The sequence below is a fragment of the Sminthopsis crassicaudata genome, chromosome 5 (assembly GCF_048593235.1).
Source record: "Sminthopsis crassicaudata isolate SCR6 chromosome 5, ASM4859323v1, whole genome shotgun sequence".
Classification (NCBI taxonomy): Eukaryota; Metazoa; Chordata; class Mammalia; order Dasyuromorphia; family Dasyuridae; genus Sminthopsis; species Sminthopsis crassicaudata.
This window is the reverse complement of record NC_133621.1, coordinates 219695052-219811770: the sequence shown is the minus strand read 5'-3', so window position 1 is coordinate 219811770 and position 116719 is coordinate 219695052. Positions and strand designations below refer to the sequence as shown.

At 42.2% G+C, this 116719-nt stretch overlaps 9 protein-coding genes across 13 annotated transcripts; 5 read left to right on the top strand and 4 right to left on the bottom strand.

Annotated features, from left to right (window-relative positions):
• The first annotated feature begins 7205 nt into the window (after positions 1-7205).
• Positions 7206-11560, top strand: BLOC1S1 (biogenesis of lysosomal organelles complex 1 subunit 1). Its single transcript, XM_074270090.1, has 4 exons — positions 7206-7361; positions 8245-8317; positions 10278-10410; positions 11305-11560. The coding sequence occupies exons 1-4, from the start codon at positions 7301-7303 to the stop codon at positions 11413-11415; spliced, it is 378 nt and encodes a 125-aa protein (XP_074126191.1). The 5' UTR covers positions 7206-7300; the 3' UTR covers positions 11416-11560.
• A 666-nt stretch (positions 11561-12226) lies between these two features.
• RDH5 (retinol dehydrogenase 5) lies at positions 12227-16037 on the top strand. 2 transcript variants are annotated; one of them, XM_074270088.1, is made up of 5 exons: positions 12227-12274; positions 12936-13269; positions 13790-14048; positions 14552-14715; positions 15036-16037. In XM_074270088.1, the coding sequence occupies exons 2-5, from the start codon at positions 12960-12962 to the stop codon at positions 15257-15259; spliced, it is 957 nt and encodes a 318-aa protein (XP_074126189.1). In that variant the 5' UTR covers positions 12227-12274; positions 12936-12959; the 3' UTR covers positions 15260-16037. The 2 variants fall into 2 exon arrangements, with proteins under 2 accessions (XP_074126189.1, XP_074126188.1); XM_074270087.1 differs by lacking the exon at positions 12227-12274 and having other exon boundaries at positions 12798-13269.
• Positions 16038-16254: 217 nt separating this feature from the next.
• CD63 (CD63 molecule) lies at positions 16255-22424 on the bottom strand. The gene is made up of 8 exons (XM_074270089.1): positions 22264-22424; positions 21527-21602; positions 18170-18358; positions 17862-17936; positions 17634-17729; positions 17118-17258; positions 16615-16698; positions 16255-16420 (listed from the first exon to the last, which is right to left on the bottom strand). Exons 2-8 carry the CDS (start codon positions 21590-21592, stop codon positions 16355-16357), a joined length of 717 nt encoding a protein of 238 aa, XP_074126190.1. The 5' UTR covers positions 21593-21602; positions 22264-22424; the 3' UTR covers positions 16255-16354.
• Positions 22425-34419: 11995 nt separating this feature from the next.
• GDF11 (growth differentiation factor 11) lies at positions 34420-41506 on the top strand. Its single transcript, XM_074270079.1, has 3 exons — positions 34420-34858; positions 39779-40176; positions 40994-41506. The coding sequence occupies exons 1-3, from the start codon at positions 34465-34467 to the stop codon at positions 41372-41374; spliced, it is 1173 nt and encodes a 390-aa protein (XP_074126180.1). The 5' UTR covers positions 34420-34464; the 3' UTR covers positions 41375-41506.
• Positions 41507-50750: 9244 nt separating this feature from the next.
• SARNP (SAP domain containing ribonucleoprotein) lies at positions 50751-88852 on the bottom strand. Its single transcript, XM_074270085.1, has 11 exons — positions 88758-88852; positions 80577-80676; positions 80230-80276; positions 79879-79946; positions 77644-77695; positions 75689-75762; positions 75240-75268; positions 73542-73567; positions 72171-72239; positions 53263-53352; positions 50751-51064 (listed from the first exon to the last, which is right to left on the bottom strand). The coding sequence occupies exons 1-11, from the start codon at positions 88791-88793 to the stop codon at positions 51023-51025; spliced, it is 633 nt and encodes a 210-aa protein (XP_074126186.1). The 5' UTR covers positions 88794-88852; the 3' UTR covers positions 50751-51022.
• Positions 88853-89029: 177 nt separating this feature from the next.
• On the top strand, positions 89030-91435 carry ORMDL2 (ORMDL sphingolipid biosynthesis regulator 2). Its single transcript, XM_074270086.1, has 4 exons — positions 89030-89201; positions 89789-90083; positions 90200-90351; positions 90933-91435. Exons 2-4 carry the CDS (start codon positions 89910-89912, stop codon positions 91066-91068), a joined length of 462 nt encoding a protein of 153 aa, XP_074126187.1. The 5' UTR covers positions 89030-89201; positions 89789-89909; the 3' UTR covers positions 91069-91435.
• A 305-nt stretch (positions 91436-91740) lies between these two features.
• On the bottom strand, positions 91741-96780 carry DNAJC14 (DnaJ heat shock protein family (Hsp40) member C14). The gene is given in 8 exon segments (XM_074270077.1): positions 91741-92547; positions 92686-92788; positions 93207-93367; positions 93706-93825; positions 94099-94205; positions 94863-96111; positions 96113-96309; positions 96642-96780. Coding segments are annotated over 7 exon segments (2106 nt in total). The 5' UTR covers positions 96253-96309; positions 96642-96780; the 3' UTR covers positions 91741-92321.
• Positions 96781-97314: 534 nt separating this feature from the next.
• LOC141544195 (transmembrane protein 198-like) lies at positions 97315-102916 on the top strand. Of its 4 annotated transcripts, none has more exons than XM_074270084.1 (5): positions 97315-98233; positions 99594-99821; positions 100363-100944; positions 101474-101625; positions 101735-102916. In XM_074270084.1, exons 2-5 carry the CDS (start codon positions 99647-99649, stop codon positions 101870-101872), a joined length of 1047 nt encoding a protein of 348 aa, XP_074126185.1. In that variant the 5' UTR covers positions 97315-98233; positions 99594-99646; the 3' UTR covers positions 101873-102916. The 4 variants fall into 4 exon arrangements, with proteins under 4 accessions (XP_074126185.1, XP_074126182.1, XP_074126184.1 ...); XM_074270081.1 differs by having other exon boundaries at positions 101471-101625; XM_074270083.1 differs by having other exon boundaries at positions 98100-98233; positions 99630-99821; positions 101471-101625.
• An 835-nt stretch (positions 102917-103751) lies between these two features.
• MMP19 (matrix metallopeptidase 19) lies at positions 103752-113910 on the bottom strand. The gene is made up of 9 exons (XM_074270078.1): positions 113677-113910; positions 113204-113292; positions 110509-110639; positions 110090-110305; positions 107223-107468; positions 106636-106785; positions 106005-106169; positions 105476-105603; positions 103752-105349 (listed from the first exon to the last, which is right to left on the bottom strand). Exons 1-9 carry the CDS (start codon positions 113764-113766, stop codon positions 105059-105061), a joined length of 1506 nt encoding a protein of 501 aa, XP_074126179.1. The 5' UTR covers positions 113767-113910; the 3' UTR covers positions 103752-105058.
• Positions 113911-116719: the final 2809 nt, after the last annotated feature.

Genomic DNA, 116719 nt, shown 5'->3' with positions numbered 1-116719 from the left:
GAGCCTCGATACCTGAACACTGAATAAGACAAGATGAAGAGTCTCTCTACCTGGACAGGATTTGGGCTAATCCCTAAACTCGTGAAGGATTCCCTGGAAACTAATGCCCTCTCTCCCTCCCCCTCACTTATACTACCCCTACTCAACACGAATCCAACCTGGGGCAATGGCTATAACTTCTGGCTTCTAGGTTTCCAGGGAGTTGGAGAAGAAAAAGGGAAATTAAGAGATAAGGACATGGGCTGGCTGAAAGCGAGAGAAGAAAAATAATTAGGAAGGAAAAAGAAATGTGGAGAAAGAAGGGGAGAAAAGCTGAGCAGATAGGAGAAAAAGTCACTGGGTGAAAGAAGGAAGTTTTTTTGTTTTGTTTTCTACAGGGTGCTAAGAGTGTAGACACATGGAAGGAGGCAGAAGGTTAAGAAGGGGGAAGACTGGGGTTTGTGTCCTTTATTCTCTATAACCTCTTCAATGTCTGGCTCTATCCCTTTGGATTCAAGGTCAGAGAGAGGAAAGGTGGAGAGTGTTAGGGTAACTCCAGGCAGATTCTTAGGTGGGGCTGACTAGGAATTCCTAAGGGGACCAGCATGTCTGTCCTTCCACACACTTTCACACTATTGGGACAAAGGCCCAGACACACACTCCCGAAAAAGCCAGGAGAAGAAAAGGGGTGGGGAAGAGAGAGCAGGGAACATTTTCCAACTTCCCTGCTATTTATAACTCTAGCTAACACCAGGGCCAGAATAAGAGATAGAAACCATTTGGAAGGCCCCAAAGTTTCCCCCTTCTCTTTTGGGGTTCCCTCTCCACATCATCTCATGTGTTTCCTTGTGTCATGCTATTTTTTTCCCCTTTTCTTCATCTTTCTGGTCGTTTCTACATCTCCTCTTTCTCTTCCTTTGTGACTGCTGTGATCTTTCTTGTTGAGTTTTTTTCATTTCCATAATCTATATCTGTCTCTCACTCAAAGACTTTCTTCATTCCCTTTTCTTGTGTATCTTTCCCTCTTTTCCTCAGGTTCGACCCGTATCCTATATCTTCTATAACTCTAATCACAACTTCCTTTTGTATCTCCTTTGGATTTTCTGGATGTACCCCAGAGATTATGTTTTTAACTTCTTCATCCTTGAAACTAAGAGAATAAATTAATTGCCCTAATGAGAAATGTCCAGGTCTCCTGAATCTTAAGCCAGACCTCTAGCTCCTACAGCATACAACCACTTTCCAATCTTTCCTGCAGCACCAGCCACTCCCCTGATCAGCACCTTCATGCTTCTATTTACTCTCATCTGCACTCCACCCTGCTGTTTTCACCAAATCCCAGGGTTCGAGCAGATGCCAAGAATCTTCTCCTGACTTCCCAAATCCAAATATTTTGGGAAATCACCTCATCCAGAATAGTAGGACAAAGACAGAGAGAAGTGAGAAGCCTCCCAGAATTAGCCTGACTATAAATATCCTTCAGACAGTCAGAGGAGGGAAAAGCAAGGGGTGGATGAGAGAATGGGAGGAGGGGGCAAAACAGTGGCATTGGACCAAGCTGGGTATAAAATTAGACCCACAAATCTGTGCCTCTGAAGGGAAACAAGGGCCCTTGAACATGGGCTGGGGGGAATCAGTGGAGAAGCAGTAAAAGGAGAAAAGAGAATAAAGGGAAGCTGGAAACAGTAGGAGTTCATTTGGACAAACGACCTATCCATAAGGTGCCATCAAATTTCTTATGGTTAAGCAAAAAGCATGGTACTTTGTAAAACAATAAGCTAGTGCTAAACCAAACCGTTCCAGACTGAGACTTTGGCTTTCTAAAAGAGGGAAAGGAAAAGAGAGCAAATGGGAATCTACCTCCTGTCCTTTCAGCCTTTATATCCTTTTTAAAATTTTTGGACAACCTATTATTCTCTTCCAGATAATCTTATTCTGTCTCAAAGCATCTTAAATTAAGTTTTCCTTCTACATCACCTGTGAGACATTCTTGGAGTGCTCTAAAGGCCATCTCTTCCTTCTAAGTCTGCAACATATAGAATCCATTCTCACCTCACGTACTTTCCCAGAATTGAAATCACTCTCCCTCTGATGCCTAATCCTCCCAGCCAAGACTGGGGATGACAGTGGAGAGTCAATTTGACCATAATGGTGACTGGAGAATTGAAAAAGACTTTAAACTTTGAAGAGAAAGCTTAGAAGGCCAGTTCTTACTTCAAGAGAGGTTAAATCTCAAGTTTCACTTCTTTTTCAGTTCTGGTTCTCATCTTGAACTTAGCTAGCCTATTCCACAAAACCTTCTCTGGCAAATACTAGGCTATCTCCCTACACTTTGGCCTCCCAGTTTGTAAGGTCCTTCTCTCTGATTCTCTGCTCTGCCTTAATTCCTTCATGCCTTCCTGATCTTCCCATCCTTAAAAGAAAAACGGCTTTCTATCTGGTTCCAAGTATTTGGTTGAATAAAAAGAGCTAAATAATCCAGTTTGGAACTCCACATTTGAGGAGAGGTAGGGGAAAAAAAAGAAATAAATGAAAAGTAGAGTCATTTATCTTTAAAAAAGAAAGATTGGGGAGAGGTGGAATGAGGAGGAGTGAAAATGATTAATAAAGGCTACAAATATAATTTTACCAAAAGTGATAACAGGCTTATTATCTCCATCTCATCCACGGACTAAACAAAAGAAATTGGGCTTTGGCTATAGAAGTAGGAACTTAGACAAAATAGAAAATCAAGACTGAAGAGAAAGGCATAATTATTATGTAAGATGGCCTGGGGGAGAACATGGAGACCAAAAGAGAGAAAGAGAGAGAAAAGGAGATTGTGTATGAGAATGAAAAATAGAGCTGATAGGTTCTCAGACTCTCTGCAGTTTGCTCACCCAATTGTGAAACTGACAAAGTCATGCCAAATAGGGAGAAGGAGGTTAAAATAAAAAAGGAGCCTGGCATTTCTCCCTGTCATGTGCCACTAGATCCCATCCTCTAAAAGCACATCAATCCATGTGAAAATATCCCTTCCCCCTACCCTCTGCCTCCCTCTCTCCAGCCCTCCCCCCATCTCCACTCTCACCCTTGTTGGTGGAGCACCTGGCACTACCCATCCTACCCAGCATTTTGCTGGCTCATTGTAGATAGCTTGGGGGAAGGGCTGAGAGTGGAGGAGGGAAGGCTGAGTAAGGCTGCAGTAAAATAGTCATCTCTGTGATGCTCTCACACTTCCCATTTCTATTGATCATTCCCTCTCTAGAATCGGCCCTAGGCTGATCCTTTTTCCCAAATGCTACTCTTCTGCCAGGATCTCCCTGTGGCTGCTGTCCAACAAGCTAAGGGGTAAAGTCATGAGTGGCAGAAACATAAAACTTCACAGCTGCCCTCCCCCAGACTCCTTAAGCATCTCAGTCTGGGGAAGCTTCTCCTGTGGTCACAGCCCTCCAGGATGGGAGAGTCCACAGCGTTGACACACAAAAACACTTTAGTACTTACTCTATCATTTCAGCTGACACTTATGTGATATAATGCCTTACATTTTTAACCCAACTTTTCCACGTAGACAAATCAATTTAGGCTAGTCAAAATGCCTTGGATTTCAGAGTCAGAACATTTGGGTTTTCAAATCCTGTCTCTGACACCTTACTTCATTCACTCTGTGATGATGGGTTTTCTTCATGTGTAAAATGAGGGGGAAAGCCATTATATTCTAAGAAGGATATGAATAAGCCATAGGGTGACCAAGATGTTAAGGGGATTCAACTCCATAATATGCTCTATTCATACTATTCAGATAAGCTGAAGAGAGTAGAGGTCTTTAGCCTAGAGAAGACATAATAGTTGTCTTCTCATAACTTTTAAGAGCTATTGTTTTCTGTTCTTTTATATTTTTTGTTATAAGAAATGGCTCTATTGGCAAGAAGGAAGGAGATCCTTGGAAATTAAAGTCATGAAAAAAAAGACAAAATATAACAAAAATTAAAATATAGTTTGTAAAAATATTTTTCAATATTGCACAATGCATACTCGGAAGTTTTCTTCCTCCTTCCCTCCTTCTCTCTCTTTCTCTCTGTCTCTGTCTCTGTCTCTGTCTCTGTCTCTGTCTCTCTGTCTCTGTCTCTCTGTCTCTCTGTCTCTCTCTGTCTCTCTCTCTGTGTCTCTCTCTGTGTCTCTCTCTGTCTCTGTCTCTCTCTCTCTCTCTCTCTCTCTCTCTCTCTCTCTCTCTCTCTCTCTCTCTCTCTCTCTCTCTCTCTCTCTCCTCCCCCTCTCTCCCCAAATCTAACCTCAATCTATCCAAATGCCCTTAGTTTATTTCTACTTTGTTCTGTATGTATAATAGAGTCAATTTTCAATCATCTATGCTGGAGAGCGGAAAGCAGTAACATGTGTTATCCAATATGGCTAATAATGAAATAAATAGAGGACAATGAAAAAAAAATCTTTCTTTAGTTTAGAGACACACCATCTTTTTGGCATTAGTTACTTATATTTTGCTTCTGCTAAGACTGAAATGAGTTTTGTTCCCTGAGCAGCAATCTATCTAGTTGGGGGAGGGGGAGAAGTTCAGAACTTTAGTTCCTACACATAGTTTATCAATTTAACAGACCATCTCTAGATAATCAAGAGGTCAGTTAATTAACTGTTTGTGTTATCAAGAGCAAGGAGTTGAATTAAAAGGAAGTAGAGCAAGAAAGGAAAAAGTTCCTAACATTCTGAGGTTGTTTGTAGAACACAGAGGGAGAGTGCAAAGCCAGGAATCAATCTGGGAAAATGCCAGCAGCTAAGAAGGGAAGGAAAGGGTTGGGAGAGAATTTCAATGAGACCAGGGCACATCTAATCCCCCAAATGCCCCAGAAAGAGGGGTTATCATGGGTAGTCTAATGACCTCAATGGTCTCAGGAGCCTCAGACTCAAAGAAAACCAAAACTTCAGAGATTTGCAGGAAGGGAAGTTAGTCAATTAATAGACATTTATTAAGTATCTATTATGTGCCAGACTCAGTATTAAGCACTGGGAATAAAAATTAAAAAAAAAAAAAAGGCAAAAAACCAGAGTTCTCAGTCTAATGGAGGAAAAACTAGGCAAACAAGATGCAAAGAAGCTCCATCCTGGATAAATTGGAAGTAATCAGCACAACACTGGGAAATGAGTGTAAACTGTTATTTTTACCTTCTGAATCCAATTCTTCCTGTGCAACAAAAAATTCGGTTCTACACACATATATTGTATCTAGAATATACTGTAATATATTTAACATATATAAGACTGCTTGCCATCTGGGGGAGGGGGTTGGGGGAGGAAGGGAAAGAATCTGAATAGAAGTAAGTGCAAGGGATAATGTTGTAAAAAATTACCCATGCATATGTACTGTCAAAAAAATGTTATAATTATAAAATAAAATAAAAATTAAAAAAAAAAAAAAAGGAAGTAATCAGCACAGTTAAGGCGCTAGATTGGGAAAGGCTTCCTGTGGAAGGTAAGAATTTTGGCTGGAACAAGAAGAAAGCCAGGGAAGTCAGGAGATAGAAATGAGGAGGTAAAACATTCCAGTAATGGGGGACAGTCACTGACCTTGCCCAGAGTGGGGAGATGGGATGTCTTGTTCAAGGAACAACAATGTCACCCAATCAAGATGAGAAAGGTGGTTGGGGGATGGGGGTGGGGAGTCAGATTATAAAGGGAAGTGAATCTCCTTTCAATATTTCCCAAAAAAAAACTATCTCCAAAATAAATTGATAATATTCACAAACTACTCCCCGGCTCTATTACCTCCAATACAACCATTATTCTCTTCTCCTCTCCCAAAATACTACTAATATCTCCATCTTTCCTCTATTCCCTTTTCCCCTCAGACTTTTACATTTTCCTCAATGTTCCTATCAACTTCTCTCACCACTCCTCCTTTCCCCAAATACCCCGAATGTGCTCCTCTTCTCCTTTTATCAGTCATCTAGTCTAACCAACACCCCAAAATAATCTTTAACGTAAGATTATTTAATGAATAGTCATCCAGTCTCTGCTGGAAGACTTCCAAAGAGAAGAAACTCACTCTCTCCATTTCACTCTTGGACAACTCTAACTGTTGAATTTTTTCTGACATCGGGCCTAAAGCTGTCCCTCTTTAAAACTTTCACCCCCTGTTTCTTCCTCTCACTGGAGCCAGGCAGAAAAGATCTAATTGCTCTCTCTCTCTCATTTAGCCCTTCAAGATCCTGGAAAATCCTCAGGAGTCATTTTCTTTTTTTTTTTTTTTTTCTTTTTTTTTAATACAAACAGCTCTCTAGTTGGGTCTTTCACCATCCTATACTTGTGGAGTTCGCTTTTCATTTATCTCTACTGAAACTTTTTGTTAGTTTCAGTCAAATGATACAATGTCAAAACACTTTCGAATCCTGTTAGCCAATGCCTTAATTCTCCCTCCAAGTATCATCTGCAAATCTGATGAGCTTGTCATGCAAGCCTTTATTCATGCTACTGAGAATTAATCAATCAATACTTATTAAGTGCCTGCTGTGTGTCAAGCTAGGGAGATAAGGAAACAGTTCCTGTGTTCACTAAGAAACAATAAGTATAATTAATTACAATTATTATTATTATTATTTATAATTATAATTTGTTATATTTTATTTTAACTATTTTAATATAATATTTTATTATAATAATTACAATATTACATATCACTTGCCACGAGCCTGCCTCTGTGCCAAATACTTTACAATCATTACCTCATTTGATCCTCACAACAACCCTGGGGGCTGTGTAAAAAGTTATTAGCCCCTTTTTAGAGATAAGGAAACTGAGGCAGGCAGAGGTTAAATGATATTCTAACTCAGGTTTTCCTGACTCCAGGCCCAGTGTTCTCTTAGCTGCCCGAAATACATGTGCGTATAAGGAAAAGGAGCCCTCACGGAGCTTACAATGTAATGAGGGATGACAAACCAACTGTAGACCGGATACATTAGAAATGATCTGGGAAGGCACTGACGTTAAGGAGGACCGCAAAGGCTTCTTGGGACATTAGCTGAGATGTGATGGGGAAAAGGGTCAAACAAACAGAGCCCTGGGCATTGCACTGGAGGTGTCCAGTCCGTAGAAGGGGACCACTAAGTTACGCTTGGAAGTCTCGCTCCCCCCCACCCCCCGCATCTCCACAGTCCGCAGTCCCTCGCCCCGCCTCTTTTTCTCCACCCCAATAACCCAATCCCGCCCTTCCAGAAGAGGGCGGGCCCAGAGTCTCCGTGACGTAAGAACACGTGACGCGGATGCCGCAGAGGCCGAGGCCATAGCCGCCGAAGCCGGAGAGACCCGGGCGAGCCCCGACCCCGGCCTGGCCATGCTGTCCCGCCTGCTAAAGGAGCACCAGGCGAAGCAGAACGAGCGCAAGGAGCTGCAGGGTGAGCCCGAGGCCCGCCCCACGCGCCCTCTCTCCGAAGGCCTGCGGCTAGGCCCTCGAGGCCCCGGGTAGGCTGGACGCTCTGGGCTCACAGACCCCGCTCCAGTCCCCATGGCGACGTCCTCCCCTATTCCCGCCTCCCCACCCGGTCCCGCCCTTGATACAGGAGAGCGCCTCCCATTGGCCCCGAGCGAAGGCGCCCCCGGGGTGGGCGGGGCTTGGGCGAGGGGCGAGGGAACTGCGGGGGAGGAAATCACTCTTCCAGGATTCCCGACCCCTGGGAAACTGAAGGACCTCGGTTGTAGTTGAATCCCCTGCTCCTGGCGCTGTGCCGGACGCTAAGTAGATGCAGCGTGGTGGCTAGAGCGAAGGACATGGAGGCAGAAAGATCTGGGTCAAGTCCGCTCCTTCCCCGGGCTCGGTGTAGGCCAGTCTCTAAGGCCAATGGCTAGGGTGCGGGGCCTGAGTTCGAATCTAGCCCCAGACATTTAGCAGCAGTGTGACGCTGAGCAAGGCGCTTAACCTGTTTAGTCCGCTAAGCGGTTAATCGGGTGCCCGCACCTAATGCCACATCGTTATTATTACTGAGACTAAGTTTCCTGTCCTCCTGGGTAATAGGAGCAGTTCCTCACGTAGAGCCTCCTGTGCTGGTGAAACCCTGGTAATGTCCCGCTAGTTTTGACTACAAAGTGTAAATTAATTTTCATCTCTTAAAACGCCATATAACCGAGGGTCGTTGTCATCCTCACTACTTGAATGGGGGGGCCCTGAAGCTACCCAAGCCAAGATGACCTCCCCCAAAGCGCTTCCCTGCGGGTGGACCTCGGGCTGGACGCGAGGCCGGGCTTGAGAACTTGAAGTCTGAATCTGCTCTCAATCCCCAGAGAAGAGGAGGCGGGAAGCCATCGCCGCAGCCACCTGCCTGACAGAAGCCCTGGTGGACCACCTCAATGTCGGGTATGCCCCTCATCTGGGCCCCTCCCACCGGCCAAGGCCTCATTAGGAAGGCTGGGAGCAGATTGTCCTCGGCTCCTCGGCCCAGCACCCGGGGTCCTGCTGGCCTGCCGGCTGCTTCCGCCCTGCCCTGCCCAGCTGGTCTTTCGGTGGGAAGGCAGCGTCTTTCTCCCCACCACGAGCCCCCTCCCCAGGCTCTGGTGGGCTGGAGTGCAGCGGGCGTGACAGGCGCAGCTGAGCACGCAGCCCCTGTGCCAGGGGATGGCACGGAGCCAGGCTGGGAGAAGTCGCTCCCAGGGCCTTCACTCTCTGCTCCCCAAAGATGGGCAGTGAAGCAGGGCTTCGGAGGGGGCAGAGGCCTGGCTAGTGTGGAGCGGAACCTGACTAGTGCAGAGCAGGGCCTGACTAGTGCGGGGCAGGGCCTGACTAATACTGAGCAGAGGCCTGACTAGTGCAGAGCAGGGCCTGGCTAGTGTTGAGGGGGCCCTGACTACACAGAAAGCCAGGACGCTCCCTCCGCAGAGAAGAGAATTCTGGGATCTCCTCTACCCCAAGGCAGAGGCTTAGAACAGCCTGGATGTGGCTGAGGCCTGAGTCACCCAAATGTCAGCCATTTGTGCTCTGGGGTCACTTAGCTCAAATTAGCTCATTTCCCTTAAGGGAAGGGAGCATTGACTGGGGGATGGGAAGGCCTCTGGGGGAAAGGACAAGTACTTAGTTTGGGGGATTGGAACAGATTGGGAATGGGGGGTATCAGAAGTTTCTCCCAGTTTGATTCCTAAATCTGGAGGCTCTGCTTTGGAAGGAAGTGAGAGGGAGCACTCTTTGCTTCTTGACTGTCTTTCTCCTACTCCAGCCTCCCCCACCCCAGCTGTGGCTCAGCTGTCTGCCCCCATTTTTTTTCCTCCTACATTGGCGCCTTCTGGGCTACTAGTGCCCATAGACTGTAAGACTCATCTCGCTTCCCCCTCTGCCATCCCCCCTCCTCACCACGGCTGGGGAGGGAGGCAGCTGCCCCACTTCCCCATGCACAGGGCAGTTTAACCAGAGCTGGATTTGAAAGGGTTTTGTGTGGCTGCCCACAGCCCCTCTCACTCCCCGGAAGAGAGAACAAAGACGCAGTCTGTCCTAGGCCTGGTCAGGTGTCCTGCCCACTCTCCCGTCCTCCCTGATCCCCTGACTCCTTCAGCCCCCGCAGATTCCACCCTTGGAGGCCCAGAAGGGTGCTGGCGGTGGGGAAGTGGGAACGCAATGTGCGGTCTGCAGTCCTCACTCCCCTGGGCTAGAGAGAAGCAGCAGCCCAAGCCAGCCCAAAGGAGGAGGGTTCCCTGCCCCTCTGCACACCACCTCTTTTGGGATGGGTGCTTCACAGGCAAAGAGAAAAGCTGTGTGTCCTCATGTACAGGATGAGGAAAGGGGGAGGAGGAAATGAGTCCCTCAGGGGGCCTCCTCTTGACCTAGCGTTCCTGGGGTGGGGGTGATTCCCCCATCCCACCCCCAATTCAGGGAGGGGTTGGGCTTTCCATCTCCATCAGGCCCAACTCAGCTTCTTTCTCTGATCCCCAGAGCTCCCAATCACTGCCAGATGTTTTCTTACTGCTAAATTTTCCCATCATCCCCCCACCCCACTCCCTCTTCCTACCCTCAATTAACCCACCCTTCCCCCATACCATACTTCCCAGTTGCACAAAAACTCACCAAGATAGGGAGGAAATGGGTGAGATATGCTGTTGAAAGCCAGCATCAAATTGGAACATGCTAGGGAGAAAAGAGCTCTTTTTTTATTTTTGCTTTGTGTATGTTTATATTTTATTTGCATGGTATTAATTGGCCATCTAAAAGTACAAAAATTTCTCTATTTAGTTCTATCTTCTACCTTTCTTCCCTGCTTGAGGAAATTAGGCTGGGCTGGGCTAAAGAGTCCCCTTCTGACCCCTTCCCCTTCTATCCCATCACCCTCCAGTGTGGCCCAGGCTTACGTCAATCAGAGGAAGCTGGACCATGAAGTAAAAACTCTTCAGGTCCAGGCTGCACAGTTTGCCAAGCAGACAGGCCAGTGGATTGGGATGGTGGAAAACTTCAATCAGGCACTCAAGGTAGGTCCTAGCAGGCTTCTCCCTGCTTTGTTCCACTCCTATTGTTGTCCCTTCTGTTACATTTCTCGCTGTTCCTGAGGGGGACTTTCAGGCTCCAGGAATGGGGGTGGGGAGCTAGAAGAAGCCAAACCAGAGCCCTCATCCTCTCCACTTTTCTTCCCCCTGGGCTGGCTAAGTAGCAAGACATTACATTTGTCTGGAGTTTTTAACTTTTCAAAGTGCTTTCACATCACTGTATGACACAGGCTCGTTTTATAAATGATGAAACTGAGACAGGTAAGTAAAGGCAAAATCACTCAGCCAATTATATTATGATTAGCAGTTAGCTAAGTCTCCCCACTCAGTTCCTAAAAATGAATCCAAAGCTTACTTAGTTTAGAGCCCAGATTTTTAACCTGGGGTCTGTGAACTTCTTTGTTTTTTAAAATAACTCTATTTTGATATTTCGGTAGCTATAGTTTAATATATTTATCTGTAAAATGAGCTAGAGAAGGAAATGACAAACCACAACATTGTCTTTGCCAAGAAAAACCCATTTAGGGACAGAGAGAGTCACACAATACTTTGAACTTTAAACAACAACAGCAAAGTTTTAATATAATTGGTGATCTTTGTGATTCTGTGTATTTTACTTTGTGTAGTTAGAAACACTTTTCCCGAGAAGGGTCCCTAGATTTCACCAGCTTTCCAAAGATACCAACAGGCTTAAGAACCCCTGGTTTCAAAGTTACAAAGGGCTATTTGTTGTGCAGAGTGGGTAGAAGAGCTAACAGTATGGTCAGAAACTGGAGGGCAAAGGAGTCTCTTCTTAGAACGTGGATGATGGGAAGAGTCTAGGTGTTTACTGCACTTCCTAACTCTTCCCTTTCTTTTTTCTCTCTGTCTCCTCTTCAGGAAATCGGGGATGTAGAGAATTGGGCTCGGAGCATTGAACTGGACATGAGGACAATTGCCACAGCTCTGGAATATGTCTACAAGGGGCAGCTTCAGCCTGCCCCCTCATAGCTTCTTCCTTGCTTCTACTCAGCAGCTACTCAATTAGCCGCTCAATCACTAAGTTCTGGGATCTCTTCTGTCTCACTTATTTTCAGCTAACTAGGGGAAGGAGAGGTCAGCAAGATCCTCAATAAAGCAAAAGTATCTGGTCAAATGTAGTGTGTGTTTGGATGGGCAGCCAGCTGCAAACACAGTGGTTTAGGGAATTGGCAGGGGGGGGGGGGTTGAACTAGCTTGCTCCCAGTGCCTTAATGAGAAAAGGAAGGGAGAAAGTTTCACTAATCCCTTCTTGGAATACTGCTTGCCTACCCAGCCTGATTTAGAGCAGATCCTAGTCCTATAGCACAGAGGACAGTGAGACAACCAGCTTAGGACCCCCAGACCTCACTGTCTTCTACCCCCATGCACACAAGCATTCCCTACTAAAGCTGGCACAGAGCAATCATAAGCCTGGGGCAGATCAGGGCAGAAGGTACATAAGGCACTGAACTAAATAGAAGGGAGTAAAGAGTAGAACTGGGGGACGGGGTAATTAAAGCATCTAGGACAGAGGCATGTCTGGCCAGTTCATTCCCCCATACACTTAATGGGAGGCCACTCATCCCTCCCTGATGGTAGGAAAAGAACTTTGGGGTAGAAGGTAGAGAAAACAGATCACAGAAAAGTCTAGGCAAGAATTAGGTTCAACCCATCAGATTGGGGTTTACCCAGTCCTTAAGGCCCCAGCTGCCTGGAGTCTCCACCCCCTCTGGACTTTGCACTGCTGTGCCCGCAGGAGCCAGGCAGGGCAAGGGGTAGAGGATCAGAATTCCTGAGACACGGCAGCGGAGAAAGCTAGGGCAGTGTGCTGTGAAAGCTGCTCCCTGAGGTAAGCTGGGGCAGTGGGGGGTACCTCCAGTCGAGGATCACTGAGCAGTGTTTGATGACAAGTAGGTACAAATAGTAACAAATGTATTGTGTTAATATGTAACTTTTAACTTCTCAAAGTGCTGTATAAATCAGCTCATTTTTTTTCTTTAGCCATCATAAAGGGCAAGCTTAGCCCATTCTACAGAAAAGGAAACTGAGACTGGGGAGTTTAAATACTTGCCAGAAGTCATACAGCAACAGCAGTGACTAGATCTTAGGTCTCCAGAATCCCAGCCCTGACCCCCCCCCCAAAACTAAAGACCCTAGTTAAATGTAAAGAATATGGGCAAACTTATTTGGGCTGGGAAGGGAGGGAGGAGAGCCCATCCTATTTCTGTCACACAGTGGTGCTAAGTGAGGTTTCTACCCTGTCCCTCGTACGTAGGAACACAATAAATGCCAGGCCTCTAGCTAGTGGTGAACTCTCTCTGGGTAGACCTGTCTTTCTCTTCCTCACCTCCGAATCCACCTGAGATACTGCTTAGGTCTGCCCAGGTTCACGCCAAAGAGGGTGGCAGAATCCAGGAAAGAAAAGCGGATTCCAAAATGTGAAAGAAGTGTAGGGACTCCAAGAAGACAACCTCTCTAGACCAACTTTTGCGATTAAATCCTCAATGCAGAGGCATCGGGCTCTCCCCCCTACAATGTGGCTGCTCCTGCTTCTCGGTGCCATGCTTTGGGGAGTGCTGTGGCTCCTCCGAGACCGGCTGGTGCTCCCCCCCAGCGATGCCTTCGTATTCATCACTGGCTGTGACTCGGGCTTTGGCCGGCACCTGGCGCTGCGGCTGGACAGGCGAGGCTTCCGAGTGTTGGCCGCTTGCCTGACACCCACAGGGGCAGAAAACTTGAAGCGGGCTGCTTCTCCTCGACTTTGTACCACACTCCTGGATATCACTGACCCCCAGAACATCCAGCAGGTGGCTGAGTGGGTGGGAACACTCGTGGGAGAGAGAGGTGAGTGGGGAGAAGGATGCCATGACACAGGAAGCTGGGTGCTCCCAGTCCCTGCAAATCCCCCCACACCACTGCCTCCCTGCTCCATTCCTCCAGCCTGGGCATCTGCTCAGATTCTCACTCAGAGAAACAGAACTCTCATCCCACTGTTTCTATTAAATTTTCCCCGATTCCCCCATTTCACTGGTTCATTTCATGATCATTTTTCCCATCTGTCCTATGCACCTGCACATCTCTTGTTTATACTATAGATAGATAGATAGATAGATAGATAGATAGATAGATTAGATATAGATATAGATATATAAAACACTTATGTATTATGTTTTTATACCCTTAACTAGACTCCCTTTAAAGGCAGGAACCATATCTTAATAAAACTTTCTAGTTTCCCACAGTAGGTAATCTGATGCTTCAGACGGAGGCATTTAATATCTAACTGGACCAGGGTGCTTCTAGTTCTCAGGTGGTCGATGGGGCCTATTTTTATTCTCTACCCAACCACTACCAATTCCAACAGGGCTCTTTGGGCTGGTGAATAACGCAGGTATCACTGGGATCATCGGTCCTACCCCATGGCAGAATCTGGAGGATTACCGGAAGGTGCTAGAAGTGAACACACTGGGTCCCATCGGAGTTACCCTCGCCCTCCTACCCTTGATACAACAGTCACAGGGCCGAATAGTCAACATCAGCAGCGTCCTGGGCCGTCTGGCTGCCAATGGGGGCGGCTACTGTGTCTCCAAATATGGTGTGGAGGCCTTTTCTGACAGCCTACGGTGAGGGGGAGGGGGGACTCTGCAGAGTACCATAAGATGTAGGCAAGGGTCTGCTCCAGGACTCTTGAACATGTCACCCTCACTGTGATCAGTCCCTTATTCCACTTCTCCTTTTACCCCCCTGATCCAGTCTGCATCATTTACTTGCCTAGATCATTGTAGTTGTCCCTGTGCCCATGCCCTACACACAGGCCCTGTCTCCTCCATCATACCAGAAGTGCCCAGACAGGAAGAACCATGTATCTTTTTCCTACTCAGCCTAATGCCCAGAACAGGGTGAAGTCTAGGAGGGGCAAAGGTCTCTAACCTAACTCCAGTGGTGCTGGATTCACAGAATTCAAGTAGATCAGACCTCCCCTGGCTTCCTCCTCTAGTTCTTAGGTGGGGGGATAGCCCCTCAATTATATCTCCCATCCTATCCCTCACCTGTAGCTTTTAGGATATTACCCTCATGGGGGCAAAAACTCAGGGAGGAAAAATGTCTCCCATATTCCTTACTCCAGACGGGACATAGCCCACTTTGGAGTCCGGGTCTCCATCGTGGAACCAGGCTTCTTCCGCACAGCAGTGACCAACTTGGAGAGTATGGAGGGGGTACTTCAGGCTTCCTGGAACCGATTATCTCCTGTCACCCGTGCCCGCTATGGGGACAACTTCCTCTCCAAATGTGAGTAGCTAGAGCTGAATGGCAAAGTCTGTCCAGGGGGCACAACGTCCCCTATCCAAATAAAGTGGAGGGTTGAAGGAGATCCTGGCTCCTGATGGAGAGGAAAGGTGAAGGAGAGGCCCTTGGGAGAGCCCTCAGTTCTAATAGGGATAGTAATGCTAAAGTGCTGCTGCCCACCTGTGGAGCTTGTGCTCCTCCCACCCCAAATCACCCTAGAAGCTGTGAATGTCCTGAACAAGCCATAGTGGCAAAAAAAAAAAATACTCCCTAGGTAGGGAAGATTGAGTGGAAGAAGGTCTGATTTCCCCTTCCTTCCCCAGACCTGAAGGTACAACGGCTCATCATAAACCTGATCTGCGATGGGGACTTGGGCAAGGTGAGTGGTTGCCTGGAGCACGCACTGACTGCCCGCTACCCCCGCACAAGATACAGCCCCGGATGGGATGCCAAGTTACTCTGGCTGCCTGCCTCCTATCTACCTGCCAGCCTGGTGGACGCTATGCTCACTTTTGTTCTTCCTAAACCTGCCCAGGCGGTCTGCTGAACCCGTTAGCCAGGAAGAAACTGAGGCACAGAATGGAAAGCAAGCACTACATACTACTATCAATCACTGCCCAAGTTGAGCTGCCCCATCCCGACCTTCACTCTTATTTCTGAGGACTTTTAAAAAATATCCCTCTAATTCTACACATTTTTTTAAAGTCTGCCACAAAACAGCCACCAGGGGGAGAGCCAGGGCTGGAAGCCTTTATTCTGGACTCAGTAAGGGTGCACTTCACAAGAGCATCACTGGATGTCACCCTTTATTGCTACTTGGGTCCCAATCTTAGCCTTCCCCAGGCAAGTAAAAGGCAATCTCCCCCAGCCATTCTCCACTAGTGTCCATCCTCTAGTTGAAGCTGGACACCCATCAAATGCACGATGAGGGCATATCCAGGATTCTTGCAAATCACTTCCTCAGTGTCTCAGCACAGGTATATAGCTTGATCACAGGCATCATTGATACTGGGCCCTACACTCCCATGGTACCGCTTCCATTCCCAGCTGCTCGGGATTTACCCCACGAATCCTTAGCTAAATTTCTGGCTTCTCCAAAGTAACCTCCTCTCCCAACACTTTCCCATAGCTACCAAAAGAGCAAAAGGCCTGGAGGACTATGGGAACCTGAGTGCAGGGAAATGAAGCATGGGAGTGTACACAGAGAAAAAATTCCAGACATGAACACACAAGAAAAGGGTCATGGGAATAGATATAGAGCTGAAAAGGAAGACGTGAGCTAAGAGAAAAACGGCTACATTTGGAAATAAAGGATCTATATTCAAGTTTGAGTTCTGTACCCTTAGCAGATGTGTGATCATGGACAAGTCACTTCCCCAAATTGCACCTCAGATTCAAATACTTCTAAATTTCCTCCCAAAACTGAATAATTGTATGATTCTAGGAGTGTTTGGGAAAGTGGGCAAAGAGGCAAGTCTAGGATTTGAGGAACAAAAAGGCCAAAAGCATGGATCTGAAGGACAAACTGACACACTGCTTCTCTTCGGAGTGAAAAAAAAAAAAAAAATCCATTTATTAATTGAAAAACCCAGGACACACACCCTTGTTTCCAGGAGGCGATGGTGAGGGGTACAGAGGGCCCCTACATCACCTCATAACCACTTCTGATATTCTTCATGAGGCAGCAAGCAAAGATAACTCCAAGAATCTAGGAGGAAAGAGGTATGAGTAAGAGGGTGGGGCAGGCATGACAAGGAATCTGACATGGGCAGAAAAGTACACTTTAGGCGAGGGAGGCCAAGCCCAGACAGACTGGCCCTAGGAATGGCAGGATACTTAATACCCTATTCCCCAAGAAACAGTGGGCTCTGGTCCGCCCCAGCCCCCAGAGGACCTCCTCACCTCTACAAATGTGATGCCCAGTGCTGCACCCGCCAGCACTAAAGCTTTCTGCTTTAGCCAATTTCCGATCTTCTCCACACAGCCCTGGGAAAATGTTAAGAGGCTTTCACCCACTCACCTTGTTCATTTATCCCTTGTCCCCAGAGCTGGCTTCCCTAAGCCTCACCAGTGCCAAGTTTGTTCTAATTTTTACTCTCCCCTCCCTCTTGGCTCTCTTCACCCCTATAACTAACCCAACATTTACTTTCTCCAAATCGCCAGTTCCCTGGACTTCCCCAACCTCCCAGACCTGCCTGCCCCCATTCCTAGGCGAGCAGTCAATGGTCTTAAGACAACTCCGAGTTCATGACATGGTTCTGATAGTTATCAACTTTTTGATCAAATTATCAGGCTCTTAAGACTTTCCCAGAGATCTCTAACTCCCCCAGTCCCCCTAATCTCCAATTCTTTTCTTTGTAATCTTTTAGCTATCTAACCTCTTAATCACCACCCACCCCACATACTTCCTCGTTAATGTCCATAAGTTTGAAGGCAGTTCCACAGCCTACGGTGACATTTTTGCAACAAGAGTCAGGGACCTTGTTTTTGCCCAGTTGGGGTACTTGCTCCCAGTCTGTATAGTTCGCTGCCCCACAGCATGTAAACTAGAGTGGAGAGAAAGATTGATGAAAGACTGGCAAAATAAGGAGGACTTATTACGGGCCTAAAGCTGATGGGCCAGCTAAAGTACCCACAATGTGAGTCTACAAGACAACCAGGTATTGGGGGATTGGAAGCAAGGTGAAGAAAAAGAACCCAGCAGTAAGGCTGGAAAACACTGGATTGATAGATGCTGTGCTCATGATTTCAGGGTCATCCTATCCCCCAACTATTCCATTGGAGTGATCTATTGTTTCTAGGGAATTACAACTACCCCCAAAACTCACATTTAAAAAAATTATATTGATGCCTTTTTGGCTTTGTATCACAAATAATTTCTAAATGTATCCCTCTCTCCCATTACCTCTCCCCTAACTCACTTCTTTTTGCAACTTATCCAAGAACTCTGTTGTGATATTATTTTTCTCATATTCCTTCATTTCTTCCCGGAAACCTTTTTCAAACTCTGACTTCACCTAAGAGAGACGGAGAAAGAGAAGTACTGAGGGAAGCCCTATTGTCAACTTGATCACAGTGAGCTAAAGGAACCACAGTCACATCCCACCTTCCTGGGCCAAATGCTATTCCCTTTATCACAATCTACTTACCTTTTCCCTGAAGATATATCCAGCAATGGCTGCAGCTATCTCTACTAGGACGATGAGGGAGAGAGAGATGGCAAACTGAAAAAGGGAAGAAATAGGAGAGAGAAAATGGAATCCCAGATTGGGTTAGGAGTCAGTACTGCCCACATCATCTTCCCAGGTGATCTCCATCCCTTATTTCCTACCTTTACTTTCTTCCTTTGTAGTCAGAGACTCCTGCGTCTTTTCTTCCCCTGGGTCTCCCCCATTACTCCCAATTTACTGTCACCCGCTCCCCAAAGGCATTCCTCAGCCTCTATGCCCCTTCTTACCGTGGTCATAAGACAGTAATTCTCCTTACAGGTAGCACAAAAGCCCAAGAAGGCCACAAGGAAGAGGAAGGTACCCACAGCTATGATGACAACAGGCACCACAGAGCCAGTAGTGCTCCCGATGGGTATGTATCGGTTCATGGTGAATTGGACTGCCACTCCCACTGCAATCAGCCCCACCGAGCAGGCCTTCAAGAACAGAGACAGCAAGATGGTTAGTGTAAAGCCTAAAGCACTGCCCAGCTTGCCTCACTCAACACAAACACACGTTATACTCCTCCTTATACTAGAGAAACAATGAAGCATCCTGAAAAGATCAAGCAGTCAATGGTCTTAAGACAACCCTGAGTTCAAGACATGGCTCTGATACTTATCAACTTTTTGACTAAATTATCAAACCTAATGATACCCACTGACTGGGGAGTAGCTAAACAAATTGTGCTATGGGGATGTGACAAAACATTATTTCATTATGAGAACTGTAAACACAAAGAACTCGGAGGATAAAAGACTTGTATGAAGTGATACAGGGCAGAGAAAGCCAAGCCAAAAGAGCAACATATCCCATTACAGAGGTACTACAAGGGAATAGAAACCTCCATTTCCTTTTTTTTTCTGAAGCAACTGGAGTTAAGTGACTTGCCGAGGGTCACATAGATAGGAAGTGTTAAGTGTCTGAGGCCAGATTTGAACTTAAGTCTTCCCGGCTTCAGGGCTGGTGCCCTATCTACTGCACCATCTAGCTGCCTCGAAACTTCCATTTCAATGAACAACTTTGCTTACAGAGAACAAGACATGAAATACCTATGCATCCTACAGGTTCTGAAGGCTGGATGTGCCATCAGATGGGAATGCTCAGCCAACTTTGCTTAGATATTTTTCTTTTTTTCAAAAACAGACACAATAGAAAGGGGAGATAAGATCAGGAAATATTTACAAAAGATGTATATGTGTGTGTGTGTTTGTGTATATATATACACATATATATGTATATATATACATATACATGCATGAAGATGTCACTTAACTTTGCTGTAGCTTAGTTTCTTAATCTATAAAATGAAGATAATAATGTTTTTCCTGCCTAACTCATGAGAAATTTCAAGGGAAGTGATTTTATCAACAAAAGTACTCTATAATTGTGTGTAAGCACATAAGGGCACAACTAGGTATCAAAGTAGATAGAGCACTGGAGTCAGAAGGACCATTGTTAAGAAATGTATTAGCTTTGTGACTTTGGGCAAATCATTTAACCCTTGTCTGCATAAAACTAGAGAAGGAAATGACAAACCACACCAGGATTTTTATCAAGAAAACCCCACAGATAATATGATCGATGGAGTTTTGAAGAGTCAGACATGACAAAAACAAAACATGCGTGCATATATATGTGCACATATGAATGTGTGTGTGTGTGTTTCCTGATCCTAGAATAGGACAGTTAGGAGAGGCCATAGTACATGAAGCACTGGGCTTGGAATCAGGAATCAGAAACACTCATCTTCCTAAGTTCAAATCAAGGTGCAGACAATTACTAGCTGTGTGATCCTGAGCATGTCACTTAATCCTGTTTGCCTCAGTTTCCTCATCTAAAATGAGTTGGAGAAGAAAAGGGCAAACTACCCTAATATCTGTGCCAAGAAAACCCCAGCAGAAAAATGACCAAACAAATAAGGACCTTATGTGTGTATATTGTTGTTTAGTCATACAGAACTCTTTGTGACTCCACAGACAGTATGGTCATGAAGTTTTCCTGGCAAAGATATTGGAGTGGTTTGCTATTTTATTCTCCAGTAGATTAAAGCAAACAGGTTGAGTGGCTTGCCCAGGGTCACATATAATGCACAGATCTATACACATGTATATGCATATACACATACACAAATATACATCCATCCACATATAGTTGGGGAATTTAGATTTATTCCCCTATTAAAGAATGGGATTGCCCAAAAGCAGTTGGGGGAGGAGTTTCAAAGAAAGGGGAAGAGATAAGTCCCTGACTTACATTCACTCTCCCCCATCCCCCAAGAATCCCCACTTCCCCCAAAACTCCCTCACTCTAGGAATCCCTTCAAGCATCCCTCAAAAACAAGCTCAGGTGACTCCTACACAAGACTGCCAGATTCTCTCCTAACCCCAAGCTATCATTTTCTATTCCTCTTCAAATTACTTTGTATCATTTTGTATCTACTTTGTATTTACTTATCTGTGTACATGTTAGTCCCCTTCAGTAATTACTCTGTAAACTCCTTAGGCAGAAACTTTCACTTTTCTTTTTTTGGGAGGAGGGAGGCCATTGGATCCCTAATGCCTGACATATAGTAGGTACTTAAAATATTTGCTGAATTGAATGAAATTCATCTGAGTTCTCTTGGACCTAATTGCCCAACTAGAAATAATAGGAAGAAATACAAGCTTAACCTCAAGGCATACATTCCTAACTTCACTGAATGATGAAATTGATATTCTACCCCACGACAAACTCCCAAGTTATCACTTTAGTCCTTGAGCACCCCACCTTCCCCTTCAAGAGGCAGGGCATTATTCACAATGCTGGTCTTTCCTCCACCACCACCCCCCTAATTCCTTCCTTTCCTGATCCCTCCACTTGACTCTCAGCTATTTGCCTCATCATTAGGGAAATACCTTTCCTTTGGCTTGCAATGAGTGATTCCTGATTGGCATCAGTTGTAGATCTGGTTGGAAAGGGGAGCTAGGACATTATCTCTTCCAAGGCAAACAAATTTCTCCCTTCACTCAGGAGAAAGTAGGGTTAAAGGCACAGAGAATGGGGACATAAGTAAACAAGAGGCTTTCAGACTCCCTAGATCAGAATTCACAGAGAATCCGTCCCTCCAACTCATTCTGAAAGAGGTTACCGCCTGAGAATCCTGGGAGGGAGCTTGCAGAAGATAGTATCTGACAGTTGTCTAGTTGCCCCACTGCCCATACGGTTAGTTGGGTCACCAGACAGGAAGGGCCCAAAGACTGAGGGCAAAGGGGAAGAAAGTGAACTCGATGGGGGTTTGAGATAAACCAAAATGGGTAGAGTACATAAGTCTTAGGGATTCTTGAGGACTGTTTTACGTTTGTTTTCCAGCTGACCTCACTTTGTTCTCCAACCTACTATTCACTCCATTCCAACCTTCCCCACCAGGAAGGTCCCTGCTAATCTCAAAACCACATTAGTTTACCTTTCAAGATTTACCCTAGAAGTTCCTGGGCACCCCTCCTTTTCTCCAGAGATTCAGGGTACACCTTCCCACGGGGCCATCGACTTACCCACTTCCACAATATGCCCCCACACCCACACACACATATACTTCCACCTCCTACCCATCTACCCCTACTTACCCAAAAGGCCAACACTAAGACATAGAGCAGAAACTTGACACATTTCATTCCTCCTTCTACTGCCATGGCTGCTGGCCTGGGGGAGTGAGGCAAATAGAGGAGAGAGATCAGCAGCGGCTGGTGGGGGAGGGGACCCCAGCTTCCGGGCTCCCAGCCCACAGGGACTTCCCAACAAGTCCCCCCCATTCCCGGCCCCTCCCACCCGGAAACAGTCGGTCAGCTCCACGTCTCCCAGCCCCCTCCCCTCGAGCCTGGGGTCTGATGGGCAGGGAAGCTCGGAACCCCATCTCCAGCCGGCCTCGCCCCCGCAGCCCCCGCCTCCTCTGACTCGAAGGGAGCATCCGAGAGAAAAGCAGGCTCCGGCCGGACCCGCAGACAACGGGCTGGGCAGAGAAGTCGCAACCTCAACCCACGCCCCAGTGCCCAATTTGTTTCTTCGGTATTCTCCTCTCCCAGCCCCAGACACCCACCCATTCCCACTCTGTCCCTTCCCCCTATTCCTGCTTTTCTTGCCCCACCCCGCTCCACTGCTTCAAAGTTCGGAATAAAGTTTTTAAACGAAGAAAGCCTACAGCTGAAAAACCAGGGAGGGAGGGAGGGAGAAGGGAGGCGAGGGGAGTGGGAAGTGCGGTGTAGGGGAGTAGGGCACAGACCCAGGAAACTGAGTCTCTCCGCTCTTCTCCATTACTTGGAGGTCGTCAGCGCCCCCCTCCCGGCCTCCAGCCCACAGCTCTCACCTGGTGTCCCCGAGGCTCAGATCCGTCCCGCAGCTGCTCTTGGTCTCTCGGGCTCGCTAGCTCGCTCCTCCGACCCCAACTCTGGCCCCGCCTGCCACAACCCCGCCCCGGCTCCAGCCACGGCTGCCCCCTCCCCCGCTGGGAATCTGCCCGCCTCATGTGACGCGGGAGAAGCTGGAGCCTGAGTCACCCCGGCTTGCTAGAGGAGAGCCCCCTCTGGTCATTTCTTCTTGCTCCACTTCCCTTAGAACCCGGGGTGTCTCCAGCCCCAAAACTTCAAGGTGGTCCCTCTTCTTGCTGTGGTCCCACAGCAGGAGTATTGGTCCCAGAGCAAGAAGAGGGGCCCGCTCTGGCCCTCATTTTATCCAATTCTAAACTATAGACTAGCTGGTCTCTCAGGCCCCTTGCACCTCTTTCTATGAACCGAGGGGGAAGAGCAGTATTCCAGAGAGCTGGAATCTCCTCTTGACCTCTCTGATTCTGAGGGGAAAGGATAAAAATTAAGTAAAACTCGCCATGATTTTATAGATCTGAGGGACAACTCACCACTAGGAATCGAGAAGACGCAAAGTTGCAGTGTCAGAAGAGACTGAGCTGTCATATCTGAGTTCTTGCTTCTTTTAGAGGGAATACACCCCAAGCCAATTGAAAAGTTACATACAGTTGGGCTTCAGTGTCCTGGAAAAGATTTACCACCGAGCCACAGAATAGCGATTTAAGGAGATGGAGACCAGAGAAAGGGTCACAGAAGCAGAGTACTAACTTTTCCAGTTTGTTCTACCATTTCTCTAAGGTTAGGAATCCATTTGGAGAGTATTGATAATTCCAGTAGTATATAATCTCCTTGAAACCGACACTCACTTCTTTGTTGTTTTGGTTTTGATTTTGGCTTTTTAATCCTTAGGATCAGTACAGTGTTTTCTACCCAATAGGCATTATACACGAATTCTAGGGGTAAAGAGCTGGGGGAAGAGAGGGGCAGGAGAGACTGTATCCCTGCGCCCTCCTCCTCCCCTTCGGGAGGAGGAAAAGCGTGTTCCTTGTTATTCCAACCTCTAAACCAGACTCATAGGTTGAGAGAGGGGGATCATAGGATCATAGATTTGAAATAGGAAAGACCATAGGGGTCACTTAGTCCAAGCCCTCTGATTTGGGGAAAATGAAATTAAGAAAATTTAAATGATTTGTGACAAGTTAAGTGACAGGTTAGCAAGTGATGAGATAGGACCCAAATTCATTTCCTCTGACTCCAAATCCAGTGTTCTGGATTAAGTTCGGACTGCACCATAACCCTATAAATTCCCCATCTTTTAATAGAGGAGCATTTGGAATAAGCCAGTAGCAGCATGAGAGCCCTTCTATCTTCCACATTATACTCTTGTCAGGTCCAGGTAAGAAGGTGATAAGACAGAAAGGAAACATAGAAAACAGGAGAGAGGACTGAGCTGGAAACCATGAAGCCTGGGTTTCCCATCCCATACAAAGGAACCAACCAATCCTGCCTGTGTCTCTCTTTCTTTTAAAGTAAACTATCTGAGAATAGGCCTAAGGGAATGTCTAGGAGAAAGGTTATTAACTTTTTTGTATCACAAGACTCTCTAGTGAAGCTTATATATTTTATATGGTATTTAAATGCACAAAACACTTAGGATTACAAAGGAAACCAATTGTGTTGAAATAGTTACCAAAATATTTTCAAATAAACATTTTTAAAACCAAGTTTAACCAATTTTGTTGAAATAGTTATCAAAATATTTTAAAATATTAAGATTTTAAATATTTAAAAAGCAAATTCACAGAATCCAGAGTAAAAACTTCTAGTCTAGGAGAAATTATTTTGAGAGGGCAGGAAAGGGAGAGTTGAAGTTGTAGTTTAAGATAATATTGGGTAGACTTGCGATGGAGAAAGCCATCTGCATCCAGAAAGAGGATTATGGGGACTGAATGTAGATCACAACATAGTATCTTCACCTTTTTTGTTGGTGTTTTGCTTGGTTTTTGCATTCTTTCTCATTTTTCCCCTTTTTGATCTAAAATGGAGGAGAGGAATGTGGGAAGGACAATCAAAACTAACGGCAAAGACAAAAACTTTATTCAATGAACTTGTTCAATTTCAAATAATAACTTAACAACAGGTTGAATAATAATTAATTTAATAAGCCTTATTAAGTTAAGGGGTTATTTTCAATGTCTAAAGTCCTGGATCCCCAGGCAATGAACACAGAGTACTTCAAGAGTACCAGAAAGAAAGTATGTTGAATCAAAAAGAAGAGAAAAAGAAAGAATAGAAGGGGTACTTTTGAGGGGAGATCCAATCATCCCCTAGTCAAATTAATGAATTTGATAACACACCAATCAGAGCCTTCAGGAGTAACTCCCAGTGATTACTGTCCAAGTATGACACTAAACCACTTATTTGGGTCTAGAATTTTAGGCTCCTTGAAGTGACTGGGGGTAACTAACTTGAGGCAGAAACTTTCGCCCAACCTGATACTTTGGCAGGCTGTCTGCCAAGTCCACCACACCCCAGCCTGGTACCTGAACAAAGGATTTGAGTTGTAGAAATTCTAGGCAAAATTCACAACCTTAGAGAAGACATCTGCTAGGCCAAATGCCACCCAAAGAAACTTATAGCCAATACCAAAGACCTTTTGAAGCCATTATATAAAAAATCCAGTATCTCTTCCCTTCACTCACCACCACCATTCCAGATGAATAAATATCTCAACAATGCCAGGTATCTAGGTGTCTTGCATGAGAGATTCCATCAAATTCAAGACTTCCACCTTAGGGGCAAGGGGAGAGATAGGAAAACAGAAGGGGGAAGGTTTAATGGAAATGGATATGGAGATAAGGAATAGAAAAAGAGAAATAGAGATGGAAAATAAATGAAAGGATAGAATTAGGGAAAGACTGACAATGGGAAAGGATGGAATTAGAATGACGGTCTGGATTCAGATCCCAACTACTACTAGTGTGATCTTGGGCAAGTCACTTTCCATTGAAACTCAATATCCCCATCTGTAAATTGAAAGAAGTTAGACTAGATCACTAATCAAGGATCTTCCTCATTCTGAATACATTTTTTTATCTTCACAAAGGCCCATACTTGATTTCTTCAATTTGTCCCCAGGTCTAACTTTCCACTCATATCACTCATCTATGTTCCTTCATTCAACATACATTTTGTAAGCCTACATTATGAGTCAAGTATTGTGTTATGCACCAGAGATGTGGGGGTGAAAAATTATACCCTCTGCCACCTCTAAGAAGAGCTTACAGTCTAGTGGGATAATTAGAAAAGAAATTGAATTTGGAATAATAAAAGATGCCTAAACAGAAAAAAAATTGTGGAGAGATATTTTCTCTAATAATAATTCAGATTTCTATACTACTTTACTGTTTTAAAAGTTCTTTTTTCACCACTACCCTGTTCAATTTTGCTCACAGTAATAGCCCAGATCCTGGGGAGAAAGTTAAGACAATATAAGAAGTGCTAACTTTTAACTCCATTTTACAGAATAGGGAAACCAAGACTTAGGTAGGTTAAGTGTTCTCTATGGTAACAAAACAGAAAATAGAGCAAGGATTTGAACTTCCTTAATCTGCGTATCAGCTAGTGTTTTAAAGTCATAGGTGAAATACACCTAGCCTACCTTCTCTTCAATGAACAGGTAGAATAGTGCTGCCTCCTGCTGGAAAAGCTGAGCAATGCAGACTGCTATGGATATAACTTCCAATAAGGATATGAAGATCCTGCCATAGTCAATTCTGGTAGAAAAGAGGTTATTGGGAATAGAAAAACAGAAGTCAAAGGCTCCTAATCTTGAACCTTCAAGAAAAATGTTCTGAGGCATTGGTTCTTAACCCTTTTTGTGTGCTGGACCCCTTTGGCAGTTTGGGGAAGTCTGTGATCCCTTTTCATATAATGGCCTTAAATGCAAACACATATATAGAATTTTAAAAAATATATTTTATTATAGATTTTTATTTACAAAACATATACATGGGTAATTTTTCAACATTGATCCTTACAAAACTATCTGTTCTAAATTTTCCCCTTCTTACCCCATCTCCTTCCCTAGATGTCAGGTAGTCCAATACAAATTAAATATGTTAAAATATAGTTAAATCCAATATATGCATACATATTTATACAGTTATCTTGCTGCACAAGAAAAATTGGGTCAAGAAGGAAAAAAAACATAAGAAAGAAATCAAAATGCAAGCAAATATCAACAAAAAGGGTGAAGATGCTATGTTTGGACATATATAGAATTAAAAGGAAAACAATTAAATTGAAATAGTCATCAAAAATATTTTTAAATTTACAGGCTTCAGAATTAAGAATCTTTTAAAAAGGAGCAAACAGAACATAGGAGATTTCAGAGGCAAATCAGATAGGAAGGTCCTTGGGATCCTTTGGGTAACAAGGCAAAAATGATTTCCAGCTACAGATTCTGGTTCTCTCAGGCCCTGGATATGGATTACTGGACTCCCAGATTACTGCAACTCCTCTTCCTGTAGGTCTGATGCCGGAGTCCTTTGCTAATGGTCAAGAACAGCATCCTCCTCCAATTTCTACAGAGAAAACATATGTTAGGATGGGTTACTGAAAAAATCACAGGAAGAACAGCTAGAGGCAATTTCATAGGACTAGTTAAGGAAAGACATTTGAGAGAATTTCAGAGGAAAGTCATTGCTAGAAGCAAGGGGGAAGGGGGAGGAGGAGAAGACATCATTCAAAGGAAAAGTCCATCAGGCCTTGAATCCAAGGATCAAGGAATGTTAACATGGAGTCAGTAACATGGTAATGAACCCTTTTTAGTTTCATTTCTATCAATAAAACTCATCTATTTCTGATGTTGAGTTCTTTAAGGCAGCCTAGGACTTTGGTGGTAAGAACTTCCTTGTCTTGGTCATCAGTAACTTGGAGGCCAAAGTGAGAGGGGCGAACAGAAAGAACCACAAGACCTATAGAGACATCTTCAGAACGATTGTTCTCCCAGTGCAGAGTTTTGTTTTGTTTTGTTTTGTTTTTTTGTGATCCTTTTTTTTATGTGATTCCAGTTATATAAGTATATAAAACTGGCATACAAATCAAACATTTATTGATGATAATTCATAATTTCATGACCTCCACATTCATTCACAAGATCCTATATGAGGTTGTAATCCACAGTTTAAGAAGCTGGGTCCTACACGAATGCAAAAATGTAGCATCCCTTTGTGTAATGGCAAGGAACTGCAAATTGAGTGGATGCCTATAAATAAGTTGAAGAATGGCTAAATAAGTTATGGTATATGAATGTAATGGAAGATTATTCTATAAGAAGCAATGAGCAAGCTGATTTCAGACTTACATGAACTAATACTAAGAGAAAAAAAAAGCAGAACCAAGAGAACATTATACAAAGTAATAAGAAGATTATGATGATCAACTGTGATGGACTTGGCTCTTCTCAACAATTTGGTGATTCAAGGCAGTTCCAATAGACTTGGGATAGAAAATGGCATCAGCATTCAGAGAGATAACTATGGAAACTGAATGTTGACCAAAGTATGGTATTTTCATTTTTGTTGTTATTTGCTTGGGTTTTTTCTTCTTTCTCCTGGTTTTTTTTTTTTTAATTTTTAACTGATTTTTCTTAAACAGCATGACAAATATGGAAATATATTTAGAAGAATTGCACTTGTTTAACCTATATCAGATTACTTGCTGTCTTGGGGAAGATGGAGAGAGGGAGAAAAATTTGGAACACAAAGGTTTTGCAAAAGTGAATATTGAAAATATCTCTGTATATATTTGGAAAAATAAAATACTATAAAAAAAAAAAGAAGCTGGATCTTAGAAGATGATTGTGAAGACTGAGCCAGAAACAGTACTGGGGGAAAGAGGAGAGGAGAAATGAGAGGATGCTCTCCAGCTTTCTTAGCAATTGTTTGTCATCACTTGACAGGTCCCTTCTTTACAAGTCACTTCTCTTGATTGCCCAGGCAATCAAGCCAGAAGCCATGGTCTAGTAGGCTGGTCTATTCCCAGAGACAGAGTCCTAGGCTGTCTCTACTGGGACCTGATGTGAGGTAGTTAGCTTCCTTTCTCTCTCTTCCTTTAGAAACTGGATTCAGTTTCTTCATCTATAAAATGATGAGCAATCTGTAAAATGAAGGCTTTGTACTAGATGACTTCTAATGTCTAAAATTTATTATCCTATGGGGCCTGAAAAAGTTACAGAGAAAACATATGTTAGGATGGGTTATTGAAGAAATCACAGGAAGAACAGCTAGAGGCAATTTCATAGGACTAGTTAAGGAAAGACATTTGAGAGAATTTCAGAGGAAAGTCATTGCTAGAAGCACGGGGGAAGGGGGAGGAGGAGAAGACATCATTCAAAGGAAAAGTCCATCAGGCCTTGAGTCCAAGGATCAAGGAATGTTAACATGGAGTCAGGACTTCAAATAGGGAAGCAGGAAATTATTGGAAGAGCAGGAAGGCTTATGAAATCACAATAATTTTATGAAGACCAAAGCCCAAGGAAGAGTTGGAGTATTGCTAAGAACTTGGGTACAGGAAAAGAAATAAACTTTTTTCAGAGGTAGATGTTCTAGCCATCTTCTTTGCTTCTCCATACAACCTCCAACTTCACTGGGGAGAGATGAAGAAGAAAGAGTTAACCAAATGAGGAGGTAGTCCATCCCAGGTAATTATACAGAGCTTAGAAGGGGGTGTCAATTACTGGGTAAGATACTCTTTAGGGCATCTGGTGCTTTTGGTTACAGATTTGAGAAATGTATGTTTTCCATTCCTCCCACATATCACCATCCAACCCAGAATAGCTTCCCAATGCCACATTTCTACAGGATGCTGGAGGAGGGAGATAGACCCTCTAGAGAAGCTTCTTCCTTATCATCTTCCTTCCTCTCCACTCAAGACCTAGGCTCCCTCATCTCTCCTTTCTTGCTTAGGAGATATGAGCAAAGGGGGATATGGCAATCTATTTTCTTAGACATTTGGACCTCAAAACTGAGATAAAGTAGGATGTCTCAAAAGAGCTGCCGAGGCAAGACAGGGAAGACAGTTGAGGCTACCCATCAAAATAAACCTCCTCGGGGTATCTTGGGAGTCTTAGTCTCCCACTCCTTGAGTCCTTGCCTGTTGGCTTTGAGGTTCTGATTGAGAACTAAAGGAAGAAAGATGGGAAACATGGCAGTAACTCCCTGTGGTCACATACCCTTCTTATGTGGCTGTTGTTTCTGAGTTGGGGAAAAAATGATTTCCAGCTACAGATTCTGGTTCTCTCAGCGCTGGATATGGATTACTGGACTCCCAGATTACTGCAGCTCCTCTTCCTGTAGGTCTGATGCCAGAGTCCTTTGCTAATGGTCAAGAACAGCATCCTCCTCCTATTTCTATATGTATATATGATTATGATTACGGAGATGAACATGTACAAGCTGCACACACACACACACACACACACACACACACACAAGTGCATGCATTTTTAGGCTACCAATCTATACCTGTTTCTGCCCAGAAAAAAACTGGGATACTGCCCCTCAGATCCTTCCAGACCTTCCAGAATCCTAACGGATTCTCCTAGAACTCCCAGGACTTTTTGCTAGGGACCAGTCAGGACCATGAAGGGATGGGCTTGAACGTTGCCTAGGTAACGTTATAATATCACGGGGGTGTCCCTGGCTAGAGGAAAATTGCCTAGGAAACCAATATAAGGGGCGGAGTCTCAAATCTGTGGAGGAGTATTTCGTTGAGGGGAAAAGAGGAATACAGGTGTTCTGCACTGTCTCATCCTTTGCCTCCTAAGCTCCAGGTGGGGTCCTCTTCCCAGGTTTGGGGTCAATATATGGCTAAGCACCAGATGCCTCTAAAAGTGTCTGACTGGAGATCGCAGCAGTTTAGCCATTCCACCTGGAGAGTTTGAACGAGCACAGGGAAGGGATGAGAAAAAAAGGGGTCTGTAGTCAGAACTATGGAACATTAGAGTAAAAACTAAGTGACAGGAAAAGAAACAAGAAGTTGTTCAAATGGAAAGAGCTACCCTAGGAAATTAGCCTTGACACTGACACAGTGGCTATGTAATAAGTCCCTTGACCTCTCCGAGGCTCAGTTTCCCATTTTGTAAAATATGGGAGTTCAATTAGCTGTGTTATCTTTGCCACGACCTTACCATTGCTAATCCTTACCATTTTTCGTTTTGGATTCTAAGACACCTATGAGCATATTTGGCTTCCTTATTATTCCCCAAAAAAGATGCGATTTGGGATCTGTCCACCAGGGGGCAGAATTGTCTGATGATTGGGCTATAGCTAGAGGTTAAGGCGATTAGGCATCTAGTCAAAATGGGGGGAGAAAATGGGAGTGAGGTGGGTGGGGTAGGGTGCAGGGAGGGAGAGGAGAGTACTCAGGTGGTAAAAACTGGAGCCTCTAAGTAGATAGTACTCATGCTTTCTTACTGTTCTCTAGATAGCCCTGGACCCCACATCCACGTACTCAAACTAGCCACAAAGGCTAATTTAACTTGATCTCTAGTTTTAACTAGAAGCAGCTGGAATACTGCTTTATGAGAATCTGCTATTTCCCTCCCATGTTCTGATTGGTCTAAAGTGGAAGAGGGAGCCAGTAAGTGGGTCCTTCTCTTCCAAAACTGCTCCCTCTCTTCAAAGTTCTCTTCAACCCCTTCAAAGTTTCTGTAACCCAATGCCCAATCCCTTCCTCCTACCAAAACTATTCTCCCTCTAATCTCCATCTTTGCAGCTCTTCTTCAATAAGACTAAGAAGAATACATCAAATATAGATAACAAATTCCTTGAGTAAAGAACTATATCTTTTTTTTAATCTTTACAACTCAAAGGATTTTTTTTTTTTTTTTAAGAAACTCAGTGGAATCCTTAAACCAATGAAAGCATAAGTCTGGAGAAAGGAAAGAAAGAAAGGAAGGAAAGGAATGGAAGAAAGGAAGGAAAGGAAGAAGGAAAGGAAGAAGAAAGGAAGAAAGAAAGGAAGAAAGGAAGAAAGAAAGGAAGAAAGAAAGAAAGGAAGGAAGGAAGAAAGAAAGAAAGAAAGAAAGAAAGAAAGAAAGAAAGAAAGAAAGAAAGAAAGAAAGAAAGAAAGAAAGAAAGAAAGAAAGAAAGAAAGAAAGAAAGAAAGAAAGAAAGAAAGAAAGAAAGAAAGAAAGAAAGAAAGAAAGAAAGAAAGAAGAAGAAGGAAGAAGGAAGGAAGGAAGGAAGGAAGGAAGGAAGGAAGAAAGGAAGAAAGGAAGAAAGAGAAGAAAGAAGAGAGAGAGAAAGAAAGAAGAAAGAAAGAGAGAGAAAAAGAAAGAAAGAAAAAAGAAAGAAAGAAAGAAAGAAAAAGAAAGAAAGAAAGAAAAAAGAAAGAAAGAAAGAAAGAAAAAGAAAGAGAGAGAAAAAGAAAGAAAGAAAGAAAAAGAAAGAGAGAGAAAAAGAAAGAAAGAAAGAAAGAAAGAAAGAGAGAGAAAAGAAAGAAAGAAAGAGAGAGAAAGAAAGAAAGAAAGAAAAGGAAGAGAAGAAAGGAAAAAAGGAAGAGAAGGAAAAAAGAAAAGGAAGAGAAGGAAGAAAGAAAAGGAAGAGAAGGAAGAGAAGGAAGGAAGAGAAGGAAGGAAGGAAGGAAGGAAGAAAGAAAGAAAGAAAGAAAGAAAGAAAGAAAGAAAAGAAAGAAAGAAAGAAAGAAAGAAAGAAAGAAAGAAAGAAAGAAAGAAAGAAGAAAGAAAGAAAGAAAGAAAGAAGAGAAGAGAGAGAGAGAGAGAGAAAGAAAGAAAGAAAGAAAGAGAGAGAGAGAGAGAGAGAGAGAGAAAGAAAGAAAGAAAGAAAGAAAGAAAGAAAGAAAGAAAGAAAGAAAGAAAGAAAGAAAGAAAGAAAGAAAGAAAGAAAGAAAGAAAGAAGAGAAAGAAAGAAAGAAAGAAAGAAAGAAAGAAGGAAGGAAGGAAGGAAGGAAGGAAGAAAGAAAGAAAGAAAGAAAGAAAGAAAGAAAGAAAGAAAGAAAGAAAGAAAGAAAGAAAGAAAGAAAGAAAGAAAGAAAGAAAGAAAGAAAGAAAGAAAGGGAGAAAAAGGAAGAAAGGAAGGGAGGAAGAAAGAAAGAAAGAAAGGGAGAAGGAAAGAGGGAGGAGGAAGAGAAAAAAACATACACACATATTGTATACACACCTATATGTACACAAATATGAATATAATGTATATTTTCACACATATACACACCTCTATATAGAGACATCTCCTATGTACGTATATGTGTGTATTATGTATATGTGTATCCCAAAGCCTTGCAGAGAATAGATTTTTAATGTTTTTCAAATTGAATTTCTACTTCATCCTTTTCACTCTTCTTGAACACTTTTTTTTTTTTTTTTTAGTATATCTCATCTCTCTATCCACCCCCAAGCTGATCTTTGAGGGAATCATCCAAAACCACAACTTTGTTCAACTCTGATCCTAGAGAAGGAACAATACAACCACTCTGGCAAAGACTTTAAAATTTAAAAAACCAAGGACTTCAGAGGGAATTCATCAGAGCTTCAGAGATCAAGAAATACAGACTCTGGAGAAAACCTGAAAGTTTTATTCTAGAAAAACCTGAAAGTAGAGATGGGATCAGGAACCAGAATCTTAACTTTTAGCGCCTTCTCCAGAATGGCGACACATTTCAATATACTGCCACTTAGTTTTAACCATTTCAATAAATACATACTTCTGTGCTAAAAGCTCTGTTAAAAGGTTTGTTTTCAACCTTCTAGTTTAAGTTTTAAATGTTTTCATTCCACCTCATGGCTTCTTGGATGATTCTTCAGGTGTTTGTCTAGGAAACATGGGGTTTTAAGAGTCGAGTTGAAATGGACCTTTGAAGTTCATGTTACAGAGAAAGAAACTGAGACCCAAAGAAGTGGAGCTCCTTGCCCAAGTTCACCCGTGGTAGTGTTGGAATGGGATTTGAACTAGGGTGCTCAGATTTTAGAACCAGCCTTTCCCCGCCCTGCGCTGATTTCTGCCTCTGGACCCAATCACTGTCTGCCTCACGTTCGGTCCATCAGTCTTCTCTTTCTCCAATATCTCTCCCTCCTTTTCCACTTAATGGGAATCTCAAGCCCTCTGCTCAGTGTCACTGCTTCTCCTCCTCCCGAGTAGTCGGAGTCCTTCTGACAAATGTCCCCTGCCTGTGTCCCATGCGCTTGTGTTAGCATTCTAGCCCATCTTCTTCCTCTCCAGCATCCCCCCCAAACCTCGTCTAAGTGATCACTCGGATCCTGTCCACTTCAGACTGCCTCCCTCCTCTTCCCCTCCTACTTGCAGAAGCACTCATCTTGTCCCTCTCTCTTGGCTAGTTCCCTGTACTTCTGCTCCTTCTTTCTCAGCCTCTCCCCTTCAGTATCCCTGCTTAGGTTTCCGGGTCCCCATCCCCGACATGGAAACTCCAGGGGCTTTCTCTCAGGCTGCCCGCCGTCTGCAGGCATCTGCTTGGCTCCCCCGGGCTCTGTCTTTGTCTCTCCCCCATCCTTCTTCCCCCCTTTCTGGACTTCTCAGAAAGCTTGAGCCCCCTCGCGGCTCTCCGGAACCGCGTGTCCAGGCCCCTGGATCTCCTGGCTTGCAGGTCCCGCGCTCCCTAGCCCTGTGTCTCCCCCCACGTCGGATTCTTTCTCGGGAGTTTGTCCTCTAGTCTCGGCGCCTGCGTCTCCCGACTCCTGCTCGGAGGCTCTCTCTGCGCTCCCCCACAGGTGTCTCTCCCGCGCCCGGCCTGCGGCTCCCGTTCTGGGTCTCCCCATTCTCCCTCTGCTCCCCCTGTCCCCGGCTCTCCCCACGGTCTCTGCTCTTCCCAGGAGTCTCTGTCTCCACCGTCTCTATCTAAGTCTCTCCGGGTTCCCTCTCCAGCCTAGGATGACAGCGCTGCCTCTTTTGTTGGCTCCGCAGCCAATCGCGGCCGCTGACGACACGGGGGCCGGGGCTATAAAGGGCCAGGCCCGGGCTCCGGCCCCCCCCAGCCTCCCGCCCCTGCCGCCCGCCCGCCCCGCCCGCCGCGCCCGCCGCCCCCGGGCCCCCCCCCACCCCCCGGCCCCCCCGGCCCGGGCAGCCCCCCAGTCCCGCGCAGCCCCGACCCCCTCCTCCCTCCCTCCCTCCCCCCACGGGACTCAGGCGTCCCCGCCCCCCCAGCCCTCCCTCCCCTCCCCTCCAAGCATGGTGCCCGCGGCCCCAGTGCTCTTCTGCCTCCTGCTCCTCGCCCTGGAGCTGCGGCCCCGGGGGGAGGCGGCCGAGGGCCCGGCGGCCGGCGGGGAGCGCGGGACCCAGGCGTCCGAGGAGCCGGAGGGCTGCCCCGTGTGCGTGTGGCGCCAGCACAGCAAGGAGCTGAGGCTGGAGAGCATCAAGTCGCAGATCCTGAGCAAACTGAGGCTGAAGGAAGCGCCCAACATCAGCCGCGAGGTGGTGAAGCAGCTGCTGCCCAAGGCGCCCCCCCTGCAGGAGATCCTGGACCTGCACGACTTCCAAGGCGACGCGCTGCAGCCCGAGGACTTCCTGGAGGAGGACGAGTACCACGCCACCACCGAGACCGTGATCAGCATGGCCCAGGAAAGTAAGTGAGCTCGGCCCGCGCGCCTCGGGGCCGCGCCGGGAGATCTTCAGGAAGGAGAGCTAGGGATGGCAGGGAGGGAGGGGGAGATCGAGGGCAAGAGTCACGCCGCTGCCGGACCAGAAGTCCCTGCAGCCTGACACCTGGGTCCCTGCCTGAGCGAGGGAGCAACTTGAACCGTGTGCCCCGAATCTGCCCTCCAAGGGTGCAAAAGCCATCCCCGGCTCAAGCCCTCAGTAATGCCCCTGCCCTGGAATGGAAGCCAGGGCCGGCGTGGGAGCGCCTCACCCCTCCCGCTCCCAGCCTGCCTCCTCTCGGTTCCGGGCCACTCTAACCGCGCAGGCCACCTGAAAGTTCGGGCCAAGTTTGCGGGGGAGTGATGGTGACGCCTCCAGCTTTTTGTACATTGTCCCCCCGCACACATACACACGCGTGTGCACCGGAGGGCTGAAAAGAGAATATGGGAAGATGGAGCGTTGTAAGCAAGCTTTCTAGCCCAGGATGGCAGAGCGGTCTGATCAAGGCTCTTCTGCCAACAGCCCCTTTCTCTACCCTCTGGCCTTAAACCCAACCTCTCCTACCCTCTGGAGCGGGGAGCTGGGGCAGTGGAGGAGATAATTATAACATTCAAAAATCAGTTTAGATTTGGAAGGAATGATTCCTCCCCCCCCCCCAATTTTACAAGTGGCTGGGGAGGAGAGAAATTAATTTGAAGTAATGTGCATTATTTTGTATACTATGTATGAACAGAGTCAGGATCCAAAATTCAAATGTGTTCTAATTTCACGTTGAATTCCTATGGTAGGCGCTCCAAATACAGCTCCTGCCTGCGTTATCATGAGCCTGAGTGCTCCCAAATTCTCAACTTGGGCATGCCCACCTACCTGAGTCAAACCTTTGAAAATCTTCTATAGAACCCATGTGGCTTCTCTCCCACCGCGGACCCCCGTGTTCTAGAATCTCGCCCCTGATTTCTTCACTACCAACCCCAGGGTTAGTGAGGATTGAATCCGATTTGACCTGCCAGTTGCTCAGGCACTGTGAGAGAATGCGGAGGTCCCCTCCACTGTTGGCTGAGTAAGGAAGGAATCTCTGGTCTATACCCCTGGTCAGACTTCTGAAGGTGTTCCCCCTCCCACTTTCGGAGAGCATGAGAATAGAGAAACTTAGTGAGGGACTCAAAAAACTCAAAAAAGGGATGGAAAAGATGGAAAGAGACTGGAGTGGGGGAGCACCCAGCATCCTAGTTCTTGGCTGCCTGGGGGAGCGGAAGGTGAACATGTTAATAGACTTGTGGCTTTGAAATTTTATGACCTGGAAAATCCAGGCCAATGCTTCCCCCACCTCCCATCCCTAGGGGGTCATGTGATCCCTGCTGCCCCTCCCCCAGTCAGGTCTCCCCCCAAACTCCAGGGGGCCCAGCCCCCTCCTGTCCCCTGGGAGTTGGCTCCCCCCCCCAAGACTATTTGGTTTTATGACCTCTGAACAGAAGGGGGGACTGGTTTATAGGCAGATGGTTGTAAAAAGGTTGGGGGTGAGGGAGGGTCTGGCATATAGAAAAATGCCCCCTATTAAATAGGTGGCACTGAGTGTTAACTGATCCAGGGGCCTCACCTTACTAAGTTGTTCCTTTCCCTCTATGGCATAATAATTTTCCCGTACTTCCCAGAATGACCCAGGGCTCTCTTCAGAATCAAGACTTTAGGGGGGGGCTTCAAGGGGAATAAGAATAATGGGGTCCAGGATAAAAACCGCACGGATAGTTAAAGAGTTGAAGACCCAGGCAGGAAAAGGGGTGGGGGGGACGGTAGGAGGAGAGCAATTTAGCCAGAGGAATTTAGAAACCTTGTTCCTTGTGGCATTGGCAGAGGAATTCGCCCTTCGCAGCCGAATTAGGGGTCTCAGAATGTATAGTTACTGCTTTGGGAGGAGTTTAAAACTTCTTTAGGCATGCCTACTAAAGGAGTTTTAAGATACCTGGCACTGGGTATCAGAAATGACTGGACCACAGAGAAAGGAAGGCGGCAGTTTTGAAGGGGAGAGAGAGGATGAAACAAGCATTTCCCCCCCAATCCTCGGCCCCTGCAAACCTCATCCCACCCTAAAACAGAATTTAGGGGCCCAGTGGTGGACCGGGGGGTAAAGTACGTCCCCTTTAAGAGCGAGCCAGGGATCTTGAAAAGGGAGGGGGAGTGTGGAGAAGGGAGGGAAGAGAGAGGGGAAAAGGAAAAAGAGACTTTTATAGTCTAATCCCCAGGGACCGGCTTTAATAAGAGACTTGTGCTCCGCTAATCAGGGGAGGTGTTTGTCAGCAGAGAACCTCCCCTCCCCCCTTCTTTCCCCTCCCCCAACCCCAGCCGGGTACTCAACCCTGGACCCCAGCCCCCACCTCTCCCAACCTCCTGTGCCCGACCTTAGAGCCCCACTGTAGCCTCTTCAACCTCCAGCTTCAGCCCCTCCAGTCAATTCTCTCAAGTAAGGAACAGAATGAGATCTAACCTCCCCCACCTCAAACCTCTAACCTGCCCCTTCTGCCCCCAGGCCCTCTGGGCCCCAGTCCAGTGTGCATTGGGTGGGGGGGCGAGGAAGGGGGGGAAGGGCTCTAGCTGAAAATAGTGCGGTGACCTCGCTGCCGACCGCGCCCCCCCTCCAACCCCAGCGCCGCCTACTAAACCTGACCCGCTGCTGCCTGCTACCAAACAGCTCAATGCAACACAGATGTTGCCCCCTCCCCACTGCCTGGGGCTGTAAGTGTGTCGGGGACTCCGGCTGCTCCCCAATCCGCCCCCCATGTGTTGTGCTTTGTCCCTTATCTCCCCCTTTTTTCTTTCCCTCACTAAGCTTAGATTGCCCCTCTCTCCCCTCCTTTCCCACTTTCCCCTTCTTGTTTTGCATTTTCTATCACCACTGCCTCTTTCTCCTCTGATTTTCTTATTCTACCTTAACCTCGGCTCTTTTTGCCAAAATTTCTGAGTCTAGAGCTCTCTCTCGCTCTCTCTCCTACCTCTCCCTTTCGCTTTCTCCCCAATATCATCACTGCCTCACACTCTCAGAGCTCTCCTCATCGTTCTCTCCAATCTTCCCCTCCCTAGTTCCCCAGAGCTGTGTTCTGCACTCCCATAATTGCACACCTTGAAGAAGGGAGGCTTACATATAAAGGGGTAAGGGGAAATGCTACAAGCAGTCAGGAGTTCTATCTTAGTGAAAGGAATCAGAAGCATGGAGAAATCAAACCTGGTCCTGGCTCCCAGCTCTGACTGGCTGTTGGACAGCTCAGTAGAGTTACACTGGACAAGGGATCTAAGCAGAGCTGCTACATTTGAAGAGAGTGCTTTTATGGGAAGATACCTGAGTGTCCTTTGCTGGCAGCTTTATGGAGGGGACTAACAAACACAGAGGACTCAGGTGGTACACCAAAGGTCACTTTTCTCTTTTCCCCCATTAAGCTTGGGTATCCCTCCTTCCACTGACAAGGACTTTTCTGACTTAATCTCTCGATTTGAGTTGCTTCACTTTAAAAGTTATGGAGGCATAAGGAAGTTTGTTCTAGTCTCGTCACCCCTCCAACTTCCAATTTCCCCACTCTAGGAATTTATATCATGTTAAGCATGTTGTCTTGTTTACTAAGGAAGGCACAAAAGCAAATTCTAGTTGCTGAGACAGAAAACTCTTGAGATTTATAACAAAAACATAACTGTTATGCACCTCTTTTCCATTCTCGAGACACCCCACACTTCCACCAGGAAGAATAAGTCACTCAACAAAAGTGATGGAAGAAATTTAATTGTTTCTCTCCCCCCCCCCCCTCTCTCTGTAAAAAGGTAAAAAGGCAAAGGAGAGATGCCTCACTCTTATTCTAGGAAGTTTTTTCAAAACCCAATGAAATGATAGATCCATTATGATCTAATCTTCTGATAGGATTAATTGTTCCCTATCTCCATTGGATAACAGAGGGAAATGGTCTGGAATTATAGTATCTGGCACTGAACTAATTTTAAGGGTTGCCCTTTCTAGAAGCAAAGGATGTGAAAGCTATTTAAGAACCTAATCCCTAAAATGAGTATTGGCTAGGAAGGAAAGATGAAGATGATCTGCTCTGCCCCATTCTCAAACAATGAAACAAGCGATAGAGACAAGAAAGTAGTCTTGGCATGTAAGGATGGGGAATTTTTGGCAAGTGGCAAAAAGTCTGAATTCCAAGATGTTTTATAGATCAAACAAAATCTATAGATATAGGTGTCTTGTAAAGTGCTTTATAAAATCTTAATGTGCTACTAATAATGGCTTATTCACACTTCAAGCCTTACAATGAACCTGAAGGGCTATTAGAAACACACACTAAACAGGATGAGAAGCTGAGGTCACCTCCCCCTATTCCACAAAAAAAAAAAAAATTCCTCTCCATCCTACTGTGTAAAGAATTTACCTCTGTATGTCTCTAGCACAATGCTCAGACACAGCCTCAGTTGCTTTGACAAATGTTTGACTGCCCCTGTTTTCCATTTCCCATGAGAACAGAATGAAAGAGATGACCTCAAGTTGTAACAAGAGCAAGAGAGATCTTTAGGATATAGGGCCCGATAGAGAGCATTGGTCAAAGAGTGAAAAAGAAATAGATAAAGCTTCCAAAATGGAAGTGAGGTGAGAGCCCCAGCTGAAAAAAGAAACCATTCTGCCTGAAGGTTAAGGGAATAGGTAGAGACCACTCCAGGGATCCTGTGGTTAAGAAGAATTAGGAAGGCTCTAAGAGTTCAGCCAGAATCAAAATGCCCATGATCTCTAAGAAGAGGAGGGAGGAAAGAGGAGGGAGGGGGAGGGTGATGGCCAGGAGCTCTGCTTCAGGCCCCTGACCCCCTTGTCTTGCTCCAAAGCTCTCCCTCCCCCTCATCCCTGACTGCTTCTGTACTCTCCTCCCTTCTTCAGCGGACCCTGCAGTGCAGACAGATGGCAGCCCCCATTGTTGCCACTTCCACTTCAGCCCCAAAGTGATGTTCACAAAGGTGCTGAAGGCCCAGCTGTGGGTGTACTTGAGGCCAGTACCCCGCCCTGCCACCGTATACCTGCAAATCCTTCGTCTCAAGCCCCTCGGTGGGGAAGGAACTGCAGGAAGTGGGGGTGGGGGGCGGCGCCACATCCGGATCCGATCCCTCAAGATCGAGTTGCACTCAAGATCAGGCCACTGGCAGAGCATCGACTTCAAGCAGGTGCTACACAGTTGGTTCCGCCAGCCACAAAGTAACTGGGGCATTGAGATCAACGCTTTCGATCCCAGTGGCACTGACCTGGCTGTTACCTCCCTGGGGCCAGGGGCTGAAGGGCTGGTGAGCACTGCAAGTGGGGGAAAGGGGGAGGGAATGAAGGTTTGGTTGTATAGGAAATCCTGCTTTGAGGGGGTAATAGAGTGGAATGGGGGAGGGGGAGTTGCTGGGGGGAAAAAAAGTGAAAAAAGAAATGAATTCACAAAAGAGGTCCACTGGAAAAGATGTATTATGGGGCTAAAATTAAGGAGGGCAGAGAAAATAAAATATTAATACTTAGAGAAGAGATTTTTGGGAGGAATTAGTGGAGAAGGGTTTCAAAGTTAGGATCACAGTGGCTGCTATAGAGAGAATTTAGGTTTGAGCACAAATTAGAGATTTGTGGATAAAGTTAGCTGGTTTTGGGTCATTAGGAACTGGGTTTACACTCCAATCTTCAGGCAAATTTACCTTATTTTTGGCTTCAGTTCCATCATTTGTAAAATGAGAGTGATTGAACTAAGACGATCTCTCAGATATCCCTTGTTCTGCTTTATATTCTGTGATTTGATATTACTGTTGGAGTAGTTTAGATCAAAGACTTGACTGGTAAATTAGGGAAGGAGCCAGGGATAGCCAGAGGAGAGTTCAAGGAACAAAACCGGTTTAGTTAATGGGGATTTGCTAATCCCTATTAGTTGGAGTTAAGGATAGTTATTTAGGGACTAAAAGATTGAAAGGTGTGGTACCTGTAAGCACATATTCATCCTTCACGTGCCCAGGATGGGAGTGCAATATTCCACTGAGAATTGATGGCAAAATAGAAATTGAAGAAGTTAGAGGGCAGGAAGTGCCCTAGGAAGTCCCCCCATTGTGACATTATTTTTCTCGGCTTTCTCAGCACCCATTTATGGAGCTTCATGTGCTGGAAAATACAAAACGGTCCAGGAGGAATCTGGGCCTCGACTGTGATGAGCATTCGAGTGAGTCCCGGTGCTGCCGATACCCACTCACCGTGGACTTTGAGGCCTTCGGCTGGGACTGGATCATCGCACCCAAACGCTACAAGGCCAATTATTGTTCTGGCCAATGCGAGTATATGTTCATGCAGAAGTACCCACATACCCACCTGGTGCAGCAGGCTAATCCCCGAGGTTCAGCCGGGCCTTGTTGTACTCCCACCAAGATGTCCCCCATCAACATGCTCTATTTTAATGATAAGCAGCAGATTATCTACGGCAAGATCCCCGGCATGGTGGTGGATCGCTGTGGCTGCTCTTAAGGTGGAGGATGAGAGGACCCTCTCCCCCACAAACCCCTCCCTGGATCCCTAGCCCTGACCCTCCCCCCAACCCACGCCCTAGAGCTCCTCCCCAACCCCTCTTAAACAAAATGTCCTATTCCCCATCCCACCCCAAGCAGTGTGCAATACAGCAGAGGAAGGTAGGGGGATAGAGACAAGAGGGGTGAGGGATTTGTGGGGGGGGAAAGGCAATGGGCAAGTTGGGGAATGTTTGGGATTTGCAGGTGAGGGTGTGTGGAAAGAAGAAATAGAGGGAGAGAGTGAAGTAGAGACAGAGATAGAGACAGGCAGAAGGACAAGGATAGAAGAATGTAAGCAGGACAAAGGGATAAAAGAGGCAGAAGAGAGACTAGGCAAAGAATGAAGCCAAGGGAGAAATAATGGGGACAGAAAGTAAGCCTCATACCAACTCGTTTTTTCTTTGGGCCTAGTTTGGTTTGGTTTGGTTTGGTGTAATGTGAGACATGCCTATGCATGCACCATGGCCTATGGAGGAGGAAAAGGGTATTAAACCCAGGCCCAGATCTCCATCCCTCTCTTAGTGGACAGGGGAAAAGGAGGTAGGAGTTGGGGATGGCAAAGAGTGGGAAGGATTTTGACATTTTATTTATTTATTTATTGTGATTTTTCTTTTCATTTCTGGTGTTTGGCTTTACATAGAGATTCTGAAATTCCCCCTCCCCTTCTTCCATTGTGCCCTATTTTACTCCTTAAACCATGGAACCCTGCTATATACCCCAATACCCACCCACCCAAGCACTTGTATCAAAAACATCCAGGGTTGGGAAATTAGGGCAAAGGGAGTCTGAATTCCCCACACAGCTCACTTTCAAGTTTAATTATAGAGCCAGTGGTGCTAGGCAAGGAAGGCCCAGAAAGGGGAACATAGTAGGTAAGGAAGGGAGGGGGGAACAAGCAAAAGCCCCAAAATATCCAAGTTCAGTTATAACAAAAAATGACTCCAAGATTTACACTTTTCCTGTTGATATAAAACTGGAAGGCAATGACTGGCCAAAGTTCACAAATGCGCCCCTAGCTAAGAAACACCAAAGAGCCTGTGGTATCCCTCTTCCCTTTGCCATTTTCAGGTTTGTAAAAGGGTCATAACTTGAAACTAGAGCCCCTTGAGTTCCCAGGGTTCTTGAGGGAGAGAAAATAGGATCTATACTAGTTGAGGAACTGGGAACTGGGGAGCAAGGAGGAGACAGTGGTGATTCTCATTGAAGGTTCTAAAGAATTTAAATAAAAATTACTGCCCAGGGCTGGGAATTGGAGGGTTAACAGACCAAGGGAAGGAGAAATTATAGAGAGAGAAGTATTCCAAGTCCCACAAGCTCAGGGCAAGCAGGGAAGGGGAAGACATGAAAGACATGTCTGTTAACTCTAATTAGAAATTTTTATCTTTTTTATTTTATTTTATTTTTTTTGAAGCCAGTAATACCTGGTAGCAAAGGAGTGGACACATCAGAAAGTTTGCGGTGGGGATGGAGTTTAAAGCAGAGTAGGGGGAGATGGGTTCCAAGAACAAGTCATTCTGTCCCCTCTCCCAAATCCCAATCCCTAACTCTGCATTCCCATCCCACCTATCCTTTTTTCCCCCTTCCCTCCCCCCCATGCCTCAGTTCCCCCTTCTTGGTGGAACAGAAGCAGCAAGCAGCTAAAGCAAAGAGATGAATCCTGAGCACTTACCATGGGCACTTTACGGACATGAAATACCTCTCAATATTTTGGGGAGCAAGGGAGGAGCCAGGCCAGATGATAGAGGGATGTTGAGGGCTGCAGGGAGTTTTTAAGGTCTGATGAATTGTAGTAGGTCACAAAACAGGTCTCTTGACAATGACGAGAAAATATATATATATATATATATATATATATATATATATATATATATATATATATATATATATATATATATATATATATATATATATATATATATATATATATATATATATATATATATATAACTGCCTCCACTGGTTCATTTTTTCACTTAGGATTCCGGGGGCCCCCTTTTTAGTCCTGTAAGTGACCAAGAACCTTGCTGAGGACAAGACCTGGGCCAAAGTCAAAGGCACCAGATTTACTTTTGTTGGGAAGTTTATTGAGAAGGCCCAAATTCTAGCCTGCCCTGGGGAGGGTGCAGAAGCCTGGCTAGCCAAAGGAACTTGATTATCTTTCCTTGGGGAAGGGACTATGGGAGCCTTGGTAACCTTTTCCCCATTCCCTGCAGGAGAGAAAGGACTTTTGGGGGAGGGGTGATGTTTCCTTTTCACCCTACTCCGAATCTTGGCAAGTTCTCCAGTCTTTTCTCTCCCGTCCTGTTCTTTACTATTCTTACCACCCCAATCCAAGAAAAACTACGCATCACCACCATGGTGGGAAGGGAGGGGAGAATCAGAGAGGCTCAAGATCAGAAGATGACTCCTCCAAAATTAAACATTTGATCTCAGGCCAAGGGGCCAGGCAAGGAGCAGGGGCATCATTTGACCTCCCAATACAGGTTCTAAGGGTAGAGCCTTGAACTTGGGGGGGATACCTAGAAGACACCCCCATTCCTACCAAATAAAGACCATGGGGGGAATCTAAGCTCTTTTTCTTTTGGACATGAACTTATTTGAGTCTCAATTCCCTGTCCCCCCAAAGAGGTTATTAAAGACAGGGCTCAGAGACACATTAGGAGCTAGGGAATGTTCCCCTGCTTCAAGTATGTGGATCAAACTAGTGCCCCCTTTGAACATATTATAATTATTAATTTACTTTTGTGTATATGTCACACTGTGTATGTGAACAACTTTGTTTCTGTATTGGTCATCTGAGAAGGTTGGGGGTAATGAGGGAGAAGGGATGTCAAGGGGTACAGGAAGGCCTTAAAAGAACTACAAAGGAGTTCTTTACAAGACAGTCTCCCAAAAGATACACGGAAATGAAGACATGGGGCAGTTTCTGAATTAAGTGACATAGGACAGAGATAGCCATTGGCCCTTTTTGGGGTTTTTTAAATGTTTTGGGTTTTTTTGTTTGTTTTTTGTTTTTTTTTTTGAGTTTGGGGATGGTCACATAACCCAATCTAGCACTTGAACCTGAAAGAAAAATAATAAAGTCAAAGAGTTTAGCACTAAGCTCTCCTCCTCCTATAGCCAAACTCATAGGATTTAGAACTAGAAAGGACCTTAAAGATGATCTAGTTGCTTGATTTTATAGAATAGGAAAAGGCTCCTGGAAATTAAATGTGACTTGTATACATATTGTGGTCACACATTAATAAGCAGCAGCAGTAACATTCAGACATCAGTTGCCTTTAGTGTTCCCATTACATTCTCTATTCCATTGCATAATAATCACAGTTGTTATCAAGGGAGCCCTCTCAACTGGCTTAATACTATGGAAACCAGGAAAAACATCAGGAAGGAGCTCTGAATTAAGGTTTACAAGAGAGACAAGACACTAGCTCTCTGCCTCAAAAAAAAAATAAAAAAAAAAAATAAATATATATATATATATATATATATATATATATATATTATTTTTTTTTTTTTTAAAGCACATACAAGGCAAATAAATTAATTCTCCAGGACAGGAAGGGACTTAAAAGAGGATGCAAACACAACTTAGATGAAAACAATCCTCCATGTGCCTGGGGGAAGATAAGATAGAGGATCAGAATTCTCTCTTAAAAAGTGGAATTAGATGATCTGAGGTCCTTTCCAGCTCTAAAATTCTGCGATTTCAGCCACAGCCTTTCTCTGACTCCCTTTTCCCTAAAGCTTTTTTTACTTCTGCCTTGCCAAAGTCATAAATGAAACCAATGTGGCCATTTGGTCAATTTGTTGGTTGCTAAGCAACCAAACCATTTGCCCTAAGGTGGTCTGTGAGTTCAAAAACATTTACCCATTTTAGGACTACAAGATTTTGAAGCTGGATTCTAGGGTTTGTCAGGATGGGAAAGGGGATGGAAATATGTATGACTCAAGAGCCTCTTCTTACACACAGAACATTTAAAGTTCTAAGGGATCCTGTAGATCATTGAGTCCAACCTGTCATTTTACAGAAAATAGCCATTTTTGGTGTTTTAAGACTTTTAAAATACATATTATCTCAATTGAATCCCACGAGAACTCTGTCAGGAAGGTGCTATTACCCCCATTATACAGATGATAAAACAATAGGCTGACAATAAGTAATTTGTCCATGTTCACATAGCTAGTTAGATACCTGAGATCACATTCAAACTCAGGTCACTTTGACTTCCAAGTGCAAACATTTGATTTGCTATGCCTCCTCTATCTGAAGATGATACAAGAGAGGCACCCAGAAAGATCAAAGGATCATAGATTTAAACTTTAAAAGGATTTCAACTTTCAAAGAACTTCACACCAGAAGTTAAATGCACATCCCAAGCCTTTTAAGTCCTCATCATGGTTATGGAAAAATATCGATACTGCCATTAAAGATGTTTATAACCCTATTTTTAGAAGATACTGCAAAGCCAGTCAATACCCATTATGCCAGTTAGGACAGAGTTGTCTAGCTTTGTCCTGAATCTAACTGCCATCATAATTGAAACCCAAGAATATTTGAGGGTAGAGATATGGGGTACAAGGGCAGAAAGAACAAGTTATACCACTCCCCACCCCCTCACTCCCACATAAACATAAATGACTCCAAAAACTCAGCCTGAGCTAAAAATATGCTACCACTTCTCATGTAGTTCTTATTCTATATGGAATTGGGGGAAAAGAACCCTCATAACACAAACCAGCAATTTCTAAAGTGGGATATAATATCTGGGTCCTACTTTCACTAAATATTTTCCATCCAGTTTATGCTTCTCCATTCCTGTCTAATCCTTGTGTGGGGACAAAAAAACTAATTTCCTAAGGCCTTTTGAAGTAGGGAAACTAAGCAGGCCAGTTGGTTAAGGCATTTATAGCTTCCCATAGGGGCAGTCAGTGCTCCAAACCATGACACTGAAGAAGGTGAAAAGAGGAATTGGCTACTTCTCTTTCTATCCACCCCAGTACTCTGGACCTTACAAACCTAGCTGGGATCTGCTCAGTTTAGGAAACAAACTATGCATTATTTGCTTAATTTCCATGTTAAAATTCTATTAATCTCCATCACTGCTCCTGAGTTCTACAACTTCTTTGAAGCAAGGAAATCAATAAACATCAATAAATGTCTACTATGAGCACAATTCAGGGGATTTGAAGACAAAAATAATAAGAACCAAGAGATTGGGCCTTAGATTCAAGGGCTCTCTACCAAGAATCTCCACAGGACTGTACTAGGAGCATTCCCAAGGAGTACAGATGAACTACAGGAGTAATAGAGGCTAGATCTCAAAAGGGATTGACTCTTGTGACAAATGGAGTAGATGACTTTGACCATCACAAGTTCTCTTTAACTGGAAACTTAGAAAGAGGAAAATTACTTTCTTCTATAGCAGTCAAAGTCTTTTCCTTTCAGTTCTTCCATGTCTCAAATTAAGAGCTCCAAACAAGGGCAAATAAGCTTTGTTCAAAATCAAGGAAGTTCTGCCCTGTTCATTACTTTTCCCAGTGGTCCTTGAATTCAACATATCTCATAAAACTTCTGTCCTTCACCATGTTATCTGAGAAAGGAACTAAAGAATCACAAAAAATATAGCTTTACAGCTATAGAAACCAATTCCCTTCAGTTTTAAAAGGCTCTTTCATTAATAACTACTAAATAATGTTATCAGGTTTGGAGACAGGTCAAGAGGGTTTGGACCAGCTGACTCCATCTGAATCCTGGTACACCAGGAAGAATGAAGTTGAAGTGGGCTCAAATCTTGAGTTCACTGAGCAAAGTGTGAGAGATTGGGGAATCTAGTGCCTCCCAAGGCTTTTGCCAAATGAGGCCTACTAACCTGGAGGACAGATAGCATAAGTGACTTAAGAAAAAAAGATTGTCATGACAAAACAGGAACCACAAAGTCCTTGACCAACAATAAAAGTAACTGCTGAACTAAGATGAAAACCAACAAAATGAATCTGAAAATTGCTGGAAAATGAGAGTTGGGAGGGGGAAAGTATAATTGAGCTCAAGATAAAGTGTGAAAAAGATTGAATTGATCATTGTGGTTGGGACTCAGTAACTAGGGAAAGGATGGGATAGTCCTTACCAACTCCACCAGACTAAAATTTCCCCAATGTCATCTTTTTTTCCAAGGCTTCCTGCCCTACCTTCTTGTACTACAATTATTCTCAGGCTTTGAAACTCCTCTTAAACCATTTCTAAGTTTTAGTCAACCTTTACTGAACTCTAACTTATCCTTTCACATTTCAGAAGGCAATTCAAAAAAAAAAAAAAAAAACAACCTTTTGATTTTGTGGACTATTTCCAAGAAGTGAAGACATGGGAAAGTTGACATTCACTATCAGTACGTAGGAAGAAGGGAGGTAGAGAGGAAGAGGGAGGACAAAGAGGGGGAAGGTCATTCCAATTGTAAAGTTTTGTTTGTTTAGTTGGAGAAGTGTCAAAAGTTTAACTGACTTTCTTCCCTTTACTCCCTTCACAGCCCTGGGGCCCCCAAGCTCCACATACCCACTACCCCTCAATTATCTAATCTAGGGTTTTAGGTTAGAGGTACAATCCTTAACAAATGGACAAAACCCAGAGTTGTCAGACCACCACAAAACCACAACCCAGGTTCTGCTTTCTTTCAGAGCCCAAACCTAACTTCCTGCCCATGTGCAAAAACTAGAGATTTATTTGGGAAATGTTTTTGGTGTCAAGATAGTTTTCTTCATGGAGATACGAGGTCCTCCACCTTTCTACTGATCTGGGTTAGGGAAAATAGGATCAAAGGAGATCACACCGAGTCCCAACCCTTTAAGAGTATCTATCTCGCTGGACAGGACAGTCAAGGTTCTGACCCCAAAATCCCTTCCCCAGTTTGAGGGAGTAATGGGGGGAGTAAGAGACCAAATGGTAATGAGGGAGAGATAAGAATTTTTGTAGGATTCCACTTCTATTACTGAACATAAAACTTAAAAGAAATACTTTTTTCCTACAATTTCAATGGCTTATTAAACTTCACAGGTAGAATTACTTTGTCTTCAAAGGGTTTTTGGAGGGCAGGATCCTGCTTGTCTATTCTAAATTTAGATACAGAAACAAAAAAGATGACAGCAAAAAGGAATGGGTTAAGTTTCAAGGTAAACTTACAGAAGAATAAGTCATGAAAATAGGAGTATCAGCTTCCTTGAAGTCCTGACATGAGTGCTGATAAAGGGTTCAATCTATATGGAGGGAGGGGACTAAAATGACTTAAGCTCTTCTTCAAAAGAGTCCTTTGAAGGTCTCAAGACAGGAAAGAAGGTAAATTGTTTTTAAAGCCAAAAGTGGAAGAAGCAAGGAAAATTTAAATAAGAAAAACCCAATTTGGTGGTTTCTCTTTCTACCCATTTCTCATCTTAAGCCTGAGATATTAGCTGTTTTGTGGGGCAAAAGGCTTTTGAAGAGGTATAAGAAGGGTCGAATGCTAATTTGCTTCTAGTGCTCTGTTCTATGCAGCACCACCAAAAAGACACTTTTCCCCTCCTAAATCCTTAAATTTCTTCCTCTTTTTTGTCCATCATTCCTCTGGTAATACCAAAGCCTCACTTCCTTATCCAGACCAATACCTGTTTAGTTCTTTCTCCTTCAAGGGAGGACTTGGCAATAGACTATGTGGCCCCAAATCTCCCCCATTCACCCTGACCCTCTTCTCCTTCTCTGCTTTTCCCACACTCAACTGTGCTCCCTGCAGTTTTCTCTCTTGCAGCTATTCAGTTCAAATTAGTCACGACCAGCCCCTGGCTCAGAGAGGAAAAATCAATTAGGTGCCATTCACAGAACAGAGGCACGCCTTCTCTCTGCTCCCTTGGCCACAACAACCCTACTCCAAGAGGGGAGCTCTGGCCATCAGAAAGCAGTAAGTCCATCACATTTCTAGTCTCTCTCACATTAGCTTTCACCACTAAAATCCATTGTTTCAAAACCAACCCAATAGCCAATCTTAACTAGAACAGGCATCCACTTTATATAGCAACTTTAACATTTGGAATCTAGACATGAATTAAAAAGTCACCAAAGGCAGTTCATCTAAGCCTCATTATTTACACAAATCCAGGGCAAAAACAATTCTGTCCACAGCTAGACATTAGCAGCTCACTATTCCTTACTTTCTACCATGACTGAAAAAGAGGATTGTTCACACCTAAGATAGTCTCACATTTGGCAAGGCCTCCAATTCCTCCGCCCCTAAGGCCTAGGGACTGGAATAGCTAAACCACTTACTCCTGAATTCTAGGGGAATAAAAGTGTAGGTTACAGAGGTGCTCAAGGATAAGCCCAAAACTCATTCCATCTCCATTCTAAAAATAATCAACCCTATGTTCTTCCTTTCTTCAAGGTTGTCATCTTGTCCCAATGATAATTTCTAAGTATGATATCTAAAAGATAGAGGATTAGGTTTCTAGGAACTTCTAAAACCTCTTAAGAATTAGGGAAGGAAGATCTAAGATGGGAGTTCTAAGAGACAGAAGAATAGGTTACTCTTAGGGAGCTTCTAAAACCTACGAATTAGGAAAGGAAGATCTAGGATGGGAGTTCAAGTAACCATAAGGAAAGCATATAGAAATATAACACATGTGTCAGACATCTGTGAAGTCACAGGCTCAAACTCCTAGCTTAAAGTTCTTTGAGGGTGGTAGGTAGGGGAGAGGACAAGAACTATACCCACAACAGATTGGAATGTTTCCAGTAAGACCTAAGAGAACATCTTCCCTAAAAAATTCCAATGACATCATTTTGTCATAGATGAACTGAATCTAGAGAAGCAGTACTAGACTTAAGGGTCAGGTAAGTTGGAGTTGAGTTATAGTCCCATTATATTACCAACAGTGATCTTTGCACAGAGCTTAAGTCTCTAATTTGTTTCCTCTGATTCCTTATGCCCCTTCACTTGCCTCAAGATTCCTAAAGCACCTATCCCATCTTTTCACCCTTGAATTCTATTACTATTGAAGTCTCTGTACCCACCCCGACTGTAATCTGTGCCCAGCTCCCTGTAGGTAGTCTCTCTTCTTCCTCCAGGGCTCCAGCAAAGAGACTAAAAAATACCACTATGCATCACCTCCTTGGAATCCAATGCCTCAACTGTTCACCTCTCTCTTACTAACCCTCAAACTTCGGGTCAAGAACCAAGTAGCCATCTAAGCCTTCATACAGTACATAAGAGAGTGACTTGGGAAAGAAGTGGTTTTTCAGATTGTATCTCATGGACATTAGCTCCTTCCTCCATCAGATCATTTCTAAGTGCTAACCATTCAATCAAACACATTAATTTCTTTTCTAAATTTTTTTTAATTAACAACCAGAATTTAAAAAACAAAACAAAACAAAAACAACAGGGGAGAAAAAACACCTTGAAGTTGTAATTGCAAAAAAGCTAAAACTGCTGCTGAGGGTTTGTGTATGTGTCTGGGATGCATGTCCCCTCATCAAGGGACAAGGCCCAGGAAGGTGCCTGTCTGTATACAAGTAGGTTATGTAAATGACCAAGAAAAGAATCAGAGATGGGAATCATCAACAGCAGAAGGCAGCAAAAACTTCTCATCAGGCAATACCAAATCGCTCTGCTCTTTTCCTCTTCTTTGCCTGTGAAGAAAAAAATTAGAGGAGAAAAATCAGAGGATTTAGGAGATGGAGAAGAGTAGCTTAAGCTCCTGGCTTCCTTAGCTTAAACTCACATGAATTGTCACAAGGTCCAAGCCCAAGTGATAGCCCAGGCTTGGACTTGGCAGCCAAGTCTTTGATTCCCCAAGTCCCAGAGGGGAATAATCAAGGGGATAGAAAATAGTAAGATTCCTGTGGGAAGGAGGGTCATAGTAGCTTTGGTAGTATCTTACTGTAGGTCTGGAAACAATGGCCTCTTGAAATAACTGGAAAAGCCTTCTAGGCATGGGGAGGTTGGGGGATTTCAAAGGGCAAAGGGTTAACCCTGTGCTATTCAAGGGGAAGGTGAGGGGGGATGCCCTCCCAGGCATTCAAGCCCTAGCAGCAGCTCCTTGATAGGCCTCCAAGCCTATCCAAGAGAGAGGCATATAAATCTTCATTTCTAACAGAATAAATAGCTAGAGGGAGGGGAAACAGAAGCCCCAATCATGGATCTCTCAAGGGAGGGAGACTGGAGAGAGCACAAAACCTGCAAAAAGACCTTTTTGTTCTGGGAATGACCTCACAAAATAGCAGAGTCCTTCATCCTCACCCCTGCCATCTCCCTTCCCCAGCAAATAGGGAAGTTCTTCTCTTCTCTCTCCCCCTTCCCCCCCCCCCCCAGTCAGGGATAGGGGGAAGATGCCATGCTATTCACATGGAGGTAAAATTTAGACTTCATCCAAAAAACTGAGTGCATACAAGGCCCTACCCTTTTACCACCTGGATCACTGATCCAAGTCTTAGGCACCCAAAAAAAAAAAATAAAAAAATCCTCTTATTCATGTGAACTAAAATCTGCCTCAAGAATTATTTCCCATACACAATCTTCCCCTCTCTTTTGTAAAGGCAACTCTTTCTTTCTTGACTTCTAAATAACAATCTTTCATCTTCACAGCCTAATCAGTTTGGGAATTTTGACACCAACTTTCAAATGATCAAGCCTAGATTAACACTTTTTCCTGGACAAATTATGTAAACTAATTAAACCTTAAATAAAACTTTAAGCCAAAATAAAGAAAACAAAAATTCTACTTCCAAAAATTCTTGCAGTAGCCAATTAACAACAATATATAACACTTCAGTACTTACAAGCAGCTAATAATGAAGACTCCGCTTCCCCCACTCCATCCCCAAACATGCACACACGCAGAAAAGGTAGGATATAGAAAGATGTGAGTGAAGGACTGGATCCTTTTTTTGTGAAGCTACTCCTAGAATCCTAAATTTTCCTAACTGAAGTAGATTATAAACAACTTCATTGTTTTACCAAAAATGACTTTATTAAGTTGCCTCAGGGGCATTTTGTTTTTTTAAACACTCAAAAGGAAGTCACTTCTTAAGCCAGATGGAAAGAGGTAAGACCTAAGAAGACTAAATAGAACTAAGGTGTAGAATACTCATTTCTTTAACACTCAATCTACTGATTCTTAAAGTGCTATCAATAATCCTAAAGGTGTGCTATATTAAAGGTTATTCTGTACTTTTCTAAATTTATATGTTTGGGGCAGCTGAATAGAGCACCAGCCCTGAAGTCAGTAGGACCTGAGTTCAAGTCTGGTCTGGTCTCAGACACTTAACATGTCCTAGCTGTATGAGTCTGGGCAAGTCACTTAACCCAAATTGCCTCAGCCAAAAAAAAAAAAAAAAAAAAAAAAAAAAAAAAAAAAAAAAATATATATATATATATATATATATATATATATATATATATATATATGTGTGTGTGTGTGTGTGTGTGTTTATACACTGGATTAGTCTTCTTATGAATTATTACCAGTCAAAATATCAGTTCCCAGAAGCAAGAATTAGGTCTAAGATATCAGCATTAGGGAGACAGCGGGGATGATATTTCATTCATATAGCCATTTTTCCATATCAAAACAAGCTTATGTAAAAAAAAAAGTGATATGGGTGAAGACTTCATTTATTTGAGTCCATCTCTCTGCTGGATGGGGCACTTTGTAAGTGCAAAAGTGACTCAAAGTTATCCCTGATCAAGATATATATATATATATATATTCATCTCAAAATGAAATGTGAAGCAACTAACAGAACATTTTTATTCCAAAAAGCACCAGAAGATTTTTGGGGAAGTTACCCTGCTTCCTTCTAAAAATTTATCCTTGTCATATTCTTACCTCTGTGTCCTCTGTGGTTCCAGTTCCAGCTGAACTTGTGACAATTCCAAATCGTTCCTTCCTCTTTTTCAGCTTCTCATCATCCTCACTCTGTTCGGGGACAATAAGTGAAGGGTGAAACAATATGGTTCTTGACAACAAGAACCCTGGGTGAATGGGGAGAAATGGGGAGTAAAATTATAATTGGTTAGTTACTGTTTATGTCCCTACCTCTTCCAAGGTTAGTGCTAAGGGTTAGAACGGTATTATCACACAGAATTAGCAAAGCAGGCACCAAGCAGGGGGCCATGACAAAACTGCAAGCTATAGCACTTGGAGCCATCTGCATGTACACGGATGGTCCACAGAACCAGCAAAAATTAAATTGGAGTTGGAACTTTTCACTCTTGAAAGAAACTGAGTCAAGCAGCAGCAATTATAGATAGTAATCAAAAGTCAAATCTTTTAACTCAAAATATTTGACTCAAATTTCTCAGGCAGTTCAGGGCAGAGAACAGTCACACCTGCAAAGGATAAAAGATTATCTAAATGGGGAGACCAAGATGGTCAACAGGCCCAACTAACAAGCCAAGGTGAAGAGGATAAAGAGGATATCTAAAAGGCTTATGGAGAAAGAAAAAAAAAAAGTTGAGGCCCCAACTAGAGTCTCTTAGGCTATCTAAGCACCCAAAAAACCCATGTTCAGTTGTATGCCTTGCAAACTAAGAATGTTTTGGCTGCCATTAGCTGGACCAAGCACACTTCTCCTGTTATTAATTTAATGATTGAAGTTGTTCACTTCCAACAACTTTCAAGACTGGAGATGGAAGTCTTATGAATTTTCCCTCTGTGACTTCAAAATTCAATGTGTTTATAATGTTAAGGAAGAATGGAATCTGTCAAAGCCTATAAAGAGCAGTCTCAGAACAACAAATATCTAAAATTAGAGAAAAGATATCTGAACACTATTTTAGTTTTTCCAAGAAAAGATGTTCTGGTCCTTAGCACATCAAGACAGAAGTCTGCCCCCACTCCCTTTGCTTCACACCAATTTGGAGGCCCCCATGGGACAGGACAACTTCTTTGGCTTTATTTACAACCAGTAATAAAGATAACCAACACCAGGCCAGGCTGAAAGAACTCAAGCAAACTATTTAATGAGCTCCTGCTTAATGCTTCTGAGCTGGATTTTTTTTACAGCCCCCAGGAGTTTATATTTCTTGAAAGCATTGCTAATTCTCCTCCTCATGAAGCCTGGCCACAGGTAGGCTACAGCTCTAAGGAAGGTATCCCAGTCAGCCTACTCTAGCTCAAGATGTCTAGAGGATGAAAAGCAAACTCATGTGAGTGATTCAGAGAGATATGGGAAGTTTTTCTAAGGTTCTAAGGAACTGCTTTTTGCTCCCAAATTCCTAGGAACCTCCTCTGATATAAGGAGGGCAGTTGGCATGCTCATTGTGCTCAACTATTTAAAACTGAGTCAAGCTTCCTGAATGTGATTCTAGGCATCAAGTCTCCTGAGTTTCTAGGGTCTGAGCAGTTTGTCAATTTCTATCCTACTACACTTGCCTTCCAAAGTTATAAAAGTCTGAAGAAATTCCTACTCATACGTACCTCTCGACTCATAATCAGAACATTTTAATTGGGCAGACTCCATTTCATGCATAGTTTTCTTGCTTTATTTTCATAATCATCATCATCAAGCATTCACTTAACCTCTCTGAGCCTCAATTTCCTCATCTGTAAAATGAGGATACCTATTTCAAAAGGTCTGTTTGTAGATTAAATTAGGTTATTTTTTTGTAGTGTGCTTTATGAACTATAAAGCACTATATGAAATCACAGGCTGTGCCAGGTCCTATCATACTGAAAAGATTTTGGTTAGAAGCCAAGCAACAGAATGTATTTCTGGGAAAAAGCCTAAGGTTTTGGATCAACAGGTAGACAAGGTGTTGAAATTTTTGGCCATAGCAACTTTGAAAATACCATCTAAACCATACTGGGGGACTTCAGTGTACACATACGGAAGGACACAGATAGTCATAGATCTTTGAATAGCATGTTATCAAGGGCAACACCATCCTCTCAGCCCCTCAGAGGCTTGAAACCTGGGTTTCATCTTCAATTACTCACTATTTCTTACCCTTCCCCATATCCAATTAGTTGCCAAGGCCTGTATATTTCATCTTTGTAATATCTCTTGAATAGACCATCTTATCTCCTCTGATACTGCTATCACTTTGGTTCAGTCCTCATCAATTCATGACTGTATTACTACAACAGCCTACTGGTGAATCCATTTGCCTTAATTCTTTCCCCATTCCACTCCATCCTCCCTTCAGCTACTAAAGTGATATTCCTAAAGCACAGGTTATCCTTCCTACTCAACTCCAGGAACAAATACAAATTCATCCATTTGGCCTTCAAAAATTCTATATGACCTACTACTCCAACCCCCAATCTTTTCAGCCTTCTTATATATCTTATTCCTTGCCAATGTACTCTTCAACCCACTGACATTGGCCTCATGCTGTTTCTTGAACAAAACACTCCATCTCTAAAGTTCAAGCATTTTCTCTGACTACTCCATTTCTGAAATATTCTTTCTCATCTCTCCATACTGACTTCCCTTGCTTCAAGTTCCAACTAAAATCCTATCTTCTACAGGAAGTCTCTCAACCCCTTTTAATTCTAGTGCCTTCTTTTAACTATCTCCTATTTTTCCTGAAGATAGCTTGTTTGTGAACATTTGCTTGTTATTTTCCCCACTAGATTGTGAGTTCCTTGAGACCTTTTTTTGTATCCACCATGTTTTCCATGGTGCCTGGTACATCGAAAGCACTTAATAAAAATTGTTTACTGACTGACTGATCTAAGGCAACCAAATGAGATCAGTAAATTAGAAGATAGGAATTTGATTATAGGGGGTGGGAGTAGAAAGGTCAGGCTAATTTAAAGCAGGAAGTCAATAATGAAAGGGGGAATATTCAGCATGAAGACTTACAACTTTATCCATCTAGATCTTAGAAAGTAATTTCATATATGTGTCAGTGAAAGAGTACACTAGATTTGGAATTAGAGATCACTGTAAATCCCAGGTCTGCTACTTATTGTGTAACCTTGGCCAACAATTTTCACCTCTGGATACGTTATAAAATGATGGGTTGGCCAAGATGACCTCTGGGATCCTTTTCCACTCTGTATCTATGATCCTATCAATAAACTATTACCATTATACATTCTGTGTAAAACATTATATTAAGCATATTTTCTCTAGTATCCTCCTAAAACAAGTACTTAGCAATGGTTTCCTCCCTTCTTTTTCGGCTTAAACCAAAGAATTCCCTATATCTATCTTCCTGCAATTCATTTCCACTTATTCTATCAACAAAAATTATTCCTTATTCCATTAAATTCCTTATCATCCAAGTTACTGGGGAAAGTTTATACTATATTACTCACCCTGCCTGCCCCATAACACCTAAGAATGGGAAGGAAGGAAAAAAATCTCATGACTGAAAATTTCAAGTTCTCCTTCTTAAATGTAGCTTTGACAAACCTTCAAGTCTCTCAGTCTAGAAGAAAGCAGGCTGAATGCTTAAAATAAGTCACAATCCTCCAAACAGGACAAGAAATCAAAAAGGGTAAATACCATACCTTTTTGCTAAATGGCAGGAGGCACGGGACAATATCAACACCTTACTGAAATGCCACTGAAGAAACCAATTCACTATTACTGATTATAATGGCTCAGTCTCTGTCATGTATACAGAGCCACTACTGTCAAGCCTATGAATTAAAGTAGCAGACATTTAAAATGAAAAGAAACAAATACTCTTCTCTAACCCCTAACTGAAACTCAAGAGCTCAGTCATTTCATATATATCTGATTTCCACTTCTGTGGGCAAAGCCAATACTGTGTGGGCAAACTCCCATTCCTTAGGCTCTGCCACCCACCTCAACAAAATGTTCACTTTATTGTCTTCTGAAATAACCATTTTAATGATGGACGATGTTTACTGATATTGCCCTTTTCAATCAATGTTGAAAAATAAGGAAGCAGACCACATAGAAGGTTACTTCTTCAACCATTACTCATCCCCTTCTACTATTACTACTAATAATTATTGTTGTTACTACTATTATTATGTTTATCCTCTAGGGAGATAAATTCTCAGGGAATCCCTCTCCTCCAATGAGCTTCCCTTTTAATTGGAACTTTGGTGCCTCGCCTCTACTAGGGACCCAGGCAGAGCATCTGCTCCAAATTCACCAGGGGCTCCAGAGAACAATATAAGACCCCTCCCCCGATCTCCCAATCTTCCATACACACCACCACTACCACCACAGAGCCTACTTTGCCTTGAAAATGGTTTCCTGCTCAGCCTCTCACCCCCAGGGATGCTGAGGGTTTTATTTATTTTGTGCTTTCCTGCCCTCCCATTCCTACCCCTCCAGCGTCCCCTGTTCCTGGGCTAAAGCTTCTTTCCATCTTGCCCTGAAGGGAAAGTGCACAACAGGCCCACTAAATCAAGGCAGTTCTAATGATCTTTCTCACTTGACCCTTCTAGCGTGATGGTGTCGCATGGAGACAGACATACAATAAACTTCACTCCATCTTTAGCTCCTTGCTGACAGGTTTTGATTCATGGGATGGCGGGACCCATCTGAGGGAAATTACCTCGATCAAAACACAGCTCTCTCTACATTCATCAGGCCCACTGCTCCCTCAGGCCATGCTCAAGTGCACAAATGGGGTTGTGCATCTGTGGGCAGCACTGACCCCTCTGGCTTAGTGTCATACCCATTTACAAACCCTTCCCTTACCCATTCTGCATTCCCAATACCCCATCCCCACCATCAAATGCTGTTCTAGTACTGACAACAGATCTCTTCTTTCTATGAGCATTCCCTTTGGAGGGTGAGAGGAGAGATGTGTGTAGAGAAGTAGCTGAGTCTAGGTTACAATCAACTTTATTTCCAATCAAAAACTCATTCCCCTCCAATAAACACACATTGCCTCTGAGGTTATCAGAAAGGATAATTCTCTTCAAGCAATATAGAGCACCCAAGTTATTTTCTATCTACTACTTCTCTTCCTCGGGCTATTTTATGAGTTTCATGAACAAGATTACAAATATTAATAATAATATGAATATAAACAATTTTGGAAGCCCAAAGGAAGTAGGAGTCATCAAGTATAAAACAAGTTGGTATAGTTAGTAGAGATGACTTGGCAAGGAGCAAAAAGTGAAATCATAATCCATCTTTTTAGCAAAGAGATACTCAAGATGAAAGTCTTTTTTGATTTCAGTTAAGGAGGACACTCTACTCTTCAGCATTCAACCTTGGTCTCCTCTATGAATTTAATATTCATCTAGTATGAAGTATAGGCAGGGGTTGAGTAGAAAACCAAATGAAAGACCTATAACCTTCCCTTCATGATTCAAATCTCAGACTCTGGTTACCAATATGATGTAAAAAATTTCAATACAATAATTCTATAAAAGTCACAAAATAAAAAACAGACTACAATTAGCATAAACTATTTCTATGTTATATAAGATCTCAACCATGACCATTTTCTATAGCAAATAGTGAAATAAATATAAGAAAAATGGTCTCAAAAGACAAAATTGAAAGAGTGGTCAAAAAAGAAAACAAGAATCTAGGAATGCAACAAAAATTGAGTTCATTCTACCAATCAACAAAAATATATACCATCCACCTTCTCTTTCCAGGTCCTTGAAAATCTGGGCTACCTTCCTTCTATATCTGAAAGCCGCCAATAAATAAATAAATAGATAGATAGATAAAATCAAAACGAAATAAATGAATTATAAACAAACAAGCAAACGACCAAATAAATAAATAAATGCTGTAATACAACGGGAAAAGTCAAAATACTTCCAAGTGGTTTTTCTGCTCACTGCTAAGTTGTATGACCCTGGACAACTTGAACTATCTGGGCTTCCTTCATCTGAAAAATTCGGGAACTAAACTAGATTACCACTTCCCAACCCATGGGTCTCAAATTTCAGAGTTATTGCAAGGGTCATTAAGCAGACAGCAAGTACTGTCATTTTAAACTTTGTTTCATTCCAAGAAAATTCAATTCAAGCAAATGCACCTTCTGAAGATTTTTTCCAAACAACATGTTACTAATTCTTAAAATATTATACAGATACATCTATGTAATAACACATTCAAATTCATTGAAAAGCATGACTGAATTCAGAATAGTTTTTTGTCATCATGCATTTTCTCAATGAATACTTATACTGGGAGTCACAGCTAATTCAGGCAGGCCCTAATCATCTCCCAGCTTAATGCAAGGGTCTCCCTAATTGGACTCTTCCAGTTTCTTTCAAACTCCAATTCATCTTTCCCATCCTGCCAAAATAGTATTACTAAAATATAAATCTAACCATATCATTCCCAAAACTTTTAGTGGCCTCCCTACTGCTTCTAGCAGGAAGTAAAAGATTCTCAAATAGGCAATTAAGGATCTTTAAAAGGTGATAAAAAAAAATAAATAAATAACAGCCTTTTGTGTTGAAAATACATGCAAAGATAGCTTTCAACATTCACCCTTGCAAAATTTTGCATTCTAAATTTTTCTCTTTCCCACCCCCCCATCCCCTTCTCCTAGACTGCAAGTAATCCAAGATTTTAATTCTTCTAAACATATTTCTACATTTATCATGATAAAACAAGAAAAATCAGATCAAAAAGGAAAAAAGTGAGAAAGAAAAAAAAAAAAAAAAGGCAAACAACAACAACAAAAAAAAGTGAAAATACTATGTTGTGATCTACATTCAATCCCCAAAATCCTCTTTTTGGATGCAGATGGCTCTCTCTATCACAAATCTATTGGCATTGGCCTGAATCACCTAATTGCTCAAAAGAGCCAAGTACACATCACATAATCTTGTTGCTTTGTACAATGTTCTCTTGGTTCTCTCCTCATGTCATTTAGCATCAGTTCATGTTAAGTCTCTCTAGGACTTTCTGAAATCATCCTTCTGATTGTTTCTTATAGAACAATAATATTCCACTATATTCATATATCATAACTTATTTAGCTATTCCGCAACTGATAGGCATTCACTCAGTTTCCAGTTCCTTGCCACTATAAAAAGAGTTACTACAAATGTTTTGCACATGTGGGTTCTTTTCCCTTTAAAATTTGATTTTTGCATATCTTTCCAGTCCATTCCCCTTCATGGACAAGTCTTATGTTATATCCAGAGTGGCCTACTTGCCATTTCCCAAATTCAGCATTCCATTTCCTGCCTCCACTCCTTTACACAGGGTGAAGCCCATGTTTAGAATGTATTGCTTCTTTATCAAAAATTTCTTAGAATCTGTATCCTCTTTCATGGACCACTTCCCACAAGAACCCCTTCTTGATCTCTCTATTGGTTAATATTCTATGTTGTATGCCTTAGTTTTTTTGAAGGCAAGAGCTACTTATGTTGGATTTTTAACACTAGCAAATGCCTTATTGATAATACACAGTAAATACTTATTAAGTGGTTATAAATTGGAACTACTGAACTAGACAATCTAGAATGACATTGAAAAAGATTGAATCAATTCATATCTATGGATATAATCCTAAGGTCTCCATTTTATTTGTCTTAATAAATGTATTAACACTTTTAAACATACTCTCCAGAACTTAACTAAGTAAAATCATTTAATAACATGACTGTAGCTGAGTTAATGTCACTGACCACTTTTTAAAAAACTTTGATAATAGGATACCAATATTGTTTAAAATAGTCCTTAATAGGGAAATGAGTGATGTACAAACAAAAGAAATAAATTTAAAGAATGGTTGAAAAAAACAGTGAATTGAGAGTCAGAAGACCCAGGTAATAGTTCATCTCTAACACTTGCTAATTATATGACTTTTCCTAAATTGAAATCTCACTAAGCTTCAGTGTCCTCAAAACTGGGACAATAATATTTGTACTACCCTCACAAGGTTGGGGGGAGGAGGGGAAGCATTTTGTAAATAGCAAAGTATTATTGAATAAGAGATGTTATTTATTATTAAAATTCCAATTAATAACAGGTAAGAGATTTACAGTGATGACAAAGCAAATATATATTATGAAAAATGGCACATAAATTCTGAAGGGGAAGGCTAGAAGATGGGATGCAAAATCCCCTTGCAAAGTTATGTAGTTGCTTCTGGCTTTCCTCTAACATTTTCCAAACAGAAAGGGAATCATTTAAAAATTCCTCATTACCCAGTCCTAGGGACCAGGGGAACTCATTTCATGGCTACAAAAGTTAAATTGAGGGCTCTGGCAATGGTTTCCATGGTGCACAGAGTGGTCTGGCATTAGTCTCATCTGGGAAATCAGAATTAGATTCTAACTTAAGGGCCGCAGCTGGCTGCTTCTTTTTAAAAGCTGAACAATAGTTGGCTGCAACAATGGCAGCTGGGTACCATTGCTCCTCTAGTCCAACATAACTGAAGCTGTTCCTTTCTGGACAGAGGTATCAAAAAAACTGTCTCTCGCTGGGCCTGGGTTCCAGTCTTGGCCATTCCTTCTGGAACTATACCTGCTAATCTCAATGTTTTTTAATTTGAATCTCAAGGAAGATATTTTTCTAATCTTTCCTCCTTTAACCTAAGATAACAAGAAATATCATTTTAGATTCAGTCACATTTACTCTGTCAAGAGGAGTTAGCTGTGGTTCTATCACTGGCAGTCATAGAATTACATTTTAGAATGGGAGGGACCTTATGGGATTACATAGTCATACCATCCTCAATGGATATGAAACTCAAGCCCAGAAAAATAAAATGATTTTTCCAAGATCATGCTGGGTTCTTCTCCCACCTTGCTCCTAAAGCCAAACAACTTGTAAGTGGAATAAAATTCTAGGAAGATCCAGGTCATTGTACGAAAAACACATAATAAGCCAGACAAAACCTCTCATCAAGGAAGGAGAGAATATGGACTCAGAATTTCCTAAGAATATAAAAGAGAGACTACTTGTGTTTCAAATTAGAGGAACACTCATTTTAACACTTTCAATTAGAAGTAAACCACCCACTGCTCCCAAATTAGTACAAGAAGCCCAGTTGGTCAATACCCCCTCACTTTTTTCCGTAAGGAAGATACATACATACCTAGAGATCCTAATATAAGGATCTGTCTCCAATGAAACTATCCTTGGTCTATCAGAAAACTCATTGGAATCTTGAGCAATGTCACTATTTTTTTCTAGGACCTTTAAAACATGTTTATTGATGTTTTTTTAATAACTCATTTCACCACTCCCACTCTACCAAGAACCCTCTTTTATAACCAAGTACATTTAAGCAAAAACAAATCAACACATGAGCAATGTCTGAAAATATACGCCTCATTCTCTACATCTACAGTATACTCTCTGCTGATGGGGAATGGAAGGGATGCTTCACCATCAGTCAGTCTTCTAAGGCTGCAACTGGTCCAGAAGGAATGGAAAGATAAAAATTGTGATCAGAGATGACCTACCCTGAATACACACTTTGACAGTTTACTCCACTATGTCAAGGAATATTTACATATCTGCAGATTCCAGGGCATACTGCATTTTTCCAGGAGAATGTAGAGAAAAGGGGAAAGAGCAAGTCTTGTATTCACTTTCCTGTACATCACTACCACATGAAGGATGATGAGATGAAAAGCAGAACCCAGGGGCTGTTAGGTGACAAGAGATTAATGATGACATGGCCTTGACTTCCCAGAGGTAAAGGTTAAGAAACACTCCAGGGTAACTGGGCTTCCAATTTCATACTCTCAGAATAAATGACATCAACTGACAGTTTTGCTCTCTGAAATACTCCAATCTTTAAACACAAGGCTGTCATCCCCATCCCCCAGTCTCTGAAATTCATCTACATGTGCTTATCCCTTAGTCTCTTCCCTAGTTAGAACAAAGTATATGGGGGCAGACTATAAACCACCACACAGAGCCAATAAAGAAAAGGGTGAAATCCAGAAAAGCAATGGATTTTTCCCCAACTACATTATTAGACACTCTTCTAACATTCTCAGACAGCCATCTTCTTCATCTGAGAGATTAGAATCAACTTCTTGATATTAAGAAAGAGTGAATATCAACCAGAATTCAGGACCACAAGGGAATGAATGACTCATCTTCTTACGGGATATGAAGCTCAAGAATACAGGCAACCCAGAACCCAATATTGCCCTCATCACCTTCCATCTCTATTCTGTCCAAAAAAGTACTTTCCATGACTGAAGGGACAATGAAAAGTAATAAAAAGAAGGGTTCACACTTGAGACACTTCTTACCCACATATCTTCTTAACTCCAGCTAGGGAGCTGTTATCTTTAAGTATAAGTTTGAGACCAAAACTGTCAAAAAAGCCAACAGAACTAACTACAAGGAATACAATGCTTCACCTAAAATATACTAGAATTAAAGAGATAACAAAAAATTCAGCTTTAATTATGAGATTAAGGATAGCTGGGTCTTTATTCATTAGTTCCTAGGATCAAATGTTCTCTAAAAGGCTTAAACAAGTTGTAGATCAACACTAAATTTCTGCATAGAACAAAGAGGGTCACTCTCTGGCTTACCAGTCTTTTAAATGGCTACTTTCTGGCTCAACAGGCTATGTCCTGGGAAACTCACACAGACACCACAGATTTTCCTACAGAAGCCCTGGTGGGAGCTATGTAAGTTATACCCAGGCCTCCCATTAAACTTTACACTTCCTACAAACAGGATCTCCCCTGCAGGGATGTGGATGAACAGACAGGAAAAGGATCACAGCTGGCTATGAAGAGCACACCTGTGCTGGAGCTTAAACAGAGCTGGAGAACACTCTTCACCAAAGTAGTTAGGTGAGGAAATCATCAAAGAACAGAGACCAGAGACCAAGAAAAAAATCAGGGCATATAGAGAGAAAGGCATGATCAACCACCTAGATTCAAATTGCACATAATGAGTATTTTTCTGAAATTTTGGTAGAAAGAATATGGGAGGATAGGAGAATGGGGATTAAAAGCAATTTTCCACATTTTTTAGTTAAAGTGTACAACACTGGGCAGAGGGAAATGGGAGTGATAAGAGGCATAACCTATACATCTGTCACCCTTTCTCCTTAAGTTTTTCATGGACTTATTTTCTATTTAAGCTTGATTTTTTTTTTCACATTATACCAAATCATAAAGTGCAGCATGTCTAATGCAATGACTATCTAAAAAATAATAGTGTTCCCAGAACATATACAAATATTCCAGCTAATATTTCATGAAGGAAACAAAAAAAGAAAGAAAGAAAAGTAATTCTATGAACGGTTCTAAAGCCCAGGCATCATCCATCTTTAAAACAACCCCGGTACTGACCCTTCATAGTTCAAACTTCACTGCCTTCATGATTCAATAAACCATGTTAACTCCAACTTGGTATCCATTACAAAAACATCCCCACTGCTATTACTTGGTCTCTGATCTGGGAATAGGAAAATGAAACCCAGTTAACTACCATGAAAGGAATATGGGGCTTAGAGGTAGAGGAAAAGGAAATCAAGAGGCATTAACAGCTTCTAGATCCTAACAATGAGATTCCCAAAGGGAATGATTTCATTTGAAATTTTGGGAGGTATATATCACCAGGCCAAAAACTGATTTCCCAACAGGTCCTCCAAGTATAATTTCACATTTTGATTTTCCCTACCTTTAAAAAATGGGAATATTGGTTTTAACAAAAACCACTTTGGCATAAAATTAGTTAAGGGTTTTTTTTGGTGACTTAATAAAATTACCAAACCTACATTAGACAAGGTAAATATTTTTTTTAAATAAAGACAAAAAAAGTTAGCACAGTCCCAGGCCACCCACACTCCTAGCAATCTTCCCAGATTCAATCTCTTCAACAGGCAGGTTTAAAAATTTTCTTCTAAGTACTCAGACTGCCACCAATTTCTTCTGACGCCACTTAGGTAAGTACCCCAACCCAGAAACTTGCCTGGCAATATGGTTGAAGGTGTTTAAAAAGCAAAATAGACTCAACAGATTCCAGGCACCCGACTCCCTTCCCAGGCTGTGTTTACTCTGGGGCAGGGACCACAGGGGGACCACAGAGAGGAGTAAAACTTGTTTTTTATCAAAGTCATCAGCTCTGACACACTCCAAGAAGGAATGCAGAGCTATGTGTATGGGGGAGGGGGAGGTCTCCTTCCTACCAATTTTCCAATCTCCATTTCTTCAAGTTAGGGAAAAAAGAAAATTAAGGACAAGGCTACACGATCTTAATGACCCTGTCCAACAGTTTAGGAAAGTCTTAGCAATTATAACCACGGCACTGAGGGGAAACAAGGAGCATGATTTCTCATCAGAAACTTGCCAAGTATCCAGTTTGTGGTCAGCTGGATAGACAGAGCTCCAATTATGTGGTAAGAAAGAAAAAAAAATTTCACCTTCTTTCTCCAATTCTTTCTTTTGTCTCCTCTTACATTGTCCCGACTACATTATATGTTCCTAAGCTCTTCTTGTTGTAATTTCTCCCCCCCTAACAAAGGCTTAGACAGAATAATGTTTATAAGTACCCCCCCCCAGTGCCCTAGGTGGGTGAGCAGAGAGGGAAAAAAAAAATCTGACTCCCATTTCTTGGTTAAAATTAGAATACATTTTCAAGAGTCCTAAGCAGGAGAGAAAAATTCCATTCTGCCCTTTGCTCTTCCAAATTCCTACAGCCAAGTGGTTCAACAGCAGTTGAATGGCACACATAATGACATCATTGATTGGAACCATAATAGAAAAGAGTGAGTTCAGCGGGTGGGGTGGGTAAAGGGGGAGAGTAGGGAGGGAGAGAGGGAGGTGAAGATGTATTTGTGTTACAAACAAAAGACAAGTTCTGTTCCTCAGCAGGGACAAATGAAGAACCAGATGACGGGATAAACTGAGGTCACAGAGTTTCTCCTATTGTTTCCTTTTTAAGAAGCTTCATCACTACTTAAACATTTGTTCAGAAAGAGATAAACATCACCAAGTCTTCTCCCTACCTGTCCCCATCCCAGCAATTATTATCATTCATTTTCAGAATATCAAGTATTAGGAAAAGACAATATGATTCACATATTGATTGATTTTCTTTTTCTAAGATGCCAAACCTCCACTGAGAAAGACCCGACAAATCTAGGGTGACATCTTGGCTTTGTCCTGAAAGTATTACCACTCCCCAAAACATCATTTCCCTGACCCCAATTTATAGACTTACAGAAATTCCTTGACCTCCAAACTCCCTTAAGTTTCAAGAAGAGTTTTTTGAGGAGAAAACTAAAGTATTTGAGGGGACAGAATATATTAGGAGGAGATTATTTGGGAGGCTATATACCTCCCATAGAATCTCAAGAATTAGACATTATTCAAGATACGCTAGTCCTTTTTTTCTATTGTTGCTCATCCCACAGATATCTCACAGAGAAAATAGAAAGACACTCAAATTTAATGTTTTTAATTTTTAAAAACCTCAGACTTAACAAATAGCTAATTTTCTAATTTAGCTTTTCTGTGGATCTTTTTGCATGTAGTCAAGGAGATTGACCTCTAACTTATTTAATTTCTATTTTATTTACTTAAAAAATTAAAGTTATGTTATAACTCCTCAAATAAAATTAAAAATTAAAGTAAAAGTCCTCAAATTCTTACAAGGCTCTTGTTAATTATATCTTAAGTACTAGCTAAGTACTAATTTATGAAGCTTATTTTGAGGATGGGGACAAATGGTCTTGACCAAGGTGCATTACAGTGTGGCACCATAAAAAGACGATGGTCTTTTACTACCTGTGGATCCTTAGATATATCATTTAGCCTCTTTGGGTCTGTTTTGTCAGCTATAAACTGAAAGCATTAAACATAATGATTTGTGAATTCCTTCACAACTTTGATTCAATACAAGATCCCAAGAGGAATCTTTGAAGTACTGGATTGGACATTGTTGAATTAAAAATAATATTAGGGATCAAATACTTATTGAATCTTTCATGTGAAGAGCACTACAAATTTTAAATTTAATTGTCCAATTTCCCATTTGTTCCTATATCTCAATGACCCACAGCTAACAAAGCCCACTCCAAAAAAAAGTAAAAGAGATGACCAGACCTTTAAGGCTGAATGTAGACCAACATACCAACAGGCCACAATGGACATGTATGCTTGGTTACACTGGTGCCCTCTTGTGCTCAGAAGTGACCCTACGGGAAAAGCCAGATTCCTCTCTCAATCTTTCAAACTTCAAAACAGCAGAATAGGGTACAACATCTTTACTGATCTAAAAGTATCTTTTATAAAATTAGTAATTACCTAAGACTTAAAGTTTCCTTAAAGATGCATGAAACCACAATGGCCGCCAGGCTCTATTCCTCATCCACCAAAAGACCTCACAACAAATGATATCACTTAAAAATGTAAGAGGTCCTGCAGTGGAAATAGCACTATATTTGAGTCAAATGATTTTGCAATTACTCTTCACCTTATTAGCCCAATCTCTCAACTAGAAAACAGAAATACTAATCATGCCAAAGGGAAATAGCCTAGAGCAGTGGAAACTATACTAGATATGTAATAATAATAATAATAATTTTTTAAAAGGTCCAATTCTTAGTCCCAACATTTACTACCTAATTTTAGATAAGTTACTTAAGCTCTCTAAGCCTCAAAATTCCTCAAATGTAAAATGGAGAGTGGAAAAATAATTTCCTTTCTCTTTCAACTCTGAACCTAGTCAGTCAACAAGCATCTAGTAAGTTCTAGGGGCACAAAGGGGGTAAAAAAAAACCAACAACAACACAGAAAAAGACAATCTATCAGAGAAAGACACAAAGCAAACAACTATAAAGAGGATACATAAATTGGGAACAGTCTCAGAGAGAAGGTACTAGCATTAAGAAAAACCAAGGGGCAGCTAGTGGCATAGTGGATAGAGCAGCAGGCCTGAAATCAGGAGGACCTAAGTTCAAATTTAGCCTCAGATACTTAACACTTCCTAGTTGTGTGACCCTGGGCAAGTAAGTCACTTAATCCCAATTGCCTCTGAAGCAAAAAAAAAAAAAAAATTCAAGCAGGCCTTTGGTAGAAGATAGCATTTTAGCTGGGACTTAAAGCCAGGAGGTAGAGATGAAGGGGAAGAGAATTCCAGTTATGGAGGAAGAACCAGTGTAAATGCCTCCTGAAGTTGGTAGACTAGAGTGTCTTATTGGAGGAAAAGAAAGACCAGTGTTACTTTTTGTAATACAAAAGAATATAAAGGAAAAGGCTAGCCTATAAAGGACTTTGAACACCAAAGAAAGATTTTATATTTGATCTTATAAGGGATAAAGTGTCAATCCCATCACAGGATTTTGAGAGGCTCACATGAGATAAAGTACCCATGTAAATGCACTTTGAAACTGTCCAGTACTTGATAAATGTGAAACTACTATTTTTTTTTTTTTGGGGGGGGGGAATAAATAGGGAAAAAGTCTATAGACAGTTTCTCATTTATCTATATTCAGACACAAGAGGATAGTAGAATTCTGAATTTAGGAAAAATAACTTTTGGCTTCAGAGGAGCCTATCCAAAAACTCACTTGGTGAGGTTCAAAGTGTGAAATACTTGGTGTCAAGATTATTAAGGAACCAAGGAAAATCTCCTGCTTCTCCTGATAGGGATGAGATACTCCTGTGCTTGGTGTACCTGATTACATTCCTCAGATTTCCCAGTTAAGACATGAGGATAATGATGATAGGAACCCCCAGGGAGATTAATAACAAACAGACCCTTTCCCCCAAGCTGCCTGAACTTGGTTTTTCAATGGCCTGAGCTGGAATTCTTATAAGCAGCTCAAGTATCAAGTTTCACCTTTCAAGGTGTGCCTGAGTTTGAAAGAATAAACACAATCAGTTCAATTTAGCTGCCTCAGTAACTCTGTAACTCAAAGCCCAGATTCAGTTTTCACACTATGACCATCACATGTCTCCTAAGCCACATCCCACATTCTTATTCCCTTTACCCACCTCTCACTGCTCTCAGAAATGACAGTCTCCAATATGCTACACTAGGTATTAAAATGGTGGGATCAGTGCTGTGAAGGGTCATTTCTTGAGCATGAAAAAACACACACCTGTTCCCTTGAAATGCCAGAAGATTTCTTGAGTCAATGATTTGTTAATGGTCACATAGCTATTATATCAGAGATAGCATTTCACTGCTTCTCAGAATTTGTAGAGGAGAGGGAAAGGCAGAGACAGGTGGAGAAGCCCAGTGGGGAGAATCATATTAGAAAGGCCAATTCCAGAATCTTTATCTCCAATTCTTGGCCCTTTAATTACCCTGTGATTTAAGAAAAGCAGTTAATTCCATTCATAAATAACCCAAGGAGTTGTATATATTCCAACCCCCCCCCCCATGTAAAAAATGCCTATAAAAGTGGCACACTGCATAGAGCACCAGCCTTGAAGTCAGAAGGGCCTAAGTTCAAATCTAACGTCAAACACTTAACACTTCCTGGCTGTGTGACCCTGGGCAAGTCACTTAACCCCAAATGCCTCAGGAAAAAAACAACAACAACAACAACAACAACAACCCTATAAAAGCCAATGTCATTCTTTGTCCTGTTACTTTCTATTATCCTAAACCAACAAGGATTGCATTCATAAAGACTTGGGCTAGAAACATGGACTAATGGGTCTTTCTTTGGGGGTAAAAGAGGGGAAGAAATGAGGAGAGAGAAAAGACTATAAGGAAGGAGAGAAGAAATGTCAGATTTCTCCATGCCTATGAAATATATGACATATATAGTATACTCAAGGAATTGAAGGCAAAATAGGTAGGTCCACCATGGAAGAGATGGTCCACAATAAAACAATAATTAGGCTAGTTCAAATTTGCTGTTTATTCATTATCTACTCCAAAGACACTGAAGCCACATTTCAACAATTAAAATTTGCTCACAAATGCTAGCTCCCCTCAGTCCAACTAATGGTCCAACATAACCCACTGAGAACTGTGTTTTGGCCAGGGAACTAAGGCCTCAAATGGTATCAAGTAAACTCAAAGACTATGAAAAAACTATATAAAAAACCATGCAGTGGGTAGAGGTATGGAATAAGTCTCTACTCGAATTCATCAACAAGTTAGATAACACACAAACTTCACCAAACCACTAACTTTAACCTCCTTACATACCACATAAATGGAAGGAAATATGTGGCCTGATAATGTATAATAGCAATACCAAGTTCCAACTTACTATGAATTTATCAAGTGTCTGCTGTGTGTCAGGCACTGTATTAAGTGTATCAATTCCTTATTAAAGAACCTGGATAGTTAGATGTAGGGCAGGAACTTTTGGCAGCTTTGTGGTCAGTTTTATTTCTATTTTATTTATTTTGGCTGGGGCAATTGGGTTAAGTGACTTGCCCAGGGTCACATAGCTAGGAAGTGTTAAATTTCTGAGGCCAGATTTGAATTCAGGTCCTCCTGAATTCAGGGCTGGTGCTCTAATCCACTGCACCACCTAACTGCCCTTTGTGATCACTTTTAAAAGCTTCATTCTCTAACAATGAATTATAATGAGAAAAAACTCAAATATGTGAGCTTTGGACTTTGTGAAAGAACTACAAAAACTAATATTCCCACCAGAATTAAGTTATTTAAGTATTTATTGAGGAACTATCTAACAATGATGAGCCTCTGCTTCTCCAAATTCCCCACCAACCTGATGTTTGATGATAAAAAGGAAATAGAAGAGTGTCCAGGTCTCATATCCATTAATCCCTTTAACCTTGTCTGTCCAGTAAAATCTTAATGGCCTTAGAAACACTTTGCTCTCTTGGTTAATAATTTTCCCAGTCCCAAATAAACTTCATTCATTTTACATGTCTATGACCTTTTATACCACTCAAGAAAAATCTAATACTTTATACCCTTCCCTATTCTTCAATTAAAAAATAAAGGTTTAATGAGCACCTTTGTCTAGTAATGTGCTGCAGATACTAATGGTAGTCCATCTATATTAGGCACCACAGGTTTAGTTTTAGGGAATATGGACATAAGCCACATAAGTACAGGTTAGGTATTCAATCTTTTTACCAGTGCAGACATTCTTCATCAAGCAAAATCATACACACTACTAGTTGCAATCCTTCCTAATCAACACATCTGACACTTAGACAGACAGTGGAGCCAAAGATAGTGTTTGACTTGTCTGAAATATTGCACCATGTGCAATATCATCCCCAAATATCATCAAGCCCAGGAAGTATTTAGTCCTCTCTTCCTCCTAGAGGAAAACTAATCAGAGATTAAAAGACCATCTGCTATAGATCTCCTTACATTTCGTATCCAAGTGTTCAGCAGTACCAGTTATGAACTGAGAAACTCATCACCTTACAAATTATTCCAATAATCAAAATCAAGCAAGAAAGTTATTTTTCAACAAATTACTCTAAAGTTTCTTATTTAGTAAATTAAGTGTCACTAGAAATATAAAAAAAAAATGGAAGAATACATAATAATCATCTTGTTTTTATTACAAGGAACTCCAAATTTTTGGGTACCTTCTACCTAAAAGTAAGGCTGTCTCTCTCTTCAATGTAATTTTCATGGAAAATAGAACAATACAATTACTTAACTCTATTTAAAAATTTAAAAGAAAAACAGCAACCTAATGGGGAAAGGCCAGCTATACCTGGCAGAAATAGCAAGTTCTGACAATCAACAAAACAAAGATGGGAGTTAAGAAAACTAAAACTTGATAACTCTTTTGACAATGTAACCAAAAGACAGTGAGAGGAGGAATTCAAAAGTAGAGAGTAGTTAATTATTTTGTTAGAAAGGCATCAATTCTTATTCATAAAGCTGCTCTAAAAGTACAGAAATTATTCTTAGGGCCAAAACACCTTACCTTCTTGGAGACTGAGGAAACATTCAAACCAAATCTTTGAGCCCTTTCCTTTAATTTATCCATGTTTACCTACAAAAACAAGGGAAACAGATAAGTAGATTTTTCAAAATTCAAAGAATAAAATACTAAAAGAAAGCAGAATGCCATGCAAAAAACTACACAAAACACTGAAGATGTTATAAGTCCATCAATATTTCTACGTCTCAAGAATGCTGTGATGAATTTTATCAAGGAAACCATAGCACCAATTTATTCCATTGATCACTGAAATGTGTCTGAAAACATTTTGAAGTTTTGGGTTTATCTTTTGCAAAATAGTCAAATGGGACTTAAGATCAGGCTTTCCCAAAGATATACTGAAAATGGCAACTTAAAAAATGTATCTCCCCACCCCACCCCACTCCACCTTTCCACTCCCTCTACACACACTTACAATATTCATCATTTCTAACTCAAAATGTTTGACTCAACATACAATATCTGCATGTAGATACAGAAAATTCAGTTTCCATCTCCTCTTGGCCAAAGTAGTAAATGCTGCTCTCTTTCTTTTTTTTAAAAGGTAAATCCACAAATTATTGATATTTATTTTATCTCCCCTTTTTTCCTTGAAGATCTGATAGTAAGAACCCAGCATTATAAAAGTCTCTGGTTAATTAAGGACTCAACCCATTCCAATCACATCATTCAACAGCATCTCAAAAAGGAAGAGTTCTTAAGGTCATATGTGAGGGAGCATTTTCCCTCCATAATTGCTTCCCATTGCTCATGTTTGCCCAAAAGCATTGAATGGCCACACTGAGCTTCAGGACATCTTATTCCAATTTTCATTACTTTCCAACCCTAATTTTGTTGTTTTTAATTATTCTTCATAATGCAAAGCTGCAACCATAAGCAGAGTTAATAAAGAGATTTTTGGAGGTAGGAATTAAGTTAGATATCAACAAGGTCTAAAGCTATAGCATCAGAGTTAAGAGATAAGTGTGTTCTTCACTGGTTCTGCAGCTAATTAATCTTTGCATGCAGAAGAAAATGAATAAAATGGAAAATGTAACTCAGAATTCCTGGTAAAATGGAGACAAGCAGTACAGAGAGAGACAGTTTCTCCAATTGACTACCCACTTCTGACATCAGAGTTTTCTGGGTTCGAAAAGAATATGAAGGGAAAGTTTAAAAGTCCCTAGATATAAAAAAAAAAAAAAATGTGTGGAGTTAAAATACGAGTTCTGTTCCTTTTTTAAGAAACTGAGTAAACTCCCAGAATATAAGACTTAATGTTGCTATAGTCTATCAATTGCTCCTAACTTTTAAAATCTAATTTTCTAAAAGGGAAAAAAATCTGATTCTACTGGGGGGGAAAAAGTTTCTTACCATAGGTTTTGTGTCTGATGATAAACCTGAGGAAGCAAAAACAGAAATCCAATTTACTATTTGAAAAGAGTTCTATATAGTCCTCAAGAAGAAACAGCCAACATGTAACATAAAGAGACAGTTACTCTTTATTCCCACTAAGACAAGAGGAACTACTGATCAGAGTACAACAAATGGAATCAACTTAAACCAAAAAAAAGTCAGTATCATTTTAATGAAGCAGACTCATTGTCAATTTGACTAGAATTACTCTCTCTTAAAATGCTGAAAAGAATAGTATATTTATCAATTCTTGATATTGACCTCAAAGGCTAACTTCCTTAATACCTAATTATATAGCTACCACCCATGAATTTATCTAAATCAATTTTAACACTTTTTGCTTTTAAAGTTTTTGCTATATATTGGGGACTCGAGTTAACATAAATTTCCCTTAGAGTTTAGTAAAAGGGACATGTATCATATACAGAAATAGTAAATGAGAATTGGCATTGTATTTAAGAAGCTTCTCAATCTCTCAGGTAATTTTAAGACCATGAACTACAGAAAAAGTACCAATATGCATTGGGCAGAAGAACTCACTCACTGAGAGCTATGAAATGGGTTAAAAAAAAAAAAAAAAAAAAAAAAAAGTTTATCACACATGTGAAAAAAATATCTTTAAAAATGTTTTAATCCATTTGTTTCAAGAAATTGTCTCTCATTCTAGAACCCCACGTCTTAATAAGTCTGTGTTTACTTTAATTTTCTCATCTCCTATATTAGTTTTTTTCTTTGAAAAGTAAGTATATTCTGTAACACATGTAATATGTATGGGATTGCCTGTCATCTAGGAGAGGGAGTAGAGGGAGGGAGGGGAAAATTTGGAAAAATGAATACAAGGGATAATGTTATTAAAAAAAAAAATTACTCATGCATATGTACTGTCAAAAAAAATTTTTATAATTATAAAATTAATTAAAAAAAAAAAAAAGAAAATTAAGTATATTAATTTTTAGTCCATCCAAGCAGAATTTCATTACTCTCGTTTTAATTTCCTTTCTCTGATATTTTTTAGTTCCATCTCTGAGACAAATAAACAAAACTGCATCCATTATTCCTAGAATAGACATTCCATGGTTTTTATATAATTTTTTTTGGGGGGGTTTCTAAATACTCTCCAGACTACTCTCATTATCTTGTAGGGTTCCCCTCCCAATATCATTTTGGCTACTCTTTGTAGAACAGTTTACAATACCTCCCAAATCACTGGGAACAACTTCTGATTATGGGACAAAAAGTTCTGCATGTAGGAACTTTTGTTTTTATTCCTCATTTTCTTCTACATGAAAAGACTCTTCCTTTTGTATACTTCACCAAATTAGGCCCATTGCTAGTGTCAATACATAAAATGAATTGCTTTTAAAATTGAGACACTAGAATTAATTAGCAAATCCCTAAAGATTCTCAGAAAGGGGAGGCAAATGTTGGAATATTTCTACCTTCTAAACCCAGGGTCATTTTTCCTTAATTTACCAAGGATGGCTTAATCATAATTCTAAGATAAGATAGATGAGATGATTTCTCAAGGTCTTCTATCCAAAAGCTATTCTTCTAATTTGGGGAAACCCAACCTGAGACTCCAAACAAATCAAAAACCAAAAAAACTATTGAGAAAAACAAGAGAAAATTTTGACAGTGTTCTCTCTGTTTTCTTACCTTTTGCTGAAACTGAAGAAATGCCAAATCTATAGAAAGAGAAACAAAGCTAAATTAGGAAGCTGTTCACACTCCAGACTCTCTCTTGTTTCTTGTCAAGCTTACATATGGCCCTTTTTGCTTGTGATCTCTAGTTTTGCAATCATTAGCTAATTCTAACAACCCCATGAAAAAGATTTAGCTTTTTCCCTCTCATGTTGAAGAAAAAAAAAAAAAAGTTGCCCACAAAAGTTAAGCTAACAGAAATCCTTTATAAGAATTAGAACTAGCATTAAATATTACCTATTGAGCAATGAGGTCATACCTGTTGATGACAGGTTTGAATCCAAAGAAATTGCTTAGAAAATGCTCTACATTTTCTGGGATATAGTCATACCCCAAAGATATGGCCATTCCTATAGCCATCCTTATAAATGCTCTTTAAATTTTCATAACTAAAAAACACTCACCGAGCTGCACGGGCGGCTTTCTTGCTCTCCAAACTCACAGGTACATTGAATCGCTCAGCTCGTTTCTGCATCCTCTGAAAGTCCAGATTATTAGCTCTTTAGAACATTGAGAACTCCTTATAACAAGATTAATAACAATGCCAACCCCAAGAAAATTACTCAGGCTGTATTCAAGAGCAAAGATTGGATTCCAGAAATAAAAACATGGAAATCACAATGAATTCACCACAACCCTGAAAACAAAAATGAGGAGGTGGAGGCAGGGGAGAAAAGCATGCTGAATTTAATTTCTCTCCAACAGAAGGTAAACTCTTTAACAGGAAGAAAGGTTTCGTTTTTGTTCACTACCTATAACTTAATAAATGCTTCTTGACTGATTTGATTCGGTGGAGAAAAAAGAATAAAACCAAAGATAAAAGCTACCTCTGGGTAACTCTTTGGAGGGAACAAAAATATGACTTGGGTCCAAAACCAAGAATGGAAAATTTCCTGTCAAGCTGGGTACCTTTAACTTTAAGAATGAACAGTATGCTCTGTATTATCCCAAAAGGGTTTATTAACTCACTATTCTATGAGTACAAAGCAAAAAGTTCCTTGTGATAACTGGCCTCAAAACTTGAGATGAATAATGCAGTAAGACTTCACAGCTACTAGTAATGAACTTTTAAAGAATCTCTTAATTGCAAACAAAAAGATGCTCATTGTTTGAAGTAATAGTTAAGTAAACTGTACTCCATGAAAGTAATGGAATATTATTGTGCTGTAAGAAATGATAACTACAGAGAAATATGGGAAGATTTACATGAAGTGATATAAAATGAATTGGGGAAAAAACCAGGAAAACAACATACCTAAATACAACAATGTAAATGAAAAGCAAGTTTATCTCTAAAGAATTAAGAAAAAGCACTTCTCTCTGCTTCTTTCCAAATGTGGAAAAATCATGGATGTAGAATATTGTATAAAATGACAGATTTTTTCAATATAAAAGTTTTGCTGAATTTTTTACTTACTTAGAAACAAACCTGTTCTAAGGCTTGGCTTTCTGGGAGGAGGAGGAATAGAATAGAAAATATAAATCATGTAAAAACTTATTTTTAAAGAAATCCCTTTGGAGTCAACTGACTAATTTGTTACCAACCACTTCTCATAAATTCAATCCCCTAACTCTTGGCCTCTAGTACCCTGGGTTTTTATTAGTCAGCCAAAAGATCAAAAATGTGTATACAAGTTTTTTTTACAAATACAATTACCAATTCAAACTTGCAACTAAGACACTAGGCAAACCATCAGTTATACAACAGCAGTATCAGAGTAGTAAGTAAGGTTCTATTGACCTACTAGTTCATATATGCTAAATTTATTAGACCAATATTTTTTCAGAAAATCTCAGGCAAATCACATCCTAAAGTAAGATGGGCTACATCTGCCTAAAAGATCATATAATGGGACACAGTTAATAGAGCACCAGCCCTGGAGGCAGGAGAAGCTGAGTTCAAATCTGGCCTCAGATACATGACACTTAATAGCTGTATGATCATGGAAAAGTCGCTTAACCCCAATTACTTTGTACACCTTGTGCATGCACACAAAAGCACACACATGCTAGCAAGTACACATGATAATAGGAACTCGCTGAGTGCACACACACACAGATCACATAATGGATGCTTAAATCTTATGTGGTTGCCATTGAAACCATAATGTTAGAAAACAGAAGACTAGCTGTCCTACAGAAAAATTCAAATATTTTCCCATAAGCTATTATATTAAACAATAAATGTACAAGAGAAATTGAGAGGATATAGGAAGATATAAAAAAAACTATGCCATTTCTCAACCTAAAAATAAAGGGTGAAAGAAAACACAAATAGGAAAAATAAAATCAAAGAGCAACAGACACAAAGACTGCTTCCCAAAAAGAGAAACAAGGAGCAACAGGGAAAAATGTTTACCTCAGTCTGTGGTATTTCAGATGTGATTTTCACTACCTTCTTTTCTGCTGCCCTGGAGGGGAAAGAAAAGAACAAATTTTAAAATCCTTATAGTTTATAACTAGACACCATAATTGACATTTGACACTTCTAATAAGGATTTGGGGGGCTGCCACCCACTGAAGAGACAAAATGATATGGCAGACTATAAGATATAATAATTTAAAATCAGAAAAGATCCTTTTTTTAGGAATTTGAAAAGAAACATGCATAGCAATACACCAAAGATCATTACCCTTGTTCTAAGAACCTTTCCATTCCTTTTTAATCTAATAACTATTCTCTCAATACCAGTTATTGTTTTTGACATCACAACTCATATGTATGCTCCACTTCTCAGAGGCTTACAACTCCAGCTGGAACCCTGGAAGTGGGACAAATGAAAATGCCAAAGGGAGTTAGAAGGAAGGAGGCGGAGGTCAGTTTGTCTTAGGAAAACATGGCTGAGTCTCTGGTCAAAAGGTTTAAGAGAGAAAACAAAAGCGGGGGACCAGAGGGGCGGGAGACAAAGTTCGGAAGTACCCAGGATAAATGGAAGGGCATTAACGCTCCACCAAACAACTCCCATAAAACCGTGGGTCATAACCAGCCTCATTAAGGTCCCTTATTTAGAGGCATGGGCGGCTTTTGTTCCAGTCTCCTGGACAGTTTTCCCATTTGATGCCCTGAAAGGTAGTAATGGTTTAATGACATTTTCAGAGGAAGCAATTCTGGAACAGGAACTCGTTTCCCCCCCTCCACCCTTTTGTCAGAACACCCTATACTCTGAGTTAGGCAAGAGGTGCCCCCTGCTGACTATAACCTAGCTCTGCCCTATTTAACTGTGCCCAGTTAATCAAACTAGAAACTGTAGGGCATCTGGGGAGAATCCTAGACCAAAGTTAAGATAAAGGGAGCTGCTTTAAACCATTCTTACATGGTATCATTCTCTTATAAATTTGGAGATCTTTCACCTAAACACACATGCTTCACTTCACTTTACTTCCTCCAGTGTAGGCATATAGAGCTCAGAAGTTTAATGTCTTACTTGAAGTCCAACGCCATTAAAAGAACAGTGCCCCCTCCTCACTTCCACCCACACACCCACACACACACAGGCTAATGACTTCCTCTACATTCCAATCTTGATGTACAAATCACTTCAGTACTTGATGGTAGAAAGGGAACCCCAGAGAGGAAGCTTCCTTCCTCTCTGCTCCAACTCACCTCTACCCAATTAAATTCATGCAGTAAAAAGACATCATAATGTTGGCCTCAAGGGTAATCATTACTGTTCCAATAAGAAATCTCTTTTTTTCCATATTCATAAATAAAGCTATACACAATCTATAGGTATAAATACTCTGGCACCTGTAGTCCAGGTGTAGCTAAGTTAGTCCAAAAGAGCTTCAAGCAAACACATATAATCTGAAAATAGGTCTTCAAATTTCCCTCGCCCTAACCTCATTAATTCTAGGAATTAAAATCATTTGATTAAAAAATGACAAAAACCATTCTGTTTGGTCCAAAGGATAATGGATACACTACAGTTCTCAAACATCATTTCTAACTACTAAAATCTACAATTAACTTAGACTAACAGAAATAACAGAGGCAATAGTTATAAGAAGCAGATTCAATTGAAATAAAAAGATATTAAAGTTGCTCTAAATATGATGAAGCCCCCAAAGGGTATTTGGAAAATAAGACAACCTATCCTTTAAAAAAAAGTAATGATAAGTTTGCTAAGAAAATTTAAGTAAACTGAGATCCATTTTTTACTCTAGTGCCCTGACCTCCCCTACAAATTAAAAAGATAGATATAGATCTCCTTTCTCCTCAAAACTATCTTCCCTTACTCTGTCCTAGCAGAGAACATTTATGTATTCACCTACCACTGTTCCCAATAGAAAAGCAGAGCTTAAAGGCATCACTACAGGCCTAGATATCAGTCACCTGAATAATGAATATCTACTCTGTGACCTAGGAATAAATTGTTTTACTTTTCTATAACCATGAATTTGGAATGAAAACATGCAGTCTATTCAGGAGTGGAAAGCATTACAAAAAAGAGACAATATAGTGTCCATTCCTCATATATTCTAAACATGCTTTTCTGGAGAAATAAGAAGAGCCATCAAACTCAATCTTAATCAAAACTGCCTTAATTCCATAGTCTAATTTTTAAAGGGAGTTGAACAAGAAATAGATAGTTACACATCAGCAGTTTTTTCTGGAGGCTCTTCCTCTTTGACAGGTATTTCTACTGGCTTTGGTTCTTCTTCCTGAAATCAGTTAACACAAAGTAAATTTGAAACATTCATCAGCAAAAAGTTTTTCAGAATGCCACAGTGAGTACCCCTGGAACTTTTTCCCCTTACCATATTTCTCTCATAATTGGACACCAAGTCATCTCTTATGTGCCTTCCAGCTCTAAGACTATTTTCAGGAAAAGCAACAGCCCTTCCAATAAGTAAAGATTATTCCAAAACAGACTAATAGTAAAGTCATGGAACCATGACATGGCACTAACTGGTCACTAAAGAATATCAAAATTTTCCAATTTACCTCTGTTTCATCTCCCAGAACATCTTCTTCATTGGCTTCCTCTTCAGCTACAGAAAATGAAAACACATATAGTAATGCAAAGCTTAATCTTTATATCTTTAGAGAGAAAAATAAAATTTGAGTATTAGCCTAAGCAAAAATCAATATGAATGATATAGATCTCCTGAAATGGAAATCAATGCATTGTAAAGCAAATTTTTTTAAAAATCATTTTTGCAATTATCTCTAATTTGGATTTATCTCCTCTTCCTTGGTGTAAAAGTAACTGATCAAAATATACCAAATACCTATAGTTTTCTTGGGGAAAAACATATGTAAGTTACTCTCAAGTCCCAGATGACACTTACCATGCTCTTCAAGATAAGCCTGGAGTCTATTGATGAGATCTTGTTTAATTCCTTTGGTCTCCAGGCCTCTTGCAAGACATTCCTGCTTCAGCTCAGCAAGCTAGGAAAATATAAGAAATTTTTTAGTCCCAGAGATGCACCAAGTAGATAAAAAGAGAGCTAATCCATTAATGTAGAGTTAAAGAAGTTAAATTAGTTCAATGATTCTGGAAAGCAATTTAGAATTATCTAAGATGCTATTACTGGCTATACACCAAACAGAGATTAATGATAAAAATTAAGTCTCCCCACCCCCCACCTATAGCATTTCTGTAACAGTAAATAAATGAAGATAAAGTAGATACCAATCAATAGAAGAATAGTTAAACAAATCACAGCACATGACTGCAATTAGAAATGATGAAAACAGAGAAGTACAGTTAGACTTATGTGAAGTAACATAAAGAGAAGTAAGCAGAACCAGGAAAATAATATATACAATGACAACAGAAATGGAAAGAAAAAAAGCAGTAAAAATGTAGATATGAAATGCTGTTAAAAAAACTTGGCCACAAAGAAGAGGTTAAAAAAATGTATCTTATACTTTTTTGGAACGCTGCATAAAATATCAGACTTTTCTTATACCAGTTTCGCTGAACATTTATTTCTTTTAAAAATTCATTACTCGCAATAACTTGCATTAGAGAACCATCTGCATCCAGAAAGTGGACTGTGGGGACTAATGTGGATCATAACATAGTATTATTTTCAACATTTTTGTTGTTGTTTGCTTACTTTCTCATTTTTTTTTCCTTTTTGATCTGATTTTTCTTGTGCAGCTTGATAAGTGTGGAAATATGTGTAGTAAAATTACACATGCTTAATATGTACTAGATTACTTGCTATCCTCCAACCAAAAATCAAACTTGAAATACAAAAATTAAAAGGAGAAATCAATTAATATTGAAAGTAAAAAAACTATTGAATTAATAAATAAAACCAAGAGTTGGTTTTATGAAAAAGCCAATAAAATAGATAAACCTTTGGTAAATCTGATCAGAAAAAGGAAAGAGGAAAATCAAATTGTTAGTCTTACAAAAGAAAAGGGGGATCTTTCCACCAATGAAGAGGAAATTAGAGAAATAATAAGGAGTTACTTTGCCCAACTTTATGCCAATAAATTTGATAACTTAAGTGAAATGGATGACTTCCTCTAAAAATATAGGCTTCCTAGATTAAGAGGAGGAGATACATTGCTTAGATTACTTGCTATCTAGGGGAAGGATGAGGAGGGGAAGGGAGAGAGGGAGAAAATTTTGGAACACAAGGTTTTGCAACTATCTTTGCATATATTTTGAAAACAAAAAGCTATTATAAAAAAAGTTCATTATGTGGGAAACATAGGTATAAAAAACAAAACGTATCACTTATATAGTTTTACATTTATACACACACCACACACACACACACACACACACACACACACACACACACACACACACAGAATCATTTCTTTATCTTGGGGGTGAGATTACCACCCCAAGATAAACTGTACAAAAAAATGAAAGACAATCCAACTTCTGTTATCTTTATCTTATTCAACCACCTGGCTAACAAAGCTAATCCATCTTCCTAACATCTTCAAAAACAAATTTTTTTTAATAAAACTAAAATTCTATTGATATGTTTTATTCTTATAAAGTTACTTTTAGAAATACCATCTAATCCATTTTTAGAAATGAACTATCCTCACAAAAAAAGATATACAATCACATCTGACAATATATAAAATACTCTGCTCTGGTATATCTCTAGCCAGAAAATGGCATATGTTTCATTATCTATTCTCTAAAACCATTCCTAAGCTCTTTAGTGAGGTTTTCATTTAAATTACCATCATAGTGTCTCTTATTCTTCTGATTGTGCTTATTTTAAACAATTCTTCCTATGTTTTTATCTTTTATCTTCACATTCCTCAATTCTTGCCATATAATATATTATTACCAGAATCTGTTCAGTCATTTCCCCCAAAATGGACATCTTGTTTCCAGTTCTTTGCTATCACAAAAAATGCCGCTATGATAACTTCCTATTATATTGGAACTATTTCAGTCTTTGATCTCCTTGGGTTATTATGCCCTGTGGTAGGATTATTTAAAGGGATAGGTTCAAAACATTAAAATGACCTCAATAAAGTTCCAACCTACATTTCATATCCCTGTGTGGTACCATAAATCTCTAGTTTCTTCACTTACATTTTTACCAAAAAAAAAGAAAAAAAAAATCAAGTTTTTCTAGAGGTACTTGTGCTGCCAAGTATATGAAAATAATCATAAAGCAAAAATAAATAAATTTCTTAATTTAAAAACTTCATACATTTTAAAAATGTAACGTAAACAAAAAAATCTGTTTCTGCATTATCTCTATTGTTCTGGATTATTTGGTTAAAATAATAATAATAACTGAGCAAATTACAGTGTACTAACTATAGTTTCCCTGGGGAAAGATATATATAATCTCAGGCCCTAGAAGACATGAACCTCGCTCTTCAAGTTATGTTTAAGAGTCTACTAATTGAAATCTCTTGCTTAATTCTTTTGGTCTCTTGGAATAATAAACAGAAAATTCATTCCTTATCTAAGCATGCATTATATATATAGACTTCTATGAATAAGTGTGTAAGTGTGGATGCACTGGAAAACAGGTACAGCCTTCATTTCAGTTTATTGATTTTAAGACACTGGCTGTCAGGGCACCAATAAGCATTAAATTAACATAAAGTAAATATTGATTTTATCCCAGGATAACAATTACCCCTGCAGTAAATTGCCATACAGGCAATATTACTTTCCAAAAGTTTCTAGTGGGTGGCTGATAGGAATAAGAAAAATCAGTCAAGATAGATGCATAAAAAGTAAAGTAGGCATATAGAAATTCTGATAAATATGGGAAGAAATTAGGACCAGAACCATGAAAGCAGGTAGGTCAATTCAGCCCCTTCAAAAAGCAAACAACAACCGAAAAAATGTGCCAGAATCTATAATGATCACTTCCTTTATCGCTTCCCAATCCTTAATACAATTTTCTACCTCTATTTCTGCTAAGATCTGATTACAATACACTTTCCATATATCCTACTTAGCAGTCTAGATGAAGTTCAAATCCCCACCCCCTCCCTCCATCCTAAGTGATCTGTCCCTTAACTGACCTCTTTCACCAATTTTCTGCATAACTACAGGAAAGGATGTTAATCAGTAACATCTTATTGTAATAGTGAATTGTTATTAAGGTTTTCACGTGTTTTCATTCTTCTCTCTCCAACTAGATGTTGAAGTCTTCTATGTGCTATATTATAATATATAGTAGGTACTCAAAAATATTTACTAATGTTATGGCTGGTTATGCTAATTTATAGAATAATCTTGCACTTGTTAGCATTTAGGTTGTGTTCAAAATTAATTAAATTATTAGTTCACAGTTGAGATAAATCTTGAAGATTAACTAGTTCAACCTTACACCCAATATAGGAATGTTCGGTGCAAGTCTGAAAGACAATCCATCTCGATCTCTGTTCAAAAACCTTAAGTGGACAAGGAGTTTAGTAAGTCACAAAATATTTTTAAACAGCTTTAATTAATAAATTTTTATTTACACTAAACAGAAACCTGCTGTCAGGAAACTTCTCACTGATCCTAGATCTGGCCACCAGAGCAAGAAGATGGAGTGGGAAGGAAATAGTCTGACCTTAAGTTAATTGATTTTCCTTTATTTTATATATTTCAATTAATGCATTTAAAAATATTATTCTGAGGAATCCATATAGGGTCCTTGACACAAAAATAAAAGTTAAAAAAAAAAAAAAAAAAAAAAACACCTAACAACCCCTTTAATATTTAAAGGGCCACTTCTCAAAAAAAAAAAAAAAAACTATGAGTATACCCACACAAAGGCTACAAACATGTTTCATTAGAAAGCAAATGATCAAGCAAGATGAAAAACTGCTCTAACTCAATTAGTATGTGAGAAAAATACAAATTAAAATTCTAAAGGTTTCACCTTACACCTACAGAAACAGTAAACAGCTTTGGGAAGACTAGCACACTGTTGGTGGTACTGTGAAGTAGTCTAACCATCCTAAATATCAAAATATATACCAATGTGTTAACATACTACACTGCTATCAGACAAATACCACCAAGGGAATCAGTGAAAAAAAGAATCTAAGTATAAATGGCAGTATTGTGAAGCAGCTAAGTGGTCTTGTAAACAGACTTACATGAAAACTGGAGCTGGAATACTGACTCGGGTATTTAATGGCTACATGACATGGGACTGTAATAGAATAGCACCTACCCTAGAACTGCAGTAAGCCTCAAATATCCTATATATAAAATACTTGGCAAATCTTAAAGCATTACATAGATGCCCAGCTATTATTATTAACAAGAAAATGGAAACCATCACACATTGTGGTATGTGAACATAATGAAAAACTGCAGTAAGAAATGATACGAAAATTTCAAGAAATCAAAAAAACTTGTAAGACCTGATTCAAAATGAAGAAAACATAACTACAAGATTATATATAGAATGAATATTAACGTAAAGGAAAATATGAGTAAAAAAGGAGTTTAACTATGAACTATAATGAACTCTGTCTTAGAAAACTAATAAACACAATGATGGTAACGATTGATGTGGAATACAATATATACTGGAACTATTATTACTTGCTTCTGTTTTTTGTTATAGGGATTGATTGGTGGATGGAAGGGAGAGATAATAAAGAGACCTGAGGTAATGATTATGGAATAAAATACCCCCCCCAAAAAAAAAAAAAACTGACAATAGTTATCGAAAATCAAAATTTTTTCCCTTCTCTGGGTTAAACATACCTAGTTCCTTCAAGCAGTCCTTAAATGACAAGGATTCCAGACCTTTCACCAATTCAGCTAATTTAACTATAGACATGTTCTAATTTGAGAGGTGATATGGAATAAGAAGAAAATTTGACATGAAGTCAGAACAGAATTCATATATTGCATATGACCAAATCCAATAACATGCACTTCAGTTTCTTCATCAATAAATGGAAATAATAATAGTTAACACTAGCTATCTCACCCTAATGTTGAGAACATAAACCAGGAAGTATCATATAGACATACGCTAACAATTGTCCATATCCTTTTAAAATGTAGCATCCTGAAAAGAAAAAAATTCTTTTCAAATAAGTTCATATGTGGACATGTTTCCATCAACTATAATACATTTCAAAAACAGGTACTTTACCTCGACTTATAAATTCTTTTGTGTTCTTCCATAACATCTACAATGCTCCTACAGAACGATCAATCCATAATTACTTAGGTAATTATCAAAAGTAGCTCTTAAAATATAAAACTCTGAAAAAGGGCAGAAACCAAATAAGGAATTTAAATGCCAAAGATATAGAGCTGGAAAAGACCTCAGAGTGATCTACGTTTAACCCTTTCATTTTACAGGTGAGGAAACTGAAGCCCAGAGAGATTAAGTGATTCATGCCTAAAATGACACAAGTTAAAAGCATCAAAGGTAGGCTAAGAACCCAAGTCTGACTCCAGAGTCGATGCTACTCTAAACATTGGGCTGTTTAAATGAATTCCCATGATATAATTTGACTTTACCTTCCTATCTGTGTGGCACCTGATACAAGTTCATCTCAGAAAAACCCGAGGTCCTGTCTCTGAAACAGTGGCTTGAGAACCTAGGTAAGTCACTTAACTTCCTAGCGCTCTAAGCAATTCTAAGTTGCAGAGGAGATGCCAACCTGCATTAGAAGAGAGAGTTTCCTCATCCAGGAGCTGGAACTGTAGTCAAGACGTTATGAAAGACAAGCCAAGAAGCTGCTAGAATTAATGGAAAACCACTATGACAATGAAATCACAGATCCAGTTCCCATCCCTGTATTTCAATAATCATTTCTCTCCAGTACTCAGCTCTTTTGTCAGTTTATCTATGAAGGTTGCATTTCTCTACATTTTTTTACAAGTTTAAAGTCAATAGGGATGAAGTCAAAATAAATAATCACTGCGGGAGAATGGTAATCAAGAGACCGCAGCTCTAGAACCAGAAGCACCCATCAGAAGCCATCAAGTCTAGCTCCCTCATTTTAGAGGAAGAAACTGAGGCCCAGGGAGATTGTGTGTCTTACCCAACAAGGCCAGGGCTACTAAATCTTTACAGATACAGAAGGACTCTTAATCCCCAAATGTCTTCATTTCAGGTCTTCCCAATCACAGGCCAAAGATGAAATTTGAATATTAATATGAAATCTGCATGCCCCTTGAAACAATCTTTTTTTAAATTGAAAATCAAATAAAAGGGTGTTCAGATCATTCTTTTTCAGTTATCTCTTAAAACTCAATTAAAGCTAGTCACTTTTCCCACCCAATCTCAACACCTTATCCCTAAAGAAAACTACATTGACACATAAATTCCAAAGTTTATAATAAAAATAGAAAAATTAAAATGTTGAGCTTCAAAGCAGGACTTCTTAACTTTTTTTTTCCCCGTCACAGACACCTCAGCAGTCTGTGAAGCTTATGGACTCCTCAAAATATTTTATATAAGTGAAGGAAATGCTAACTTTCAGTGAAAGATTAGTGAAAAGATGACATTTCCCCCCCCAACCAAATTCATGGGCTCTCTGAAATATACCCACATAAGCCACCCCCTCGATTAAAAAGCCCTCCTAAAGGGCAAATAAAAGAGGACTCAAGATAAGTAATGAACCCAAACTTCATGTTTTGAGAGGTGAGAGAATATTTCAAAACCTAAAGAGACTCAGCTGTTTCTAGCTGTTAATCTGGAGGGGGCTGTGAACTTGTTTTAAAGATAGCTGTTTTTCAATATAATTGGATACATTTTATGCATTTGAATACATTACTTTAAAAACTGGCTTCCACCAAACTGCTAATGGTGTTGGTGACAGTCAAAGTTAAGAATTCCTATACCACAGGGACAAGCTCCTCTCCTGCTCCTTATCCATGTGCTTTTAAAATAGACATCAATGCCTGCAATCAGTCCAAAGGTGGAGGGAAAGTAAAATAATGTGGTATGGAAATGTAAAGCTATTTCAGAGTATATCTAGGAAAACAGACATTTTTTTTCCCCCAATAAGATATGTTTAGACTACCAGCATCAATGAGCCTGGTGATGTAGCTTTTGCAAATCTTTAGAGCACTTACAATATAATAAAATAAACTCAGTTTTTAGCTTAAATTAGCAATTTCAAGTTTCCCAAAATAAAGTGATCGACCACTGTGACAGAATTGTTTGCCAAATTCTAAACGAATACCTAAAAGCAACCAATCTCTCTTTTATCTAAAAGACGTTTACTTCTTTCCTCCAAGAAAAACATTAAATCTGAGTCAAGCAGCCCGTACTCCCCAGAGGATAACACAAGAACAAGAAAAACTAGGTTTTTCAAACGCTTCCCAGTTCCCTTCACTATCTTGCAAACAAGAAGAAACATTTCTTGAAGAAGGAAAACCTCCTTGTACTCTGGAGAGGTGCCAGTGCTTTCTTAAGGCACTGAAGGTGTGGAGCTGCACCAAGTCCCTAGGTGAGACGAGGGGATGCTGGGGGTCCCTTAACGCCAAGGCTCTTCTGGGATCTAGGGTGGACTCAGGTACCTAGCATCGTCTAAGTCGTTGAAGGCATCCTTGAGTCGTCCTTGCAAACCGCCCAGATACACAACATACGGGGATGCCACTAAGCCAAGTTGCCTGAGGATTCCAGGACTTGGCGAAGAGAAAGACTGGGGGGGAGGGAGGGTGGAAAATTCAGAGGAGGTCGGGGGCAGAGACGTAAGACACAGGAAGCAAGGGGAGCACTGACGTGCTACCTTGTCCCCGCAAGGAGAGGGAATTACACACTTGAGAAAGGGGAGGAGAAAGCGGGGGCGGCAGAAAACAGAAAGGGAGGACCCGTAAGGTGAGGGGCACCCCGACCGGAGAGGAAAGATGGCAGGGGGAATGAACGAGAGGGAGACCAGCATGAGGGGGAGGAGGAAGGCCCCAGAGAGGAGCAGTCTAACAAGGAAAAGGAGCAAGACAACAGCCAGGGAAGCCCTGGAAGAAGAAATGAGGAGAGGGAGGCACCGGTCACCTCGTAGAGCTCGGCCCCCAGCCATGCCCGGGCCTCTGCCCCTCACGGTACCTTCAGCTTGTGAAGCTCCACCGTCTCCGCCGCCATCTTGTCACCCCCTCCGCCCCCAGTTTGGCCCCCTCCTCCTGCCTCCGCCTTCCGGAGCTCCCGCCGAGACTCAGAGGGTCACCACCACCCAATAGTCGTTGTTTATACTCTCACTCTACACCATCAGCTTTTTTCATTCGTCGATCGCCAGCATGGCTCCTCCTCCCCCCACGCGAGGGTTTGCCTGCGAAGGGGATTGGAGAAGAATTGGTTCACTCCAGTCAGAGTGACGGGACGGCTGGCTAACCGAAACGCTGAACACCAAAACAGGTGGCCAATGAATCACTGCAGCGCCGGATCTGGAGGACCAATGGGGGAACAGTTCGAGGGCCCGGCTGCTTCCAGAAAACAGGTGAAGGAAAAGTAGCCCAACTTGAAGCTGGCGGGAGTGGCGCTTGGAGCTGCCAGGTGAGCAGAGTTGCGAATGAGGGAACAAGTCCGAGGGGGAGGAGGACAACCATGAAGGAGAACTCTGAGGGGTAGGGATGGGGCCCCGGGCTACCGCCGGAGGATTTCTGGAACTCGGGACGCGACTGGGATCGGGCGTGGGCTGCCGGCTGGCCTGTGGCAAGAGGTCTGTCTGAACGCCCCTTCCGGGAAGCGCCCCCGGAGCGCCGGCTGCCCCCGCAGTCGGACTACCCAAAACGTATTCTCGTAACTTCCAAAGATATGCGGAAATACCGAGGCAAAGAGCAGGTAGCCACTCCGTGGTTGTCGTCCATGGCAGCCCCGGACGAAGAACAGAAGGCTTGTTCTCGAGTACTCCTGCGCGCACCTCCCCTCGGACGAGCCTCTTCCGATTCTCTAGTCCAACCCAGAGGACTGGAGAATGGGCCACCCCTAGAACAGGAGTGACCTCCAACCACTTTCGCTTCGTCTTTATGCCGCCCCCTCCCCAGCCGGACCCTGTGGGGCTCCTTTCCTTGGGCAAAGTCATTCCCTTCAGGCTAAAGAAGTTAATACTCCTCATCCCAGGAAATGTTTCTATCTTTCAGGTTTCGGTGTACCAGAAGAGAGGCGGCTTCTCCACCTCCTTCCCTTAAGTTCAAGGTTCATTGCAGTCACCAAACCGGTAACTGAAGGAGGCCGACCAAAGAAACTCGCTATTGTGACAGGATGAACGTGGGGGTGGCCCACAGCGAGGTGAACCCCAACACAAGGGTGATGAACAGCCGGGGCATCTGGCTTGCCTATATCATCCTTGTAGGCCTCCTGCATGTAGTTCTACTCAGCATCCCCTTCTTCAGCATCCCTGTAGTCTGGACTTTGACCAATGTCATCCATAACCTGGTGAGCCTCCAACCTAAATCCATTTTCTCTCAAGACTTTTTACTTCTTGGGGATTTGTCCACCTGCCTCAAATCCATAGTTGAAAAGGATGTCCTCTACCTTCTCATCCCTCCCAGGTTATGTATGTCTTTCTGCACACTGTGAAGGGGACACCCTTTGAGACCCCCGATCAAGGCAAGGCCCGGCTCCTTACACACTGGGAGCAGATGGACTATGGGCTCCAGTTCACCTCCTCCAGAAAGTTCCTCAGTATTTCTCCCATTGTGCTGTGAGTTCCAAAAGGGTGAGGGAGAAGCTAAGTAGAGTAGGGGGTGGCCTATATAATCAAGGGGATTTGTTAAACAGAAGGCACCACTACATGGGCTAAAATTTCTATAAACTCATGATCTAACCATGCTGGGAGGGTAGACAGTATTCAGTTCAGTACTGAAAGCTATAAATAGGCTTGCTGCCGCCCTGTGGTGGCAATGGGAATAGAAGGATCTGAGAAAAGTCTAAATCCTAAATTCAGTGATGCAAGACTCTTTTAAGTGAACAACAAATGAAGGTGTAACTGATGTAAAGGGGTTGGGTGGGGGTTAACATCAGAGACAAATGGACATTTGCAGTATTATAGCTTTGACCCTTCATTTTCCATTGATCATACATTTTGTTCAATCTATAAACTTCTCTAACCAAGAGAAATGTTCATGTGACAACAGTTTAGGAATTAGGATTAGCTGAGGTAGAGTGGTCATTTTAATGAAAGAACAAAAAGTCGCCGACTTGGGAGGCAACTTTAGGAAGAACAAGAGGTCAGAGCAGCTGAGGCCAGTCTTTTTTTAAAGTATTGTGTTCTTTTTCTCCTAGCTACCTCTTGGCAAGCTTCTACACCAAATATGATGCTGCTCACTTTATCATCAATACTGCTTCACTACTCAGCGTACTACTACCTAAGTTACCCCAGTTTCATGGTGTCCGTCTCTTTGGAATCAATAAGTACTAAGATTTGACAATGATCACTTAGGTGCAGGCTAAGGAAGGACAAAGTACTGTCAATACTTGAGGATCGAGTGACCTTTTTTGTCAGCCCCAGGGAGATGAATTTGGGGGCAGTGGAAGGACAACTCCCCTGCAAGTAAGGGCAGGTTCCTTAAAATCAAGTAAGATGGATAGGGGCTGGGCCCACACTCTTGTCTGGTACTAGTTTTTCTTTTCCAAATCTTTTTATCATTGCTATATATTTCTTTATAACAGAAGCTATTTTTCAGATGTTAAGTTTAGGGTAGTCAGCAGTATTTGGTGGGAGGTGAGGGAGAAAAAACTACATTCTTAATCTCAAATTTAAAATAAATCCTTTTCTTATTGTGTTATATCCCATGGCTCTTTGAAAATTTTTTTGTCCCTACTCAACAAATAGTATCAGATTAGTAAACCTTATCACAAAGAGAACAGGATCAGGGAAGTGGGCACACAAAAGAGGTAGGCATACCTTGCCAGTTGTATTTATAGAAAGGTAAATCCCCTGGCTTTAAATAGATATGTACATATAAATATGAACTTAAAAAAAAATCTTTGATTACATAAGGATAGCTGGGGACAACCCCACTACCACCACCACCAAACTTGCTTGTTCTGCCTCCTAGATCCACCCAAGGGCATGGGGACTTGAGTCTGCTTTTTTCTTTTCTTTTTTTTTAATTGTCAAATCAGCCATACTTGCAGAAACAACCCTGAGGTTAGGTAGGAACCACAGAATAGAAAGAGGCAGCATTCCCATTCCCTGAATGGTCCTGAGCTTTTACCCACCCTGAAAGTGAGGACTAATTGCCACCTCTGCTTTATCTCCTAATGTGGATGGTAGAAGACAGGGTCCAAAGGCCCAATACAAAATGAATATCATCCTGGCCTTCAGAAAGAGAGACAATGTAAAAAGCCCTCCAAATCCAGAGAGCTCTGTCCCCCATAAAATAATCATCAACCCCAATCTTAGCCATGTTCTAGGCAAGGGCCCTTCCTGCCAACCACCCCACTATTTCTTTGGTATTGACATCAAACAAGGTTCAGTTCTTAGTTCCCGGAGTGGGGATTCAGTGGCTTCCCACAAGTCACTGAGTGAACAGTTAATGCTTGAAACTTTTTAAATATTCAAAATTTTAAAAAACAAAACAAAACAAATTCCATCCTATGCTGTACACAGCCCTTATGACTCCCTGACACTAAGGCTGGGTAGGGTGGAGAAGAGGAAGAGACAGGGCATCAGCGCTGGAAGGGCCTCCTGACTTTTTTCCGACGCTTCGGTTTGGCTTCTGAACTTTTGGGTGCTGTGGAGCTGTCTGGCCTGGAGGATGGGGTGGCCCCAGGGCCATGTTGGGAAGCTGCAAAGAAATTTCCATTGGGCATTTGGCCTGGGGGAACCTGAAAGATCCGGCTGAAGAAATCCTGAAGGTCAGCAACTGAAGCAGGAGGGGCATCTGGAGTGGCTCTACAAGAAAAATATTGTGGTGAGATGATACATGGATATTTTACTGATTAAGTATTAAGTCAGTACATCTTGATGCACTAGGATATTAAACAATTCTGTAAAGTCAGTTCTCTGAAACAGGAAAAAAACACTACTTACCTCTGTCGCCCACCAGGACCAGGAATCCGGGACCCAAATGAGATATGATAGGGGACTCTGTGGGTATCTGGGGAGATCCCCACACGTTGACACCCAGCCCATTCTGCAAACATGGGAGGAAATCGATCAAACGACAGGACTCACAACAACCCAAATCAATATCCTAGGCTCCCTCCTATGTAAACATATGTCCAAGCCCTTCCCAAGACAATTGTTCAGTCAAATGATTAGGCATGTCCAACTCTTCATGACTCCATTGGAAGTTTTCTTGGCAGAGATACTAGAATGGTTTGTTATTTCCTTTTTCAGCTCATTTTACAGATGAAGAAACTAAGGCAAACAAGATTAAGTGACTTGCCCAGTGATACTCTATACCTACTGCACCCCTCCCCAACTGCCCCCCCAAGACTAGTTTCCACGTTATCTACTCTAGTACCGTATAGTATGTTAATGTAGACAACTAAATTTTCTGATATTTCTGTTACTCACATTCTAACCCCCGAAGTAAGGTTGACGTATACCTGTGATGTCATATACTTTTCCATCCATCATGGCAAAATAAGTGATCTTGAGACCCAACATGCTTGACTCTGCCCAGAAGTCACCTTCCTCAGCAGAATGCATCTTATTGCACTCAGCACAGTATCGAGCATTCTGAGACACTCGATCCATTTCAAACCTCCTGTCATCCAACACAAAAACCCCCACGTTAACCCTGAGTGTAGCCAAGGCATATTTTGACTTTAACAAACTACTTGTTACTATATCATTCATTAGATATATCCAGGATCTCCACTCCTTTCTAATTAATAATTAAGTTTTTTTTCTCCCTTTGCTTAAGTCAAATCACATCTCTCAACCCCAAGGTCTTTTTATTCTCTGGTTCACAACCACTAACTCCAAATCCTTAAAAAAAAAAAAAAAAAAACATAAAAAGCTTTAAAGGGAAAGCCTCAACTGTCCTATCTCTAAGCTATACTGCCCTTCCATCTCTGACATTTCCCCCCTCACGTTTCTCACCTGTGCTTCCCTTGACACCGGCTGCACATCATAGTATTCATGGCCTCTTTGAGTTCATCCTGCAGCTTGGACAGAAATTCATTCACTGACCTGCTCAGCTCACTCTCTGCCATTCGTTTCCTGGGATAAAAAAGAGGTATGGTACAACCTCAGGACACTCCCAGAAAAATAAGAAAATCCTTGGGTAAATCATCTTTTGATCTCAGTTATCCATCTTTAAAATAAGATTAAACTAGATGGCCTCTGGGATCCCTTCCAGCACTAGATGTACCATACTTCTCTCTTTGACCAGCAACAGAAGTCAAGGAACAGCCTACTCTCCCCAGCCACAGGGCCCTCTCTGCCTCTGACGCATTCCACCCTCATTTAGCAATTTTTTTTTCCATTTCTCACATCTCATATTCTTTTCGTCTCTCAGGATTACTGACAATATCCCAGGCAGCCCTCAACACTTTGAAGGCCTCCTCAGCCCTGGGGTGGTGGTTCTTGTCAGGATGAACCTACAAAATAAAAAGGTGAAGAATCAAATTCCTGTTTCGAAGCTAAAATGATTCCATGATGAAAGTTGGGAAAACCACATATAGTAAAAATGCTTCCCAAAAATGTGACAACTCTAGTTCATTTATCTAATACTCTCATAACTCAAGATGAATGGAAAATATCATGCCTAAACCTGCTTCTTAAACTGTCTTTTTACTAATTTTTCATTCCCTCCCAATGGAACAAGCAAAGTATTGACCATCTTCCTCCCTTTCATATCTCCTTTAGAAACCTCCTATTTACCTATTCTTTAACTTCTTCTCCTTTAAGCTCAATCCTTTTTGCACCTCCCCTTTTCTCACTCTTTTCCCATTGATTGTTATTCCAAATTATTTTCACATCTCAATGAAAATGAAATACCAATAGACTAAATTTCCAAGAGTTGAAGCCTCCCTTGCTTGATCACCTAGGTCACTGGCAATGTGGCTGAATGACTCCTTAAAAACTAGTAGAACAAGACAAGAAACTAAACCACCGATTGGGGCAATAATGACGAGTTGCCAAGAATTAAACTGTGCTCCCCCCACAACTTTCTGCCTTGAAGTTACACGCACTCATCCCATTCTCTCTTCCCAGAAGAAAACTAAAATGGGACAGGGAACAAGGGAATTACTTACCATCACTGCCAGCTGCCTATATGCCTTCTTCAGTTCCATATCTGATGCTGTGGCTTCTACCCCTAGAACCTGGAAGGGGTTTAGCTCATCTTCTGGGATCCCAGCCATAGCCAAGAGCCGAGACACCTCCTCTCCAGGTTGGCAGTATCGCCCACTAGATGCTGGCCTATCCCCTTGCCTGTTGATCCTCTGCTTGACCCAAGGAATCTCCAGCCAACCCCTCTGCACCAGCCCCACCAACTGTTGCCATGTCCTGCTTTCTTTGAGGTAAGTCCAATATCGGTGCACAGCAGGTGAATCCAGCCTGGAGATGAGCCAGGTGGCCTGAGCACGCCAACCCAATCGATCTCCCATACACACTAAGACTCGCCAGCTCAGCTGAAGACAGCCCAACAGCAAGGCCAGAACCAATAGTAGCACAGCACACAGGAGACGGAGCAGGTGGGAAAAAAGCCCTGCCCCACAGCAAAGTCCCCGGCACAGACACAGGAACCCCAACTGAGCCCAGCTCCCCAGCTGCCCCACCCAGCTTCCCACCCATACCCGAAGCAGATCAAGATCACTGCCTCTCAACTGTCCACAAGAATAGATAAGGTGCCCACCAGTTTCCACATACTCCCCCACTAGCACCAACAATTCAATTAGCCACCAGAACCCTTTCTGTCCCAGTCGGTACAGTTCCTCTAACCCCCACACCACCAAATACCGACGCCGGTCTGCCTGGCTCCGTTTCCGGCCAGGCCGGTGACGGCCAGAGGCCCGGGGGTCCCTTCGACCACTCTCCCTAGGCTCCTCTTTGGTTGGCATACGATGCCGCTGCCTCCTGGGTGGAGGCTTTTTTCCACTGGACACAGGAGAAGGGTCACTGGGAACCCTGGAGGACGCTTCCTCATCATCTTCATCTTCCCCCAAGGCTGGGGGGGTACAGCAGGTACAAAAGTTACTAAAGGAACCATCTCCTCCCTCAGAGAAAGGCCCCTCAGGAACACTGGGAGCTCCCTGACAATTACAGGCGGATGGTACAGGTGGGATGGAAGAGTCCCTGTCCTCCAGGTCCCCAGCCCCATTGTCCCTTGAAAGCTCCTTGTCCACTCCCGTTTCCTCTTCTGAAGATGCTTCAGTCTGATCGAGCTCTTCTCCCTCCCCAAGGGGTCCTGGGTCCCCTGGAGTGCCTTGGCTTGGATCCGATTGGTGAGTGGGGCTCTCGGGGGGTGTATTTGTGGAACAAGGATGTCTTGTAAGGCAATACATTGGGTGCAGCCTCCACCGAGTCCCCAAATCCTGAGAATGAGAGTTTGTCGGGGCCCACAGTGGGCCCTGAAGTCCAAACTGAAGAGCCACTCTGGGGTGCCCTGTATAGCTTTCTTTCCCCGGGGTGCTGCTGGGCCATGACCCCGGGGCTTCCTGAAGGAATTTAGGTCACAGCCATCATGATGACTTCAGGTGCCTGCAACAAAAGGGAGGCGTCAAATTGGGAAGCTTCTACCTACTCCCGGCTCAGACCCATTTGCCAAAGATCAGGAACCGCGACCCTCTCCTCCGTCCCCCATCACGAAGCCTTCCGCCAAAGCAGAGGGGCAGAGCCTCACACACGCGCGGAAAGAGAGAAACCCGCCAAGGGGAAGAGCTCCTAACGGGAGAGGGCGAGGAAGCAGGGGAGCCGCGGGAAGAGAAGGGAGGGGCGGGGCAGGGCCGGAGGGATGGGGGGAAGGCGCCCCCGAACCCGAGGCCGGCTCTCACGCCGGGGTTAAAGCGGCAGGGGGGCGAAGAGAGACAAACCAGGCAGCGGCAGTAACGGCCTCCTTCCTGCGAGGTCTGGAGCCCGGGGGAGCTACAAGAGCAGCTCCCCCGGCTCGGCCTCCCGCTCACGCTCCGCTTCCGTCTTCCGTCCCCGCTGCTGCCGACCTCCGCACACTTTCACTTCCGGGGTCGGCAGGGAAGGGAGGAGCAACAGCGGTTGGTCTGGGGCACGCGCGTGTCAGATCCAGCGAGAGGCAGTTCGTGCTGGCAAGAAACCCCACCCCTTAAAGGGCCCGAGTCCGCCCGAGCTGCAATCTGGAATTCAGAGCGCAGTACCGCCCTGGAAGGTAGGGGGGAAGGGGGCGGGTGCTACAAGCAACTGTGGAACCGGAGAGCTGCGATTTCCGAACCTTCGAAGAGACTGGAAGGCTCAGCAAAGAGCCCCGCCCCCCATGCCTCAGTTTCCCCTCGGGATCAGAAGGAGGGGAATCCCGCCCTGCTCATTTCTCCCATTCTCCGCCCCCAGACCGCCGCCGAGGAGGACTAGGCTTCTTTATGTCCCTAGGAAATGGGCGGCGAGGAACCCACCCCCGGCCCATCCTCTGGCAGCCTCTGGGACTCCAGCACTGATCCTCCCTCCCCCGCTGCTCTCGGGACTCCCAGCCCCGCCCAGGCCAGGCCGGCGGGACGGGGCGGGGGAAAGCTAGCGAGTGGAGCGGGGCCGCCCGCGTGCCTCCGGTCCCCACTCCGGTTCTGGCTGCCCCTGCCCTCCCCGGCTCCCTCCGGACCCGGCTTCCAGGCCGCGCTACCGAGAAGGCCGGGGTCGGAAAGGACGCGCCGAGCGGCGGGGGGAGGTCAGCGCGCGAGCCTGGAGTGCGGGAACCCCGGCTTCGCCTCTGGTTTGCATAACGTGCGAGTCTGATCCAGAGGCTGAAGTCCTCTGACCCCAGGAAAGGAAGCCCCCACCCTTCTCCCCCTAGAGAACTTTCGTTCCCCAGGCTGAGCCTTTCTCCCAAGGGCTTCCAGATACCCCAGTCTCCGCCTCTCCCCGTCGGCGCCCCGAACCCTTGACTACTGTCCGGGGTCCAGGATGCCGACCCCTTTTCTCCAGGAGACAATACTCCAATTCTCCGGGAAGTGGAAGAAACCAAGCCGGAGTTGGGGGGCGCTGGGACCCCAGCGGAGATTTCGGGGGGTGTGGAAGCAAAGGAGCAGCCCTTAGTGTGTTTGGAGTCCCTTGTCCTAGAGAGTCGAGACACCCTCCTCTCCAAACACTTCCTGGACTAGGTTTCGGGTCTCGAGACTCCAGCTAGGGGAGTGAGTTCCCAGTTTTACCCCCCCCCCGGAGGTGGGGTTGGCTAGGCCCGCCCCGTGATGTCACTCCCCCCCCCCCCCACACACACACACCAGCACTCCATCCCCCTCCCCCACCGCAGCTCCTAGTTTCCTTCCTCCCTCCCCCCTCCCCCCAGCTGGTTGCATTGAGTTGCCTGGGCTTGGACCGCACTGTGAGAGCAGGAGTTTTGAGTGCTACCAAAGGAACGACTTACCCCACCGCCCACCACCCATGGGCGTCCGAGCCGACCTACCACTGGGAGTCTAGGAAAGTGTCCCCGGGGTCAAGCAGGGCGGTGAGTAATCGCTGCCCCACTCCCCGTCCTGTGCTCGGATGGAAGCCCCGGACATCGGAAGGGGGATGGGTTGGGAAGTCGGGAGCTGGAGGCTCCGATTTCTGCATCTTGCTGAGAACTCTGATGCAAGGAAGGAGTACGTTCTTCCAGACCCAGTGCCCCCCAATGCAAACCCGTTTTAACTCTGTCCCTATTCGAGGAAACTCGTTAGTTCTACCAACCTGTACAATGTGCTGGCAAGGGGGGAGACGGGAAGAATGCCTTCCTGAGTTGGTCAGAGGGATGGGGTGCCAGGGGGGCAGAGCGCCCATTCAGACAGGAGCGAGAAGGAAGGGGGACCTTAGAGCAACGGCGCTGTTCTCTCCGACACTGTCCCAGGGTCTGATCCTGGACAAGGTTCCGAAAAGCTACAAGGTCTGTAGTTCTACTCTATCAGACTATGTCCTTGTCTCTCTCCCCCCCATCTCTCTCTCTCTCTCTCTCTCTCTCTCTCTGTCTCTCTGTCTCTGTCTCTATCTCTGTCTCTCTGTCTCATTCTCTCTCTGTCTCTCTCTGTCTCTCTGTCTCTATCTCTGTCTGTCTTTCTCTATCTCTATCTCTCTCTGTCTCTCTCCCTCTGTCTCTGTCTCTGTCTCTCCTTTTTCTCTCTCCTCTCTTTCTCTCTCCTTCTCTCTCTCTCTCTCTCTCTCTCTCTCTCTCTCTCTCTCTCTCTCTCTCTCTCTCTCTCTCCTTCCTTCTCTCTCATCACTTTTTTCCTTTATTAACTTTTTTCTCTTCAGCTGCTGATGCTTAGGACCTCCCCCTATCACCACCATGAATCATTTTTCTTTACTTCCCCCCATTACTTCCAACCCTTTTATACTGTGCAGAGTTGGAGGTTTAACACAGATTGAATCTTTCTTCCAGAACTTGCTTCTGGAAACCCTAATCGAAAAGCTAATAAAAAAAACTTCTCCACAACCAGCATTCCTGGCCCTTTTTCCCATTTCCATCCCACCCCCCAAAAACGACCTGAAGTCTGATTTTACTCCAATATCCATCAATCCCTCCCAAATTATCCAGAGCTTGCTTAATAGGATCATAAGATCCAGTTCATTCCCCTCAATTTACAGATGAGTTACTAAATCCCACAGAAGTAGTGATCAAGGTTAGCACAGGATTTTGTTTCACTGTTTCAAGACAGTTCAAGTCCAGAATCTTAGATTCCAAATCTAATGCTAACTTATACCACGCTGCCTACTCATGAATTCCAGATAAATGGATTGAAGAGTTAAACTAGAAAGACTTCCCTCAGGGCCCTCTGAGTTGCCAATAAGGCCACTCAGGGGTTTCTCTGAGCAGATCCTGCTCCTCCTTACAGGTTGCCCAACCCCCTCCAATTTTTGTGAATAAACAGAACTGGTCACCTTGGCCATGGATCAGGCTCCACCCTCCTGGACTGTGACCTCGGACCCCAGGCTCTTTAATCAGCAACTCCCGGAGCCTCCAGAACCACAGTGTGTCTTGGAGCCCCAAGACAACCCTGAGCTGGGTCCTGCACTGGCCTGTGCTCTCTGCTGCTTCTTTGGAGTCATCTACTGCTGCTTTGGTGAGGAAGATGGCAACAAGGCCACAGCTGCATCCCTGCAGGAGCTGCCACAGTCTGCCAGCCTCTCCCCATTGCTATCTTTCTCTTTCAGTATCACGCTAATGTATGACACTAATAGAGTAATCACACCTCATAACATCTCTTCTCCACTTTTCTGCTTCACTGATGGCTTTCTTCTGCCTTTCCCAATGTTTCCCGTCCTTCTGGCTGTTGTCCACCTTTTACACTCATGGCATCCTCTCTTCCCTTATCACTGTTCCCCTAAACTGAATTCTCTGCCTTATAAGGGAGGGTGCCTTCCCCATTTATGCCTCCCCCCCTCAGCAAGGCTTCCATCCCATTCTTTGCCTTTTCTACCAGTTCCTGAGTCTGTAAACACTCTCTCCTGGCTGCCAGCCCATGCCTCCAAGTTTTGCACAAAGACTCCTCCCCGCAACACCTGTCCCATGCCTCCCATTCCTTCCCGCTCTGGCTTCTCCCTGCCTTGTCTCCCTGCCCATCCCTTGGGTCCCGCCCTGATATCTGGTGCCGCCCCCCCCAGGCTACCGATGCTTCAAGGCGGTGATGTTCCTGTCCGGGCTGCTCTCCGGAGCCTTGGTAATCTTCTTGTTGTGCCACAAGGAGCGGGTGCTGGAGACACAACTGAGCCTGGAGGTGAGCGCGGGCATCGCGCTGGGCATTGGCCTCCTCTGTGGGCTGGTCACCATGCTGGTCCGAAGCGTGGGGCTCTTCCTGACAGGTCTCCTGCTGGGCCTGACCCTGGGGGCAGGCGCCCTCCTGGGCACTGAGCCCATCTATCAACCACCCTCCGCTTGGGTGCCAACAGGGGGCCTGGTGGGACTGGCACTTCTAGGTGCCCTGCTTACCCTCCGCTGGCCCCGACCTTTCACCGTGTTAGGCACAGCCCTCCTGGGAGCGGCTGTACTGGTAGGCTGTGCTGACTACTTCCTGGAAGGGCTGGCACTAGGTGGGCGTCTGGGTCAGCGGCTTCAGGCATTGCCCGCCCTGCCCCCCCTCTGCTGGTACAGCTGGGCCCTGCTGGGTGCCTGGCCTGCCCTGGGGGCACTTGGGGCCCTTGCTCAGTGGAGACTCACAGCCGAGGAACACAGGAGCCATGATGATGGTAAGTTAGACTCTTGATATGACACTCTCTCCCCATTCTCTTCTGCTACCTCATTCCTGACCTCAAATGCCTGGTTTGGGGAGAGGGAGGAAATGAATACATATATTTGGGAAGGATGCTTGGGACCATCTCACCTGGTGAAGGCAGCTTCCAAAGGTCATCAGGAGACAAAATGAAGGGTATTACTGTCGCGCAGTAGGAGCGTAGAATTTGCTAAGATAGAAGTCCTAAAGATTAGATAGGACTTTAGAAAAGAGGAATAGGGAAAGTTATCATTATTAGGGGATTATCCTATATGAAAAGTTTTATAGGAAGTAAAGGAAGATTAGAGAGAACAGAAAGAAAAATCTAAAAGGAAGGAAATCTCAGAAGAAAGTTGATGGGTAGTTCATCCTGGAACTAACTGAAGCATGTAGGTTAAATGGATATTTAACCTAAGTAAAGTGAGAATCTCCCCGAAGTGCTGGAGATTGGGTTTGGAATGGATTTTTAAAAAGTCTCAATTTAATCCCTATTTCTTCCAAAGCAGTATTGAGTCATCGACTAAAGGGCCTCCAGCTTCTTAGGATCCGCCAGCAGGAGGCCAAGTGGCAGCAGAATTCTGGGGCAGCAGCCAGTGAGGGCAGCTACCGTCGACAGGTCCCACACCGAGCCCGGAGCCCAGCTGACAGCCTGGCACCCGTAAGTAGGAAGGGAGGGTGGGAGGAGAAAATAGGAAGAGCCAGGCCCTCTGACCTCGGCCCTTCTCTCCCTTCCCTACTTTTTCTTCCTGCTCTTACTTGCCCTACAGAGCTATCTTCAGAGTCTCCGGGATCGACAGCTGGGGCCAAGCACTGTGGGTACTCCCCATCATGCCATCCTGGACGTAGACTCTGACTGTGGTTCCACCGTGCCCCTCACCATACCCACTCGCTCCAACCAAACCTGAGCCTGTACACACACACACACACACACACACACACACACACACACACACACATACACACCCTACACTTGTGCCTTAGAGAGAAGGTTCAGAGCACCAGGTGGGCAATGCTTGGGTAAAAGAGGTAGAATTTTCCAATGATAAACAAATATGGAAATGCATATTTCCTCTGGGGGTGGAGGGAGAGGGCATGAAATGTAGTCTAGCCCAACCCTGAAGGAGAATGTGCCAGGGTGGAGCTGGGGACAGCTGGAGGGAGATTGAAGGAGAAAGGGGGTGGAAGAACCAAATTTTCACCTCTGTTCAAACTATAGAGATATTCCTGGAATTTTCTGTCACCCCTAAAACTCAATACTACTGCCCAACCAACCATGACCTCAACCCTGGAAGGACCCTTCTCCCTTCAACACAACTTCCTTTTGTTCCACCCAAATCCTGTGCCTCAAAATGGGAATATGGGGTAAAAGTTTTTGAAGATCCTGTGAAAAATCAGGGAATCTCTAAAGACAAATATAACTCCTTTCTGGGAAGAAAAGGAAGGGAAGGATCCCTTTTGGCTCTCCTTGACTCCTCAAGTCTCAGGCTAATGAAGGGAGTGGGTTTTAACACTCAATATTCTTTTCTCCCCCACACTTCCAGTGCCTGAGCCCCATTCCTACCTCATTTGGGAGCTCTGTCCTCCCTGGTGCTTCTTCCTTTCCCTCCTCTCCTGCTTGTATATGCTGGGTCAGAGTCCACTTAGACTCTGCCCCTTCCTTGCTGGCTCCTTTCGGTGAAGGGAAGGAGGCAACTCTGGGAAGAGCTGCAGGAAGTATAAGAGTGGCAAAATGGGAGACTGACAGATGCCAGCAGCCCTCAGCCCTGTAGGACACTAACATGCTAACTGCACCTCCACTCCAGCCACTAACCCTGTCCTAACATTTCCAGTCTGTTCTAGTGTCCATAAACTTCCCCCCATGACATAAAGGAAATACAAATGGATACCAGGGCAGAGGGAGGGGAGAGATATTGATGGTGTATGTAAATAAAGTAACATTGAAGATTGAACAGGTGCTCCAGACTTCTTTCCCTATTTCCTCTTTTTTTCTTAGATGGAATTATTTCTTTTTTTTTTCCTCCCCCCCCCCCCCCAGGCTGGGGTTAAGTGACTTGCCCAGGGTCACACAGCCAGGAAGTGTTAAGTGTCTGAGATCACATTTGAACTCACGTCCTCCTGAATTCAAGGCTGGTGCTCTATCCACTGCGCCGCCTAGCTGCCCCCAGATGGAATTATTTGAATCTAATTTCAACAAAGATTTACTAAATCTCAGTTAGGTACAAGCACTGCTCTAAAGGAAAATAATTGCTACTTAGAGATCTGAGGTTTTATTTGTGTAAGGAATTCCTTCTATTAATGCAGATAAGCAGCCCACCTATTGAGAGACAAGAGTTCCCTGTGCCATTCATGGGTCAAATGAAATCCCCAGGTTACCACTGCTAGTATGTGTCTGAGGTTAAGACCAGGCAGGATTCTAGGCCAAGGCTAGGCTTCTACTACACCAATATGCCTTTGAAACCTTGTAGGAAAGTTTAGGTGTTATGTTCTGATCCTCAGCTCTACAGACTCATGAATTCTGTTTTAGAATTTTTCCATTTTTTTATCATTTTTTCTGAGAGAACTTTTCAGATTTTTGCTTAATGGATGTTTCCACTTTTTTTTTTAAATTCCCTTCCCCACTTAACCTCTATAAAATTCTTAAGGAAAAAAACCACCTTAAAACAAAATTTGAAAACATACTTAATATCTTTTAAATATTTAATAATAATATTGTTGGTTAAAAAATATCACTTGGAAGTGATAGGCTCTGAGGAATTAGTTCATTTGAGCAGAAATCACAAGTGATCCCAATTATGGAGGCCAGTTTATTCATTGGCAAAAATAAATATATCCAACTAAATAACCAATACCAATCACAAGCATCCTCACCTGAAAACCAAATTACAGAGATCAAAAGTTTGCATGGTGAACATAGAAACATTGCAAAGAATTAATGCTCTTAAAGGACACTTTCATCAAGGTGGGCTAGCCTGACAAATTGCTCTCTTCTATTTCTACTTCTCCATATTTCCTTCTAAATGTCTGGAACCAATCATTAGATTTAGAGGCATGCTGACAAATTTGATCCTCCTGCAGAACACTCTGTTATCCAACTTATTTTGGGTCTTCTGGTACCAGGTAGATCCTAGCTTTCTTACACTTAAAATTGGCATCTAGTTTTAAAAGTCACTTATATTAATATTAATAGCCTATTCTTACATTCTTTTTTTCCTTAGTCCAGTGTTTACAGTTTAATAGATGCGTGATCTGATTTCTTTCTTTCATTAGTTCAACAAACATATTAAGCATTTTGAAAAGCACACTGCTAGGTGCTTAGGTGGATAAAAACATAAGACTTAGTCCTTGCCCTCCAGGGGTTTACAATCTAATAGGAATAATAAGACATTTACAACAATAATTTTTATAAATTACTGTATGATCAGTGCATAAAAGAAACACATCTATGGTGAAAGACAAATCACATCTCCCAGGGAGGTTGTTTTATCATTTGGTCACTAAATCATATTAACTTCACTTTAAAAAGTGACATATTTTGTCTCATATGATTGAGATATTTTTAGGAGTATCTCATTTGAGCTCTTCAAGGCTATGCATTAATTATAGCAAGAATTATAAAGAAAACTTAACCACACCAAGCTCTAGAAACATTTTTTGTCCCAGCTGGCAAACCTCCCTTTCCCTCTATTCCTAATCCTAAAGACATATCCTGTGTATAGTCAACAATTGGAAAGAGAGATGGCCCCTGACATCCAGAGCTGCCCTTAGGCAAGGAGTTAACTGATGGTATCCTAGATAAGGGAGAAGTTGTGCCTAGCCAGGAAGTGGTTAATTTTAGAAAAGAAAAAGTAGCCCTGCCAAGGTGGGGAAAATGCAGTGGCCATCCAGGAGGGCTAGATGCACTAGGTCAAGGCAAGTCTTTTATTCAGGGGCAAAGTGCTACTCCCAGGACAAGAGGTAGGTTGTCCATCACTGATGGTCCTGTCCTTGGCAGAGTACAGAAGTAGAGACAATTCCTACTCCTGAGCAAAGGTGGTAGTAAGAAATGAAGAGGAGTTATCTGAGGCTGAGAGAGATGTGGCCTTGTTTGTGGCTCAGTGGGCACTTGTTGGGGTGGAGCTGGTGGTTGAGGTTGGGATATCTGTGGTTGGGGGGAGACAGTGCATCCAGTTCTGAGAAGTGTCCTTGGGAAAGCCTTTCTCCACTCGGAGCTGCTGGTTCAGGCGCCAGTACTTTTTACCCTTAAAGAAATAAACTTTGCCATCCTGCCAACTCAAGGCTGCAGAGGGCTTGTCTGGCACCCCAGTGAACAGCTTTCCTATCGGCTTGGGGTAACGGCTGAAATCATTCACTGCCAATTCATCCCACTGCCAATACCCAGAGCCCTGAGAATAAAAGAAAAAAAAGTGTTAAGAATGTCAGTTCCCTTTATTGGCAAAGCAAAGCCCTAAAGGAAAAACAGTCCCTCCCATTAAGACACTTATACTTTTACAAAGTTGAAGACTTTGTACCTTGAAGAGGAAAACTTTCTGGTTGAGGGGCCAGTACAGAGCTGCATCCAAGTTGGGTCCCACATCTCTTAGCCGCTTAGGGAAGCCAGGGACCAGTTTGAAGCCCATATAGCGCCAGATCATATTGCCTAAAGAGATTAGGGGGAGAGAGGAAAAGGCCTTGAGTATATCTTTATATCCCTTCCTTTCACAATTTTTCTTCTTTATTTTCCAGGGACTCAGAGAGAGGATCTAATAGAATCAGGAAGACCTGGGTTCAAGTACTATCCCTGACAAAAACTAGCATTATGATCTTAAGGCACTAAACCTCTCAGTGCCCCCTGGTAACTCTAACACTGTAGCTAAAAGTTACAGAAAAGGTACTAGTCTACAACAGTGAAAGGAGTTTTCCATACTAGGAGTTCCCTATACCAAGAAAACCATAGATCTGGTCCTTGCCCTTTCCCCCCAGAAAAGCCCAAATGTCAAATCTTTATCCTCTTAAACAGACTTTGTTCCCCTTTTTAAAGACACCTTATTCCTTCCTCACCCTTAAAGAAGTGGATCCATTTTGTACGAGGAGAGTAGACAGCAGCATCCAGGTTCCCTGGGAGCCCCTTCCATAAAGTCGCCACGTGGAAAAGGGGCCCCAGTCTGGAACCAGTCACTGTCCATACATAGTCTCCTTTGAAGGCATATGTCTTTCCATAAGGGCCTGAAGAAGGGATGATAGGTGAAAGTGAAAAAGCAAAGCCAGGTCCAGGCCACACATGTATATACACACACCCTCACACCCTATCTGAAGTTCAAAGTTTATTTCAAAACAAGTGAGAGACAATCTGTAAATAATGAAAAGGAAGCCTGGCAAGACCACATTCTGCAATGCTTGGACACATACTCTGCAAATCATTTCACTTATCAATGTCCAGGCCTCTCTGGGACAATAAGTTACATTTGAACAGATCGTAGCAGTAAAGGGAATTTTCACACCAGAAATCCCACACACATGAAATCACAAGTCAGAACATTCCCTTCCCCACCCCTTCCACATGTGTTCATTCTAGAGGCATGGAGCTCTACCTTCTAAGGCAGCCCTGAATCATTCCCATTTTTCCAGTCCTTAGGGATAAATGGTCTGAGCCATTTTACTGAACTCTACCCTCAATGGAGGAGGGGTTTACCCAGCATCATGGCATCCAGCTCTCCACTGCAGGGGTCAGGCATAGTTCCGGGCATTGTGGGCCCTGGGGTTACAATGGAAACTTCATTCCCTTCCTCCTCCTCCTCCTTCTCCTCCTCCTCCTCCTCTCCACTGGGAGGGATCCTCTTGCCTGCAAATTAAATACAGTTCAGGGCCAAAGGAAAGGCATTTAAGATACCACATGTGAGATAACAAGGTTCCCAGGATACTCTTCCTATCATTTGCTTAGAGATCCTGGGAAAGGATAAAAAGTCCATTTTGGCTTCCAGTAGAAACAAAAACAAGGAAAGTCTGATGGCTTTTGGGTGCCAGGAAGTGGGAAAAAGTAAAATAACTAAAATACTCTCTATTCCCAATAAGGAAGTTGAGGGCACTGGGCCTAAGACTGCAGACAGGAGGTTAAAGTCAAAGGGGATCCCTTTGATTGCGTAAGAGGGAGCCAAGGTATGTCATTCCTAGAAACCTCTCACTATAAAAGAGTCCTATTTGGGGGGGTTGAGGAAAAAGAGTATTCACTGAAGTAGGACACTTGGAGAAGCGAACACTTGGGGGTGAAGAGAGACTTACCATAGAGGGCCTGAATCCCTGCTACATCATCAGGATGAAGCTGAAAGTGGGGTCGGAAGCCAGAATAAACAGGTGCCATGAGAGCCTGTGGGTATCGGGAATGGCCCAGTCCTAGTGCATGGCCAAGCTCATGGGCTGCAATGATGCGAAAATTCACCCCCATTTTGGTCCCTTCTGTCCATTTCTCTGATTCATCAAAGTGCACACTGCCCGACTCAGGGATGTCAGCATGGGCTAAGACTTTTCCTGGGCACAGAGCATTGAGAAAGGGGAATTTAGTAACTGTTGAGTTTAAATATATAATTGCCCCCCAGTGACTTTATTTTGATTTCTCCATCCCTTCAAGATCTAGTTAGTCCCAAAATCTTGTTTATCATCTCCATTCCCATCCCAAACCTCAAAAGTGTCCTCTGGGAAGAAGTCATGGATCAAAGGATGTGGCCTTCAAATCCAGTCTCTTCATTTTAGAGAAAAAGAAACCAAAGGTCCAAGTGGACTCAGGTAGCAGGGTATTTATATAACAACGACTATTTGCCAGGTACTGTATTAAGTGCATTAAGAATATCTCATTGGATCTTCATCACAACCCTAGAAGGTAAGTGTTATTACTACCCTCATTTTACAGATGATGGAAGTGAGACAAACAGAAGTTCAGTCTCACCATCATTATCTGAGGCCTGATTTGTCCTCTGGGCTTCCTGACTCAAGGCCAATACCACCCAAAAGCCTCAACAGGTTGTACATGGGGGAGCCAAGAGTCCAATCCAACCCTTCTAACTCCAAATCTAGGAATCTTTCCACAATGCTATCCTGTGTCCAGAAAAGAAAAGATGAATCAATCATTAAACATCCATTAAGTTCCTACTATGTATCAGGCACTGTCCTAAGTGGTGAGGTTACAAAAAAGAGGCAAAATACAGTCCTTCCCTCAAGGAGCTTGCAGACAAGAAAACTCAATGGGAATGTAGAAAAGGAGCCCAAGTTCTTCAAAGGGAGCTTTAGGAAGCTGTCAAAATGGGGGAGAGATTATCAGGGGGAGGAGAGCAATGCACACAAATGTAGTAAGGAGTTCATAGACTAAACCAGTACTTAATAAAATCAGTTCTTTATTTGAGATATAAATACAATATGGCAATCCCTACTAGCAAACAGCTTATATTCTAAAACAGCATACAACAAGGAGAGAAATAGACACATATATGTATAAATGTTATGTACAGAATAAATACAAGGTGACAAGAGGGAGGATACAAGTTGTTGAGAATCAAGAAGGACTTCATGTAAAAGTCTCTACATCTACATCTCTAGAAGACATAAGTGAAAAAAGGGCATTCCAGACATGGGAGATTAGCTAATCCAAAGGAATGGAGAAGAAAAGGTCATGATGTGTGAGAAACAGAACAAAGAGCATTTGGCTGCATCACAGAGACTGAGACAGGAAGAAGTATCTAAAGAATATGGAAAGATAGGGCCAAATTGTGATTGCCCTTAAAAGGCCCTGAAGGAAGAAGTTTATATTTTATTTTAGAAGCAATAATAAGGCATTTAAAATAGTTTACTGAGTAGGAGAAGGACCTGAACCCAAGCAAGCCTTTTAACCTCTGTGTTCCTGTTTCATCTCCTATAAATTGGATATAATATAAGCAGCTATCTCCCAGAGTTGTTACGAGGATAAAATTAAGTAATATTTGTAACATGAATAAATTCTAGCTGTTATTATTACAGCACATTTGGCAAAAATTAGGAAATTTGGAAGAGGGGTATGTTTGAAAGGAAAGATAATGAGTTTTTTTTTTTTTGTTTTGTTTTTTGGACATGTTTAGTTTGAAATGTCTTATAAGTAATTGGTGATATGGGACTGAAGTTCAAGTGGGAGACTAAAACTGAATATATTGATCTGGAAATCAATCTTAAACTCATGGAAACTGATAAAATAACCAACTAAGAATAGAGAGAGAAAAGAAGGAAGCCTAGGACAGAACCTAGAATACTTCCAGTTAGGGGTTGTGTGACTTAGGTCCTGCCAAGGAGACTGAGAAAAAAAAAAATAGTCAGACATGTAGGAGAGCCAGATAAGGAAGAGACAGACAGGCAGAGAGAAGAGGAGAGTGAAAGGGAGGGAAGGAGAGGAGGGAAGACAGATGGAAGGGAGAGAAAGACACAGAAAGACAGAGAGATGGGAAGAGAGAGACACTGGAGGAAATGAAGAGAGAGCCATCTGCACTATGCACTAGATAGAGGACTGTGGGGACTGAGTGTGGATCACAATATATAGCATTTTCACTCTTTTTGTTGTTTGCTTGGTTTTTTCCTCATTTTTTTCCTTTCTGATCTGATTTTTCTTGTCTAGCATAATAATTATGGAAATATGTGTACAGAAGTCACTAGAAGTCCCTATAGACTTCTCATTGACTAGAAGTCACTATAGAATGTCACAAAAACCCAGAGAAGAGAGGATGGTCCACAGTGTCGAATGGAGCAGACAAAATTAGAAGAATGAGTACTTTAAAAAAAAAAAAAAGAAAAGAAAAGAAAACCATCAGATTTGGTCAATTATATTGGTAACTGTAGAGAAATAGTTTCTGATGAATGCAAATGCTTGGGGAATGAGAGGAAAGAAAGGCAATAAATGTAGAAAGCTTTTTTTATGAGTTTGAAAGAGGAGGAAAGATAGGATAATATTTTAGATGGGATAATAGGGCCTATTGAAGGGTTTTTTTAAGGCTAGGATAGATTTGGGCATGGTGGAAGGCAGAAAAAGAACTAATAGAAAAAGGTTGAAGAATACAAAGAAGAGGGAGAATGATGATCAAGTTCACAATCTGCTGATGATGAGAGGGAACAAGATCAAAAGCACAGGGACTTACCAGGTCCATCAAAACCTTGTGAGCAATGGGGGCTGTGTCGGCCATGGAAGGAGAGACGGATATCTGCCCAGCCTGCCCGAACCTCTCGAAAGCTCAGGGAGGCCACCCGGCTCCAGTATCTGAAGGCAGTATACAAGGCTGCCTTGGCAATGTGGACTGGGAGGGTAGATGGCCAATTCAAAATACGGAATGTTAGATGCCTCTTCCTCCAACGACCTGGGGAGGTTGGATATGAATCAGAAATCAAATGTTCTTACCACCAGACAGGGATGGAGAGAAAGAAACCTAAGCCTTTGTGTCCTCTTAGAGTCAACTCAGAACCATTTTAAGCTTAGGGGTCAATCCATCGCTCCCCATCCCGTAACTTGCAATATTCCTCACTCTACCTTCCACATTCCCTTCTGAACTTCAACCCTCACCTAAAAGCAAATATTTTTGGGTCTTCTGGTTGAAAGGATCCTCCAGGCCACAACGGGGCTGCCTCATTCGTGCCCTTGTTACCCAATCTAACTCCCCAGAGACTGGCAGCTCTGAAGCTTCTTGGAAGGACCTGGGAAAAAAAGAGGGAAACCCATTTGGGTAAGGAGGATAATATGGTTGACAATATTATGCTACTTGCTGCTTGAGACATTGTTATCCAATACAGAAAGTCTGAGGATCACTGCATTTTTGTTTTGTTTTGTTTTTTGCCTCTAATTAAAGGAATAAGAGTAGGTAATGAGGAAATCAAACTGTCACTCTTTGCAGATGATATAATGGTATGCTTAGAAAACCCCAGAGATTTTAATAAAAAGTTATTAGAAATAATTCACAACTTTAGCAAAGTTGCTGGGTACAAAATAAATCCACATATATACTCAGCATTTTTATACATCACCAATAAATTGCAACAGCAAGAGATACAAAGAGAAATTCCATTCCAAACAAATGTCGAGAGCATAAAATATTTGGGAATCCATCTACCAAAGAAAAGTCAGGAATTATATGAACAAAATTACAAGGCACTTGCCACAAAAATAAAGTCAGATTTAAATAATTGGAAAGACATCCAGTGCTCGTGGATAGGCAGAAAGAATATAATAAAGATGACAATACTCCCCAAACTAATCTATTTATTTAGTGCTATACCAATCAGACTCCCATGAAACTATTTTAGTGACCTAGAAAAAATAACAACAAAGTTCATATGGAAGAATAAAAGGTCGAGAATTTCAAGGGAACTAATGTTTTTTGCCTCTAGTCCATATAGTTGAGGATTGAGGAAGAGATTCTTTTTTATGTCCTTTAAAAAAAGGGAAATGTTCAATCTCCTATCATAGACTCCATTTCCAGCTCTCTCTGACTTTGATAAAATTCCCCTTTATGCCTAAGCAACTTTCTTTTCTCTAATGCCCATTCTCTAAAGGCCCCTTCTCTAAAGATTCTCCTATGAGAGTTGCCGGCCATAGGCAACATTCTCTTCTGGATCATGCTCTTCCTCTTCTGGTCTGTATTCCTTGGTACTGAATTCGTACCAAAGTCTTAACTGGAACTGGGGAGAAGATGAGGAAGTGGGTAGCTGAAGGTCATTGAAGAGTCAGCACAAAGAAATTTTTTTTAAAAGATGGGAGGCAGAGGAAACAGATTCCAATCTTGCTGCTTTCAAAGATGATAACCTTAGAGGATATTCTCTGCCCTTCAATTCTGGATATCTTCCTTTTAAAAAATGAAGGAGATTGAACTGGAATTATCCAGTTTTAAGATCCTTTTGAACTGTGAAAGGCTGTGATGTTGATACTCTGGAATATTTGTTAAGGTTCTGTATTAAACTCCATCCCCTCTAAAGCTAGGGTTCCCCCCCCCTAATCTTTAATTCTATGCATTAGTCAGTGAGTATTTCTTGGCCTAGACTGGGTGAAAGTAGATGAACTCAGAAGAGAATCAAAGGAAAAAAATGGGGCTGTGTTGCATTAAGGAATTTGTATCTCTCTCCTCTCCCTCCTTCCTTCCAACTTTCTCTCTCTTTCTCTCTCTCTCTTTCTCTCTCTCTTTCTCTCTCTCTCTCTCTCTCATCTCTTTCTCTCTCTTTCTCTCTCATCTCTCTCTGTGACTGTTTCTCTCTCTCTCTGTGACTGTCTCTCTCTCTCTCTCATCTCTTTCTCTCTCATCTCTCTCTCTCTCTCTGTGACTGTCTCTCTCTCTCTCTCTCTCTCTCTCTCTCTCTCTCTCTCTCTGTCTGTCTTTCTCTCTCATCTCTCTCTCTCTCTCTGTGACTTTCTCTCTCTCTCTGTGACTGTCTCTCTCTCTCTCTCTCATCTCTTTCTCTCTCTCTCTCTCTCTCTCTCATCTCTCTCTCTTTCTCTCTCATCTCTCTCTCTCTGTGACTGTCTCTCTCTCTCTCTCTCTCTCTCTCATCTCTTTCTCTCTCTTTCTCTCTCTCTCATCTCTCTCTCTTTCTCTCTCATCTCTCTCTCTCTGTGACTGTCTCTCTCTCTCTCTCTCTTTGTATCTATCTCTCTTTTGGCAGTTAGGGGGCATGCCATGGATAGGGCACTGGGCCTGAAATCAGAAAGATCAGAGTGCAAATCTGGCCTCAGACACTTACTATCTTAATTTTTATTAGTATGAGTCCTTAATTTTTGTCTGCGTCAGTTTCCTCAACTATAAAATGGAGATAATAATCACATCTACATCACAAAGTTGTTATGAAAATCAAATAAGTCAGCATCTATAAAGTGCTTAGAACAATGCCTGACATAATCATTCTTTCCCCCCCCCCCCTGAGGCTGGGGTTAAGTGACTTGCCCAGGGTCACACAGCTAGTGTTAAGTGTCTAAAATCAAATATGAACTCGGGTCCTCCTGAATTCAAGGCTGGTGCTCTATCCACTGTGCCACCTAGCTGCCCCCACATCCATTCTTAATAAATGTTTGCATCTCCTTCTTCACTATGTATTTATTTATCATTTATTTGTCTATACATATGTATGTAGGGTATACATATATACATACATTACATACAGATAGATAAATAGATAATTTGCCCATATATTTAACACCAATATTCTTCCTCAGTCTTTATAGCTGAGGATCATAGCATGCTACTTTGCCAACATTTCCATTCTTGACCTCTTACCTTACTGCTTCTTTCACCTCTTCTGGCTCAAAACCATCTGTCAATCTTTCCAGAGGCTTCTGAAGGTATCCATACTTTACTAGGTAACCCTAGGAAGGATAGCAATAAGGAATGGATCTGCAATTTTATTGGTGAAGGGAACTCCTAGTTAAGGAAAATCTTTCTACCTTTCCTGCAATTTATGGCATCAGAGCTCAGGCGTCATCTGACTGATCAAACAAAATCCATAGGGAAAAGAGGGATGGAGAAAACTATATTGCAGAGGGGAGAAGAAAGAAAGAAGAGAAGAGCAAATCACAATTAGTGGGAGGACAGAACAGTGGGAAGAGGGAAGATTAGAAAGAAAGATTAGATTAGAAAGAAGGTAAGAAATAGGGAGTAAATGGGAAGTTTTTGGCAAGAGCTGCCCCATCTTGCTAACTATCTTCTTTGCAAAACCCAGGGTCTTCCCCTTACCATTAATTGACACTCACCAGAGCTTCCTCCTCATCCACTAGTTTCACAGACTTTCCTGCCACCATTATGGGAAGGAGACATTCCAGCCATAGCAGCTCCCACTTCATGATCCTATCACAGCCTGGGAACACCAAATCCAGGGAGAGTGTCTGTCTACCGCAGCTGAAATCCCTGAAAAACAGGCTGAATTTGGGACAGAGAGATCTCCCAGGACTTTCAGTTCCCAGCCTTTGCTTTTAGTCCCTCTTTATAATATTTTAGCTGGGACTATGGAGGGGGAAGGGGGCAGAACAGGGAGGTGACTCAGTCTAGAAAAGATGTGTTGCAACTATTCCTTTTAACTCTTGCCCTACTGGGCAGGAAAAGCCGTTTTCCGAAGATCTCTTGCATCTATACAATCAGAAAGAGGAAGCCAAATATCTGAATCTAAGCTGATCAAGGAAGATTGCTTTGATGATGGTAATCTGTGAAGTGTCTGAATTGGTCATCAGGGTTAGGTAACTCTAGGGGAAAGATTAGGCTTGCCTGGAGTTGAGTCATTCTTAGACCCCCATCTAACCCAAACCCCAATCTACCTTGGGTCATCTTCATGAAGATTATTTAATCTTTTAGCATTAATGGAACTGTCTAGTTCTCCCTGTTAACTGTTCAATAAGAGGCACAGGGTAGCTGAAGTGCTTGATTTGGGATAATTTGTAATGTCTGGAAGAGTCACTTCCTCACTCCTCAGTGTTATAACTCCTGCTAATTCACTGGACCAAATATACGTTAGTGTGGCAAAAATGTCCTTGAACTTGGAGCCAGGAAAAAATTGAGTTTGAATCCAGAAATTGAGAATAAGACTATGGCCAAATTACTTATACTCCCTATGCTTTAAAGTGTTGATCTTTTCAAAGAGAAGCGACAATACCTCTTTTGAACAGTTTAAGGATTACATGAGACCATATACCTTAAAATCACTATAAAATGTCACCTAATATTTAGGTGGAAGTGAGAGATAAACGATAAATAAAAGATACTAGGAAGAATATGATATACACACATGAATAGTTAATCAGATAAACATTTAAGTGTCTAATACATGCCAGGCATTTGCTAACTTGCTAAATGCAAAATATAGAAACAGAATCAAAAGATGGTCTTTGATCTCCAAAAGTTCACAGCCCAATGGAGCATATAAACAACTACTGACAAGAAAGATGTAAAATAAACTGGAAATAATGGAAGACATTTGGGAAGCTTATAAAGAAATATGTTCTAAGTGCCAAGTAGTTGGAATAAACATAAACTATGGTGAGTTAAGAGAAGAGAAAGAAAGGAGAGCCCTTCAGGTGGAGGTGATTAGGGAAGGTTTCATGGAAAGAAGATGGTCATTGAATTGGCCTGGAGATGTGGGAGCAGGAGAGAAAAGAGTAGGAAATTTCTGATGTACTATACACTTCAACAACAATACTGTATGAGGATGTATTCTGATGGAAGTGGATATCTTCAACATAAAGAAGATCCAACTCACTTCCAACTGATCAATGATGGACAGAAACAACTACACCCAGAGAAGGAACACTGGGAAGTGAATGTAAATTGTTAGCACTACTGTCTATCTACCCAGGTTACTTATACCTTCGGAATCCAATACTTAACATGCAACAAGAAAATGGGATTTACACACATATATTGTATCTAGGTTATATTGTAACACATGTAAAATGTATGGGATTGCCTGTCATCTAGGGGAGGAAGTAGAGGGAGGGAGGGGAAAATCTGGAAAAATTAATATAAGGGATAATGTTATAAAAAAAATTACTCATGCATATATACTGTCAAAAAATTTATAATTATAAAATTAATTTTTAAAAAGGAGAAAAAAAAGAAATTTCTGATGTGAAAAACATTATCTCAACAACAACTTGAAATTAATAAAGTACAAAATATTTGGGAGGGAGAAGGAGGAGTGAATAGACCAGTGTGAGTAAAGCAGAGAGGTGGCTTTTGTAAGGGAAGAATGGAGATCTGTCTGGTAAGGAAGGTGAAGAGCAGACTAAGAAAGGCATTGAAAGTTAGGATAGTAAATTTATCAAATGATTGATGATGATGATGATGATAGCATACCTTGATTAAATTTGGTTTTTTTATTGAAACAGTAAGATGCTATATAAATTTAATGCATTGTGACTATTTTAAAACATACATTTTCACATAATCTCATCTGATCCTCCTAAATAGCTTAATGAGGTAGATAATACAAGTGTATAACTCAATTCTATAAATAAGGGAGCTGAGACTCAGAGTAATTAAGTGATTTGTCCAAAGCATACACAGAGCCAGATTAAGCCCTCTTTCTGATCCTGATTTTTATACTTGAAACTTCTCTATCTCAATAGGGACCTCCTAGAGATATCTTAAACACTGGGAATAGGGGTTGGGTTATTTTGTTAAAGTTTTCACCAGTAACTTATTCTGACCTTTCTTCTCAATTCTGATATATAAATATATAAAATAGGAACCCTTAATGGGAAGAAAGGAAGCTCCTGATTCATTTGCCTCTGCATATATGGTATTCTTGACTCACCCAGCATCCAGTACCCAATTGAGAAACAAATGTTCTGAGTCACAAATATACACATCCCAGTGGTGGCCAAAATAAAGTACAGAGAACAAATGACAGATCTTTAAGAGATACTCGTAATCCCAAATCATACTGCCTCATTCCCCAAAGATCACCTGCCCAATATGAGGAGGGAACAAGGTGGGAGAGAAAGAATCAGTTGCATTCTGACTTCCTAAATATCCTTTTCTGTAGTCTGATGTAGAAGTATTACCCAGCAGTCTTTGAGCCCTAACCTTAACCCTCGAGTAGAACTAGATGGGAACAATGAAAGAAGCTAGGGGATATATAGACAAACCATATTAAGGAAATGTAAATGAGTTGAAAATGATCTGTCCATTGAAGCACTGGTCATATAAAGGGTATGACTAGGATGACTGGGACTTACAGGGGGCAAGATGGGGTACTGACTCCCTCTGATGGCTCTGCAGGGGAGAACCACAATGAAGGACCAG

Bases quoted from the DNA above. Each gene is read 5' to 3' on its own strand.
- BLOC1S1 (XM_074270090.1), top strand. From the start codon at position 7,301: ATGCTGTCCCGCCTGCTAAAGGAGCACCAGGCGAAGCAGAACGAGCGC. The intron at 7,362-8,244 runs GTGAGCCCGAGG...CTCAATCCCCAG, and splicing joins CGAGCGCAAGGAGCTGCAGG to AGAAGAGGAGGCGGGAAGCC. The intron at 8,318-10,277 runs GTATGCCCCTCA...ATCACCCTCCAG, and splicing joins GTGGACCACCTCAATGTCGG to TGTGGCCCAGGCTTACGTCA.
- RDH5 (XM_074270087.1), top strand. From the start codon at position 12,930: ATGCAGAGGCATCGGGCTCTCCCCCCTACAATGTGGCTGCTCCTGCTT. The intron at 13,270-13,789 runs GTGAGTGGGGAG...CAATTCCAACAG, and splicing joins AACACTCGTGGGAGAGAGAG to GGCTCTTTGGGCTGGTGAAT. The intron at 14,716-15,035 runs GTGAGTAGCTAG...TTCCTTCCCCAG, and splicing joins GGACAACTTCCTCTCCAAAT to ACCTGAAGGTACAACGGCTC.
- CD63 (XM_074270089.1), bottom strand. From the start codon at position 21,592: ATGGCAGTAGAAGGAGGAATGAAATGTGTCAAGTTTCTGCTCTATGTC. The intron at 18,359-21,526 runs GTAAGTAGGGGT...CTGTTCTTGAAG, and splicing joins TCTTAGTGTTGGCCTTTTGG to GCCTGCTCGGTGGGGCTGAT. The intron at 16,699-17,117 runs GTATGTGGGGTG...ACATTTTCCCAG, and splicing joins TTATGGACATTAACGAGGAA to GGCTGTGTGGAGAAGATCGG.
- GDF11 (XM_074270079.1), top strand. From the start codon at position 34,465: ATGGTGCCCGCGGCCCCAGTGCTCTTCTGCCTCCTGCTCCTCGCCCTG. The intron at 34,859-39,778 runs GTAAGTGAGCTC...TCCCTTCTTCAG, and splicing joins GATCAGCATGGCCCAGGAAA to CGGACCCTGCAGTGCAGACA. The intron at 40,177-40,993 runs GTGAGCACTGCA...CGGCTTTCTCAG, and splicing joins GGCCAGGGGCTGAAGGGCTG to CACCCATTTATGGAGCTTCA.
- SARNP (XM_074270085.1), bottom strand. From the start codon at position 88,793: ATGGCGGCGGAGACGGTGGAGCTTCACAAGCTGAAG. The intron at 80,677-88,757 runs GTACCGTGAGGG...ATATTTTCCTAG, and splicing joins TGGAGCTTCACAAGCTGAAG to CTTGCTGAGCTGAAGCAGGA. The intron at 75,763-77,643 runs GTAAACATTTTT...CTGGACTTTCAG, and splicing joins CTGAAATACCACAGACTGAG to AGGATGCAGAAACGAGCTGA.
- ORMDL2 (XM_074270086.1), top strand. From the start codon at position 89,910: ATGAACGTGGGGGTGGCCCACAGCGAGGTGAACCCCAACACAAGGGTG. The intron at 90,084-90,199 runs GTGAGCCTCCAA...CATCCCTCCCAG, and splicing joins CCAATGTCATCCATAACCTG to GTTATGTATGTCTTTCTGCA. The intron at 90,352-90,932 runs GTGAGTTCCAAA...TTTTTCTCCTAG, and splicing joins AGTATTTCTCCCATTGTGCT to CTACCTCTTGGCAAGCTTCT.
- LOC141544195 (XM_074270081.1), top strand. From the start codon at position 99,647: ATGGATCAGGCTCCACCCTCCTGGACTGTGACCTCGGACCCCAGGCTC. The intron at 99,822-100,362 runs GTGAGGAAGATG...CGCCCCCCCCAG, and splicing joins AGTCATCTACTGCTGCTTTG to GCTACCGATGCTTCAAGGCG. The intron at 100,945-101,470 runs GTAAGTTAGACT...TTTCTTCCAAAG, and splicing joins ACACAGGAGCCATGATGATG to CAGTATTGAGTCATCGACTA.
- MMP19 (XM_074270078.1), bottom strand. From the start codon at position 113,766: ATGAAGTGGGAGCTGCTATGGCTGGAATGTCTCCTTCCCATAATGGTG. The intron at 107,469-110,089 runs GTAAGTCCCTGT...CTCTGTGCCCAG, and splicing joins ACAAGGTTTTGATGGACCTG to GAAAAGTCTTAGCCCATGCT. The intron at 105,604-106,004 runs GTGAGGAAGGAA...TAATCTCTTTAG, and splicing joins ATGGATCCACTTCTTTAAGG to GCAATATGATCTGGCGCTAT.